This window comes from Vulpes lagopus, chromosome 21, assembly GCF_018345385.1.
Source record: "Vulpes lagopus strain Blue_001 chromosome 21, ASM1834538v1, whole genome shotgun sequence".
Lineage (NCBI taxonomy): Eukaryota > Metazoa > Chordata > Mammalia > Carnivora > Canidae > Vulpes > Vulpes lagopus.
The window spans coordinates 6,535,422-6,659,683 of NC_054844.1; the positions used below are offsets into that span (position 1 = coordinate 6,535,422).

The 124,262-nt window shown below is 45.5% G+C and overlaps 1 protein-coding gene and 1 long non-coding RNA gene across 4 annotated transcripts; one reads left to right on the plus strand and one right to left on the minus strand.

Moving 5' to 3' along the window:
• Window positions 1–43,069: 43,069 nt before the first annotated feature.
• Window positions 43,070–46,658, minus strand: LOC121480254. The gene is made up of 2 exons (XR_005984919.1): window positions 46,587–46,658; window positions 43,070–43,549 (listed from the first exon to the last, which is right to left on the minus strand). It is a non-coding gene; the product is annotated as an uncharacterized LOC121480254 (long non-coding RNA).
• Window positions 46,659–47,892: 1,234 nt separating this feature from the next.
• Window positions 47,893–117,828, plus strand: NTF3 (neurotrophin 3). 3 transcript variants are annotated; one of them, XM_041736669.1, is made up of 2 exons: window positions 47,893–48,208; window positions 116,721–117,828. In XM_041736669.1, exons 1-2 carry the CDS (start codon window positions 48,191–48,193, stop codon window positions 117,513–117,515), a joined length of 813 nt encoding a protein of 270 aa, XP_041592603.1. In that variant the 5' UTR covers window positions 47,893–48,190; the 3' UTR covers window positions 117,516–117,828. The 3 variants fall into 3 exon arrangements, with proteins under 3 accessions (XP_041592603.1, XP_041592602.1, XP_041592604.1); XM_041736668.1 differs by lacking the exon at window positions 47,893–48,208 and adding an exon at window positions 48,245–49,243; XM_041736670.1 differs by lacking the exon at window positions 47,893–48,208 and adding an exon at window positions 49,320–49,516.
• Window positions 117,829–124,262: the final 6,434 nt, after the last annotated feature.

The following is a 124,262-nucleotide window of genomic DNA, read 5'->3' on the forward strand; positions in this document are numbered from 1 at the left end:
AAAGGCTGGAGTATTCTTTCCCCAGTAGCTGAGTCTCTCCAGGGTTGACCGGACTCCCTTGGCCCCAGTAAGACCATCTACCAGAATCAACTAATGGATTTGGAAGACTCAGGGGGAGTTCCAGGTCTGACCTAGTAGCTCTGTAAACTAGGTAAGTCACCCCAACATTGAGTCTCTGGTTCCTTGTAAATAAATTGGATAAAATAACCTCTGTCCCACCTCCCACAATTTCCACAGAAGCTCAGGTGTTAAGTTTGGCAAGTGCCAGCAGCAAAAACCAAGGGGAGTGCTAGCCCTTGTGTAGGAGAGGAGCCAAGAGGTCCTGAGAGCAGGGACTGCCCTCTCAGCCACCCTCCTCATCTCTCATAGAGTTTCATGTGCACTTGAGAAACTCAGTTTGGATGGGCCATCCTCCACCCTGATGTCAGGGGCCTGCTTCTGCAGAATGCACTTAACTGGCGCTTTGAGAACCAGCAGGGAAGATAGCAGACCCACTGCCTCTGAGACCCATCCTGCACCCATCCAAGAGGAGAAGTTATGCCAAACTCTTTACCGACTGACCAGCAGGTCACACTTAACATTGCCTTGGACTTCTGAGCAGCCAAAAGATGACACCATGGTGGTGGGTGGCAGTAGAGACACAATGTCTGTTGCTTCAGATGCCGGCGTCAAGGGCCCAGGTGCTAAGCAGGAGGCAGCCTAGCATACTGAAATAACTTCTTAGGCAAATTCCCTGCATCCAATACTTCTTCAATGCCATCCATTCTAAAGCCCTGATTACTCTTACTAACAACCCTTCCAACATACCACTGAACTGCGCTAAGTGCCTTCTCTTTATTACCTGTCACAAGAGGCTTCTAAGCCAACCTGATTCATTTTACAGATGAAGAAACAGAGGTCCCGAGAAGGGACCTGATTAAGATCGGGTGACTGGTTAGGACACATGGAGTCCAGACTCTTTAATCTATGGTACAAAATCCTTCCACTCTCTCTGTCTTACCCACACTCTGTATTCTAGTCAGGCTATGTTCTTTACTATCCCAGGAGCAATGCAATTTTGTCACTTTGCAGGACTTATTGTTCATCTCTTTCTAACGTGGTGAGTTGGATCACAGTACAGCTAGTGGGGTAGACATTTGTACAACAGGAATAGAAGAATCAGCAGACCCTGCCACTCCCAGGAGTGGTCTTCCCAGTTGCCCAGTGTCATGGGAATGTCTCACCATGTTTTGTGAATGAACAGTGTCTGGCAGAAATTCAGAATGATCTTTGGGAAGAAAATGTCAAAATAAGCAGGAATAAATTCATCTGATCAAAGACCATAAGAAATCACTTGGTAACAGCCAACAACAGGTGTAGGAACAAATATTTTCTTTCCAGAGTCAAAGACAACTTTTATAGGGTACTTGGGTTCAATAACAAAAGTGTGTTACAACATGATGAGGTTGGGTTTTTTACTTTCTTAATGTTCTCCAGATGTTGTGTGTGCACACAGATGCACATATGCACACACACACAGGTGTGTGCATACACACAGCTAACCAAAGCAATGGTTAAAGTTCAGGGCTGACCCCTGGATACCACTGTGGGTCTGCACACTAGGAAGCATGCAACAGCAGAAAGCTCTGAATACTCAAGACTATCGGTAAGGTCATTGGCTACAGCAGCCATAGAACTATCATGATTCGAGTTTTTTTCGGGCCCATTGTTTGGCAGTAAGGGAGAGGAAGAGCTTGTGTAATATAGAGAAAACTTTGCCCCTGCTCTTGTAAAACTTCAAATCTAGATGAGAAGCCAATTAATTAAAAGAGAGAAGTCCTGGATCCTTTCTTTCCCAGGAAGAATCGACCTTTGTGTGCCTCGCAGGCTTGCCCCCATGTCTACCACAATAACTGTCAATGGCATGTGTCTCTCCCATCCACCTCCCCCTTGAGAGAGTGCACATGCTCTTCTCCAGAGCAGACACTGATCTGACCTGTCTCTGTATCCCAAGCTCAGTACCATACCTGATGTGGCAAGCATTTTAAAAATGTTGCTTAGGGCAGCCTGGGTGGCTCAGTGGTTTAGTGCTGCCTTCAGCCCAGGGTGTGATCCTGGAGACCCAGGATCGAGTCCCACGTCGGGCTCCATGCATGGAGCCTGCTTCTCCCTCTGCCTGTGTCTCTGCCTCTCTCTCTCTCTCTCTCTGTTTCTCATGAATAAGTAAATAAAATCTTAAAGAAAAAAATTTTTTAAAAAAGTTGCTTAAATGAACAAATGAAAGAGTGAATGGTAATAGACATTAGTAACTCTCTGGCTGATCATCTGGTAAGAAGACTGCCTGGACTGATGATCTTTCCCCTCTCAATTTTCTAACAATCTCTGGGATCATTTGCCGATTTAGTTGTCTCTTTGTATGGGAAATATGAACTAAGAAAAACTCTAATCAGTCAACTTATATCCGTTCACAGCTCTTATGAGAAGTTACAAAAGGAAGTAAGTGCCCGTGGTCATATTACCTGACACTTAGAAGATTATTCAATGTGTCTCTTCCTCAATTACTAGCAGATAATTGTGTGTTTTCTACTGGGACACTGTCTCACACTGTACATGTGACCAGATATTCAAAGAGGTTGTAAAGTTTTTGTGTCAAAAACTCTATCTAAAAATAAGGATAAATAGAATGGTCACATAATCAGATTTTTTTCTTAGTCCCGTAAAATATAAAGGAATATTCAGAAGAATTTCAATGGGTTTTAGTAACACCTTTTAAAATCATTAAAGAAACATTTAATCATTTTGGTGTAACTTTATTTATGTATTTATTTTTTATTATTATTTTTAATATTTTATTTATTTATTTTTTTAATAAATTAATTTTTATTGGTGTTCAATTTACCAACATACAGAATAACACCCAGTGCTCATCCCGTCAAGTGTCCCCCTCAATGCCTGTCACCCATTCACCCCCATCCCCCACCCCTCCCCTTCCACCACCCCTAGTTCGTTTCCCAGAGTTAGGAGTCTTTATGTTCTGTCTCCCTTCCTAATATTTCCCACACATTTCTTCTCCCTTCCCTTATATTCCCTTTCACTATTATTTATATTCCGCAAATGAATGAGAACATATAATGTTTGTCCTTCTCCGATTGACTTACTTCACTCAGCATAATACCCTCCAGTTCCATCCACGTTGAAGCAAATGGTGGGTATTTGTCGTTTCTGATGGCTGAGTAATATTCCATTGTATACATAAACCACATCTTCTTTATCCATTCATCTTTCAATGGACACCGAGTCTCCTTCCACAGTTCGGCTATTGTGGACATTGCTGCTATAAACATCGGGGTACAGGTGTCCCGGGGTTTCACTGCATCTGAATCTTTGGGGTAAATGCCCAGCAGTGCAACTGCTGGGTCGCAGGGCAGGTCTATTTTTAACTCTTTGAGGAACCTCCACACAGTTTTCCAGAGTGGCTGCACCAGTTCACATTCCCACCAACAGTGTAAGAGGGTTCCCTTTTCTCCGCATCCTCTCCAACATTTGTGGTTTCCTGCCTTGTTAATGTTCCCCATTCTCACTGGTGTGAGGTGGTATCTCATTGTGGTTTTGATTTGTATTTCCCTGATGGCAAGTGATGCAGAGCATTTTCTCATGTGCATGTTGGCCATGTCCATGTCTTCCTCTGTGAGATTTCTCTTCATGTCTTTTGCCCATTTCATGATTGGATTGTTTGTTTCTTTGGTGTTGAGTTTAATAAGTTCTTTATAGATCTGGGAAACTAGTCCTTTATCTGGTACGTCATTTGCAAATATCTTCTCCCATTCTGTAGGTTGTCTTTGAGTTTTGTTGACTGTATCCTTTGCTGTACAAAAGCTTCTTATCTTGATGAAGTCCCAATAGTTCCTTTTTGCTTTTGTTTCTTTTGCCTTCTTGGATGTATCTTGTAAGAAGTTACTGTGGCCGAGTTCAAAAAGGGTGTTGCCTGTGTTCTCCTCTAGGATTTTGATGGAATCTTGTCTCACATTTAGATCTTTCATCCATTTTGAGTTTATCTTTGTGTGTGGTGCAAGAGAGTGGTCTAGTTTCGTTCTTCTGCATGTGGATGTCCAATTTTCCCAGCGCCATTTATTGAAGAGACTGTCTTTCTTCCAATGGATAGTCTTTCTTCCTTTATCGAATATTAGTTGACCATAAAGTTCAGGGTCCACTTCTGGGTTCTCTATTCTGTTCCATTGATCTATGTGTCTGTTTTTGTGCCAGTACCACACTGTCTTGATGACCACAGCTTTGTGGTACAACCTGAAATCTGGCATTGTGAGGCCCCAGCTATGGTTTTCTTTTTTAAAATTCCCCTGGCTATTTGGGGTCTTTTCTGATTCCACACAAATCTTAAAATAATTTGTTCTAACTCTCTGAAGAAAGTCCATGGTATTTTGATAGGGATTGCATTAAACGTGCAAATTGCCCTGGGTAACATTGACATTTTCACAATATTAATTCTGCCAATCTATGAGCATGGAATATTTTTCCATCTCTTTGTGTAATTTTAATTACTATTATTTGCACATACAGTCCCTTAACTAAACCATCTAGTAAATGATATAATATAAATAGAGGGACCTAATATTCTGTCTTATACATGATAGTCTAAGCAAACCATTTGAAATAAGTGGCAGCACTTAAGCTTACTAATTGGTGATCCTCAAATTTTAGGAAGCATCAGAATCTCCCAGAGGGCTTGTTAAAACAAGTGGGATTTCTGGGTCCCACCCTCAAAGTTTTTGGTTCAACAGGTCAAAGGTAGAGCCCAAGGTCCTGCTTTTCTAACATGTTCACAAGTGATGCTGAAGCAGCTGGTTGTTTGGTGACCCACTTTTAAAACCACTGCTACTGGCTCCTCTTTCCTACATGAAACCCTCTTCACCTTCGGCTTCTACGGTACAGATTCCTACTGTTTGCTTATCCATGAGCTGTTTACCTTTTTACTTACAAATAAGCTCTCATTTTAGTTGGGGCAGCAGTGCAAATAGCACATTTTCCAGCCTCACTGCTGTAAAATGCAGCTAATAATAGGGATTCAGATGTTGCCTGTTAGGACTTAGAGGTAAGGATCTACAAAGTAGTGCATAAAGGCAACACAAGCATTTTTGTCTTTCCCCCACTTCTTCCAATTATTGCAGTGTGGATGTGATGGCTGGAGCTCCCGCAGCCATTTGGACCACAAGGGAAACTTTAACAAGGAAGACATTTTTTACATGGCCATTTTTACAAGGCCATGGAACAGAAGCATGGAACACCAAGTTCTTGATGACATCATGAAGAAGTCATTCCAACCTACCGATTACTTCCGATTTATTCCATGTGGAAAAAAAAAATCAAATCTCTAACATTTTAAACCATTGTTATTTTGATTTTCCATTTCATACAGCAAACCTAATATTGCCTGATTCAGCTTCCAATGTACTGTAGTGATCTTTTTGCCCACCAGCCTCTCTGATTACTCCTTTTGAACACTCTTCCTCTTCCTCCTCCTTCTTCTGTTTTCTTATCTCTCCAATGTCTTTTTTTTTAAGATTTATTTATTTTATTTATTTATGATAGAGAGAGAGAGAGAGAGAGAGAGAGGCAGGGACACAGAAGGAGGGAGAAGCGGGTTCCATGCCGGGAGCCTGATGTGGGACTCGATCCCGGGACTCCAGGACCAAAGGCGGGGGCTAAACCGCTGAGCCACCCAGGGATTCCCCTTTTTTTTTAAAAAAAAAAAAAACACCTCTTTTTTTTTCTCTTTTTTAAACCACAGCTTATCCAAAGATTTGACCTCACCATTCCTCTCCTCTCTTCTCTGGCGTCATCTAGATGTGTTCATGACAGTCTCAGCCAGTCTCTTTGCTCTGATTATAGCCTTTCTTCTGATAACACCCAACTTTGAAACTGCAACCTTGCATTTGCTGAAAAAGAGCTGATACACATCTCCATCTACACGCAAATCCCTGTGGAGTGACACAGTCAATGTTTCCAAAGCTGAATTTCTCATCTTCTCTCAAGAATCAGCTACTTTTCTTTTACTTCCCAATTCTTTCCATAGAGCACCCTGATTTGGACTTCACAATATGGAAACCTTCAAGTTATCTTGAACTTTGCCTTCTCCTTCTGCTTGATAAATGGTCAATTATAAATCCCATCAATTCAACCTCTGTGATTTAACATCCTCTCCAACCCAAGCCATTGTTACAATGCAGGGCTTCATCGCCTTTCTTCTGGGCCACTGCAATAGCCTCATAACCACTCTTCCTGCCTCAGTTTCACGCACCTGCCTGCCAGTGTGGGTGAATACCACTCTCATTATATTCCAGTCCTATGCAGCCAGCATAATCCACCAGATATAGTCCACCATCTGATACCAACATATCTTTCCAAACATAGTTTCCACTATTTTTCATCATACACTTTATCTAAACCTCACCCAACCTGTGTGATTTACCATCTTCAGCATTTAGCCCATAATTCTGTGTTGCTATCTTGTTGTTTGTGTTGGCTCACTTATCAATAATCCCTACTACTTCCCACCCACTCATACCTCAATCCTGTGTATTCCTTGGGCTCAACAAAAAGTCACCTTAGGCCTCCACTAGGCCTCCATGGTCTTTATAGCTGAAAGTTTTCTCTGAAATCCCATATTATTTTATATATATATATATATATATATATATATATATATATATATACTGACTTTTCCTATTGCAGTAATCAGCATACATATTTTATCTTGCTAACTAGACCTGCTCATTCCCTTGGCTTCTTCTTCATAGTACCAATATGATAGGTGATCAATAAACATGTAGGGTGAATAAAAATATTTTTATTTTTTGGATGCATGCCTAACTATATATGTGTTAAATGTTTGACTATTACTTATAGTCTCTCCTCTCATTACCATGGTCACCACCTCCTCCACACCCACCTTTCAGCCTGCACTACTTTAAATTGGCAAGATGTGAGGGAAAGAAGGAAAGAGGAAAAAAAGGGCTATGCCAATATGTTCACTTCTTTAAAAATAAATAAAACAGAAAGAAAGAGGTTAAGTTTTCATTGGGCTTTGATGGATAAGGAGAGGATTGTGATTTTTGCGGCATGAAGGATATTTTTGCTCCTTTAAAAATACGAAGGATCTCTCTGGAAGCAGTTCAGTGCACTTGTTCCACTGCGTATCAGACAACAGGGACTTTCTATTTGTAGCACACTTTACACACTTTTACTGCTCCACTGCAGCCAAAATGTCCTTCGAAGAGGTAATGTGCCCTCTGAAATGATCAGTGCCTTTCAGAGACTCTCCTGAGGCTCTTTGGAGAGCAAAGCCCCTCTCATTCCGTTCCACTGTAGCATGGAAGGGAGAAGTTAGGCACTATGAATCACACACTGGAATTCATTAATCTCACGTGGTGCGCAGATTGGGACATCACGCCCTCCCCCTTGGCAGTGCAGACAGCCGTGTCTCCTGCTGGACACCACCAGCCCCTAGAGACGATACAGGTGGGTCCATTCTCTCCTCCCAGGGGCACAGAGACATTCAGATATGGGGAAGAACACTGTGCTCAGTGTCCTGAGCCTAAAACATGCTATTTTACCATGATGTGGCCATTAGACCACCTTGGTCCTCAGTTTTCTTTTTTTTTTTTTTTTTTAATTTTTATTTATTTTTGATAGTCACAGAGAGAGAGAGAGGCAGAGACATAGGCAGAGGGAGAAGCAGGCTCCATGCACCGGGAGCCCGACGTGGGATTCGATCCCGGGTCTCCAGGATCGCGCCCTGGGCCAAAGGCAGGCGCTAAACCGCTGCGCCACCCAGGGATCCCTGGTCCTCAGTTTTCTTATCTGAATATAACCTGCATAGAGGACACTTGTTTAATGTCCCACAGAGACTGATGCTAATGAAGGGGAATCTTATTTACCCTTTTCCAACTGGGTCACACGCTGAGGGAAAATACTTCCTGCCACCCAATAATCCAAAAGTGATGTGGTTTATACCTATTCAATGACCACAAGGGATGGGGGTGGGGGTGGCCAATGAAGCAGCTCCCACTGAAGGGATTTGGTCACATTCAGCCTGAGGGGAAGGGGTGAAGGATGGGAATCAGGCTTCAGCCCCTGGCCTTGCTATCCATTCCTCTTGCACCACGTGCAGGTCTGTGTCCTCTTTCGTTCTTCTCTCAGACCTATGGGGTTCTCTCTCTTTAAGACCTTCGGCCTTTGGTGTCTCTTCCCCTCTCCTGGCACAGGCTATGTCACTTTCCTGATACAGTAATGAGGTCTCCATCTCATCAGGCTTTGTATATCTGAAACCTCCCAATAAAATATCTGAAATTTGATCCCAATAAAACAAAAGAGCATGTTCTGGCTTCCAAGAGCAGGAAGGGGTAGAGTAAGGAGGGAGCCCTGGACTACACATGGGACAGAGGAAAAGAAATGAGGGCAACGGGGCTTTACTCTGGACTGTGCCTGTTCTTCCCCATAAAGGATCTGGAGCTGGCACATTACACCATCATAAGGATTAATATCATTCTGAAGACTCTTCATGAGAAATTTGTATTCCTTTAATTTTATTTCTTGCAAGATAATAATCCTCACCTTATTATGCTAAAGGAATATTTGCCCCTTCCCTGCCCTGTGCTTTATTATAGTTTTATCCCATTTGCTGACAAGGAGTAGTGCTTTACCCAAACCAATTCTCTTGAACACTCAAGCTCCTTCCATGATGATGGTGGGGGAAGGGAAGCCTTGCTCAACTATGCACATATAAACATAGCTCTGGGCTTCAGGGAGGTGATGGATTTCAAACCTATAAAGTAGCTATCTGTATTCTTAACGAGGTCCGAAGATGACACAGAGACAGCTCTGCTCCGATCGTGCTCTGAGAGCAGTGATGGAATGGGCTCCTCCACCATCTGATGGGGAGCAGCCCCTCAGTCTCAGAAAATGAAGCAGCGTGCGGAGGCTCTGTCACCATTCCATGTTTCAGAAAGCATGTCACCATTTCAGACTACTAATTGCAGACTCAGGACAGTTCACAGAAAGCTATTAAGCGATCATCATTCAGACATTTTCAAGCATCTATTAAGGGCCTACCATGTACCAGACATGTTAAAGTGCTTTCCCAAGCAGTGCAGGCAATGAGGGGCACTTACAGTGTGGCAGGACAGGGTGGCCAGAGTATTTAGAGAAGTCTTCCTGATGCGGTAGGAATTGAGGTTCTGTTTAGAGGAGGGGAAATCTGTTCCCTCAATACCATCAAAGCCTCAGCCCCAAAGGCCCAAGTGTGTTTATCTCTCATCAGCTCTTGGTCCTGAGAGTTTGTTGGATGGTTTTCTGGCATCAGACTGTGGAGGAGACACAGCTGGGCCAAGACGATGACAGCTCTGGGTGAAGTCTGCACCAAAGTTCTGACTCTGGCTCAGCCACTAGGAGCCGTGGACTGTGGCCCAGACCTCTACCTCTCTGTATCTCTCCTCCAGGCACGGTGTTTGTAATCCCCAAACATGTATCAAGAGTCAAACGCAAGGATGAATCGATTCCCCTCCCAAGATTTTGTCCTAGGGTATGTTTTCTCAATCTCAGCAGTACTGACATTTTGGACTGGGGAGTATTTTCTTGTGGAATTATATCTTATGCATTATAGGATGCTTAACAGAAGCCCCAGCCTCTGCCCACTAGATGCCAATAGCAACTCTCACCAACAACTTGTGACAACCAAAGTCTCCAGACATGGCTGAATGTCTCTAGGGAGACTTCACCCTAGCTGAGAGGCACCATCATGGGATATCAGAGGAAAGATGGCTGCATGAGAACTTAGGTTTGCAGCAGCATTACATGTAATAGTAAAAACCACAGAAACAATTTGCATCAATGTTTAGAGAGGGGTCAGGTAATTACGACACAGCCTTTCAGTGGCATATAGCCATTATAGATAAAAACATGAATTTATATACATAAAATTATGCTGAATATGAAAGCAGAATGTTAAATTATAAGGACATAATGCAGTTGAGTAAAAATGCTCTGAATCATAAAATCTGAGAATTAGATGAAAGTCACCTGATCAACAACCTGATTTTCTGATCCTCAGACTCCATGGAAGACATCTTTACTAAGGGAACATACATCCCCCTTGCCCACAGGAAATCACCACAAAGTAGATAGCTTAAACCAACAGGGGTTTATTGTCTCCTGGCTCTAGAAGCCAGCAGTCTGAAACTGATGAGTCTGCAGGCAGGTCCATTCTCCTCTAAAGGCTCCAGAGAGAATCCTTCCTTGACTCTCCTGGCTTCTGGTGGTCTCCAGTTTTCCTTGGCTTATGGTAACACCACTCAAGTCTCTGCTTTGATCTGTATTTGGGCCTCAAATATTACTCTCCTTCCTCTTATACAGATACCACTGGATCTAGAGCCTTCCTGCCATCCAGGTTGATCCCATCTCAAGATCCTTAACTTAATTTCATTTAAAGACCCTATGTCTCATTAAGGCACATTCACAAGTCCTGGTGGTTAGGATGTGGATGTACATTTAACTGGATGGGTGGGGATACAACTGGAATCACAATATCCTCTACTGAAGAGCTACTCACTTCTTCCTGACCCTGGGTCTCCCATTCTTGGACAGCTTTGAAGTAGACTATTCTTCCTCATGTTACATAAACATCCTCACACATGCATAATTATCAGCACTCTGGAGGAAAACGTAAGAAGTTGGAAGGGTTAGATAGTAAGACTCTAGGATTTGTTTTTCTTTAGCTCTCCCAATTAAAAATAAAAACCTGTTTTCTTTCTTTCCTCAAAGGATCCACTCATATAGTACATGTGAAATTGCTTTGTACGTTTTGAACTACCAAACAAATATAAGGACTTTTCACGATGACTTCACTTCATTTTGCAAATGCTTGTCTATTTGGAGTGCTCTATCTGATACACCAATCCTTAACCCTATCTATGCTTGAGACATTAGCAAAGAAAGGTCATCAAAAACATACTTTTTGGAATAAGACACTATTTGCTATTTTAAAATCATGATTTAAAATCATGATTTAAAATCATGAAATCGTATTTGTGATTTTAAAAAGTTATCATGAAAAAAAATCAGTAGCCAATAAGTTTTTCTCTCCTCAAATTCTCCTTTCTCATCCTTATATTTATCTCTCTCTGTCTTTCTCCAGTCCTTACTCCCCTACCAATCTCCCTTCAATTCTCTCCCTTCCCCCTCCTTCTTCCCTATCTCCATTCCCAGCAAACACATGTCAGACATCTGGGTCCCAACACAGGGAAGCAGATCCTCCAAGCTGAGAGGAGAGCAGGGCTGGTTTGCCACCTGACTTGGGTACTGAGGGGCCTCTGAAATACTCTTAGAATCTCTCTCCTGATTCATAAAACACATTCATATTAAAGCATGCTCCTTGTTTGAACCCCCAGGCCCACTCAGTGACCACTGCTCAGGGCTTTCAGTACACCTCCTCCTCTGCAGCCATGTGGAGGACAGCATCAGACTTCAGGGCTCAGGGCCTATATAGGTTATTCACAAATGTAACCATTGCCATCTTTAGGGATTGGTGGTGAGCCCTGAAAGTGGCCTGCAAGAAGCAGCCTTAGGCATCCATAACCATTGCACTGGCTGGCCTGGAACATGTGAAACTGGGGAAAGGAGCCCCCCTTAGATCTCTGAAAGCCAGTGACCAGTTTTCTTATTGACCCAAGTCATTAAAACTTTACTTCACTTTTAGCCATTGCTAAGGGTCTTTTTAGCTAAGAGTTTCTACATAGCACAGGGCACAGGCCCAAATTGTGATGATAGGAAGTTGGTCTGGACAGTCAGGAGAGGAAATGTCACTATTTCAGATAGTCTAGAACCAGGAGTTGTTCCTGTTTGTAAAGAAATCAGCCCCTTCTCTTGCCCTACTGCCAGCCAGGAGTCTAGTTCCAGCCTGACTAAGAACCCCCAGGATAGCTTTTCAGAGTTTGAGCCTCATCTCCCCATCCACATAGAGGACACACATCATCTCTTCCCTCTCTTGGCACCAGTGCTGCTAAAAATAGAAGATGCCATACCCACACTGCTGTTGATTCTGGGACTAAAAGGGGAAAAGCACATCCCAGAGCCTTCACCACACTCATGCAGTGGGTTGAGTAGTGGCCCCCAGAAGACATGTCCACCCAGAACCTGTGAGCGTGACCTTATTTGGAAAAAAAGGTCATCACAGATGCAAGAAAGTGGAAGATCTTAGAGCAAGATCATTCTGGATTAAGATGGACTCTCATTCCAATGTCAAGGGTCCTCATAAGAGATGAGAAGGAGCAGAGATACACAGGTATGGCCATGTGAAGACAGAGGCAAGAACTGGAGCAGAGTTACCCCAAGCCAAGAAATGCCTGGAGCCACCAGAAGCTGAAGGAGGCAAGGAAGCCTTTAGGGGAAAGCTTGATTTCACACTTCTGTCTTCCAGAACTGAAAGAGAATAAATTTCTGTTGCCATAAGCCTCTGAGTCTGTGGTCATTCATTTTGGCAGCCCTAGAACTAATACACTCACTAAGAAAACATGACATATTGGCAGGAAATTTCAATCTTACTAAGACACTCCAACATGTTGTCCTGAAAAGCATAGATCTGGGCATCAGATAGACCTAGATTTGAATCTCAGCTCTGCTGCTTTTCAGGACAAGGTTCTTGGGCAAGTTCTATAGCCTGTTCAGTCACAGAAAGCAGAGGTAAGACCTCCCTTCCCAGGGTGTTATGAAGAGAAGGTCAGAGTGCTGGTTTTCTTCCCTCACAACTTCTTCTCTTCTCCATGTTCAGAAAGCTCTAGGGAGTCTCACTGGTGATCTGTAAAATCAAGTCCAAGCTCCAGAGTATACATTTAAGATTGTTCCCATTTTGTCTGCCACCCACCTACTGTCCTTCCGGAAACTCTTTTCCATAAGCTTCTCCTTAAGAGCCTCTGAGTTTGGCACTTGCTTGTCCCTGAAGCAAGTTTCTATCTATGCCCTCCCAATACTGACACATACTCCCTGCCCTTGTCCTTACCCTGAGCCAGCTTTACCTGTCCCCCACCTCCTTGTCACCCCTCCTGTGTCACTTGGTGTTTCTGCAGCAGGGCATGGAAATACTCAGATTCGGCCAGGGAGCACTCAGATTCAGGTGATAGGGAGACAAAAATGGTATTTCTGCATCCTGGGTCCCATCCACTCTTCCTCATGCCTCCTCTCCTACTCCACACTTGCTTTTTCCCCACCCCAGGTGTTAGCTTGCTCCTGAAAACCTCCCCCCACACCACCACATGGCTCATTCATGCTGTAGTGTGAAACAATGACAACAATTTAAAAATATTGCTTCCCATAGGGGACTCAAAACCTTAAAGCTAAACAATGAATTCCATGCATCATCAAACATGGAGATGTGAGGTGCAAAGGGGAGACAGGACCTCTCTTAAATCCCACCAGCTGCCCCTGCCCTAGGATGCCCTGCTATCGGATGTGAGGCATCCACTGCCTCCATCCTCCCACTCCATCCCCACCTTGGTTGCCTGGTTCATCCTCCTTATTCTGAGATTGAGACACCACTGAGCCTTGTCTCTCTGTGACCCTTTTTCTCTTTCCCCATCCAGCCCTTTTCCCTGGCTTTCTTTCTGCTACTTCTTTTCTAATTGCTCCCGGGGTGGGGGGTGGGGTGGGGGCGTAGGGGGTGGGAGGGTGCTGATCATCCATCTTGTGCAGTAGATATTCAATTAGAGCAGACCTCAGCTCCCAACCCTTCCCTTCTCACTCCCTCCCTTCCTCCCACCCTGCCTGCCCCCAGATGTCAACCTTCCGCCCCCAGATGTCACCTTTCAGGAAGCAATATATAACATCCTCCATCCGAGGCAGTCTACTGGCCCCCCGCCATTCCCAACCTGAGTCCCCATTAACTACGCCAAAGCAAATGAATAAATAAATCTCTAAGGAAAGAAAGAAAGAGGAGGAAGTGCAGGTTCAGAGCTAATGGAGGTCACCTCCCAGCCAGGCCTCCCACTCCCACTTCTGTGAAATGAGCCCAGGACTGGGGAGGTACTTCCTCCTGGAACAAGACGCCTGTGTCTGTTTGTCTGTGGTGTGTGCCCTGGGTCAGTTCCAGAGGTACAGTGTATTATCATAGTTCTGCTGTTACTGCTCGGCTTAATTTGGTCTTCACACACAGCTTAGGAGCAGAAATACACAGTACCTCTTGTCAGGACAGGCAATGCCTGCTCAGCTGACTGATAAAACGACATGATGGGTGTATGTGGCACTTTGGAATCAGTCAACCACTGTAGGCTGAGTAGATGGACAGTATTATCAGCATTCCAGGGATGGGAAAACCATCTTACCCAAAACTGATGATGATCCTGGAACCAGATCTACTAATTCCTATTCTAATTTTTATTCATTGACAATCATATTCTTCTAAAAGGGGGGCGCATACCCTTTAAGAATGCTGGACTTCATGCCAGGAGGTATAGGAAACCACAGTTAAATGAAATGCTTCTTCCTGAATGGCCAATGTCACTTGCTCATAAGTAATCTGAGATATAATTTAATACTAATACCATCACATCATGTTTACATAGATACAAGATAAAATGTATCAATATATTTATAAATATTTCCAAAATAACATCTGTACATTTTGTGTACATATATATATATATGCATATATATATATTATGGAATGGAAAATTGTTTTCTCTCTAGCTTTTATGATAAAGCAGAAGACAAAGTAATTCAAAGCCTGTTTTCTCTATATCATTGGATCCCTGGGGTGCACAGTATCACTCTTTCCCATGATTTAGGGATCACACTTGAAGGTAAGGTTTAAGAAGCACTGCCCACAGCACCCCAGACTGATCTGATGAATTGACTCTAACCCCCACAGAACCCCTCATTTATGAATTATCAATGCCTGTGTATGACATACATGTGGATCATTGGCCCAGAACAGGCCTAACCTAACTCTGTAGTCCCTTAGCTACCACACTTGTTCCAAAATTTGCACTTGGCCTACTGTATTTATCACCATCTCATCACCTAAATCTGGCCCCTCTCTTCCTCTTTGCCATCTACCAACTCCCTCAACCAGAAACCTGAGAGAGCTAATCTTTCTTAACTTCACTCAGGGCTACGCCCTTCCACCATATCTAATCCAATCTATCACTCAACCCAAAATGGACCCCTAGCACACATGATCCTCTCCACCTCTGCTATCCACCCCCTGGCCTAAGACCCCATTATCACTTCCCTGAACTACTGTAACAGCTTCTGAATCTTTCTCTTTTCCCTGTTCTTCTTTTTCCTCTCTCCATTCTCCATATGAACAAGAGGGATCTTAGTACAATATAAATCAATGCCTTCACCCCTGAAAACATGTCACTGGTGCAAGATAAACAACTCCTAAGCACAGCCTTCAAGGCCCTGCATGGCCTGCCCTGAGCCTTCTGGAACATCCTAATCTCCTACTGGCTCTTCCTCACTCACTAAGCTCCAGCTAAGCTGGTCTCCTGCCTGACCAAGTTCCCTCCTGCCTGAAAGTCTTTGCAGGGCTGTTCCCTCTCCCTGGAGATTTCCGCCCCCACTCCTGTCATGCCTCCTGTCCATATTTCATAGCACAGCTGAGACATTACTTCTTCTAAGCCTTCCAGGTCGCTCAGTCTAGAGTAAGCTACTGTTTTCTTCATAGCACTTCCTGCAACTTGTACTTGTGGAATTATTAGTTGTTGCTGTTCTTACATCATTAATGTCCATCCCCTTCTTTAGTTTATAAACTTCTTGCAGACAGACACCACGTCTGCTTTACTCAGTATCGAATAAGCAATGATAAGCCTAAAACCTACTACCTAGAAAGTCCTCAGTACTTTATGAATGAATGAATGAATGAACTATCTACAAATACCACTTTGGATTGCTTTTACATTAAGCATAATTAACAGTTGAAGAACAGTAATGAGTGGATATTTTCCTAGTAGGTTCAGAGTTATTCTGGACATTAAATAAGACAACATACATAATCTACTTAGCCTAGTCTTCAGCCTTCAGTATGCACGCAATAAAGGATAAGGAATAAACTATTCTTTTATTTCTTATTATCAGAAAGTCTCAATGAGGTACCAGATTTTTTAGCCACTGTGCTAGAGACTGCTAATTTTCCCTGGTACCTACTTTTCCTTCTTTCTTCTGGTTATAGAACCATGCCTGAACACACACACACACACACACACACACACACACACACACACACACCACCACAATTAGCAAGATACATACCCACGTATTTACAAACTTATTTCTAAGGATTTTGCAGATGGAATTAGCCTCATGAAGTAAATCCTTACCAATAAGAAAAATGGCATGAGCAAATTCCATGTGACTTGCTTAATGGAAAACTCTTGTCCACACTTCTTTTCATTCCCTTTCCAATAGCTTGGAAGAGAGATGTGGTTAAGACCCAATTTCTATTGTGCAAGGAGGACAACATCCTAGGCAATCACAAAGCAACAATACAAGGGAAATTTAAGCCCCTGTACAACCTCAAGGAGCAAAGCTACCCTGCCAGCCTGAGCCATTCATCTCAAGTTATTATGAAATAGAGGAAAGATTCGTATTTAATGAGACTGTATTTTCAAGTTGCCTTGTTACAGCAAATGGCCAAACTTATGCAGTTCTCCTTGGGCATTTTAGGGAGAAAACTGAGAACTTCTGTACTGAGAGTCACAATTCTCTCAATCTAATTCTCTCTCTTGAACTGTGATGCCACCAAATGTGACGTGGAAGGTAATGGTTGTCCTCACTGAGGTCAGCCTTGGAGACTATGGAATATCCCCTCACTTCAATATCTCATCCTAAATCTGTCACCAGGCACCTGAATCCTCACTCAGTTATAGTAACTGTAAGACCTTGGCCAAATCTCGAATTTCTGAGCCTCTGTCCATGTCTTTAAGGATGGGTATTATATTACTCCTACCAACATTGAAGATCTGTGAGCATCATATGAGAGAAGAATAAACTAGAGTGCACTATGGTGAGAAGTGATGAAGATGCTTATCACCCCCTACTTTGGCCCCAGCCCTCAGAGAGACTAGGGGAGCACCACTTTCACAAATGGGTCTCAGCTGAGCTAGATTGGTCCTTCTGGTTACAGGGAAGTGGATCTTTATCTTTCAGTACAAGGGATTAGCCATGTTTTGCATGCTTGCCTTACTCCAACTTGGTAGGCTCTTTCTTACTGAGGATATCACCCTGGAACACATCATATCATGAGCTTTTAAGGTGGCTCTTGGAACACATTTTCCAGGTTAAGAGACAAGGTATGGGATGTTCTGGGAGAGAACATTAGAAGGAATAGAGTGATAAGAAAAACTTAGCTCTTAGACCAGGAGTCACAAAAGCTAGAATCCAATCCCAGTCCTGACACAGAGTCACTCTGTGAGCCTTGACCAACCACTTACTGTCTTCAAACTCCATTCTGGAAAGCAACTGGGTTGCCTCTGATAATCTAGACTTTCTTTCCCTTTCTAGTTCTAAAAATCTGATTCTAGGCACTTCGGGAAAAAGTAGGAGGACCCCAGGAAGTAAGAGTTAAAAGAGTGGAACTCTAACATGTGGGGCCCAATTCATTACTTGGCCATTGATTCATTCTTTCTTTCTTTTGCCAAGATGTCATTGAGCCCCTACAATACAGGAAGCACTGTGAGGATGAGCAAGAAGGGACTGCCTGCTTTCCTAGGTCCTGGAGGAAGGAACACTATCTGCCTGGCACCAGATGAAGCCATATCCGTCCACTGTATAGTTCATTTAGGCCAGTGCAGGTAGCCAGAAAGCAGGCTAAGAGCAGCATTCACTGACTATTCACTCATCCCTATTTTTCAATGTGTCCATCCCTCAAGCAGTAGTTGCTGAAATAAGAGTATTAAGGGGAATCCCCAATGTTTAAAAATAAACGATGAATACAAATCTCCGTCTAGTAGATTCCAATGACCACAGAATTATTATGCCAGAATGAAACAGATAAGGCAGCAACATGACCTAGAAACCCAGGTTGTTGCTTGAGATCTGTCACCAATTACAGTATCTGTGTCAGATGAGCAAGGCACTTCCCTGTTCTGAGCCTTGGTTTCCTGTTCTTTAAAGTCTGGGATTGAACTGGTTTGTCTCCAAGGACTCTTCTAGGTCCAATGTTACATGAGCCTCTCCCTGATATTATTCCATAAGGTAGTATTTCCTTCTAATAACACAGCATAATGAAAATTCCCTAGAGCTAAATGCGACCCCTCTGTTTCCTTTGCATGGCTGATTAAATTAGTGAAAACCAAGCAGGCCCTCACTGGAGAGCCTGGGAATTTGCTGGATAATGGGGGGAGCTTTCTGAGGTTCCTAAACAGTTGCCTTTGGGTGGATTATGCAGTCCTCCAGAGTTTTCTCTGAGTTGTGATTAACCATGAAGCAGAGAAATTCAGCAATGTAGAGAACTGGCCTGGGCCTCTCCTTCATAGAGAATGCTTCTCAGCTAATGGCTCTTTTACCATTTGATGCAAGGAAGTGCATTGATTCTTCGAATCATTTTTTTATATCTCCATAACTATATTTCATTTATTTATTTATTTATTTATTTATTTATTTATTCATTTATTTATTCATTTATTTATTGAGAGAGAGAGAGAGAAAGAGTGAGGGCAGTGGCAGGGTGGAGGGAGTGAGAGAATCTTAAGCAGACTCCCCACTCAGTGCAGAGCCTGACATGGGGCTTGATCTCATGATTCTGAGATCATGACCTAAGCCAAAATCAAGAGTTGGATGCTCAATCAACTGAGTTACCCATGTGCCCCTCCACAACCATATTCTAATTACATAAGGCTATGGAAGCAAATCTGAAACACACCTTAAGGATGAGCAGACCCTGATCAGTTAATCACAGCATACTAGAGACTGCATAGGATCATTTGAAGAGACCCTTTGTGAACCCATCCCACGGTGAGAGAGAGAGAGAGAGAGAGACTGTGTGTGTGTGTGTGTGTGTGTGTGTGTGTGTGTGTGTGTGGAGAGAGAGAGAGAGAAAGAGAAGGAATTAAGACAGGACTCTCTTTCTCTGAAGACCTTTGAGGTGACAAGGGTGCCAAGTGGGGCACAGGATGGGCAGTGGGAACTCCTATAATTCTACCTAAACCTCCCTTCAGGTCCACAAGGAGGGAAAAAGCTTCAGAAGTGAAAAGACAGGCATGATGCAAAGAAGGAGAAGTGAATGCGGCTTCATTCAGTTCTCAGGGTTGAAACTTGGAAGAAACAGGGGTTAATAGTTATTAAAAACTTACTCTGTGCCACATACTGTAATGAGCACTTCAAAGGCATTTTCTTTTTTTAACTCAAAACTCACATATGCACACACCACTCTTTGAGGGAGGTATAGTTATCCCTTACTTCACTGATGAAGAAAGAAGGGTTAGAGAGATGATCTAGCTAATCAAATGGAAAATTGAAACACAGGTCTTTCGTCCTAATTCTGAAACCTGAGCTTTTTAATAAAATCTATGGTTCTCACATTGCTGGAGTGGGAAGAGCCTCTTTACCATATCAAATCCTTGCTTCTTGCACTTCTTCACAATGCTAAATTTTAAAAATTCCACTCTATACAAATGCTTGGGACAAAGATGAATTTGGAGGAATCGGAGGAATCACTGCATTAGCCATGCTAATGGGAATGCTTGGGAATAACGGAGCTTCTTGGGCCCATATAAGAAAGCAATGAGAAGGAGAAGGGGACTATTAATACCTATGTTTTATCACATATGGCATGCTCTGGCTTGGGAACTTCAAACTGGGAGCCTAAATTTTATTCTTTCTTCTTCAGCCTTTTATTTCTGAAAATAACAGATTTTGACTTTTCTGTACCTCCAAGGAGATGTCAGAGTCTCCTTGAGAAAATCAAAACAAAGCTGTTTTGTGAGTAAATATATGCTGAATGAAGGAATTACCATAAGCCATTTATTCTAGGTGCATTAATTAACACTGCCTCATTCATCAGCTGTACTGTCCAATTTGCTTTAGAAGACCAGCTGTCTCCAACTCTGGAGGGCTTCTGTGGGGTTGAGATTATTAGTCTCCACACCCTGAAGGAGAAGTGGAGACACAGTCTTGCTCTCTTACAGAGTTGCACACTGAGAAACTGGAGATCAGAATAGAAATGAATTACTGACTGAATATGAAATCATCAGATTGACCCATATTTAAACGTTAGAACTGCCTAGAGCTATAAGAAAACATGTTTTCAACGTAGTTGAGATGTTCCCTTTACCATATTAAAGACTGAAGTCTAATCAGGCTTCTCTCCAAACGCTTATCAAGGTAGAAATTCTGCAGCAGGCTGTCTATAGCCCCAAGGCATCAAGTAGAGCCAGCTTAAAATACAGGGAACACTTGTGGTGTAATCTAAGGAGGCCCCTTTCCTCTAAAATAATCTCTTCCCCATTGGCCTTCTGGCAATACTTGACATGCCATCATTAACTGCAATGGGCTCATCAATGTTTTCCTGGAATAGGTGCAAATGACATGACAAGAGCTGAGACTAGGCAGTTCTAATAGGATTGGTGAAGAATTAGCAGTCCAAGGCATGATGCCCCGTTTAAAGGCAACTGTGGGTCAAGACACTCTGTGAGGCAGGTGAAAGTCTGACAGCTCATTGAGGCTGGCGGGCTACCAAGGAAAGGGTGTAGATCGGAGAACTATTTGTGTGCATGTGTGCTTGTAAGTGTGCATGTGTGCATGTGCGTGCATGCGCCTCTGTGTGTGCATGTGTGTATACAGAAGGAAGGGAGGGTTGTCTATGAGGATCCCCAGCAAGGCTGCCAAACAGAACTTATAAGAGGGGCAATTATTGTTGGTATCTTCCCTCTAATCCACACCACCTCTATATTTTCACTCTCCCCAACTGCATGTAGAATTTCTTGAAAGTATATTAGATAGCTTTCAGAACCAGTGGACAAGCTGGTGAACTAGGCTTCCAAACCAAGCAGCCACAAAAGATATCTGGGCCAGGACAGAATTAAAAGTCAAGAGGCCTTTCTATTCTGGTTCTGCCAGAATCAGGTGAATGGCCTCAGTTTCTCTGTGGTTCCATCATTCAGTGTTTATTCTCTAAGTTCTCCTGGAGCATCTCAACTCACTGTTTTCCTCTATGTCTTGGAGTCACACATTCAACTGGGTCAGCTCTCTCCAGCTGCAGGCAATAGCCAGTAAACCCACACAATCGTGTGTGTGTGTGTGTGTGTGTGTGTGTGTGTGTTTATGCATTAGGGTAGAGGTAGGAAGTCAAGTTTAATCTCATCTGTTCTTTCAGATAGTAGGCAAACATTTGCAAAGCAAATGGGCATCAGACATAAGCCAGGCAGTCACACCTTGAAACGAAAGCTTTATGAACTTGATTTTTTTTTTAAATGCATACTAACAAGTATAAATTGGAGACGCTCACAAGACTACACAAGTGAATGGGGTATGCACACAGAGGAAAAGGAACACTGCAACAGGTAGGGCAACACAGGAAAGTTAATCCCAGAAGACAATCTGGAGATGTAGTTTGAGGAGGAAGAGAAGGAAAAGGGTCACTCTGGGTAAAACTTGGCTCCAACATCAATTTTCCCTCAAGTAGAGAAGTTGGCACAATAAAAAGCGGAGTCCTCACTATTCCCCTATAAATGGGCTGAGATCTTTCCCCAAAGCACTATTATGCATTCGGACATTCTCTTGCTATATTTGTATGGGAAAGAAAGAAAGCAATTCACAGCCTCCCTAGTTCTTTTTCTTGCTACTCTCCATTTGTCTTTGTTGCTGGCATGTTATTTCACTAAAGTGGAATGTCCTATTTTTAAGAGGTGGAAGATAGTATGTGGGGTGGAGGTTATACTAATAAATTTTGACATGGAAAAACGGAGACCTTCTCTTATTTCCTTACAATAAATGAAAACTAAGTCAAGAATCTTGAAACTCATTTCATCCCAAAGTGATGTGAAGGCCTTCAGGAGGGAAGAGACATCTTCAGAGGGCAGCTGAGCACGTGCCTGACTGGTTATGTGGGAGTGAAGGGCAGTGCTGAAATCCCCTAACATTTTTATTAATGCCCCAAATTCTTGCAAGTTCTCCCAATCTCTCTTGGGCTGAGTGCATCCTTTCCCTCAGAACGTCGTGCTTACATCCAGTTCCTCTTGGAATTTCTGTCATTTGATATACATTTATTATCTTCTATTTTCCAAGAAGCTCTAAGAACTAAGAATTTAAACAATTCAAAGATGAATAAGAAAATTCTTTTTGTTACAAGCATATAAGTCTGCTGGGGCCACCATAAGAAAGCATCACAGAATTGGTGGCTTAAACAATAGAAATATATTTTCTCATAGTTCTAGAAGCTTCAAGTCTAAGATGCAGGTGTTGGCAGGTTTGGTTTTTCCTGAGGCCTCACTCTTTGGCTTGCAGATCGCCACCTTCTCGCTGTGTCCTCACATGACCTTTCCTCTATATACATGTACTCCTGGTGCTTCCATGTGTGTCCAAATTTCCTCTTCTTAGAGGGACACCAGTCAGACTGGATTAGAACCCACCCTAATAGCTGCGTTTTAACTTCATCACCTCCTTAAAGGCCGTATCTCCAAATACAGTCACATTCTGAGGTACCGGGGGTTGGGGCTTCGACATATGAAATGGAGAGACACACAATTCAGCTTGCAATAGCAAGGCAGCTCCCTATACTCATAACAAATCAGGTATCTTAAGGCAACACACAAGAAAAAAAATGCTTCAATTTTTGTAAGGGAACAACAAATTGAATGGGTCTTCTGGCCGGAGTAGGTCCTTTATATAAGTTTCCTGGATTGAGCTCCCCTATGATGTGGGGAACTCCCCACAACTCCAGGCTGTCTTTCTTATTCCAGTAGAGATTGAATATGCAAAGGTAATTCTAGGCCAAGAGAACAGATGATGCAAAAGCACAATCATGGCAAGTTCCTATTGAAAGAGTTGGATGTATCAGATGGTGTCTCATAGGGAGAGGTTAGGGGATAAGACGGAAGAGGTGTAAGACAGAAAAAGACCAGAGGGTAAAAGATCACGCATGTGTGCTTTGGATCCTGATTTATCCTGTAGGCTCAACAGTAGGGTTGTGACTTGGACAAGGCAGGATATTTTGACTTGAATCTCTGTTTTTTTGGAGATATTACTGATGTGACAGCAGGGAGACAGAGTGGGGAAATGGCAGATAGGGAGCCCATTTAGGAGCAGACTGCAATGTTTGGGGCCATTTTCTAGGGCTTCCTCCATGAGGAAGTCACAAAGGTGGGGGTTGCAAAGAAATAGACTGCCCCCAAAAGACTCTGGACAATGCGCTTTTAATCTTTCAGAAGAGGCAAATGCCAATGAGGTCAGATTTGGAGGAAGGTCACTGGCCAGAGAAGGTAAGCACCTTCTTTGTAAAGCCTCCAGGCACAGTGCCATTGGTTTACGTTGTACTTGAACCAAAGCCATGTGGAAGGAAGAAAGGAATGAGATCAGAGTCTCCCAAAAGCTATGCGGGGAGTCTCCATGGTCATGTTAGCTGTCGGATAATTAAATTACTTCTTAGAAAAGTAAGATATATTTCCTCTTTCCCAGTATAGTATTTTTGGAAAAGAAATGTGTGCCTTCTGCTGGCTGCCTGGTGTGTCCAATTCTAAATGTCAAGGCCAAGTCTTGAAAATAGTGCTGGAGACATTTTGTCTCAGAGGTGAGTCAAGGTGGGCCCCTCCCACTGGATCAAATGAGGCTTCACCATCACAGGGAATGAAAACTTGTCTTCTACTGATACAAGAGTAGCACACTTTTCTGTTTCAAGAGGGCCATATGATTTGGCTTTTTTCTTTTAGCTTTTTGTTCCTGCACTCAACATTTGTCAAGCGTCTTTATCTGTCAAACAAATGATAGATACTGGTGGTACAAAGGTGAATATGACCCAGTCCAGAGAAATTTCTTCCTGTCTGATAGACACCAGGCAGATACAAGTAGATTAATTAAAATACTATATAACATACATTTGATTGAAACTATGGATTAAGGGGACCACAGAGAAAGAGCCACACCTGCGTAATCACTTTCCTCGGGCAAAGCATACCATGATATACATGGTGTGATGACCCACCAAGATACTGCATCCGAATATGTAGTTCATTGGCCTATATGGGTACCTGGAATTCCTACATTAATTATTCCTTGGGTTAAGGCCTATTTAAACTTAAGAATGTTTTATTCTAATCATATCCTAATATCTCAGCTCAATCACTTAAAATAACTATTCACCCAAACAATATGAAAAGGCATAGAACTGACAGGTGATCCATCAATCACCCAAATATTTATTAATGATCTCTCATCTAAAGTGTACTGGACTGGGGCACTATACAGAGAGATATAGAATGTCACATAAAGAAGAGAAAGGGAAACAAGGCAGTTAGCAACCACTGATGTTGCCAAGTCTTTGACATATATCACATTACGTATTTTTGAAAGGAAGAAATTATTAAAATCTCTATTATATAGGTCAAGAAGCAGGTGATATGAATTGTTCAAGTTCACACAAACAACAAGGGGAAGGTCATTGCCACTCCAAAGCCCATAATCAATGCATCACTCCCTGGTTGTCTGACAAGAGTGCTGGGAGTACATTTTGTAAGAAACGTAGGAGAGAGGGAAAAGCCCTGATGTGAAGTGAAGCAGTGACATGAGTATCCAAGGGGGAGGAGATACTCAGTGCAGAGCCCACCATGGCCTGAGTTTTCCAGAGCTGCAGGGGTGGAGCACACCCCCCCAGCTGCATCTAAGCACACTTGAAAGTATGTCCACACACTGCTGCATTTGCGGCCTTACTGGGTTAGCATTAAGGGCTGCTGTTGGATGCATGTATCTTGTACGTACATGTGCTACCATATTCCAGGTGGATGTACATGCTAAGATTATCAAAATAAACATCCATTTAAAAGAATCGTTGAATTTGTATCTTTCTGTGACTACGAATATTCTCAGTTAATGGATACCAGAAGGGCAGTCACTATTCTGTATAGGGCATGATGACATTTTTGTTTCTTGGCAACAGACCATGGTCCTCATTTTGGAATAGGTTGTGTGTCAAAGGTCTAGAGAAATTGTGTTTTTTCTGGTTAATATCTGTCAAGGTTATTGCCCCACAAGGGGCCAGACACTATGAAAAGAACGTTGTCCATAGTCTTACTTGAGTTTCATGAATATGGGTAATATTCATGGTAAGTGGGTAATATTATCATCCTTACTTAAGAGTTGAGAAACATCAAGCAACTTGCCCATGGTCACACAGCTGTTTCCAAGCTCTTTAACATATTAGCTCATTGAATACTCTCTGCACCCCTATTAAGTATGTACTATTGTCATCATCCTCTCCATTTTTCAGACAAGAAAAAAGAAGCATGGAAAAGCTCAATGACTTGTACAAGGTCACACAGCTGTAAATTCTGGAGCTGAGATTTGGCCCTGTACCTGGATTTGACCTGCACAGCTCAACTCCTAACCATCAGCCTCTCTCATTTACTTGATAAACTCTGATTCTGCCTTGACACTATCAGACTCCAGACTACAATTCTTAAAGGAACACAGCTTCATCTTGCATGTGTGAAAAAGACCCTCACGCATATTCTCTGAGTGATCAAGTACCTTGCCTCCAAAAGCTCCTTTAAGCTGCTGCTAGAATGCTTTTAAAAGGAACTATTCAACACATTGGGGAGATTTCAGGGGAGTTTATTTGTCATCCAAATAGGCTGGTGCTCTGGACATGATCATGCACAAGATAAACCATCCAATGGAGAGAAAAGTATATTCCATGCACTCAGAGCTAGAAAACACCAAGATGAAACTGCACTGGGATTCAGAAGGACAATCAACTAATCGGTTGTAAGGGACTTTGGTCCCATGGGCCTGTGGCAGTCCAACTTCCCCTACACCTGGAATGTCTGACCAGTGTCCCTGGGATTGGATCCCTTAAGGATGTAAAGGTCATTGGATGCAGCCTAAGACTGTATTACCATTTCAGTTCTGTCCATATTCTACTGAAGCTCCTGCTCTCTTCCACATAAACTACTCTTCCAGCCAGATTCCTCATCTCCTGTCCTGCCAGAACTGCCTTTACATCTAAATGCATGTCTCGAATTTTTTGTCCTTTCTTTCATTTTTAAATTCATATTGCTAGTTTCTTTTTTTTTAAGATTTTATTTATTTATTTATTCATGAGAGACACAGAGAGAGAGGCAGAGACCCAGGCAGAGGGAGAAGCAGGCTCCATGCAGGGAGCCTGACATGGGACTCAATCCCTGCACTCCAGGATCACGCACTGAGCTGAAGGCAGACACTCAACTGCTGAGCCACCGAGGCATCCCTATATTGCTAGCTTCTACCCAACATTTTAAGTTTCAAAATTCTTTTGAATATTATTTCTGCCATTCATCTAATTAACAAATATTTCCAAGATTGTAGTAACCCATAAATTTGGAAAATTGGAACATTTTTTTTTTGGCTTCAGGAGTAGAATTTAGTAATTCATCGCTTATATAAAATATAAAATACTTAGTGTTCATCACAAGTGCCCTCCTTAATACCTGTCACCCGTCAGCCCATCCCTCATCCATCTCCCTCCATCAACCCTCAGTTTTTTCCCTATCATGAAGAGTGTCTTATGGTTTGCCTCCCCTCCTCCTCTTTTTTCCCCTTCCCAAACATTCATCTGTTTTGTTTCCTAAATTCCACATATGAGTGAAATTGTATGGTATATGTCTTTCTCTGGCTGATTTATTTTGCTTAGCTTAATCTAGCTCCATCCACATCCTTGCAAATGGCAAGATTTCATTCTTTTTGATGGCTGAGTGATATATTCCATTGTGTGTGTGTTTGTATGTGTACCACATCTTCTTTATCCATTCATCAGCCAATGGACATTTGGGCTCTTTCTACAGTTTGGCTATTGTAGATAATGCTGCTATAAACACTAGGGTGCATATACCCCCTCGAATATGTATTTTTGTATCCTTTGGGTAAATACCTACTAGTGTAATTGCTGGGTCATGGAGTAGTTCTATCTTAATGCAAAGTTTGAACTCTTACATTCTTTCAAGTCATTGATGAAAAGTATAGAACATGGACATAACTCTGTCCATGCCTCTTGGGACTTGAGTATAGGTTGACCTTAACCCACTGAGACTGCCTGATTCCCTGGTGACTAGTCCAGCTGCTGTGGCATTTTCAGTGAATCCTTCCTAGATCCTAGACACTATCACCTTCTAGTATAAAAACTCAAAACCATCTATTTAACCATTTTTTCTAAACGGACTAAACACTCCAATCAAAAGACATAAGGTGGGATGCCTGGGTGGCTCAGGGTTTGAGCATTTGCTTTGGGCTCAGGTCATGATCCTAGGGTCTGGCATTGAGTGGCACATCAGGCTCCCTGCAAGAAGCCTACTTCTCCCTCTGCCTGTCTCTGCCTCTGTGTGTGTGTGTGTCATAAATAAATAAAATAAAATATAACATAACATAACATAACATAACATAACATAACATAACATAACATAAGGTGTCTCTCCACATCACTTGGCACAGGGAAATACAAATCAAAACCACAATGAGATGCCACTTCATACCTGTCAGAATGGCTAAAATTAACAAGACAGGAAGCAACAAATGTTGGCAAGGATGCAGAGAAAGGGGAACCCCCTTACATTGTTGGTGGGAATGGAAGCTGGTATAGCCACTCTGGAAAACAGTGTGAAGCTTCCTCAAAGAGTTAAAAATAGAGCTACCCTATGACCCAGCAATTGCACTACTAGGTATTTACCCCAAAGATACAAATGTGGTGATCTGAAGGGGCACCTGCACCCCAACATTTATAGCACCAATGTCCATAATAGCCAAACTGTGGAAGGAGTCAAGATGTCCATCAACAGATGAATGGATAAAGATGTTACACACACACACACACACACACACACACACACACACACACACGGGAATATTATTCGGTCATCAGAAAGGATGAATACTTACCATTTACACTGACATGGATGGAACTGGAAGATATTATGCTAGCGAAATAAGCCAATCAGAGAAAGACAATTATCATATGGTTTCACTCATAGGTGGAATATAAGAAACAGCACAGAGGATCATAAGGGAAGGGAGGTAAAACTGAATGGGAAGTTATCAGAGAGGGAGAAAAACCATGAGAGACTCTTAACTTTAGGAAACAAACTAAGAGTTGCTGGAGGGGGTGAGGATGGGGTAACTCGGTGATGGGCATTAAGGAGGGCACATGACGTGATGGGCACTGATGTTATATGCAACTGATGAATTATTGAACTTTACATCTCAAATTAATGATGTACTATACATTGGCTAATTGAATTTATATTTAAAAAAAGACAAAAAAAGGAAAAAGGGTATCAGAATGGATAAAAAAACAAGAATCATCTACATGCTGCCCACAAGACACTCATTCCAGACTGTTCAATTTAATCTATAGTGTCCTGAAGTAATTTTTGTCTCCTGTTTTGAAAACAAAAGTATCTGCCTGTTTTCAGTGTCTGATCCATTTTTCATGATATCTCAGATATTACAACAATTGTCAAAGACTGTAAATGCTAATTCATTTCATATGTTAATGTGTAGTTTAGTGAAGCCAGAGATTGGAATTTAAAAATTTACTGGGTAACCTTTTATTCTCTCTTTGCTTTTTTCTTCCATGGAGGCCGCAAATAGATTTGGGATCTATTTGTTACTCCATCAACAGGCACACAGAAACTTTCCCCAATATCTGTTTATCAAGGAGAACAGAAAACTCCAGTTACCCACCCAAGACCACAGATGAGGAATAGGAAAGATGTCTCATGAAGTCAGTTGGCAATGTCACCTGGACAAGCATGCCCCAAACACTTCCATCAGCTCAGAGCCTGAAACAAATTGGCAAACTGAAAAAGATTGTAAAATGTTATAGCTGGGAGTGTATTTAGAAATTGTCTAGTGCAGCCCCTCATCCTGCAGATAAAAAGTGAATCTCTCGGGGGGAAGTGGCTCTATGAGTATTATGTGGTATATCCATGATATAGGCAAGTTTAAAACACTCCTAATCCAGTGTTCTTTCCATTATACTGGATCATTTTTCTAAACTCTAGTTGGCATATCAGATGGAGGAAACATCTTCTAATGGTGCAACTGATTTTGACAAAACAGTAATAAGACTTTAAGTCATTTTATGAAAGCTGCTGTTAATAAGGAGCCTGAAATAGAAGCAAATGACTCTTGAAGACATTCCTTAGAGTGGTCTTCATACCCTGCTTCCTGTCATTCCTTCCACTCAGCCATCATTTCCATTTTAGAGATGCAGAAACTGAGACAGAAAAATTTGGTAATTTTTCTACATTTAGAGGTGCCTAAGTCCAAATACAGTGACTAAATCCAAATCCAAAGGACCCTAAATCCAAATACAGTGACTCTACAATTTGTGTTTTTAGCCACTAGACAAAAGTCTCTCTCTTACTCACTTATGGCTTCCACAGGATCACCAACTCGGCTGCCCCCTCTAATAGGGGTAACTGCTTCTTTCCAATGGAATGTACCTTCTTGACCTGAGCCAGCTGATCTGATAAACGGATAGGTGCTAATGAGCACAAGTGAGCTGTCCTTCTCAATTGACGCTTTTTTGACAGAGGCTTTCTAGAAACCATGACTTTGCATGAGTTTAGTTCAACCAAAATTCTTCAAGTGCAGGCTCCATGAGGGATCTATTACAGATGGTCTCAGGAGAGTTAACCTTGCCCTTCCTCTCACATGTTAAAGTAGTATGCCTGGTGTTTGATAAATAACACTCTGTGTCTGAGACACAAAATATCTTGAGATCATTTCCTTCTCTCTTGATCCCTCTCTTGAAGCAGTTGAATGGTGAGGCAATGCAGACCCCATAACTTTGTGGGCTCTCTACTCTAGGTGCAGTACCAAGGGGCTCCCATCTATTATCCTATTTGATTGTCACAACAACTCATTTTACAGATGAAGAGACATTGGCTCAGAATAGACACCTTATGTTAATTATCTTGCCCCAATTCTCCAGCCAGTGCCTAAAATGTTGGGATTCAAAACAAGTTTGGTTCTATAGCCCTTGCTTTCCTGTCCATCTTCTTTTTCTTTTTTTCCTTCCTTTCTTTTCTTTTCTTTGAGAAGTTATCCTAGGCTCTCTCACATATATTAACCCATTTTAGGATGGAGGTCATCCAAGGGGGACTGGTAAAGGGATTTCACAGAAGTAGGATGGAGGAATATGCTAAATTTACCAAGCTTTATTTGTAATTTAAGTGAAATAAAGACCACACTTGGAGACTTGAGACATTCTACATCATTTGAAACATCCCCTGTTGTTTGGTACCTTCCCCTATTACTTGGTATCCTGTTGCTTAGAGATCAGACAAGGTGCTATCTAAAGTGTGACATGGCTCTACAGACAGTAGAAGGGTGAAGGCTAGGAAATACCTAGAGTCAGGACAGACTGCCTTTTTAGACATAAAAAGCCTAATTAGACATAAAAAGATACCCCAAAAATGCAATATATAGAATATAAGTTGTTACAAGCTCAATATTTCCCAAACTTCTATCTTTTGCTAACCACATGTTTTTCCCATATAGACATACTAATAAAACTATTATAAACTTAATATTTTTCTTTAAATTGCTTAATTAGTTTTGCTTAATTAGATTATTTTTGCTTAATTAGATTTTTTAAAAAAAATATTGAGGTATAATATTAGTGTAGAGAAGCTCCCTAATAATAATATATAACTTGGTAAATTTTTGAAAAGTAAACACTCATATGTAACTATCATCCAAATTGAGAAATGATCACCAATATTCTAGAATCCCTCACCCTGCCTCTTTCTTAAGCACTACATTTTCTTCTCACACGTAATCACTATCCTAACTTCAAAAACCACAACTTAGTTTGGCTTCTTTGAGCAACTTATTAAAAATGAAATTATGATATTATGTACAGCTTTTTTGTCTGCCTTTTTGTTCAATATTTTTGAAGTCAGATTTTTCTATGTTTATCACATGTGGCAATAATTCATGATTTTCATTTTCTGTAGAGTATTCCATTGTATGAATACACTACAATTTATTTGTTCACTCCACAGTTGAGGGGCATTTCCATCATCTCAAAAATACTGCAACTACAAACATTTTGCACATGTTTTTTGGTGCAGAAGCACAATATATTTCTGGTTTTTTTTTTATTTCTATTGAATATATATTTTGTAGTGAAATTGCTGGGTCAAAGATAAGTGTATGTTCACCTCTAATAAATAGAGATAAAACAGTTTCCTAAAGCAATTGTACCAATTTATATTCACACTAGCAGTATATAACATTTCTGGTTGCTCTACATCTTTACCAATATTTGCTATTGTCAGGGTTTTTTTATTTTTTTTTTTTAATGATGTTTAGTCACTCTGGTGGAAATGCAGTGGTATTGCATTATGTCTTTATTTTTTTAAACACTTTATTATTTTTTTAAAATTTTTATTTATTTATGATAGTCACACACACAGAGAGAGAGAGAGAGGCAGAGACACAGGCAGAGGGAGAAGCAGGCTCCATGCACCGGGAGCCTGACATGGGATTCGATCCCGGGTCTCCAGGATCGCGCCCTGGGCCAAAAGCAGGCGCCAAACTGCTGCGCCACCCAGGGATCCCCTGCATTATGTCTTTAATTTATATTCCCATTTTGACTAATGAGGTTGTACATTTTTGCATTTAGATATTCTATTTAATGAAGTTTTCAAGTTCAAGCCTTCATCCATTTTTCTACTGCATTGTCTTACTTATTCTAATTTATTTGTAGTAGTTATTTACACGCTCTGGACACAAGCCCTTTGTTCCTAATATGTATTGTACATATCTTCTCTAACTCTGACTTGCCCTTTTACTTTTTAATGGTACCTTTAAAGAAACATTCTTAAGTTTAACATAGTCCAATTTATGAATCTTTTCCTTTATGGTTAGTGCTTTCTTTATGTCTTAAGAAATCTTTCCTTATCTTAGGATTATGAAAAAGTTTTCATAATATGTTCTATAAACCTTATTATTTTACCTTTTACATTTAGGTTTGCAATACAACTGTAGTAATTTTTGTATCTAGTATGAAATACAGGCAATAATCATATTTTTCCAAGTGACCATCTCATTGATCCAACATAATTTATTTTAATTATCCCCTTATCTTTCAGTGCCATAAGTGACCATATGAGTCTGCTTCTGCATTCCTTATACTGGTCCATTAACTTACTATGTTCTTAGCAAATACCCATTGTCTTAATTGATGGAGCGCCATAATGACTCAGGATATTAGGTAGTATAAGTCACTAACTTTGATGTTTTTCAAGAATGACTTGGCTCAAGTTGGTGGTTTTCAGAAAATATAAAATATAAATTTGAGAATCAGCTCATCAATTTACACACACACATACACACACTTTCCTTTTATTTGGGATTATATCAAATGAACAAACTACTCTGAGAAGAATTAACATCTTTATAATATTGAGTCCAATCTATGGACATGGTATATACTGTCATGCAAATCTTTAATTCCTCTCAATAATTTTTGTACTTTTCTATGTAAAGATGTTATACAACTTTTATTAGACTTATTTTTAGTACATGTTTTTATTTTATTGAAATGGTACTTTTTTAGAATTGAAATGATACTTTTTTTAGATTTCAACTTATAATCATTTGCTACTAAAAAATAAAAAGTTTTTTTTTGTTTTTTTTGCAAATTACATATATTTAGGTTCAATTCTGTATTACTTTACTAGTCGTTCTGTCTTACCTACACTATGCTCTTTCTCTCTTTTCTGGCCTTTGGAACTAATATTTTCCCCAACCTCCACATTAACATCTTCAATAAACCTTCTTTTATTGTTCATTTTGTGATTGTCATAGAGACAACACGTAATTTTGAATTATTAAAATTTAATATACATTAGTACTATCACTTCCCAAAGAATGCAAGGGTCTTGGAAAATTTTGCTCATTCATAACTTACTGCTCTTTGTGCTTTGTTTGTTGTGAATCCAATTCTGTAAGATATTTTATGGTTTCATACAGTTAGTATCCATTCACACTTGCCACATATTTAAACATTCTGTTGCTTTCTGTTATTTTCTTTCCTATATTTTTCATTTATATGGAATCATTTTCCTTATGTAGAAATAACTCCCTTTAATATTTCTTTCGGTACAGATCTTTCAATAACAAATGATCTCAGTTTAATTATCTGAAAATAACTTTACTTCACATATTTTGAAGGATATTTTATTGGATGATTAATTATTTTCTTTTTTTTCTTTAAAGATTTTATTTATTTGAGAAAGAGGGTGCACTGAGGGGGGCACTTGATGGGATGAGCACTGGGTGTTATTCTGTATGTTGGCAAATTGAACACCAATAAAAAATAAATTTATTTTCTTCTATACTTTGAAATTTTCTTGTCTTCTTACTCCCATGGTTTCTGTTGAAAAGTCCTTGATAAGTCTTACTGCAGTTGAAGATAATGCATCTTTTTTTCTGGTACACACTTTCACATTTTTCTTTTTGTCTTTGTTTTCAGAAGATTTATTGTGATGTGCACTGTTTATCTGTTTATCCTATACCAGGTATGGCAAATTTCTTGAATATGTGGTGAAGTGTCTTTAATCAACTTTTGAAAATTTTTGACCATTATATTTTCTGATATTGCTCCTGCACCATTCTATTTTCCTCTCCTTAGTTGGGCACCAGTTATATGTGTATTTGATCTCTCCTCTGTGTATCACATGTTCTTAAATCCTTTTAGATATTTCTTAATATTTTTTCATTCCACGCTTGTAACATATCTCTTTTGGTTTACTCATCTCCTCTTCAGTTGTATTTAAATTGCATTCTTAACTTCCTGTTGTAATCTTTCAGTTCTAGCATAACATTTATAATGTTTTATATAAATTCATTATATTTCCCATCTTGCTATTAATTTTTAACGTAATAATCACAACTGTTTTTAAAATGTATGTCTATTAACTTCAATAAATTGATAACTTTGGGGTTTCTTCCTATTGTCTGATTTTTCTCTCTTGTTTCTTAAACATTTGAACACGTTTCCTGGTGTGTGTAAGGACAGTTATGCAAATAATTGAAGCACGGTGTACTCCAGTAAGGATTTTCTTTTGTTTCTGTTAGGCACTTAGGCTAAGGAAAGATTATCTTAATCCTATTTTGAGCTGATTGGAACTTGGGTTTCCGTCATTGCAAAAGTGGTTCTATTTTTGGTTCCCCTTTATCCTAAGAAGTAGACTTTCAATTATCAAAACTGAAAGCACTTCTCAGTGATTCTTGAACTCCAACTGCTATCTCTGAAGTTTAGAGAGGTTACAGAAAGTTCATCTTGGTTTTTCATTTTCTAAGCTGCTACTTACAAATCAACATCTGTTTCAAGAGAAAAATGCAGCTAAAGATCAGTATCACTTCTCTGTGCTTCCCTGTTCTCTGACAACTTGTCCCCTTGTATTCATGGTGCTGTGGTATCTTTCCAATTACTCCAAACACATTTTTTCCTATCTCTTCCTCCAATATTTTAGTATGGGAATTTTCAGACATATAGAAAACGTTGAAGTATTTTACGGTAAACAGCCACATACCCATAGACCAGATTCTATAATTTATATTTTCTTCATGATTGGCTTATTTTATCTCTCCATCCATCTATCCTTCTATCCATCCATCAATTCAGCTTTTTATTTGATGCATTAAAAAATATATGAATGGGGGATCCCTGGGTGGCACAGCAGTTTGGCGCCTGCCTTTGGCCCAGGGCGCGATCCTGGAGACCCGAGATCGAATCCCACGTCGGGCTCCCGGTGCATGGAGCCTGCTTCTCCCTCTGCCTGTGTGTCTGCCTCTCTCTCTCTCTCTCTCTGTGTGACTATCATAAATAAATAAAAAATTTAAAAAAATATATGAATGCCTTGAGGACAACTCCCTTTAAATATGTCAGGGTGCATTTCATTAACTAGGGTTCAATATTGCCTTACAGACAATTTTCTTTAGACACATTAATTGAATTTTGTAAATTTTAAGTAAGCATAGATTGTGTATTGACAAATGTATACACTGTATAATCCAAACCTCTATCATTCATGGCTCTTCTCAGTTATTTCCCACTCACCACCCCAGAGACAACAGTTGTTATAATTTTTTTGCACATTAGATTTTTTTGCCCATTGTAAAACTTCATAGATATGGAAACACATACAATATATGATTTTGTGTAAAGTTTATCACAATATAATATTTTTGAGATTCATCCATATTGTGTGCATCCATAATTTGTTCTTATTTTATTGCTGAAGAGTATTCCATTATATGAATATACAACACCTTGCTTATCTCTTCTATTAAAGGATCCCTAAAGTATTTGTATCCTTTGCCTTGATCCTGATCTTAGGGGAAAAATGTGTTCAAATGTTCACCATTAGGTATCATGTCAGTTGTCAGTACTTTTTAGATTCTTTTTGTCAGATTAAGAAAGTTCCCTTTTGTTGATAGTTTGCTCTGTGTGTTTACATGTGTATATTTATCACAAATAAGTACTAAATTTAATATTGTCAAATACTTTTCCTAAGTCTATTGAAAACACACTATGATTTTTCTTTTCTTCATTGTATCAATAGAGTGAATTATATTGATTGGTTTTCTAGAATAAATTGCATTACTAGGATAAATCCTACTTGATAATAATATATATTGCTGGATTCTATGTGTTCATATTTTGTTAAGAATTTTTGCATTTATGTTCATAAGATATATTGGTCTATCATTTTGTTTAGTTTTTCTTTCACTTTTTTCCTTTCTCTTCTTTTCCTTCCTTCTTTCTTTCTTACTAATTTCCTTGTCAAATTTTGGTATTAGCATTACACTGGCTACATATAACAACTTATGAAGTATTTTAAGTCTGATACTATTCTTTTGTAAATTGTACATTTTGACAGAATTTATCAAACCATCTTTTTCTATTGTTTTATTGGTGAGAAGGTTTATGATAACAAAACTCAATTTTTCCAATACATAAAGGCTATTCAGATATTCTATCTGACCATCAGTTAAGCTCAAATACTTAACCCATCTCATCTAAGTTGTCAAATTTATTTCCTGACAGTTTTCATGATAGTTTCCTTTTAACATTGGTAGGATTTGAGTGACAATCCCTCTTCATTTTGGATACTGGTAATTTTCTTCTCTTTCATTTCCAATCTAGCTAGGAGGTAACCAATTTTGTTAATCTTTTCAAATTTGGGCTCTATTAGTTTCTATTTCGTTACTTTTTTTCTTAAGAGTTCTTTCTTCTTATTTGCTTTTAGTTTACTTTGCTCTTTCTAGATTTCTAAGGTGAAATATTTGGTCATTAATTTTTAGATCTTTCTTCTTTTTAACATAAACATTTAAAGCTGTAACTTTCCCTCTAAGTGCTGTTTTATCCATACCACACAGATTTTTGAGAAGGTGGCTGTATTTTCATTACTGTAGAGATCAGGATATATTCTAATTTCCCATGTGATTTCTTCTTTGACTTACAGAATAGTTAAAAATATGTTGCTTAATTTTTAAATACTTAGAAGTTTCTACATATCTAATTTTTATTGATTTTTAGTTTTATTCCATTGTAGTTGGAGAATATGCTCTACATTATTTTTATTCCTTAAATCTAATAAGGCTTGTTTTATTATGCAGCATGGGGACTATCTTTGTAAACATACCATGTGTACTTGATAAGAATGTGTATCTGCATTTATTGGATGTAGTGTTCTACAAATAGTAATTAAGTCAAGGTGATTAATTATATCATATTTGCCTTTACTGGTATTTAGATTATTATAAATTCTACTAATTGCATAGACAGGGGTATTAAAATCTCAAGCTATTACTGAGAATTGTCTGTTTATTCCGTTAAGCTTTTGCTACTTCATGTGATACCACCTGAAGACTGCCCTCAAGTTAAAAATTTTAAAAGACTGAAAACTCACCCTATCTTGTTCTCTTCTTGAAATGTCAACTCTCCTGGAGAGTCTGCCTACTTTTCCATTCTCTTGTCCCTAGTTTATATTTAGAAGGATTTACACAACTATATCATAAGTAGAACCTTCAGATGGCTTCTAAAAATATTTTTTTCAGCTTTTTAAAGTACTTTTGGTGGAAAGATTGGTATATTATAATTTAGTTTGCAATAATAAGAAGTGAATGTCCCAAACAAACGTGTTTTTAAAGGAAGTTTTGAATTGATACATTAAAACAAACTAAATATAACTATATAATTTAAAATGTTTATTAATGTACCACTAAAAATCTTAGTATATCAAATATAATCTTAATATATACATCATGCTTTGGGAAAGTACATACTTGCTAAAGTGACCAGATCACTGAGGTGTGATAGTTCAATTACCTATCCAAATCTGAAACCCCTCCAACAAGATTGTTTGAAGATGGTCCTATGCCTGAGCTTGTCCAGTGATAGGAAAACAACGCATTAGCTATGAAGTGATTGGTTCTAGTTTTTGAAATTCTCTATGTCAGAACCAACACCCTTGTCTTGACTTGACATTTGCACCGCTATAAATTCCATTCACCACTCCAAGTTTTACCCCTTGAAGTCTTGCAGAACAGTCACATTTTCATTTACATAATATAACCCTATAGACATCTGACTCTTCAAGTCCTATTTATTAGATGCTCCTAGGCTCCTGAGATCCATAATGCCAAGGACAGATATTGGTGTCAGTTCTTTAACAAGGAAGGAATAAGGACGTAAACAAGAGAGTAAATGATATGACCCTAGGTTTTACTGTTAGCTCTATTGCAAGAAAAAAAAAATGAATCTACCAAAGAAACATTCCCCTCGCAAAATAGATCCTTTGCCATTTTCAATACAAAGGAAAGAAGATAAAAAAGCAAGAACAATCTGAGGGAAAAGATTCATGTCAGTGCAAGTCTTAAAATGTTATCTAGAACAGTATGGAAAAATAAAGTTCATCTAATTAATCCTCTCTCTTCAGAAAGGACCAACCAATAGGAGAGCATCCACCTCACTTTTAAGGTGGTCCTTTGACCTCTCCTGTAATTAAAACTCTTTTCCAATTCTTACTGAAACCTTGCCTTCTGAGTGTGATGTTAATTCTCCCTTGTTTCCCCAGTGGTGCACGATGGGAACAAAACAAAGGAAATGAAATATTAAACTAAATTGAAACAAGTAATGAAATAAAGGAAAGAAGAAAAGGTAGGGAAGGAATCACAGGGACCTGGAAAACGTTTCCAGGAGGAAAACATGAGGTGTGTCTATTTCCTGGGAGTTGCGTGGAGAGAGTAAAGGAAGCACCACTGGGGAATCAGGAGTTTGAGTTACAGTGCTCTCACTGAAGAGCCTCTTAAAAACTTTCTCTATAAAATGAGAGCTAGGACTAGGGGAATTTCAGGGGCCTTCCCATCCAAAAGAACCTAAGTCATTCATTCATCGATTCTACTTTGTAGCCAGTTTCTGTTTTCCAATTTGAGATATGGAGTGTGGACCAGTGATTCATACTATGAATCTCCTGCCAATTACAAGCCCATCTTCATCTTAACCGTGGACTCTCTGCTAACCCTGAAAAAAAAAAAAAAGACATAGTTTTTGGTCTATTAATTTCTATGTATAGAAGGCTATTTCCAACTATGTTGCATAAAAACCTTTGGCAATGCATCTTTTAAGCAGAGGGAGAAGAACCAGTGGAACTCTCTTATCCTCACGTCAACATGGTGAAGCAGTGAATAGAAATCTGAGGCCCCATGCTTACTATCTTGGCAGCAGCTCCAGATTCAAAGTTCATTCAAAGGCAAGTTTTGAACACTGGCTTCTCTACTCAGATTGAGCTCTAAGTGTCACTTAAGTCTATGTCTATCCTGGAAGGAGAGACATTTGCATGACTGTATGGGATTCAAATAAACATTTGTAGCAAAACATCAATTGGCCATAATGTTCTACTCTAGGGTTCTTTTTTTTTTTTTTTAAGATCTTATTTATTTATTCATGAAAGATCCAGAGAGAAAGTGAGGCAGAGACACAGGCAGAGGGAGAAGCAGGCTCCATGCAGAGATCCCGATGTGGGACTCTATCCCAGGACTCCAGGATCACGCCCTGGACTGAAGGCAGGTGCTAAACTGCTGAGCCACCCAGGTGTCCCTACTCCAGGGTTCTATAGTTAATGAGTGGGCTTTTATTACTCATGAGACACTTGGGACTCAACTTTTTTCCTGTGTATCTCGATGTTATAAACACTAGCAGTTTTGATTAGTGTTTTAATCATTGAAGCCAAAGCCAAGGGCTTACTCCCTGGGAAGAATTTCTTGGTAATCTGGCACTGTGTAGCTTTGTCCTCCTGCTTGTGGAAGTTCTTTGGCTAAGATAGCCATGTAGTTACACAGGTACCTTTGTCAGGACAAAGGAACTCGCTGAAGAGACGGGTAAGTGCTGAAACCAGTCCTTGTTCTATGTACCAAGTCACTGTTCCAGTGTGAGTTACAGTCACCAAGAAAGGCACGCAAAGGGCCACAGATGGATGTGTTCTTACTGGACTTCATCATCCATTTCCTTGTTTCCCTGCCCACTCTGGGACAACCTTGAGGGTAGAAGAATAGACTCTATGGACACTGCAGCTCTACTACTGCTGCTTATAGCCTTGGACTACAGACAGGAAAGCTGGCTCACATCAGAGCTCCTCTGAGTGTTCTTAGGCAAGTTGTTCCTCCCTCCTAGACCTCAGTTTCCTCATCTGTTAAAACACCACCTCTCAAGGGCGGATGGTGGAGTGGTAACAGGCAGTTGAGGTTCAAACCTCTGTTTTGACCCTTATTTACTACTTATGTATACCTGGATAAGTTATATAAACTCTTTGTGGCTCAATGTTTTAAATCTCTAAAGTAAAGATAATAATAGTACCTACTGGGGCACCTGGGTAGCTCAGCCAGTTGAGCGTCTAACTCTTGATTTCAGCTCCGATCATGATCGCAGGGTCATGGGATCTACCCCTTTGTGGGCTCCTCACTCAGCAGGAGGTCTGCTTAAGATTCTCTTCCCATCTCCCTCTGCTCTCCTCCCCCTTCACAGGCATGCTTTCTCTCTCTCTCTCTCTCTCTCTCTCTCTCTCTCAAATAAATAAATAAAATCTTTTAAAAAATAATAGTGCCTACCTGTACATCATTTAATACTTGGAAAAAAACTACAAAGTAGGTACTCTTATTATCTCTACTTTACAGATTTAAAAAATTGAGATCTAGGAGGAGACAAGTAGCTTGCCTAAGATCACACAGGAGCTCAGCCATGAACAGTCTCTAGGTCAGTGCTAAGACTAGTATATACACTTACACAGAGGTGTGTATGCATATACACATACACACAGCACTTGAAACAGGGCCTGGTATATTATGTTAAACTTATTAACAATACCTAGCACCCAGTAAACACTCAATAACTGCTACATGTTGTGATCATGATGATGATGGTGATCTGAAAAGAAGTTCTCACCTGCTAACATTCCTTCCTGTGCTGGGCATTTATGTTTCTATAAGATCCCAGCTTGGGTACTCTTTGCTGCTTTAGCATTTGCATTCTGAATGGGGGCCTGTGGACAGCCTGCTCTGAGGGTGAGAACAGGAGCAGAACTGTCAGTGAACTGCCTGGTAAATAGGGAAAACCATCAGATGGGTTGGCTACATGGGTATATCTATCTGACTATTCCTGTGTGTTGGGGAAAGTGGGGTCGCATAAACTTATCTTAACTTGAACACAGCTTTCCTTGGCCTCCAAGAACTATTAATACCTCCCCCCCTTTTTTTTTTTTTGCTGTTTTGTGAGAACCCTAGGGATAAGGTCTTTAAAGTAAAAAACCCTGTGATTAATTCCCCTTCCTTAGTTTTCCTAGGCCACTGGAATGGAGAGAATGTTTTCAAGGATACATGGATAATAGAATGAATCTTCCTTGTCCCCCACCGCATCCCATACCTATCTTGTCGGTGTGAGTGAGCACTGGTCTTGGGGTCAGGAGGATGAGTGAAGTGACATTTGCCAGCCTGAATTCTGGGGAGAGATGTGTAAGAAGAGAGTATTCACAGGATATGTTATTATATGTCATTGTCATACACATGGCTAGGCTGGGCAGGGCTCCTATTAAGGGATAAGGAGACCTGGGTCCTCATCCTACTTAGCCTAAAATCCTTGGGAAAGCTGCACCTTTGGATTGCTACATGTTTGCTTCCTAGACTTTCCTCACTCCTTAGTATGAACTAAGAGTAGTAAATGGAGGGTGAGGCCAGATATTTTTCTAATCCTCAATCCCACCACAGGTGCCCAATCAGAGCAAATCCCAAAATGCCCAATGGAAGGTATTGTGTGAGGAACACAGTGCTAGCTTTCCCATCAACTTTCCAGCCATGAACCAGCATCTTCTGTCCTTTTTCCACCAGGGCATCAAACATGCAAAACAGAGGCTGCACTCAACAATGACTGTCCCAGTAGAAAAGAGCAGGAACACTTCCGCTATGGGAATCACAAGGGAAACTCACCATACTTTGCACAGAGAAATCACCTGGCTGTGGCTTGTTAGAATTTCCACCTACAGACATCAATCAATCTGGGGCTACCAGAGATGGAAAGCAGATAATATAAAATTCCCAATTATATTCAAATTAGTGTGTGGGTTTTTTTGTTTTCTTACTTATATTTCCAATTATACAAGAAAATGAGGTTAAATCCCTTTAACACATGGTAAAACCAAGACACTGAAAAGTTCAGCCATTTCCTCTAGCTCATAGAGCAGTGACAAAGCTAGTTCACATTCTCATTCTTCCAGTCTCCAGCTCATAGATCTTCTCTGGGTTTTGCTGTCTTTAAGAATTGCTCAAAATTCTTATAGCATAAATTAAAGCCTACGCTCCACTTACAATCTCCCATTTCTTCCTAAGCATTCAAGTGTTCTTTAGCATCCAGACCCTTCCCCAGAAGGAGGCCACAGTGAAAAGACCACCAGGTGGGAGTAGGGGTTTTTGGAAATGGGACCTTGGACCCTGTCCATTCAACCCTGGGGTGCCACCTTCTCCTGAGGCTAACAGACCTGCTCCAGTGTTCCCAGAGTCTGTAAGATGGAAAGCATTTGCATATTTCGAAACATCTAGATCAATCCTATTTTCAACTCCTATTTTTCATATTCATCTCAACATTTGGTTATGTCTAAATACAACCATGGAGGCCTCAAGAAACAGCTGGCTGGTGAGTGGACACAGCTTGGGAGATGAATGTAAGGGATGGATTACTCTCACCATTTGTTAATCCGAATCTCAAATAGGAAATGCTGGCAGTCCCTAATGAGAGGGCTCGCCTATTGAGTATTTTACTGTCTGAAGATGGAATTAATGGCAGTGCCATATCTATGTCAAGCCCAGGCAATAAAACTTTATGAGTTCTTCCCCATGAAATATTTTGTTTATGTCACATGCGTCTAATCTAGGGTGTTTTTTTTTTCCTTTTTCTTCACGTCCTCACCCCCATCTTTTCCCTGCCCTCTTTGTCTCCTGAGGCCTATTCCCTTTGGAAGTGCATTAGTTACCTAGGAAACCTTAATGTCATTTTTTTTTTTTATGAGTGGAGTTTGGTGCAGCATAAAGTTAATTTATAGGGTGGTGAGGAATTCATGTCATGACTGGTGAAATAGGAGACTTTATTATGATTTCAATATCCACCTGTGTGGTAGGAATACATACCTTCCCTCTATCATTATGGGTAATTTCTTGAAACATAATTATGAATATGTATGCTATTTCACAAAATGAGTTGATCCATTGTTAGTCAATGTAATTCATCATATTGTTCAATGTAAGCCTTAGAACATTATTAGCAATAACAACAAACCAATAATAGACTAGGCAATCTGTTATAAGTTGAAGGACATGTTGGAATTTCCTCTTATGTGATGAGGTGGTTCTGCTTTAGAGACAAAGAATGAATAAGATGAGATGCTGAAATCCTTCAACTATGCCTTTCATACTTTCTGAGGTCCGTGTTGGGAAACCATATAAATTCTAAATACATCCACTACTTAAATCTGTTCATTTCTTTCTCTTTGTCCAAGGGAAAAATATATAACCATGAACATTAATGAAGTGTTTCAAGACAGTTTACAAATAACAAACACGACATTCCAGAGCGAAGCTGGGACTCCCCCACCAGCGTGATTGGCAGGGTTTCTGGTAGGAGGACTATTAGACTGGTGCTTCCATTGTGCCTGGCACTGTGCTGGGCGTTTTAAATCAATTCGTTCATGTGGCCTCCATAATACTCCTATGAGGTTGGCATTGTTTCTACCAATTAGGGACAGCATCTGAGAAGTTCAGGAACCTGTCAAAGACACAACAACCAGTAAAGGAGGGGACATGGAATGTAGGTTGATAAGATTCCAACATCTATTCTTTCAAGGAGTTCTACTTCTTGGTCTGTTACTACTTTTTTCTTTGTTTGTTTCCCTGAGGATATTCATGGAGAAGCCAGAGCCTTGGTTTCCTTAACTATTAAATGTGTGGCAGGGACACAGAGACTGATGGAATTTGACCTGTCTCTTTGCTTTGTTTAGAGATCAGTGTTGATAGCAGCAAAGCTGGGCTTTCACAAGATGATGAACAATTCAGGGAAAACCTGGGCTCGCTGAATAAACATAAGTCACTCAGTTTCTGCAGACATCTGCACCCACAAAAAAAGAAAAAGATAAAGAAGAATGGCTCCCAAGACTCTTCAGGGCATTTGGGTGGAGTTGCTAATTGGCAGGATAGCTCCTGTGGCTGTTGGTTAATAATGCTGTAGTTACCATGGGTGTAGTAATGGGTGGGCAGCCAGGAATGGTTTGAGTGCCAGAAGCCAAGGTAACACATAGCCTTCCTGGGCCCTTAAATTCCCAGTCCCTATGCAAACACCTTTGGCAGGCACTTTAATTATTTCAGAAACATAGACTTTCGGGCTCCAGGAGCTCAAGCAGCTGTCTGAGTGAGTGGGGGTAGGAGTGGATGGTGTAGAGAAAAAAAGTAGTGCTCGCTTCGGCAGCACATATACTAAAATTGGAGAAAAGAAAGTAGATGCAGGCATTCTGCAAACCTCTCCACAGTGCCCTCCAGCAGCAGAAGAGGCAACTTGCAAACACTTTAGGATCAGCTAAGGTGAGGAGGATAGCTTAGTAATCTAAGGCAGAGTGGGGAAATAGCCACAGTGGGAGAGGCCATACATTCAAAGAGAGCTCTGCGGTGCTGGGGAAAAGAACCTTGGCCACGTGTGGTCGTGGAGGAAAGGGTCCTTGGAGGCCACTGAGCCCAATTCTCTCATTTCTTGGGTCACCATGTCATAATGAATTAATCACACACAGCTACTGCAGATTCCCCTCCTTTGCCACATGCTGAGCAGCAGCACCCCCACCCCCCAACACAGAGCCCATTTAACTGAAACATCCAGTAGATCAATACTGTTTTTCATAAGGTAAAGGCATAATTCACTCCATTTCCATTTTGTTTCTATTCAGTGTTTCAACCACAGAGTGGTGCTATTGCAAAAGATAAGGGTGGGCAGAAGGCACGCTCTAGAAATTTGCTTTAGGAGAGATTTTGAAAGGGTGCTTTCAATCACTGGATCTAGTTCCTGCCCTCACAAACAACTTTCAGGAGTCAGGGCCTTACATTCAGACCGGGCAGGGAGAAAAAGAAAGTTTAGTAGCCTAAAAATACAGTCAACAGATGCAAGGCCATGACCAAGGAATCAGCATGGAGAAAGGAGATTACCTGACTCATCAGGAGAGACCTTGTCTTGGATGGACTTCCACACCCAGCTCTGTCTATGGGGCATGAACTCACTGGCTTATTTCCTAGCTCTGTTCTTTGCTTGAGCTATCTACACCAGTAAGATCTTTTTCTATTTAGAAAGATGGATTTGTTTAGAAGTCCAAATGTTCTGCAGTTCCAAAATTAATTACATGATGATATACAATAATCTTTTACTCTTTAAAAAAAATACACATGCTTTCTATTCCTTTTTCTGGCCGCCTTCTTTTATCACATTGCTACTCTTAAAAGTCAGTAGAGAGACCTGGGGCATTAGTCCCTAGTATTTTTGAGGTAGGAGAGGAGAATCTTTAGCTCTGAAGTAGAAAGGAAAACTGAAGGAAAATGCAGCTTGCCTGCTCCAGGGAGAAATTGTCTGAAAAAAAGGTCTTTCACAAAAGGAAGGACCAGGAACTCTCCATTTGGAAAAAAGTGAGGAAAATGCATCTTTTACCCTCTGTTTCAGTCTGGTTCTCTTGCTCTCTTCCCCTCTCCTTTCCTCAGCCTCTCCCTCCCCCCCCCCCCCCAGGCACCATACATATTTGGCAAGATTAAGGTGTCACCTCTCATATTACAAGGCGTGTTGATTGCACGCAAAGACAGACCCACCAGCGCAGGACAGCCCCCCACCCCCTCACCCCTGTTGGAAAACAATACAAACTCTTCCTGTGATTGCCTAGGTCCTGGCAAACTGTGGCGGCCAGTCCGTGCTCGGCATCTGCGGAACAAATCGGGTCTTAAACTCACTGCTGCCTTTCCTTCTTTTTTTTCCTTCTGATTTTTCAAATTTAAGTTTGCCCCCCTCCTTCCCCTCCTCCCGCCAGACTGCCAGTGACCGGGGGAGCTGCAAGCGGATCAGCCCGCACATGTTTTTAACCCGTTCCTCACTGCAGCAGGAGCCAACCACCTCTTTCCCTGCAACCCTCGGGTTACCGGAGGACCCGGAGCTCCAAAAAAGAGCGCCTAGAACTTGACCAGTGGAGCTGAAACTGGGCCTGAATCTCTCGTTTGACAGCGGAGGTGGGGGTGAAGTGCGGGAAGTGGGGGAGGGCAGGGGGTGGGGGCCAGAGCAGAGGGAGAAAACCAGGACCCAGCAGATCACGCCCAATCCAGACCTTCCCGGTGCTGTGAGCCGAGTGGAGGGAACCCCTCGGCAGGTTCATGTGGTCCGGAGAAGGACCTCGACATTTAGGGACCAGGGAGGCACTGAAGGGGGACCCCAGTCTTCTCAGGGACTGCGGGAGCGCCGCCGCTGGGCCTCAGTGGGCGCTTCTGGCCGTTTCCGATGTAGCAGCCTCCATCTGCCAGGATAATGATGAGGCAGGGACGATCTACCTGGTACGCAGCCCCCGACTCCTCATCCCTTCCTACCTACGCTCGGACCCGCAGCCTCTCTCTGCAGCTGCTTGGGCCTCATCTGGTAGGCGCAGTGCCGATGCTTCTCCGTGTTGGACCAAATTCTCAAATCAAAGGAATTTGGATTTTTTTTGAACCTGGACCCTGGCTGAAACATAGAGTGGGTTGGTTGCTTCTTAGACACCTGGACTGGCAGGGCAGGGACGAGAAGGGATACTTACTCGCTCCCCTCCCCCAATCGCGCGAGTCAAAAGGTCCTGGGCAAGAGAAGTGGCCGAGGGATGGCAGAGGCTGCAGGAAGGAAGTGGGGGGGAGGGGGGTGCTCAGAGATGGAGTGGGCCAAGCCACTGCCCAGAGAACTGGGCAGCGGGGGCTCAGAAGCGCAAAACTAAACTCAGAAGCTCTGGATTTTTCATTGACCCCTAAGCGACATTCCCACCCCCAACCCCTCGCTTCTGTCGAAGGCAAATGGACGAAAGAAAGATGACTTAACTCGGTAAATTTAGAGAGAACGGTCTCAGAACAAGTGGGGTCTAATGGGCAGCTAAAATTATCGCGAAATAAGAGATTTTGCCCCCCTCCCGCCCATCTCTTCCTCGAATAATCTGCTGGTGGGGGAGTGAGCGTCACTACTTTCGGAGGGCTCCTTGGAGGTCTGTTTGTGGCTTGCCTTTTCTGCTTCCCCGCGCTGCCTCCTGCGTGCAGGCTGGTGGGTGCTGGACGGGTGCTCAGCGGCAGGGCCCATCCTAGTTTGGAAGGAAGGGGCTTAGAAGTAGGAGTCTGGGTCAAATGGGAGCCTCCCATCCACCCCCCTCTCGCTTCCACGTTCGCGTTCACGCTCCCGCAAACACACACACACACACACACACACACACACACACACACACGCGGCCACCCCGTCCTTGGGTCCCCTGAGCCCCGTCCCCTACCTCTCTGACTCGCTGTCCTTGACCGCCTGCACAGCGTCCTGGGGACTGGTCCCTGAGTGCAGCGAGTTCGCTGGGGAGCGATTGTCCTTGGGCGTGTTCGTGCTGTGGGGTGGGGGAAGGAGTGACGGGTGGGCTTGATAGGAGGTGGGGAGAGATCTAGAGCTGGAAGGGTCTAAGGTTTGGAGGAGGAGTTTGCACATTAGACCCAAGCCGCCAGGGGGAAGGGGCAGGAAAGGCCCTTCTGCCTAGAAAGGAAAATCTTAAATAAAAAGGAAGGAAAGAGAAGATCAAAAAGAAATGTTTAAAGAAACGGAACAAACAAGACAGGCTGAAGACGTGAACATGTAAAATGTAGTGAAAAGTTGGATATTTCGTTTTTTCCTGGATCTCTAAAAGGAGGGATCCCGCAGCATACTATTAATTCGGAAGTTTTTGGTGTTTTGCTTTAGGACAGGCTAGAAGAAATGACCCTGCCGCCCCACTGCCCGCCCCCCAGCCCCAAGGCGCAGGGGCGCAGGGGCGCAGGGGCGCAAGCGGCGAGGCGCGCGGCGGCGGGGCGCGGGGGCGGGCGGCTCGGCGCCGAAGGGGTTAAGGCGCTGAGCGCGGAGCCATCTGGCCGGGTTGGCTGGTTATAACCGCGCAGATTATGTTCACGGGACTCAGAGTTGAAGGCTCCTCTCCCTACCGAGCAGCTCCGCGCGCGGCCCCGCCAGAGAGCCCGGCGCAACTACTTTCTCCCCTTCCCTTCCCTTCCTTTCCTTTCTTTCTTTTTCTTCTTCCCTTTTCCCCCCCTGCTGGGTAGTGGCGGCGGCGGGGTGGGGGGGACTTTGAATGACCGAGGTCGTGTCCACCTTTCTCTTCATGTCGACGTCCCTGGAAACAGTCACACGGATGCCATGGTTACTTCTGCCACGGTAAGGGGAGGCGGGCGCGTCGGGTGGCAGGTTCGGAGGTGAGGGCCTGAGTGGGGGAGGTTCGCGGGTGCACCGGCGCGGGGGTCCCCAACTCTGCACTCCGCCCCCACCCCCATCGCTCGGCGCTCGCTCACTTTCCCGGGCTCGTGCCTCCCGCGAAGTTTGCGCTGGGATCTGCCCGGGCCGAGGCGCAACCGCAGCCACCCCCTCCTCACCACAGACACTCACGCACACGGACACTCCTCCCCACCTCTACTCCCGTCCCCAGGCTGCCAGAGAAACCGCCCAGAATCTGGGAAAGTGATCAGGTTTAAGGGACCTGGATTGGAAATGGGGGCGGAGGCGAGGGGAAATAGGGACGACGGAAGGGCAGAGGGATTCAGCAGAACCGCCCCCCAACCCCCAACCAACACACCCGCCTGCTCCTGCAGGAGAGAGCTCCCCGCGCATCCTGTAACAAAAGGGGGTGGCAGGCAGCTCCCGCGCGGGGAACAGGCGAGCGTGCGGCCGCGGGTCCCCTGCACGCGCCCGGCGCCCCGCTCCCCGCAGCGCTGGGGTCCCCGCACGCCTCCCCCGCCCCGGGCCCGGGAGAGGGCTGGGGGAGGGGACTCGGAGCTCCCAAACTGGGAAGTTGCAACTCGCCGGGCGCGGCGGCGTACCTGTCGCGGAGCACCCTGTCTCTCCCGAAGGCTTTTCCCGGCCACTGCCACGCACCCGGGGCCGCGATGGCCAGCGCCCACCCCGCCGCAGCCCCGCCCGGGGTCTCTGCGCAGATGTTGGAGCTCCGCGCGCAGCCCGCGCATCTGGGACCCCGCGGGGGAGCGACGGGCTCGCCGACCGGCCGTCCCCGGGGAATTCCTTGCGTTTTCTCCAGGCCAGCCCGAGGAATTTGAGTCGGAGGTGTGGGAAGGCCGGGAGACTGGCGACCGGCAGAGCTGGGTGGGCGTCCAAAGGACCCCCAGTGGGCCAAATTACCGCACTGCCCAGAGCGCTGCTCACACTCCAAATGAAACCTGGGACGCTTGGGAATTGAAGGTTCGGGGAAAGGAGGGGTGAGGGTCGGAGAGGGGACTCTGCTTGTTGCTTTCGGGGGCAAGTGGGTGCGCGGCGAGGTGCTGCTGCCGCTTTCGGGGGAGTTTGGCTGCTGCGTTCCTCAGCTGCGCTGCCAAGGCACGGAACTGAGACCCTCGTACGGAACCGGGTTGGAGCTGCCAACTGTGAAGGGACCGCTCCCCACTTCCCCGAGTCTGGGGCCACTCCAGGTGGAGGAAAACGCTGGACTAGACCGCCTCCTTTCGACCTCTGGCGGTGGGTGGCAGGTTTAGAGTCAGAGCGGAGGCGCCGCCGGAGCGCAGGGCTCAGCGCGGGAGAGCTGGGACACCGCGCTCGCCCAGCGGGACTTGTTTATGTGTGCGAGGAGCTGGGGGCGGGAGTTGGAGGGGTGGCCCAAACGGAGGTGGGTGTCACTCCTGGAGCCTCCTGTTTAAAATCCACCGATGAGAGAATATGCTGGACAACTTGCTTTTTCATAAAGAGATTCCCCCTCCCAGCCTCCAGAGCTTAGAGCAAGAAAAATATCCAAGCCCTCTGTCCTAAACGTCAGGAGGGCAGAAAGTTGTAACAGAGGGCACTTTGCAATCTGTTCTGTGTTCCCTACACTCAGAAATTCTCCAGCATATTCAGCTGGCCTCCCCCCTCCAGCCCCCAATTCCTTCCTGACCTGTTGCACAAGGAAAGTTGAGAGGTAGAACTGAGAGGACAAAATCCAACCGCCTCTGCCTTGGAGAGCTCATACACTTAGACTGGGGCATGGTGTTGGGAGTCGGGGGGCGATGAAAAGAAAGCAAGCTCTGTGACCAGTGTTGGAAGAAAATAGCAAGTCTGCAGGCCTGCAGCAAGGAGTGTGTGAGATTTTGCGTTCTTGAGGACTGGATTGCAGCTGGTTGTGGAGGATTGGGTTCTGTGTGACTGGGGTCTGGTTTCCTATGGAGGGAGATCTGGGGCCCTTGGGTGCTCTGTGTGGTCAGGGAAGGAGGTTTCTGGAGAGTCTCTGCACCGGAGTGTGTATTGCAGATGGCCAGAGAGAGCCAGAACTCCACCTTCCTCTATGTGCAGTGGAGGTGTGTGTTTCTGAGGCGTCTGTTGGATGGGCATACGTGTGACTGGCAGGAGATGAGAGCATGTGGGAACATAGGTGTAGCTAATGAGAAATCTGTGCCCGTGAAGGGTGTCAGAGCAGGAGGAGAGGTACAGTGTGTTGAAGACAGATGGCTTGTGCATGCCTGCACAGACACATGGAGTGGGTGTGGCGGGGGAGGGTGGCTGTGGGTTGGAGTGAAAGGTGGACTGTCTGGAAGGTTGGGCTCCTGAGGATTACCAAAGGGATGGGGGGGGGGTGTGATTCTCTTTGCAGGGCAGAGTGTGAATTTTATGAGTACATGGGGAAATTTGGCTGGAATGGCATTGGGATATGCCGGGGATAGGAAAGTATGGGCTCAGACACTCATTATGGAGAAACAAGGCATTTGCAGACAAGGATGCTGGGTTGGTTTTTGCCTTCTCCTCTTACCTACCCTCCCCAGAGAGGAAGTAATTGGAGAAGGCTTAGAATGAGGGGTGTACATTTAAGGAGGAAAGTCCTGTGTGTTGGCATTAGGTGAGGATCAGGGAGGATGTCTCCATAAGATTGGAGTGAGTGGGGGAAACTATTTTGCATGCTTGATGGCAGAGCCGCGTGTTGTATTATGTTGGATGATAGGTTTCTCATTTAATAGAGGGATTCATTGTTACCAATTTATATTGATTATCAATTAACATTTATGGAATGCCTACTGGATGCTGAGCAGTTGCTGGGTCCTGGGGCATAGCACAGTGCCCTGGAAAAAATCCTCCTCAGACTCAGCTGACTGCTGCAGTTTTGCCAAGAGAAATGAAGAGAGCTCAGTGCTAGTTGAGGTTTCTTTAAGAATTATAATTCCGTTTCTAGAGATGTTTATGGATCCTGGGGGCCAAAGGGAAGCTGACTTGAAATGTATCTGTGTTGTGAAAAAGGGGCATAAAGATAGGGATGATGTATGGTTTTGTGTATTGGGGAGGCAGCTGAAGGGTGTTACTGTTTCCTGTAGGGGGCGTAGGCTGGCGATTTGGGGCGGGTGCTGCAATTCAGGTCAGAGTGCAGGTCCTGACACATTGGAGGATTCAGTTTCTGGGAATGTGCAGGACTTACTCACTAGCAGGAATGAGACTTAATACGTGGAGCTGGTGATGGAGAAGCTGTGATCAGGGAAGATGAGGGATGGGAGCGATTGGTAATCTTTGATGTTTTCTGGACTGTGAACATACAGCTAACCTGGTGTGCATGTATGTGCATGTGCATGTGTCCATGTGTGAGGCCAAGGTTAAGTAATTAACTTACTTAGAGAGAAAGCTAGCCAGAGGATAGAGGCATATAAGTTCTGGCCCTCATGAGGGGGTAGGGCATATGTTTTTGCAGGACTTCTGTGTGCCTGAGGAAAGATGAACTTTGTCTTGGATGCTCAGATGTATATTTTAAGTCAAAAGGGTATACATAAAAGAAGAGCTGTAGGCTTCTGGAAGCATTTGGGGAGTGAGGGAAACGTGAAATTGGTGGCATTCATATCTTAAGACAGCTAGTGTGGTAACTGCATCAGAGCAGGAAGAGGAAGGTATGCTTTAGGCTGCGCATACCTGCTCACCTGGACCAAGTGATAGGAAACCTCGTTTATTGGGTTCTAGTAATGTGAGGGCGTATAACTGGGGAGACTTTGACTCCTGACATTTTTAAATTCATGACATCGAGCTGTGTCATTTTGAGGTTCTACCTTATTTTTAGGTTAAATTCATCCTTAGAAAGTTGATAAAGGCTTTGACCATTCTTGGTCAGAAGATCCCGTGCAAATATTCCTGAAGATGGCAGGAATGCCTTGATTGTAGTTCAGTTGTGCCCTTTGGAGCAGTGTGACTTTGGGAGAGTGTCCAAATCTCAGTAATGACTCTAGGAGGAGAAAAGCTCTTTCCTCTTTTTCCCCAAAGCTCCATGTGCCTAGGAATACAAAGTTTCACTCAGAGATGAAGTCTCATTGAATATAGGCAGTGGCATGTCTGTGAACCATAGTAAAAATGGGATGTCTACCCCTTCCCAAGTTGGTAAAACAGTCTTAATAACCACTGCATGTGTACTGCTCATGTAGTGTGCACAGAACTTTCTATAACTGCCTCAGTTTACTCACCCACTAAACAAAGGCAAACTAGCCTAGATTGCAGTTGATGGGAATCTGTGCTCATTAAAGGTCCTTGAACTATTCTGAAGAAAGGTGGCCCCAAAATCAATGTTCTTAATTATCAGAGACATTCTCCTGTTCCTTAGCATGAGCTATGTAGATCATGACACTAAAACGACTATGACTTTGGAAACAGAGGAGGTAGGAATGGTCCTTGGCATATTTGAATAAAAGAGGACCAATGTCCAGCCATTGCAGGTGGTGATGAAGGTCTGTTTTTCTCTAGACTATGGGTCTTTCGAGGCAAGAGCCTGCCCAGTAGAGGCTTGGGGTTTGTGAAATGCCTTGTGCCCAGTGCAGTACAATGTTACAGCGCCTTCCCCCAGAGACAGAAATGGAGGCCCAGAGAGGCAAGGAAATCCACTGAAGCCTCCAAGTCCTCCCAGAAGTCAGCACACGCTGTCAACTCCTGGCTCGGAGTCAGGCTCCCATCCTTGAGTTCAGTGGCCATAAATAGTCAGGAGCTAAGCTATTTCCATGAGGCACTAAACCAATTCTGTTGCTTTTCTTGGCGAGATGGGGCCAATTAAGTTGATTGGAAGAGGTCAGTGCTGATGGGTCTCACATTCCCCAGGCGGGACAGGCCAGCAGAGTTTAATTACATAACATTTCCCATCCCTGCAATTCCACTCCCAGATGGATCAGATGTTCAGGCCTCTCCACTTCCCCTCCGTTCAAGACGGCTCATGAAGCAGCGGCTTCTGCTCTGGGCTTCTCCAGACCTTTTCCTGAGCAGTTACAGTTCTCTGGCCCCAACTGGAGGGAATGTAAATCCTCAAGTTGGCTGAAGTGCGAGAGGAGAGTTAGGCCGACACAGAAGATCTTTAAAACCCACCACCCTGCCTGGAGACCTCACCAGCTGCTGTTTTACTCTTTAATGAGGCAGGCAGTTTCTGGCGGTGGAGATGTTGAACTAATGACCGTTGCTAGGGTTTTAGATTTAGTTTTATTTAACATTGAGTCCATTGGAGTGGGACCAAATCTTCTACTGGAGACAGGCATAAGCCCTGTGTGGTGCTGCTGATAAGGGCTGTGGATGTACTTTGTGCATAGATGTGTGCAGAGTGAGAGAAGAGCATGGGATATGTGTCTGTGTACTCGGGAATACAGAAGCTCAGGAGTGGCCCTGGGTGGGCAGGTGGCGTTTGCAGAGCTTATGTCAGAGGTGGAAGGTATATGGCTGTCTGGCTCAGATGAGACGATCATTATATTGCTTCTTGCAGAAGGGCCAGCTTGTGGGAAAAGTTGATAGCAGATTATTTGTATATAAGGATGGAGGATGGGTGAACTTTTAAGAAGTATGAGGTCAGTATAGATGGTACCTTGCTCTTGCCTGGACATATTTCTATTAAGATCGAGGCTGGGCAAAGGTAAATCTTACAGAGAACTCACTTTAGAACCTGTGAAAGCATATGTATATGGCCCAAGATCTTTAAAGCATTTGTAGTTTTCTGTAACTCAGCCTTTCATTCTACCGAAAAATGCCAACAGGCTGGAGAGTGCATGCAGCCCTGAGTAATTAGAATGCATTAGCTGTTTCATAGCCTCATCTATGCCATGATCCTTCTCAAGCAGTCTTAGTTGGGAAATGCCAGAGGCTGTCTGTGGCTCTTGACATCCTGACAGGACAGACTTCTGAGTATAAGTGCAATTAGCTAGAGAAAAACAGATTTTGGAGTGAAATTTGGTGTGGTCTGTTGTGATTGCTCACTTTTTAATAGCATTTTTATTTATTTTATTTATTTATTTTTTCACTTTTTAATAGCATTTTTAGAAAAGACCCAGATCTTTTATGGATTCATTCAGTCAGGGATTTTTTAAAATCTTAGGGTTCCTGTTCATTCAAGGCCAGAGCTGTAGGAATAAATGGTAGCTTACTGATCTCAAAAGATCTCGGGCCAATAAGGTGATGTCATGCAGCACCCAGCAGCAGAAAGCCTCCTGACCTAGAGGTGGGGAATCACACTTGTTACTGAGCTCTGTCACTAATCAGCTATTGTTATGTGACCCTCAGCGTTCTCTTCAAGCCTCGATTTACCCATCTGTAAATGAGGAACTTGATTTAGAAGATCTCAAAGTCCCATTCCAATTCCAGCATCCTAAGCTTCTACAGTGGCCCCATCCTCCTCCACAGTCCACGCCTTGCTAAGAGTGCATCTTGAACTCCTGCTTTTTATCTTTGGGGAATGGCTTAGCCAAAGGCAGAAAAGCATGCAAAGAATTTGCCATCATGTTATGTTTTGGCTAAGAATGCTCATGAAGTTGGCTTACCTGGTACTGTATGTACAGAGTTGAGAGAGGTTGGGTTTAGCATCAGGCCTAATCATCAAGCTTCTACATGAGTTCTCCTTAGTGTCAATGTTGTGTTGCTGACTAAGACAAGTACCAACCTTTAAGATGAATGACGATGATTGATGATGATGATAGTTAATATATGAGTACTTACCAGGTACCAGGCATTATTACAAATATTGCATGGCATTGTCTCAATGGCCAGGTTAATCTCATTTCCAGATGGGAAGGCTGAGGTTACATGAGGTTGAAGGATATGTATAAGGTCACACAACTAGATGTTGATGTGCTGCTGGCTTTCTATCCTGAAGCCTGTGATAGAACCAAGTCTATCATCTACCAGTCAGATTGTGTTTTCTGCATTCTGTGATGTCATCCAGATGAGAGATTGGTAGGCCTCGGCAAAGCTTGTCACCCCACAGGGTAACCTGCTCCACTGGAAGGTTCATTTTCACACTCAAGACAAATGTTGAGGCTTTTTAGCCACCTGCTGGCAAGCATGTGTCAGATCTGTCTCCCACTGGGCCCTCCCCCCTTCACTTCCCGTTCTGTTGACAAGGGAATCTACCCTTCCAGAATGGGGGTATTGATTTAAGCCACAATTGCCTCCTTGTAAACTCTATAAGATCGGAACTGGACATCTGGTTTTGATCCACACGCCCACAAGAGGTGGTAGGTCCCAGCATTCTTGAGTCCTGGGATGAGGGTTGCACAGAATCAAAGTAAAAGAGAATCTGCATGGAGAACACGAGGGCCCCTCAGAATTTGGAAGATGACTTTCCCTGATAGGCTCAGGAACTGCCTCCATGTACACTGGGGCCAGAGTGGATGTCGATTTCGTGCTGAAAGGTCGGGGTAGGGGTTGCTGCTAAGGGCTGGGCCCCCCAGGCTGTGTTTGGCACAGAGCAGTGGAAGCCCTCAAGCCCTGGCCCTTGCCTGCCGCGTGCCCCTCCCTGAGCAGTACCAGAAGTAGGGGAACCAGAGGGGTGCTTGGGGTGCCTGCTGCCATCTCTGAGGGCCCTGACTGGAGGCTCTTATTCTTTCTTCTCCTTCTGCTGATTTCCACAGCATCCCTCTCACTACATCTTCAAGACAATTCATGAGAATGACTGTTTTGTTGCCGAAAGGTATTTACAGGGTGCAGACATCTGTAGAACACTAACCTAGAGCCTGGGAGATTGTAGGTACTTAAAAATATGTGTTTATTTTATTTAAAATGACTTTTCACATGGAGGCTGTTGCTTTTTTTTCTGTATAAGAGGACATAGCCTTTTCATTATTACCTATCTATGACAGCCAGGTCCTGGCAACGTACTGCCCCCTTCCTTCTGTTTCTAGGTCTCAGACCCTAGAATTAAAAAATACCACCCCCCCCCCCGGCTCTAAATTATCCCTCAGGGAATATGTATCAAGTTTGTAGTGTGGCATTATTTCCATGCTGTGTCTAGCAGACCTGCTTCTGGTGGTACATAGGGCATGTGCCTTGCCTCCCCTGGATTCTGGAGGAAAATGCATCCCTGGGAATCACCTGATTGCCAACAAGTGTGTCCCACAGTTGAAAAGGAGCCCAGCTCTCCTGACTCCTCCCTACCACCTCCAAAGGCTTGCCCCATCTCTCCTGGCAAAGAAATCAAACTGGCTGTGTGACCTTGAGCAAATCACTCCCCTTCCTTGGGTCTCTGTGTCCCCTTGTGGAAAAGAAGTGAACTGGATTCGCTAGAAGGGGGAAGGACCCTGCCAGCCGTGGCAGCTCACATACTCTGATTCTGCTGCTCCCTGAACCTCACTGCGGCCCATGCCTGGGATTTCCAGGTATCCCTGCTGGCCTGCAGGACTTATGTGCAGAAACGTGGAGGGGGTGGAGGAGGAAATTAAGTTATGTGATGCCAGATAAGTTATTGAACATATGGATGAGTGTATGTTTATAAAGTGCTGAAGAAGCAAGCTTGCCAGATTTGTGGCAGATCTTGGATTAGAACTTGGGAGCATAGAGAGAGGTTTATATGGGAGAAAATTGTCTGTGGGTAGAAGAATTCAGTAAGCTAAATCAGAAGGCTCCTGAGCTCTGAGCAAGAAGACCATACTCCACCCTTAACTCAGAGACGAACTGGGCAATTTTCGGGGATCCCTGAGTCACACCAGGTTTCCACTTTGCTCATGTGGTAAGTGAGAGACTTGAGGTCTACTAGCTTTGCCGATCCCTAAAGTCTTTCCTGTCTCATCCGTTATTGTAGGAAGCAGGGATAAGTAGAGAACCTGGATGACTGGATCCATAAGGGGATGTGGCTTAAATGTAAAGGAAATGTCCTGTGATTACAAGATGTCACAAGTGGCGGAAACATACATCTGTTCTTGAATCTGAGATGGCCCTGGAGTATACGTTCTGTCTTTGGGATGCCCTCCCCTCCTTCCTCACCAAGAATGTGGAAGCCATCCTTCACATCTCTGCTTTACCTATCTTCTCTGGGAAGCCTCCCTGCATTCCCCCACCCCCAGAGCCCGTGACTCCCTCCCTAGCTTTCCTGTGTTATAGCACTTAGCAGCCTGAGTTTTATTTGCATTCCTACCTTTCACTACAATGTGAGCTCTGTAAAGAAAGGATCTGGACTTTTCATCTTTGTGTCCCCCAACACCTTGAGCAGGTCTGCTGCAGAAATGTGTTGGGGAATGAGTGCATGACAGGTCATCTGTGAAGCCAGACCTCGGAGCGCTCAGGGCCAGGCTCAGAGAGGGGACATTTCCTGCCGAGGGTCCAGAGATGTGTTCTCTGTGTCTCCTTCTGGCCTGTCCCAAGGCTAAGGCCATGAGGCTCATTGCCTTCCTGCTCACTGGGAAAGGCTGTTCCTGCTCCCCTCAGAGACTCCCAACCCCATGTCTTAGTCTGCCAAGCTCTTCTGCAAATTTGGGCTTTTGGTCACAGGTGAGTTGGGTGTCATTGCATATGAATTAGGGCAATCCATCTCCAGACTCTTGGAAAATACATGCGTAAAGGTTATTCACTAAACATTGTGTTGGTTGCTGGTTGGTATCGGGCCATGTGCTAGATGTTGGAGAAGATGCAGGTGAATGGTGTGCCCCTGACCTTGAGGATACAGGAGCAGGTGAGGGACACGGGGGGGGGGGGGGGGGGGCATCGTTGTGTTCCAGGGAGGAGCAGTCTGAGCATTGGAAGGTCAAGTGCAGGCCCCTGATTAGAGTGTGTTTTTTTTAGTGTGAACAATGATTAGGAATCGTCTGGGTCAGGAGCTTTTTCCCTCCTGCAGGGCAGTGGCTTTCTGGTGGCCTAGTTCCCGCTGCTCAGCCCAGGCTCTGGTGGTGGATGCTCAGAGCCCATTGGGATGCGTGCCTTGGTCCTTCACGGGGAGAGTTTGGGGAAGGTGTGTGTCATACAGGTGTTGGGGCTTGGTAGATGTGTAAGTGTGTGTACTCACAGGTGTGCTTTTCAGCAGTATCCTTGCTCAGGCTTCAGTTTGCGTGGACAGGGGTGCATCTGCCTGAAACTCACTGCTTCTCCTGTAGCCTCTCTGTTACTGCCTCTGTGGCCACTGTTGACACAGGGACAGACTGCCATCTACTGTCCACTTCTGTCCTGCGAGTCCCTCTTGCTCAGTGAGCTCCTCAGTACTTTTTTTTTTATCCACATCCTGTTTTTAATTGGTCCAGATACTAGGAGAACTAGAATAGGCAGCAGATCCTTGTTAATAATTTCTTTGGAATTTATAAGGGGTCTTTAAAAAAAAAAAACAACATAACATATCTCTTAGACGTTTTTCCTAGACACTAAACAAAAGTGTAACTTGAAGAGGGCCTCCTGTCTTAACCTGATTCTTCTTAGCCATCATGCTAGGCACCACAGGGGAACCGCAAGGGGTGAAAGGCAGGGCCCTGCTTTCAAGAACCTTGCAGTCTGTGTGGGAGTCTGGGACAGAATGCAAGCAAATAGACCTGTGGGGGCGGTGAGGGGGGGCAGGATATGTTGGTAAGTGGCACACAGTGGCAGGGAGCAAGGGGATCTGAGAGTTTGGAGGAAGGAGGAGTCCTTGTAGGCTGGCGTGGTTAGAAAGACATGTGGAGTAGCACGTCCAGGTCTGCTTGCAGCTCTAGGGATCAGTGGGAGCTTCCCGAGGGACCTGTCTGGTGTCGTGGCACAGGCTCTGAGCTGAGAGTTCTGGGACCTCCAGGGCTGCCTTGGGACCTGGGGCTGGTGGTCTCGCTGCCTGAGGGCTATTACATTACATGCATTACATGCCACACCTGCATGCAGAGGGAGGTGGCTCCTGCTGTCGGGCCTGTCAGGAAGCAATAGTGCCAGAGTCCTTGCAGGGGGTGGGCACCTCAAGAAGTGGCCCTGCCTGTCCTGATGGCCCCACACACAGTGGGAGAGGCAGTATTTCCCAGAGGAACATTGGGGGATGTGCAAACACAAACACAAGTGGATGAGTGGCTTCGCTGGGTGTTTGCCACACTCCTCCCCTCTGTCTCTCTCCTGACCTTCCTTCTGAAGATCTATCTGCATGGTGCTTGAGTCAGAGTTAGCACCCCCCTCCCCAAAAAACTGCATCAGTACCCTAGCGTTGGTCATGGCTCAAGCATGGAGTTCCCCCACACTATATAGTTCAAGGCTTTGCTATTATGATGTTGTTGTTTTTAACTACCTGCCACTTTTTGATAGTTGTGGAAGGAAATGGTTGAAGTTGTTTTCATCACTCACCCTCATACTCTTCTCTCTCTTTCCTAGCATTTAAATGATCACCAAGGAAACATTCAGTTGATTTCATGTTCTTGTGCCTTGGGTGTGTGTTTGTATGTGTGTGTGTGTGTGCGTGTGGTGGGGGAATAAGAGAAAAAGATATTTTAGATTGTAGTCTATTAGCAAATCTAGGAAATCAAGTTGGATGTGGTTGGGTTACTGGCAGAGAGACCTCAGCTTGTCACTCTAATCCTCTGACATTCCCCTTTTACTTTTTGGCTCTTGTATGAATCGGGAATACGTGTTTACATCTGAACTTTTGGGGGCTGCCGTATAAAGTTACTGTCTGTCTGCTGTAAGTCTCCTGAGTCATTTGAAGGACCACTCGACAGAGGCACAGTCAAGGATAGAGCCATTCGAGACAGTCCAATTTTTTTACTGAAATGGGAAAAAAATGTTAGGGGTTTGGAGAAGGATTCCGGTTGTTTTTCACATGTTTTCCTGGGGCACAGTGATGTCTGAAACTTTTGTCCAAAGACAAACAGCAAGTGGGGACTACAATAGAGATAGAAAAGAACTTGCCTCCAAGAGCAGCCGGTGTGGAGGGAGATCATCAGTTCCAAGCAATCCCAGGAACAATCCCAGGAAATAGAGGGGGACACTTTCTGACAGCCTGTGATGTGATTTGTAAGCATCTGTGAAAGCAGGAGGGGGTGAGCGGGAAGAGGGTTCCAGGTGAGGAAGCAGGTGGGAAGCGGCTGCAAGGTGAGCATACCAGGAGTCAGAAGAACTGAGAGATCCCCGGGTAGGTGGTGCACAGAGCAATGTGGGATGACGTGTACAGAGAGGTGTGGAGTAGGCAAGAGCCAACAGGGGGCCCCGTCTTTACCAAGGGTGATGGGGCACTACTGTGCCCAGAGAGGGCACAGTCAGGCTTTGGCTTTGAAAAGGATCACTCTGGCTGCAATGTGGAGGACGGCTTTTAATTTGTAGCTGTGCAATGAAAGAATGGCTATTGAATTGGTGGAAGAATGAATGAGTGAGTGAACAAATGAATGAAATACAGAGGGGGAACATCAAGCCTGATTTGGTCTTTGGCTACTCTGACTAGTGCTGGCTAGGAAACATGATCCCAGCCCAGGAAAAAGGAGGATACTGTGCTGATAGGAGTGGCTTTGACTGTGGAGAAACAGGAAGTAAAGTAGGAATTCATAATGCTCAGAGTTTAGAGTGGTTGGCAGGTTTTCTTTTTCTGTGCATTTCCATCTGAATTTGGTTTTGTTTACAATCAAAAAAGAAGGTGGCTTTTGGAGTTGCACCCCAGAAAACCAGAAAACGTGAGGCTGTGACAGTGAGTTGCTCCAGAGGGGGCTGCTTGCATTGCAGACCTTTTCATAGGCACAAAATGAAATGTGAACAGATGCTAAAGTCTCTGGGTCTCAGATTCCTGAATATCAGATCCACCTATAGATTATTCTTATGGCGGGATGCCTGGGTGGCTCAGTGGTTGAGCGTCTGCCTTTGGCTCAGGTCATGATCCCGGGGTCCTGGGATCAAGTCCCACATCGGGCTCCCTGCATGGAGCCTGCTTCTCCTTCTGCCTCTGTCTCTGCCTCTCTCTGTCTCTGTGTCTCTCCTGAATAAATAAGTAAAAGTCTTTCAAAAAAATAAAGATTATTCTTCTGGGGTGTGTGTGTGTGTATGTGTGTGTGTGTGTGTTTCGAAGTCTCCTAAAAATACCCAAATCTGCAGAACCTCTTTGCCAGTACTGGATCTGTAAAGAGAGCTATTTACAAGGTCACATTGTTTGTAGCATATTATAAAAGGAGAGTGTGTGTGACAGTGGCCCAGACAGACACCCAGCAACTTGGGATATGGGAATGCCAGAACTCTGCCTAGTGAAGTCAAAGGAAACCCAGGGGAACCTCAGGTGTCCTCTCAAAGGGCTTTTCTCAACAGGGATGACTTCACTTTTGCTGTTCTGAACTCACTTTGCACTTGGAGATCTTTTTCCTTTGGTTTACTGATTGCTCTGGATGATATTCAGGCCAATTGAAGTTGAATATCTAGGGTTGGAACAGAGGCCTCTGTACTTTTTAATGCTCACCAGGTGATTCCTACGTGCTACCAGGGTTGAGAACCACTGGCTCACAGCATCGGCCCGCTGTGTGCACACCATCTCTCTTGGTGTGCTTGCGAGAGCTCCTCACCTTGTTAAGGATACCTAGCAAATGTGGTCTGAGCTCTCCTACTCCCTTACTACCTAGCATTTGCCTCAGAAACTGGATACCAGGAGGGCAGATCACAAGTAATCAGCGGATTATGACACACCCCCACCATCCCCCATCTACTGGAGGGGTTTTTGAGGGTGAATGGTACGGAGCAGGAGAAAGGAGAGTAGACCAGCATTCCCAGGACATTAATGCTGTGCAGGCACTTTTGTAAATGTCAACTCATTAGTTTCCCCAACAGCCCTCAGAGGCAGATACCCTACCAGGTTTCCACAGTGCATTTAAGATGCAAAATGGTTTGTGGTCTCTGAGTGATCAGATTTCTTGCGCTGGTTCTTCCTGAGAATGTGCACACCAGTCGGAGACCCTCCTCTAGGCTTAGCTGTGGAGGTCCAGCCTGAGGCCATGCCTTAACCGTGTGCCCTCCCTGCCCAAGAAAGTAGTTACTCTTCCCCTTGACATTGTCTTGTTAGAAAGCCAGGGCTGACAGGAGGGCCAGGGAGCAGAGGGTCAGAGAAGGAACCTAACAATCAAGGTTTGAAAAAATCAATAAAATCTGAAAAAGTTATGTTTCCAACCACATATTCCTGAAGTGCAGAGTGGACCATCTGGAATCATTGCAGTCTCTGGCTTTCTCGTTTACAAAAAGATATTACAGCGTATGCTGTCAGGCAGGCTGGGGCTGGATGCCTAGCACCCACTGCTCAGTGTGGGCTGCTGTAAGCATTTTGGACCTGGGATGCTCCGGACGGCAGAGCGGCCTGAGGGTGGTTGGTTTAAGAACTATGATGTGGTGGAGTGAGCCACGCTCACCAGATGTGGACACTGGGGATGTGGTTCAGGGGAGGAGGTCAGAGTTGATGTGACTGTGCTCTGTTCTGCAGCACTGGGCAGTGAGGTGGGGACAGGCCTCATCCTGCATAGGGGACTGCCAAAAGATTGCACTGTCATAGCCAGAGACAAACCCTGCAAAGAGCAGTGGAGGCAGGAAGCCCAGGGCTGTCTTTCTCTGTGTATCAAGTGGATGGAACTGAAGTCATTCTTGGCAACGTGTAGCTGCCACCATCTGCCCCTCCCCCACCACCCCAGCAATCACCTTCAACAGTGGCATTTTTTTTTTAAGTCAAGGATTAATAATGTTTCAAAGGAAAGAGGAGAAAGATGAGCTGAAGCATTTATTTCTGGACTCTAGGCAATTTATTTTGTTTCCTAAAATCCAGTCTAGACTGTGTTCTGAAGGAAGGGTTCATGAACTGAGTACAAAGTGGACAGTAGTATTGAGGAATATGAAGCACTTTGGGCAGTAAGAGCATCCCTCTCTGCATAGGATTGTGCTCAGGAGCTTCAGGAGAAAATGCTCCTCAGGCTATTTCTGCCTTAGAGCGAATGGTGAAGAAATGTAAAACTTCATTACGGTGAACTATATTGAGAACTAACATTTAAGCAAGAGGATTCAATTCTTTTTTTTTTAATAAATTTATTTTTATTGGTATTCAATTTGCCAACATATAAAATAACACCCAGTGCTCATCCCATCAAGTGCCCACCTCAGTGCCCGCTACCCAGTCACCCCCACCTCCCGCCCTCCTCCCCTTCCACTACCCCTAGTTCGTTTCCCAGAGTTAGGAGTCTCTCATGTTCTGAGGAGGACTCAATTCTATTTCCACTTCTATCAATCGCTAATAGTTGCAACCTCTTAAAGCCTTAATTTCCTCTTTTGTAAACTCGGATGATAAATCTTATCTACTTAAGATAATTAATGCAGAGTTTCAGATGAGATGATGCATAGGGAATTGTTTTCCAAGCTGTAAATTACAAATACATGTTATGGTTGAAACTGGTATATTCTTATGCTGATAGAACATCGGTCTGTTTGAAAGTTGGTTCTTCTCCAAGGCTGGCTGGAGAACTGTTCCTGATGAAGACTCTGCGGCACCTGGGCGCTCCTGCAAACCCTAGGAGTCTGGGAGGTAGCCTTCAGGTGGCATCAGAAAAAACTGGGAAGAGGGGCACCTGGGTGGCTCAGTGGTTGAGCGTCTGCCTTTGGCTCAGGGTGTGATCCTGGGGTCCTGGGATGGAGTCCTGCACCGGGCTCCCCGTAGGGAGCCTGCTTCTCCCTCTGCCTGTGTCTCTGCCTCTCTCTCTGTCTCTCATGAATGAATAAATAAAATCTTTAAAAAAAGAAAGAAAAAAATCTCCTTGAAACATCCTGTTCTCATTTTGTGGATGAAGCACCTTATATTTTCGAGATGATAAAATATTCACAGTCCCCTTCTGATTACCTTTCTTTTTTTTTTTTTTTTGCCCATAATTCATTTTCTTGATTTAGTGTACGTACATAAAAGAGAAAAATGATATCCCAAAGAATTATACCTCTCACTTGATTTTTTTAATTTCATTTTAACTGCTTCCTTGGGTTTGAGTTTTCCTGATACCAGATTGCTGGTTTCTTTTCAGGGTGCTGGCTTTCCTTGGATAGGTGGTCAGTTATTCTCACTGCCAAATTATCTTCTGTGGCAGGTTCTCCTACATTCATCACGCCTGGCTTCTGCGCTGGGTGTCAGCTTCTCAAGTTGTCTGTGGCTTCTTAAATGTTTACCTTCATGTGGATGTGTGCGGGGTGCAGGATTCCTTACAGTTTCTGGCCAGGAGAGTCCCCCTGCTTGTTTTCAAGCCCAGGCATTTTTTTTCATGTATTTTCTGTTATGTGACTGGATTTGATAACAGGAGGAAGAGAACTGCAGGGGGTACTTGGTCTGCCATATTGAAAGTGAGTCCCCTCAAAGTTCTCCGAATGCTCCAGCCAGCATAAACACTGCTACATAGCCCACTGCTACGGTGACGGTCATGGTGGGAGTAGCTAGACCACTGAGCATGGTGCTTGCCCCACAGCAAGGGCTTGTGGTGCTCTGGCTGACCTGACCTGTTATCTGTATAGTATTGTCATTAAAAGGCCATTGGCCCAAGTCTTAAATCCCAGCTTCACTTCTTAGCTATGCGATCTTGATTGGTATTGCTAAGATTCAGTGGTTTTTCTTAAATGTAAAAGGACATCATCATATTGTTGGAAGGAATAAATGAGACATAGTATGTGGCTCTCTGAGTCTGGAACATGGTCCAGGTTCAATACATGTTGGTTATTACTATCATGATTTTATTTTGAATGTTCTTGATTAACCGGAGGGTGAAAAAAATAACTAGACACAGGGCCATCTTGGGGACCCACGGGTAGGAACAGCAAACGATTTCATAAGATGTTAACTAAGGAGCCTGGAGGCCGTTCTCTGCAGGGTCATGTGGCTCTGCTCTCTATGCATCTGTACCCCCCCCCCACCATTCTGGGTCTAGCAACTGACTGTCCCAGGGCCCCCATCTCAGATTCCTCAGAGAGAGATCCTCATTCACCAAGCTAGAGTCAGAGGTTTGTGCTGGTTCATTAGCCACAGACCAGGGCACCAAGTCATGTCATGTCGTACTTAAATAACTTCAGAAGTCCAGCCTTTCAACAAAGGTGCAGCTGTTCTCAGAGCATAGGCCCATGGACTGAGCATTTACCACCACCATCCCCAAATTATCCATTAAAATGGTCAATCAGTCACGTCAGAACTAAAAACAACAATGTGGCATGGGAGGATTCTCAGGTGAGCATAGACTGGGACAGTCTGAAGAGACCAATCTCTTCTGGGCAGGACACAGCACCTGTGCCTCTCCTTACGAACCTCTGCACCAGGGAAGAGAGAAGCAGTTAACAAAAGGCAGGCCAGTGTGACAAAAGAAGCATCCTGTTAGGATAAGGACCAGTTGACATGTCCCTGCAAGGCTCTTGCTGGGACTCAGGCCACACTCAGGACCGTCCCTGGTCTTCATCTTTGGGTAAACCGTTCAATCAGGGTCTTTCCCTGAGTTGACAAGCGAGAAATAAATTCTGCTCATAGTTTAGGCAGAAGGCTTGGTGAGGTTTGGTAGGTGGGGTTTTCTCTCTCCCTCACACATGCCGGACAGCACCGGGATCCTGGAGCTTGCCTTCTAGATGAAAGGCTGGTAGTCCACTGCTCAGCTTCCCTTCCCAAGCACAGATCTTAGCCCTCTTATCTGAAGGTCCCCTGTGCTGTCCTCATAAAGTCAAAACGTGCAGCCCCTCACTGTGTACATGCAATTCCCAATTGTGTGACCATTTTACTTTTAATCCCCTGCATTTTTGAAGCTGAACGTGAGATTAAACAACGAAGGCTTTAGGAATATCCCAAATGGCAACGATTCATATCCTTAAACCCTAGGCCCTTAAGATAACCAGTTTCTGATCCCTGAGGAAAGTTTTTAATGTGATAATTTTGTTCAGGATTTATTTGCCCTTGGGCTCATGGCACCAGGTATCCCCCTGTGCAATCCCCGTCCCTTCAGTGACTGGGCAAGACCCCTAGACATAAGTTCCCACATTTTACAGATGAGGAAACTAAGACTCAGAGATGTGCAGTGGCTTGCCCAATGGAGCTTTGATCAGAAACTGGATCTGACTCCCAGCCTCTCGGGCTGCCCATCACCACTGCATCGCCTCTGTTCAGGATGTTCTACTCAGACAGTTGTTGTCTGCCCAGCTTCCATTCATCCATCCTTTCGATAAAGCCACATGCCTGTCTGTAAGAAATACATAATTTCATTAGTGAGATTCTTCTTTTGTTGTAACCTTTTATCTAATTGTTAGATTAACTCTTGAGTGGGCTTCAAAAGTCTCAGCCCTTGTCTTTCCTCTCACTCTTCTCTCTGTTTCCTACATTAGCCGGGATTTTTTTGGTGATAAACAATTTTGTTGATGATGGAATAAAAGAGTGGACATACCCTGTACTGCCCAACGCTTGTACGTTTGAATAAATAAGGTGCTATAGAAGACTCTCTCCATCACACCAAATATAATCCAGGCTCCTAGAACATGACTTGCTGGTCTCTCCATAACACACTCTGCTCACCGCCGTGGGGCCTCACGATCGTACTTTTGTTTATGTTTCTCCCAACACTTAGGGTTTCTTTCCTCGTATGTTTGCCTGGCTGACCATTAGGGGTGCTCATGCAGGAAACCTTCCCTGGAGCCCAAAACAGATCTCTGGCTTACCATTTATCACATTACTACCCTGTGCCCCCCTGCAAACATGGTACTCGTGTGTCTGTCTCCCCAATGCATCTGTATGCTCTTTGCTGGTACAAGCCATACTTTAATCACCTTTATGTTCACCGGGACCTGAATTCCAGTGTTCAAGAAATGTTGATTACACCGAACTGAGCCCCAGGCAGACATATCTACGGCAGTACGGTGGGTAACAGAATTTGACAAGACTCTTCAGCCCTGCAGGATCTATCTTTGTTGAGCACATCTCTGTGGGAAGGTTTGTGGTCATTTTTAAAACCTATTTTTTTTCCATGAGAACTTTCAACTAGATAACCTTAAAAAGTAGGCTGATTGACTGGCCATGGCAATTAAATCATGGCTTTCGATTTCTGATCTCTAGGAATTTCTTTAGGTATTAAAATTGACCCAAAAAAGAGCTCTGCTGGCAAGTAATTCTTACATCAGTATCCTGAAAGATTTTTCTATCCAGAAATATTTAGTAAGTGCCTGCTGTGTGCTAGGCACCATTTCAGATGCAGTGGTAGAGAAGTGAATGGGAAAACTTAACCCTCTGCCCTCATGGAGCCTACATTCCAGTGGAGACAATCCATAAATGCAGAAACAAACAAGCATATCAATAGATCAAAAAATGACATTTCTTCTGAGGCCCAGGGCCACGATGGACAATAAAACAAAGTGCTGTGAGGCAGTGGGAGAGAGAATTTTTTTTCTGTTCATTTTTTTTTTTATTGGAGTTTGATTTGCCAACATAGAGTATAACACCCAGGGCTCATCCAGTCCAGTGCCCCCCTCAGTGCCCATCACCTAGTCACCCCATCCCCCTGCCACCTCCCCTTCTACTACTCCTTGTTCATTTCCCAGAATTAGGAATCTCTCGTGTTTGGTCACCCTCTCTGATATTTCCCATTCATTTTCTCTCCTTTCCCCTATAATCCCTTTAATATTTCTTATATTCCCCGTATGAGTCAGACCATATAATGTTTATCCTTCTCCGATTGACTTACTTCACTCAGCATAATACCCTCCAGTTCCATCCACATTGAAGCAAATGGTGGGTATTCGTCGTTTCTGATGGCTGAGTAATATTCCATTGTATACATAGACCACATCTTTATCCATTCATCTTTCAATGGACACTGAGGCTCCTTCCACAGTTTGGCTATTGTGGACATTGCTGCTAGAAACATTGGGGTGCAGGTGTCCCGGCGTTTCACTGCATCTGTATCTTTGGGGTAAATCCCCAACAGTGCAATTGCTGGGTTGTAGGGCAGGTCTATTTTTAACTCTTTGAGGAACCTCCACACAGTTTTCCAGAGTGGCTGCACCAGTTCACATTCCCACCAACAGTGCAAGAGGGTTCCCCTCTCTCCACATCCTCGCCAACAATTGTTATTTCCTGTCTTGTTAATTTTCCCCATTCTCACTGGTGTGAGGTGGTATCTCATTGTGGTTTTGATTTGTATTTCCCTGATGGCAAGTGATGCGGAGCATTTCCTCACGTGCTTGTTAGCCATGTGTAGGTCTTCTTTGGGGAAACTTCTGTTCATGTCTTCTGCCCATTTCAGGATTGGATTGTTTATTTCTTGGGTGTTGAGTTTGTTAAGTTCTTTATAGATCTTGGATATTAGCCCTTTATCTGATATGTCACTTGCAAATATCTTCTCCCATTCTGTAGGTTCTCTTTTAGTTTTGTTGACTGTTTCTTTTGTTGTGCAGAAGCTTTTTATCCTGATTAAGTTGGGAGAGGGAAGTTTGGATGGGTATGTTCAAGAACCAGCAAGAAGGCTTGTGTGGCTGAGACAGAGAGCACTAAGAGAGGCCGGCCAGATCGCGTAGGGCCTCAGGGGCCATTTACAGAGTTTATTTGTGTGATGAGTTGAAGCATGTAATGAGAAGCCAGGACCTCCCCATGTCCCCAGAAAATATGTCAGGCAACCAGAGTTTTCTCCCCCTTCAAGTATAACAGAAGGCCACTGGAGGGTTTGGAGCAGGGAATTATGACATCCAGTTAACCTTTTTAAAAGGTTCCTCTGCCTTGCAAGGGGCGGGCTGCAGAGTCAGTGAGACTGTCAGACACCAACACAGGGAGCGAGAGAGGATGGTGGCCTGGACTCGTGTGGTCATGAGTGAGGTCGAAGAAGCCAGAAGACTGGGGATCTCTTTTGGAAGCGGGACTGGAAGGATTTGCTGCTGGACGAGCAGTGGAGGCTGAGGGAAAGAAAGTTGTAATGGAAGAAGGGGCAGTCAGAGCCCTAGCACCATGGTCCTTGTTGGGTTCTGGAAGCCTCCCGGAGAGAGCTTGCTTTTTCATGCCTGAGCACTGTATGTGCGGCTCGCAGGAGCACCAGGGAAAGAAAAGCAGTCAGAATGTTCACTATGCTTCATTTCTCTCCCCTGAAAAATGAACTCTGCTCAGTGATCTAATGGGCATAAGTTTTTGTTCTAAAAAAACCACTCATTCGGCCGTGAGCTACCGAGTGCCTGATATGGTAAGGTATTGTGTCCTGCGCTGTAGGGAATACAAAAATGCGTGGTTCCTCACCTCTAGGAATGTTCAGTACATCTCGGGAAGTAAGATCTCCCCAACTAAACAAAACTTGAGAGAAAGGATTAGGGCGACGGGCATGGTGTACACAGAGGGCAGTTAGAGTTCCAAAGAGGTTTGGTAGATGGTTGAGGAGACCCCTGGATCAGGCAAGAAAGTTCTAAGGGATAGATCTAGATAGCACAGTCAGAGGCACAGAGGTAGGGAAGGGCAGGCGGTGTTTGTTTGGGGCTTGACCAGTGTGCCAGAAAGAGAGAGCTCCTGCCCAGCAGTAAGAGAAGCTGTGTCTCAGGGTAGCTTCCTCCGCTCCCTGGGCATTGTGGTTTGGGGGAAAGAGCCGATTGCATCCCCTCACAGCTTCTCTCTTCCCTTTTTCTGTTTTTGGTTTGCATTATTTCCCCCCTCGGAGTGCTCTTTGAACTTTCTAGAAACTCCTCTTGGGGTCTTCTCATCTGTTCCTAGTTTAACATAACGTTCTGTCTCATGGGGTTCCGCTTTGTTAGGTTGTAGCATTTTGAGATTCAGCTTTCCTGAAGTGCTTCCCTGTGTGCAGCATGGGTGCACATTGTCATCCCAGTCCCAGGAAAGGAAGGATATAAGCGTAGCAGCAGGCTTCACAGAAAATCCTAGCACTTCTCAGTCCTGAGTTAGAGCCAGAGCTCTGCCAAACCTAGCTTTGCGGAGAGAAGAGGAAAAGCACTAACAGCTATCCTTTTTGATGTCAAGTGCAAACAAATCATTTAGCTCCTCTGAGGTCCACCAAAAATAAGCTACTGGTCTGTGAAACCCTGGGATAATCCATCTGATTTAAGCTCTGCATTTAGTTACTTAAAACATTCTTGTACACACGTATGCCGGCGCGTGCACATCTACAAACACACACGTCTGTCTCTTTGTGCTCTTTGGGAACTTCTGATGACTCGTCTCCTCTCCCAGAGTCTAGAAGGCAAGGCTTATAAAATAGAGTTCTGGAAAGCTTTTCCTTCTGAGTAGCCAGGGCACCATTGCTTTCCTTCCTCCACCAGAGAATCCTTGGCCATTGGCCCATGGTTGGAGCAAGGATCAGAAGTACCCTTGTATTCTGGGGGTTCATTCCTAAAATAAGTGTGGAAATCTGCACTCTGATCTCTAATCTGGCTCCACCAGGCTTTGGAAGAAGTCCCTTTGAGCCACTGACCAATCTCATGGCTCCCAAATGGCCCTGGAAATGTGGGGCCTTAGATGAGCCTCTGCCATCCTTAGAGAGAAGTGGGGAAAGAAATGATGGCAGAGCAGCAGGGGAGCAGGGGAAGTTCACTGGATCTTGTGCCTTTTGTTAAATCCTGAGCAGGGAGAAACCAAAGGGCAGATGTTATGTTGATTAAATGATAGTAGAAGTGATCATGGATTCCTGGGATAACTTCTGGGGTTGGATAAGCCCCAAGTGAGAAAAATTTTGCTCTTTGTCTCAGTGGGTAGGAAGCTCAGTGAGTACCTACTACGGTGTTGGTGGTTTGATGGTTCCTCATTGCCGGGGATGAATCCCCTTTGCCTCTGCATTTTCTGAATGGTTGTAGCCATTTCTTATAATTCCCTGTGTCATCACTCAGACAAGAGTAGATTTGGCTCCTTTAATTGCAAAATAATGGTAACTGTTAATATTTATCAAAGTGGGAATCATGCCCAGTGCCTTATGTGTGACCTCATGAATCCACACAAGTACTCGATGAAAGAGCTGTATTTATAATTCCAATTCCATTTTGCAGACAAAGCAGCTGAGGCTTGGGCAGATTTTTCACCACTGCTCCTAAGATCATCTGAGAAACTATATGTTTTACTTGTTTTTCTAATGTGTTATCTTTTTGTCTCTATTATTTTAAAGATTTTATTTATTTATTTATTTATTTATTTATTTATTTATTTGAGACCGGCAGAGAGAGAGCGTGTGCACAAGATGGGGGAGGGGCAGAAGCAGGCTCCATGCCGAGCAGGGAGCCTGACCTATTGTGGGGCTGGATGCCAGGACCCCAGGATCATGACCTGAGCCGGAGGCAGACACTGAACTGACTGAGGCACCCAGATGTCCCTCTTTTTCTCCGTTATTATAAATAAATTCCGTGGGGGCAGCACATTTTTGTGTTCTGGCTTCACTGCTCTATCTCCAGGACCTGGAGTAGGACGTGATACATAGTAGTTGCTCAGTAAACATTTGTGAAACTACCATACAATTCACCCGAGATTAAATGGCTAAGAAGTCGTGGCACCAAGCTTGGAATCACTCTTCTGATTCCAGAGTCTATGTTCCTAACCACTAGTTCACACTGCCTTCTTGTTTATTTATAGTTAATTTTCCTTCTTCTGTTCTGCCCACCTTCCTAGCACTTCTCACCCTCCTTGCCTCGCTGTGTAAATGACACAAGTGCCATCTACTAGATGCGGTACGTGACAGTACCCAGCCACAGGGTACTCTCAGCCCTACTTGGTCTCCTGAATAGGAGGTCCTTCCTTAAGTCCATATTAAGTCAGCAGATTATCATTAATATTTGAATGGTTCTTTTATCTAATTGGAAACACAAAACAGCTGTCTCCTTAATTCAAAAGTTTTGGTTTTTCTTAAATTAAGATCTGAGCCAAAGGAGTACCATAGAGCTGATTGAGGTGCTTCGAATGCCCTCTTCTTGCAGCTGGTCGGTGGAAAGTAGGTGAGACACAGACAGCTAAAAATGACAGCTAAAGCTTTGGGACCCTCCCAGAAGTACTTACAACATTGTTTTCTGATTGTGAAATACATACCTGTCCTAATGTGTGCTCACCACAGAGAATTAGGGAAGTGTTAGGATACACGAAGAGGAAGACAATTTCCAGAATGTTATCCCTTGCAGTTCTTTCTCTGTGTGTGTATACACGTGTGCATGTTTATGTGTCTCTGTGTGCATATTTCCTTTTCTTAGTAAGGGAGCTCATCATACTTGATAAATAATCTTTAAGTGGCATTTCCTACTCTGTGTATTGCATGTATTTCCCCATGTTTTCAAGTATTCCTGTGTAAGATGATTTTTTCTTTTAGTCCATTGTGCAACATATTTGAACCATTTCATGGCTGTGGTGTGTTTCCATTTTGGCCACTGTTTTTACACTAGGGTTAACCATCCTTTTAAATAGATTTTTTTATACACATATCTGATTATTTTCTTAAAACAGATTTCTACAAATTACCTTTCTGGGCTTAAAGATGTTAACATTTTTTTGAAGGTGGTGATTTTTAAAAAGTTTTTCAGTTCCTAGTGGGGAATCTGAGCTGATGGTTATCTCAGGACAGTAGAAGGGTATCTCGGCATCTCTGCCCCTGGCCCCGGGAGCAGCCTTAGTGCAGACCACTGTGGGTCATGAGAAACCCTGTCCTCCCCTCCTCCTTCCCTCCATTAGTGTTCTCTTTTGGGCATATGTGCATTCTTGATCTAGTTTTTGGATTGTTCTCCTCTTATCTTCTCTCCCACCCCACCCGCCACCTTTGAGCTAAGTGCACATGTCTGTTGCACAGTAGAAAAGAACTGGGATGTGGGAGCCAGACCAGCTCCATCGCTCACTGGCAGAGTGGCCTTGAGCAGGTTACTTTGCCTATCTGCCAGTCATCCTCAATTTCCTTTCCTGTAAAATGGGGCTAATAATCAAACTACTTCATCGTATTGCGTGAGGGCAAAACAATCAAATCCATGTAAAATGCTTCAAACTGTGCCTGGCACACAGGAAGCACTTATTAAATGGCAGTTTATTAGATACATTTTAAGATGGATAAATCAGTAACAGACTGTCATTCTTTTTTTTTTTTTTTAATTTATGATAGTCACACAAAGAGAGAGAGAGAGGCAGAGACACAGGCAGAGGGAGAAGCAGGCTCCATGTACCGGGAGCCCGACGTGGGACTCGATCTCGGGTCTCCAGGATCGCGCCCTGGGCCAAAGGCAGGCGCCAAACCGCTGCGCCACCCAGGGATCCCCAGACTGTCATTCTTAACCTCTGTGTCCATTTTGTTTCAACTTGCAAAGTTCTTTGCTAGTGTGTTAGCACCTGGGTGCCTGTGCACATGCCTTGCCAGGGACTTTTCCCCCAGGAAGCCCTAACACCAGCCCCCCCCCCCCCCACTTCCAGTTGTTTCCTTTCCTTCTCCCTCAACACCCCTTAGACCCTCCCTATTTTACAGAGCATGGGCTTTTCCGGGCTTCCTGACCTGCCCACATGTTCATGCTACTCCTTCGCATCCCTCTTGGACTCTCCCTCCTTATCAGGTTATTTGTTCCATTGAGGGGGAATGAGCCTGGCTGGCCGCTTTTCCAGCTGGCTTTGTCTCTGTGCTGCACTGTACGACTGCTCTCCCTATTACTTACTAACCCTTTAGATCTATGTTGGCTTCATTCTCCTCGCAGATGCATGGGTAGTTGAGGGTTTTCTTTTCCCATTTGCCTAGCCTCGTGCTCCTTCCAGCTCCCTTACTAGTTCGGGATCTTTTCCCCAGCTGACCACAGACCAGGGACATCTGTCCTGAAGCTCTTGTCTACCCAGCAATGCCAAGGTGGTGTGGTAACCAGAACTTCCTGGAGTGGCTGCTTTTGGGGGACGGGGGGAGGTTGGGGACATCGGTTTAGGTTTCCTAGATGTGTTCTAGGAGCTCTGGCAATCCACAATATCCATGACGTGGCTTGTACTTTGTGGTGCGTTGATAAAAACTCAACCTAAATCGTCTGTTGTGGACAGTGGAGTGAAGCCCTAGGGCAGGGCAGGCCACCGAGGAAGACTACCCGGGAAGTACTGTGTGAGTCTCCTAGGGCTGCTGAACAAACGAATCACAGCCTGGGTGGCTTCAAACAACAAGAATGTATTGCCTCACCGTTCAGGAGCCCTGAGATCCAAAATGAAGGTGTTGGTGGGGCCGTGCTCCATCTGGAGATGCCAGGGAAGGAACCCCTCATGCCTTTCCCTCAGCTCCTGGTGGCTTGATGTGTCCTTTGGCTTGTAGATGCATCACTCAAATTCTTAGTCTTTACATGCCATTCTCCCTGCATGTTTTCACGTTGTTTTCCCTCTGTGCCTGGCTGGCTGTGTCCCAATTTCCTGATTTTATAAGGACACCAGTTGTATTAGGACCCACTGCCAGGACCCCATTGTAACTTGATTGCCTCTGTTAAGACCCTATTTCCAAATAAAGTCATATTCTGAGGTGCTGGGTGTTTAAGACTTTCCATATCTTCCTGGGGGATGCAATTCAACCTGTAAGAGGAAGGAAAGATGTTAAGGATTCACACTTCTCCACATATTCACACTGTGCTGGGCAGGCTGTGTTCAAATACAGCCAGTTTTTCAGAATTAAGATGAAGAGGGGCAAGGCCTTTGAGCAGAGCCTCTGTCTGTCTCGGCAACAGTTGATAGCCAAGGAGGAAGGTGTCTTGCCTTCCTCGTCCCAATCCAATCATTTTTCTTTTCTTTTCTTTTTTAAAAATATTTTATTTATTTATTCATGAGAGACACACAGAGAGGCAAAGACACAGGCAGACTTGCTCTCTGCAAGGAGCCCGATGTAGGACTCCATCCCAGGACCCCGGGATCATGACCTGAGCCAAAGGCAGATGCTCAACCACTGAGCCACCTAGGCACCCCACATTTTTCTTTTCTTTTTCTTTTTTTGGGTTTTTAAAAAAAATGTTTTAATTGGAGTTCAATTTGCCAACATATAGCATAACACCCAGTGCTCATCCCGCCAAGTGCCCCGCTCAGTGCCTGTCACCCAGTCACCCCAACCCCCGCCCACTTCCCCTTCTACTACCCCTTGTTCGTGTCCCAGAGTTAGGTGTCTCTCATGTTTTGTCTCCCTTTCTGATATTTCCTACCCATTTCTTCTCCCTTCCCCTCTGTTCCCTTTCACTAATTTTTATTTTCGATACGACTTCTGCCTTCTTCTTCCAATGATCTGGGAGTTTCCAGGAGCCACAGAGACAACAGGCAGCAGGAGGAGCCCAGCTGGGAGGGAACAGCAGGAAGTGATGGGGGTAGGGGGAAAGCAGAGGATGGAGGTAAGTGTGCAAGGGGTGGAAAAATCAGGAAAGTTCAGTAAGCAAAACACCAGATTGGTGAGGAGGTCGCAGAAGGTTGCTTGGCAGCCACGAGTTCTTGTCCCAGCCCTGCCACTAGGCTCTGTGCCTTGGGCTGAAGCATTCAACCTTTCTGGACCTTGGTTTCTCCGTGGGTGAGATGGGAGGCGGATGGCTACTCCCCAGGGTCCCTTCTTGGCCAGAACAGAGTTCTCAATTCGAGCCTAATGTGTAGAGCAAATGGGAGCTCTTGGACCCCTGCAGAGAGTCCAGCACACCTTCCTGTTGAAACAGCTTCCCGACCAGTGTGCATCTGGTGCCCGGCCTGCTCCTTCTTAAACAGCTCCCGCTTCTCTCCCCTCCACCAGCTGCTGTGTCTTTCCACACGTAAGCTTGCTGCTCCTTTTCATGATTCCCATTACTCCTTGACGGCACACATCTGTCTTAGATCGTTGTCAGCTCTGGGAGGCTGTGCCAAGCTTCTGGAACACAGCCTGGGACAGCCTGGGCTCCGGCCTGGGCTTTCGCCGGGAGCTGAGCGAAAGATGCCTGCGCGCCGGGGTGGGGCAGGAGTGTCTGGGCCTGGCTCCAGCTCCGAATGCGGAGGGACTGCCCTCATAGGTTAAATGCGTCTCGGGGCCATGATCACCTACTCAGCTCTCCCTGGCACACGGGTGCGAGCACACACACACACACACACACACACACACACACACACAAACACACTGCCTGGTACTCAGAAGAGGAGCCCTAACCCTTCTCATGCTGTCCAATTTAGCCTGCTTGCATGCTGGGTAATGTGAGACCAAGGTCTGCACCCTGTTTATAAGGATGATGGGGAAGGAGAAGGGAGAGATGGGTCAGAGAAGTGAATGTCTTCCTTGGGGGCATCCAGCAGATAAACTAGAATGAGCTGCTGACCCCTGGATGCTGATGCAAGAAGGTGGCTCTGCACATCCTTCTGCTGAGGCCCCTTTCGTGATTGGCAGGGATGGTGAAGGATAAGCAGAGAGAAGGATCAGGAATGAAGGTCGGTGGGAAGCATTAGATGGTCCACAGAGTCTAAGAAAAGAAAACCAGCTCTGGCACACAGAGGTCATAATTGCCCGCCCCAGACAGGATAAGTCTCAGTTGTAGGAATAGAGAAATAGGAGGGGTGTGGGCTCATGGCAGGACAGGACAGGTGTTTGCATGTCAATAGCTCCTTCCTCCCAGTGTCCTAGGACATCCGACATCTGTAGTCAATGGGAGGGCTATAGGTCTGCAGTGGGCATTGGGTTTTCTTAGCAGGGATACTGTGGGCAGTTTGCACAGGACAGTGCTTGGTACAGGATGCAGTGCAAGCATTAAATGCTTATAGCATCTTCCCCTCCCCTAGTCATCATGCCACCCAAATCACCTGCACACATTTCCAAATGCCCTTTAGGAGGGGATATACCAGCCCTTTGAGAGAATCACATAGATCTACAGTGATTAAATGAGTGAAAAACGAATGAATGATCTCCCAACTTCTGTGATTCTGCAACCTACTTCCGCTTCCTTTTCTCGCTCTAGGAATGTACTGAACACTGGGAGCTTTGGACTCTTCAGCCCCAGGTGGAGCCTTGCCAGCGTTATTTAATCCATCCCCCTGCTGCCGGGCCGGCTGCACCTAACTGCCTCAGGCAGGGCTGCCGCTTGCTCTGCAGAAAGCTGTTTGTGCAGAGGTGGTCTACATTCTGTTTCGTCCCCCTGGCTGTGAGCCGGGGGGAGCCCACCTCCACCCCTCCCCCTCGGAGCCGTGACTCGGGGTCAGAGCTCTGGCATTAGTCTGCTAAGTGTCTGACTGTTGGAGGAGAGGTTTGTGTAAGATTCCCTCTCCACAGCTCAGCCCAGATGGGATGATGAGGACCAGATTCAGTTTCCGAGCTCTGCTATTTGCCAAGATTTTTACCAGGCTTCCTGAAATAGACAGGGAAGCAGAGCAAGCTCCCTTAGGTCAAGTGATTTGGGCCCGAGTTTATCAGAGTCCTCGAATAAATGCTCTGTTGGTAGCAAGAGTGTGCCAAGCATCCCACGGCTGCTGGACCAGGAGAGATGGGTGCACGAGGAAGAAGGGGGCTGCTGAGCTGTCTTCCCATCTCCATCCACCCACAGGGTCATGGGGCCGAGGCAGTGTCAGCCTGGGTTTGCTCACCTGCAAAAGGAAGAGAATGATCGTCTAGCTGCTTTTGCTACATGTATGGACTGAGAACAAAGAGAAAATATTTATGAAGTGTTTTGAATTCCAGAGAGAACAGGAACCATATAAATTCATGGCATATTAAGATTTGAGGTCAGAAGTTAGAAATTAATCTAGTTCAGTCATTGGGTGCCGTTGGCAGGAAGATGCGGGAATCTGTGAACTAGAGCCACGGGTGTCCCCCTCGCCACCACAAGATGCTCCATTCCAGTTGATTCTCTCCTCTTTATACCCTGACTTCTTCAGTGGAGTTGCTGTTTCTGCAAGTTCTATATTCCATGCTCAAACCCACTGCAGTCTGAGTGTCACCACCAAAGTGCCCCAGAGCCTTCCTTGGCCCGTGGCTCTTATGTCACTAAGCCCAGTGAAGAGAGTCAACCTCATCTGGCATGGCCTTTGAGAATCTCCTTCATGCTTTCTTCCTTCTTGCAGTTCTGTCTTCCCACGATCTACTGCATTGTCCTGCTTTTCATCCTGCCTCTGGGACAGTGTCTTTATTCTTTACTTAGCTGATTTTTTCTCCTCCATCTGACCTGGGCTCTCCTCTCCCTACACACTCTACATAGCCAATGTCAAGCATTCCAGGGGCCTCCCTTTTCTGCCCAATGCTGACTCCCAAATATATGGGTACTTTCTCTTAGGGTCCAGACCTGTACATTCAACCGCCCAAGAGATAGGCCATTCAGATGTCTTCTGGGTACCTAACACTCGGAATCCCCCAACCTCAGCATGGCTCCTCTGTGCTGCAGACCTGCTCTCCTTCCAGTGCATATTCTGCATTGTTTCCCAGCTTAGTAAACGGGGCCACCTGCTATTGCATTTGGTCCAATCAGACATCAGTTCTCCCCAGCTTATCCCACTGTTGTTCCCGTGACTGGGCAACCTCCACATCCTCCTAATCCTGAACTCCAGAATATCTCTCAACTTTGTCCCCATCTCCTCATTTCCATTGCCATTACCCTAATCAAAACCACCATCATCTCTTGCTGTTCTCCACACTTTGCAAAGCTAATTGGCTCATTTTCCTACATGAAATTTTATAATGGTGCACCATTACTTGAGTCCTTATCACAATTCTCAAGACCGTTCACGATCCCCCTCTTCTTTATACATCTTTCTCCTCCCCTCCCCCCGCCTTTTCTCTCTTCTCCTTTATCCATCTCCCTCTCCCTCAGCCAAACTGGATTGTGTTTTGTTTCTCAGTATACACAAATGCACTTTCTTGCCTCTGAGCCTTTACACTTGGGAAATCGAACTCGCTACCTAGAACCACTGCTCTCTATCCTGAATGCCTCTTGCCTGATTCATCAGGTGTCAGCTTGAATATCTCTTCCTTTGGGAGTTTGTCCCTAATCCCGCCTTGTGTTAGGGTCCCCTGCTGCACGTTCTCATAGCACCCTGTATTTTTCCTAACACCAGCATTTTGTATTCTGACTATTGGTTCAACACTTTTTTTTACTAGACTCCAGACTTCTTGCAGGCAGGAACCATCGCCACTTGTCCATAGCATTGTTCCAAGCACACCTAACACAGTGGCTAGCTTAAAAGTAGTTGTCAAATAAATAGAGGAGTGAATGGAAGGTGTTTATCCAGCAGAAACCTGGATTGGTTCTGAGATCCGGCCTGGGATTAAAGAACAAACTTTCTGAGGATACCATCTTGAATTCCCAGAACAGGGGACTAACCCTCACTCACGTTGGCAAACATTTACTCCATGCCACACAGCCAGGTAAAAAGTCGAATGAGATTTAATCCCTTCTTCACAAGGAGCTTAGTCTCTTAAAACAAGCTCTGAAATGATTTTGGCAGGTAGACGAACTGGTCCCTCTTTCTCTGTGACTAGTGATGTGGAAAAAGGGGGCATGCATGCACACACATGCACACACACACTCACTCACGGACATCATGCTCACACATGGACGTGACCAACCCCTTCTTCTGTTTTACTAAGTGGTAACTCACTTCTCAGTTTGGGTTCTTGGCATGCCATGGAAAATCCCATCAGCCTTCCATCCGGGGAAGCTGGTTTGACTGTCACAGTGCTGTCTGTAGCTTGATCTTTGTTGATTCCCTCCCTGTCCACATTTCTCAATGGTGAGCACTCTACTTGCTCCCAAAGCAAACACCTGATTTGGCCCCTCACCCCACCCCCACCACCAAACTGGTTTTCTCCTTCCTGTGCTTAGAGTTCATCTTCTCTTCCTTTTCTGGATTCTCATATGGGATGAAGTCAGAGAATGGAGACTGACCACACCCTTCCCCCCCCCAACCCCCATACAGTTTCTTGGAAGCTCCTGGGAGGCAGCTGGTTCTTGCCAGTGGAGGAGGAAGAGGCTTTAAGAAGCTCAAGGCTCAGTGCCTGCCGCCAGGCTGCTCAATTAAGGACATGCCTTGTCCCTCACTCTCAAAGATCTCGTTGTTGTTCCCCTGCCAGAGTGACACCCGGCATTGGCTCCTGCCCTTCACACCCAGGCAAGAGGCTATTTCCCAGAGGTCTTATAAGCGATTCCATCCTCTTCGGAGCTGTTTTTGGATTTCAATTATCTTCAGGGAGGAACACACGTATTGGATCTTTGCCTGGCTGTGAAATTTCATTTCCATTTCTTTACACCTGGGGTTGCAATATAAGAAAAGACCAGAGCTCAACTGATGTCCCAGACCCAGGTTATCAAGGTGCCGGGGGGGTGGGGGTGGGGGGTGTTTTCCAGAAGGCACTACAGTCCTAGGACAGATCCATCAGCAGGGTCTGGGAGGGGACACCCTTCTTCAGCTGCTTTCTCTTTGGGGTGTCTGGTTCTTTTTCACAGGCATGTCTGAGCACTTGGTTCACGTCTTTACGACCGACATTGGAATATTTGACTAGTCATCCCAGATGCTCATTCTAATTTGCAATTTGTCCTAAGGGGCCAGCTTATCCTCTTGAATTTCCCTTTTCTCAATCCCACTTATCAGTCCCCCCCACCCTTGGGATCTCCTGGAAGCAGAATCAGTCACCACAAGGCCAACCACCCAAGGGATTTCTCCATCTTTATATGCTCCTTTCTACCTCTACTTATGCCAGCCTTGGCATATAACAGATGCACTTTTAGTGATCATTCCCACTCACAACCTAGGATACCTTCCTAGGGACAACAGAAGAGGTCAGGGTCGATTCCAGTGCCCCCCTCCCAGATTTAACCTCATTCTCTCCCTTCTTTATGCAATAGACTGGATCAGAACCAGCAGCCCTGTAGCAGTATATTTCTTTGCCTCAAAAACCAGGCCCCAGAGAGCACTTGATTCCTTGGCAGAGAGGTGGAGGCTTAATTAATTTTTCTCTTTTTTTCCTTTGAACTTCTTGGAATACATGCACATACTCACATTCATGCACAATTGGGTGTATAAGAATTTTAATGGCAGGTGGTGTTAGCAGTTCTTTTTCTCCTGATACAGACCAGGGGTTTTTCCATCTGGACTTTTTAGCAGGACCTAGGAATATTGACTTTCTAACCACTTGGATTTGGGTGGAGTGAGCAGAATGGAAATGGAGGAGAGGGTTCAAGGGGGAAATGTGCTTATATATAAATCACATGTGAAGGGGGTTTTGAAGTCATTATTGCTTCAGGATGTGTGAACTGTAATTATTTTTTAAGGCCTTGATTTACCCAATGAGCATTTCCCCGGATTGCTGCTCCAAGCATGACGTCTTTGCTGTCAGGGGGTCCAGCCTGGTCTGATACGAGTTTAATCACTTTAAAGGGGGCCCAGGGTAGGATCCGGTTTCTCCAGGATCTCAGCTGCGGTCAATCCTGCCTGGAGCACAACGTCCACATGACTCTGATGATTAAGACACTGGAGCTAAAATGAAGAAGAGACATTTCCTCCCTCTCTTTTCCTTTTTTTTTTTTTTTCAATTGTTGGCTGCTCGAGGCAGTAAATCACTTTCAGACGGAAGGGCTAGTGGTCATTAGCCTTGCTCTTCACACTCCTCAGCTCTCTGCTCACACGGCAGAGCTGTTTTCCCTGCGCTCTGAAAGTGGCTGCTTGGCCGCCTGTGCTCTGCCTTTTGACCCCATGTGCTGTCCTGTCTTCTTGCCGCCCTCCTTCCTTGGCTTCACACCCCTGACTCTCCTGGACTCCATTCCTCATGCTCCATCAGCTGCAGCCCTCTGTCGGTAAGGGTCGTTCCAAGGAAAAATTGTCAAGGGACATGTAAAACATGCCACCCTCTGTGTTTTGAGAATGGTTTCCCTCCCCAAAGGTCCTTTCTGGATAATGAAGAAGGTCAAACTGGGGCAGCCTACAGGAAGAAGCCCTTAGAAGGGAAGTCTGTGTCCACAAGCCTTACGAATCCAAGACTTGTTTTGTGTTGTTGTTGTTGTTTTTGGGCTTGTGACTTTAAAAATGTGGAGAACTTGGGAAAAGAAAGTTGAGGGAATGTTGAAAATATTTGAGGGGTATGTGTATGGATAAGTGTTAAAAAGATGTGGTAGGGAATCAGATTTGTATTCAAACTTTGTAATAGGGTAACCTGTTCATTAGCTGAAGTGTGCTTCGGTGCAGGGGTGACAAATACATTTATCATACATGTGGACACTCTCCACTTTTGCTCATAGCAGACATGACTAATCAATCATATCACTCCCTTGCCCGCAGCAGACATCACTAATCAATCAGCACACTTGTTCCCACTGAGTTCACCAAGTCTTTTAATCCTTTATGTAGGCCTCCAGGTTGCCATATGTATCAACTAAACAGATTTGGAAGTTAGACTGAAACCCACTGAAACCTCTAGTTTAATGGAAAGAATATTAAGCTTAGAATCAGAATACCTGAATTCTAGTCCCTGACCTACTACTTATTAATAATTAATTGTTAATAATGATTCTCTAACATCAGCATCCTGATAAGCATGTTTTGCTTATCATCAAGGTCTGAGGCAAGGATGCAGTAGCATAGCATATAAAATGTAAGATAGCATTATGTGGGGGTGCCTAGAACAGTGCCTGATACATTGTAACCACTCAGCAAATGATAAGCTAATAGAATTTGAAGTGGCACAGGCATAATGTGAACCCTCCAACATGTGGAATAATGAATAGTACTTCTTTCACCCTTGCTGTTGTTTTTAATGTCCTCAGTGAAGGCAGATGGAGAACAGCTGGGCCCTCTAAATCCACCTCACTTTAACTTCACATGCTTAAGACTGTTATAAAATCCCTCTTTCGTGAACTAATATAATGCTCCCTTGTTACCCCAGGAGGACACAGTTAACACCAGCATGTCGGGACCTGACACGCTAAGTGTGTAGCCATGTGGCCACACCAGGCCTGCATTAGTACTTGGCTCTCCAGAGCAGCTCATGTGACTGAAGAAAGTTCCAGAAGAGATCTTGGTAGAGATCTTGGTACAACTGGTTGATACAGAGGGGGTAGGACAGGATATGCTGGAGGAGTTTTCACTGTAGTTTACCTCATGCCAAGGTCAAAAGACTCCAGAGTGGTGTTCAGGGCATGCTGAGAAATAAGGCGGTATCAGACCAGAATCCAGCCCTGCCTCCAGATTGGGAAGGAGGTATTTGCAGAACCCAGCAGCCTCAGGGACTGTTCTTGAGGAAATTGAACCCTTAATATCATAAATGCATATATTCTGAGATATTGATGACTTTAAAATACATTCTGGGGGTGCCTGGGTGGCTCACTTGGTTGAGCATCTGACTCCTGGGTTCAACTCAGGTTGTATTCTCTGGGTCGTGAGATCAAGCCCCTGCATCAGGCAATGCACTCAGTATAGAATCTGCTTGAGATTCTCTTTCCATCTCCCTCTGCTCCTCTCACTTGTGGGCACACACACTCTCTCTCAAATAAATAAATCTTTTAAAAAAATACCTTCTCAAGTTTACATACATACCTATATTTTATATAGTGCATGTGTTTTACCCCCTGTCCTACTGGTTTGCACTGGTTTGCATGCTCAATAGATCTCTTCCCTATGGCTTCAAATTGTATCTGGATTATACCTTTTCTATCTTTCCATTCATGTGTGGACACTCTGCCCAAGGGCCTTCTGCCCTTTCTTCTGGAATGAGAGAGGCAGGACCAGATCATTGCATCAGGTCAAGATTCAGTTTAATTAAACAAATACGTATTGATCACCTAAGTGTGCATGCTAGACAATGTAAGGCCTGTTGAAAGGCATAAAAATGTAGAACATAAAGACTCCTAACTCTGGGAAATGAACTAGGGGTGGTAGAAGGGGAGGAGGGCAGGGGGTGGGGGTGAATGGGTGACGGGCACTGAGGGGGACACTTGACGGGATGAGCACTGGGTGTTATTCTGTATGTTGGTAAATTGAACACCAATAAAAATTAATTTATTTAAAAAAAAATGTAGTCCCTGTCCTACACAACTTAAAAACTATCATGAGGGATTAAGAAATAGACATAGGAAAGGCAGAATGGAAGACCTACAAAAGAGAACATCAAAATGCCTTGGGAGGCAGATCCCAAAAGACTTGGTGGAAGCATTAAGTGATTGTAGTCTTTGGAATCAGTCTGGCTGTCAGGCTCTAGATGGGTGGGCAGAGATGGTGAGAATAGGGCAGTAGGACCAGTAGGCAGAAGGAGCCCCCAGAGTGACACTGAGATAAAGAGCCCCAAAGGGTACAGGTTGTTATGAGGCTGGATTTGTATAAAGGGCATCACCTAAGGGACAAGATGCCTTCTTTTGCTGATGTTGGATGTTAGAGGCAGAAGTCTGATACATATTGGTACTGGAGCAAATCCAGTGTGGGATCTTGGCAGATCTGCAGAATGCCGGATAATTGGACAGCTGGCTTGGTTCTCTTCCCATTACGCCACACCACTGGGGCACTTGCTTGCTGGGAGAACTTGGTCAAGCCACTGCCTCCACTCCCTGGGCCTGTTTCCACACCTGTAGAATCAGGAAGTTGAATTAGGTTATTCTACATCCAACACCTATGATTTTGTGATGATGACAAAAGGTGACAGGAACATGTATTTATTTATTTAGCATGCCTCTTTGAGAGGGGAGCGGGAACAAAGTGGTACTTCACTCCACATGAAAGTAGAAATCAGAGGTCCAGTTCTAGGCTTGGCCTAAGCCACACTCGTCTGTTTTGTGCTTTGGCACTAGTAGACAGCTCAGCTCATCCTTCTCATCTGAGAGGTTCCAACAGGCTCTGTTTTGCCAGCCACCACCTTGGAATTTCAGCTCAATTCAGTAAGTGCTTTTTGAGCAGTTCCTGTGTGGGGTGTGGTACTGGGGTCATGTGGGGTGGAGATTCCTGCCACTGTTGAGACAGATGGGGAGGCCTGGAAGAAGTAGTGGTTCCCAGAGCTGATGTTTAATAGCATCATTGTAGGGGACTTATTTGATATGTGTTCCTAGGCCTCTTTCCTGGGTGCTGTTGATTCAGGAAGCCCGGGGTGGGGCCTGAGAATCTGTAACATTAACCTCTCCTGGATGATCAATGGTGATGCCAGGCCAAGATTAGGGAGCCTCTAACCCAAGGAAGATTCTCAATTATCATGACTCAGAAAGACCATGTTCTACCCTCACTTACGTTTATTTGAATTCAATATTTGTTTCTTTCTTCCTGTGCACTCAATGTAGGCATCTGTGTCCAGGGTGGGGGATGGGGATGGAGGATGTAAGCAGGGATACCTGCACTTCTGAGCGTCTGCACAGCTTACAGCCTCCAAAAGAAGGCAAGTCACTCACATGAGAAATGTTTTCACTAGCATCTGCACCCATCTCTTTCTTTAAGCCTTCATTTAAGACTCACATTATATCTATTGAGACTGGAAAGAGCCTCCTACAGTGGACAGGTCAGGTGTCCTCTTTTTTCCAGATGTGGAAACTAAGGCTCAAAGAGATGAATCGGTATGCGCAACCCACAGAAGTAGTAGATGTGAGGCCTGCCACTCAGAGCAGGGCTCCTGGCCTGGGTTCAGTGCTGCTCCATGCTGCTAAGCGAGAAGCATCCCCTTCCCCCTAAGAGCAGTGGACTCTGGAGCTGGGAGAGGCCACTGTGGGCTGAGGTCCTTGGGGACATGGAGAGCCGGACTCAAGGCGGCAGAGAACTGACTGGAGCCTGTGGCCCAGAGCAAGGCAGCTGACGCAGCTCTGATCTGGAATGACCCTTGCTGCTGAGAATGACAGCTTTTCACATCTGCCTTCTAAGGTGGTAGGTATCACCATGACAACGTGTGCTACGCTGTTGCCTCCACGCAGAATTCACAGGAGGCAAAAAGAAGGAGGCGTTCATTACTCAGAAGCTTTTCCGTGGGAAATTCAAGTCAAATGAGTACTTTTCCTGAATGAATGGAACCGGCATTTACTGAATGCCTACCGTGTACCAGGCAGTGTTCACACTGGGTGCCTATCATGAAATGCCTCATTTATTCCTCTTCACTGCTCTGCAAGGTTGGCCGTATTAGCCTGATTTTACAGCTGGGGCAACTGAGGCTCCTAGGAAGTATGTGATATATGCACAGATGGCTAAGAGACGGCAGAGCAGGCCTTCATGTGGGGTCTTTCTGACATCCCAGCCCCCACCCCCTTGCATCAGAGCCCCTAACCGCATGGCTCACGTGGTGGCACTGCATTTCCTGAGTCGGGGACCTACTAAGCTTCCCCATCAAGGGTGCCACAGCAATAGCATCTCCACGAAGGTTGGCATTCATGTCATATGAGCACCCATGCTCATCTAAGAGGCCATGCACCAGGAGGAGCTACTTAGGAGGCATTGCCACAGACACTTGTCAAGGCTCAGAGAAATGACAGGACACTCAGGACTGTCATCTTCTAAGTGGCAGAGCCGGCACTGAGAGGCAGGTCCTCCGACTCCACCATCTTCATACCATTTGGAGCTCGGCGTCGCTGGAGATTGCTGGGCTTACATGGGGCCACCAGGCCAAGGAAGGTAGAAGCCAGACCTGGGAGTATTGTTAGGGCCATGCCCCACTCCCCAGGCTGAGCTGCCTCTAGGCTTCCAGGGGCACAGGTCAATACTGGAGCTTTTCACATCTTTGAAGCCAGCCCTGTGATGTCTCAGTGTCATTTTGAGCAAGTCCTGTGGCCAGTGGCGAGATGCACGGTGGTGAGGGTGGCTCTTGGTCTGTGACGGGGCTGCCCGCAGTGTGCCAGCAGAATGGGGCTGTCCCTTCTTGTGCGGTTGAGTTCTAAAACCAGCCTGCAAGGATAAGGCCAGAGGAATGTTCTGCAAGCCCCAGGGGTGTCTTTCAGGACAACTTCTTGTTCCCTCATAATTCTTCAGACAAATTCTTCTTCTTCTTCTTTTCTTTTTAACAAATTCTCCTTTTGATCCAGACTTTTCTAGGCATCCAGTCATTCCAGAAGTGACGTGTGTGTGCGCACATACTCGCATTTAGGGGAGTCCAGGGAAGAGGATAAGAGAGGGGAATGAGAACTCTGAATCTGCTCGAATGTAGCAGAGAACTGTCTATAGCCAGAAAGTACTGCCTACTCAATGAAATGCTATTTGCCGGGTTTTTCCCCCTGGGTAGAGTCTCCTGTTCGAACTTGAAAATAAAAATTCCTCCACTTTAGAATGAACAGGCAAGAAATGCTGTAGGTTGGGATTTCCCAGGGGGGCTGGCAGTCGTCTGCCCTGGGACCGACCGACTGGGGAACCTGAACTCTCTGTTCTCGTTAGTTCTGTTCAGGGAGGGGAGGTGGAGAAGGGGGCAGCAGGAACAAACCGCCCCTGCAAGTTTTCCTCTGTGCCTTGGAGACTAGGGATTTACTAGGCTCCCTTGGGGAGCATTGGAAGGAAATGAGGAAGAGCTACTTCTGGGGTTTGGGTTCTGTGACCTTCATCAATCCTTCTCCTCCATCCTTCCCATTACTTCAGTGACTGCGTTCAGAGGAGCAGAATTTTGTTCTCCCAAATGCACACATCCTGGTGCCTGGGAGGAAGAAGCCTTCAGTGTGTTGCTTATTTCTGTTCTGTATTTAACTTACCTCAGTCTGAGGCCAAAGTCCCTTGAGTGTCTTCTGTGATTTAATTGATCTAATGAAGGCTTCAATATTGTCATAAAAGCGCAGAAAATTTGAAAGAAAAAAAAACACTAAAAAAGAATAGTTAGAAACTGACATGCAATCAAGAGTGCACAAAACCCGGTGTTAGCTGGATCCTTCACTGGCTGTGACCTTGGGCAGCCCACCTTGGCTCCTTGGGTCTTGGTTTCTTCAGCTGTAAAATAAGGGCTGAGGAGTTAAATCACTTTTATGGTCCCCCAAGTGCTAAAACCCTCCTCTCCTGTGATGACTGGTCTTTAAATGCCATCATCATTTCAAAGCATGTTATTTGGGAGATTCCCTCTGGGGAGTGTGACCTTGTGTTGTGACTTCCCTGAGAGGTTGTCATTCGCTCAGGCTGTGGTCACCTGCAGCTGTGAGTGGCTTTGACTGGCCTAGAAGGTAGGAATTCTGAATTTGCCATTTTCTTCTCCAAGGGATTGGCCAAATGCCAGATTCTTCTATCTCCTGCCTCTCACTCGTCCTCAAATGGTTGCGCCTAAAAAGATTCTTTTGATTCATCTTGCTAGACCTGTCCATTAATCTTACTTCCTTCCAACCTAAACATGATGAACGTCCATCCTTGAATTCCGACAATTAGAGATGAAGTATGTTTCACTGGTACGTTACCAAATTGGAGTGAATTTATTTCCCAGCAGAGGGATAGACAGGCAGGGTCTTACTGGCGGCCTTTCCTGTTCTCTTCCTCCCTCCCTGCCCAGATTCTCCTTTGTCCCACCATCCTGTCCCCTCATGTTTCATGCTGTAGCTCTTGTACACCCTTGCAAGTGGACAGATTGATTCTACTTTCCCAAACTCAGCCACTGAGCCGGCTCCGCCCCCTGCCTTTCCCCCCTCCCCCCCCTCCTTCCCTTGCTCCCCACCCCCATGGTTCTCCTCTGATGAGATTTCCTCTCTGAGGGAATATTTTGGTCCTGTTCTCTGTTCCCAAACAAATTCCCCTGGTCCTTTAAACCTGGTTTCAATCAACATAATCACAGTCTGTTCAGTGATATCAACTCTGCCTTGATTTGTTCATATAATTCATGCTGTGTCCTCCATCTCTCAGGCTGTTTTATATATACACACTTAAATACATATATATGTGTGTGTGTGTGTGTGTGTGTGTGTGTGTTACATGTAATGTATGTATATTATAGGTTGAGAGATATATTTTCCATCATGCCTATAATTTCTTTTCATCTCTCCAAATCAGTGTCTTAATGCTTATCACCTAAACTGGATTCATTTTGAGAACCCTATGGGCTCTTTTTACTTTTTAAGAAGAGCTGTCTAAATCTGGCTTAATAAAAATGAGTTCTAAACTGAGGGCAGACTTCTTTTATCCCCAGTCCTAAATCTCATCCATGCAGTGGGATAGCGAAGAGCGAGGTGGGTGGTTTGCTTCTCCATGACTCCCCGCTTCCGAGGGTGCTTTCTCAGTCTTCATTCGCATCCTGCCACAGGTCCTTTCTTTTGTCTGGAAGGAAGGATACGAGGGGGCCCTGGGGAAGCTCTGGCACATAGAGGGCCTAGATGACAGCATGGAGGTGGACTCAGAAATGGCAGCTTAGTGGTAGATTCTTGGTACGTGCCCCACGTGCCGAGTTCTACTAGTCCAGTAATTACACGGCCTGGTTATGTGGGTATAGCGAAGCAGACAGTATTCGGAGCGATAGGGAAGCCCCCCTCCCCCTGCAGCCTGCAAGGTCATTAACACACCACCTCATCGTGGAGCGTGGATACCACTAGAACAGGGAAGTCAGTTGACTTGCCAGAATCGATTCTGGCAAGTCATGGCTTTAATTTCCAGAGCCAGGCACTTAAGAGAGAAAAGTGTTTTGTGAATTCTGAAAAAAAAATTTTTAAAGATTTTATTTATTTATTCATGAGAGACACACAGAGAGAGAGAGAGGCAGAGACCTAGGCAGAGGGAGAAGCAGGCTCCCTGCGGGGATCCCGATGTAGGACTCTATCCCAGGACCCCAGGATCATGACCTGAGCCAAAGGCAGATGCTCAACCACTGAGCCCCCCAGGTGCCCCTGAATTCTGAAAATTTAACTTTACAATATTCAGAGTGACAGTCTGGAGGAGTCAGAGTATAATGAGGACAGATCCACTTTCCCAAACAGCAGGTGAGGAGAGGAGAGTTCTTTGGGGGGAGAGACAAAGCTCAGCCATGGTCTTTGGAGGGAGGCAGGGAGGGGCAAGGGTGTGTAGAGTCCTGGAGACAGGCTGAGAACTGCACGGGGAGTCACCGCCACAGTTGGGGGCACTAGACATTCCCCGGGGTGCAGTGACCATCTCAAGTGAACAGCATAAAAGGGAAGTTCCCACATCTTCACTTAACTACGGGCTGTAGATGAACCTGGAACTGGATGGGACTTTATCATTAATCCACAACTAACCCTGACCAGTAAGGCAAAATGTGGGAACACCGGCCAAGCCTTCCTTGAAGATTACAGATCTTGGCGAACATCTCTTTCACGTTCCAAAATAATATAAAAACAATTTTGAACCATGCATTTTTTAAAAAAGATTTTATTTATTTAAGAAAGAGAGAGAGAGAGCACAAGCCAGGGGAGGGGACAGCGGGAGAGGGACAAGCAGACCCCCACTGATCGGGGAGCCTGACACAGGGCTTGATCCCAGGATCCTGAGATCATGACCTGAGTCAAAGTCCTATGTTTAACCGGCAGATCCACTCTGGTTCCCCTGAACCATGCATTTTGTAACACTTACTTTTTTAAACATAAGATGTATTTATTTGAGAGAGAGAGAAAGAAAGAGAGAAAGTGGGGTGGAGGGGCAGTAGAAAGAGTCTTAAGCAGACTCTGTGTTGAGTGTGGAGCCCAACTCAGGTCTGGATCTCATGACCTTGAGATCACAAGCTGAACCAAACCAAGGGTTGGAGGCTCAACTGACCTTGCCACCCAGGTGCCCCACATTTAATTCTCACAAGATAATTTTTTATTCATGGCCTCCATTGTTTTATTAATTACCCATGTCTTTGATTTAGTGAGACACCTTTTATTTAAAATTTAAAAAAAGGAGAGTTTCCTGGGTGGCTCAGTCGGTTAAGCGTCAGACACTTGATTTTGGCTCAGGTCATGATCTCAGCATCATGAGATCGAGTCCCATGTCAGGCTCTGCACTAAGCATGGAACCTGTGTAAGATTCTCTCTCTGCCCCCCTCCCACCTCCTGCCCATGTGCTCTCTCTCTTAAAAAAAAAAAAAGAAAAGAAACAATGAGAGGAACCGCATTTCCCTTTTGCATTGTTAGTTGTTCATGAGTTGATTTTAAGAGGGGCTTCTGGTGTACAGGTTTTCATGGGGAGGAATTATATGGTTGGGATTGTTCCCCTCCTCTGATATGGAGACAAAACCCTCTTAATACATCCACTGAGACCAGGAAGCCGGATTAACTGCCACATGCTCCAGGAGAGAGTATCTAGCACATCCAAGTTTTGCAGCAGGAGAACACCACCTCACCCAAAAATCTATTCCTGATCCCTGTGTCATGGTCGGGATGCTGAAGTGGAAGCAGGAACATCCATGTTCCTGGGGGCATTGCATTTGGAGGTCCACTGTAACCTGAGTGAACAGTTTGTGCAGTTCTTGTTGATAAATCTCCTCCACCACCCATCCTCCCTTGGCTGGAGGGCACGGGCTATGTCCTCCTCTTTACTTCCTGTCCTGGATAAACATGCCCCTGCCTTCTCCTGGGACCTGGGGCAGTGGCGTCACAAATGGGTTCCCCTGCTTTTGCCCATCTGTACCAGCCAGCACTGCTATGAGACCCAAAGACGTGGTATTTGGCTCACCTACAGAGCCCAAGTGCATCCTCAGGGCATGCCACCCAGCCCTGAGACTTCTCTTCAAAGAAACACATACTGATTGTAAGATGAGTTTGCAGCCCAGATGACATCTGATAAAGGCTGTTATTTTGAAGTACAAAATGTGTGTGTCTCTCCACTGCTGGTATTCCCAGAAGCTGGGCATGTTGTCAACACCTGTTTTGAGCTCTTTCTCTTCCCCACCCTTCCTTTTGGCAGCCTAAGTTGCAATTCATTTCCTCCAGGATTGTCTCCTCTGTCCTACCCCCTTACTGGGTCTTGCAATAGACACTTTAAATTAAATAGTTTATTCTTCCACAGTATAATTTGTGTTGAGAAACGCAGACTCGCTGACTTTAAGGCCTTTTCTAGCATGAAAAAATTCCTCTGGCTTTTATAGACTGTTTCATGGGCTATTAATGTGGAGCAGACTGCCTTTGGAAACAGCAATTCACAAGGGGTCAGCACACCTGGATTCATGCTTCGCCTTGTGTCATCAGCCAGGGGGTAACTTTAAATATGTCACTTTCCTCATCAGGCCTTAGTTTCCTCATCTGTCACACAGAAGCTCTTATGTGAGTTAGGGAAACTCTAGTGCAATAATATATCGAAATTATAAAGTAATGCTAAAATATAGAAGCAGGATCATGTTGACACTCCGGATCCTACCCAGAGCATACTCAAAGAAAAGGGACTGACTTTGCAGTAAAGGAGCTTTTGGGTAGACTCAGGGGCATGGATGTCTGAGAGGAACCATGGCCCTTCCAAGAGGCCTCTTAAGAGGCTCAGCTGCAGCATGGGCTGCTTATTAGGTGCATCTCTTGCTGTGTGGCCGTACTCTTGGGGAGCTCTTCTTGGAGACAAAGAAGAGGGTCTGGGTGGGGGCTGCTGAAGAATGATCAGAAATCTACACAAAAAGCATTGGAGGCAGAGGCGGATCTCGGCATAGATTTGAATTTGATCACTGGGAAGAGATTTCCAGATCTCTGCAGAATTCGGGCAGAGGTAGATGCCTTTTGGCAGGGAAGTCTCTTTCCTCCTGGAAGTTAGAAAGTCGGATTTGGCATCCTGGAGGTTTTGTCTTGATGGGTGATTGAGTCCCCCACTGCCTTGCATAATCCCTGGAAGGCTGATGCAGGAATGCATTAGGTACAAGACAGAAAACTAATCTGGGGGTCCTGAGATCGTCTGTCTACTGTCAGTTTTCACCTGGTTTCTGATAAACGTGATACCTGTGATCCACTCAAGAAAGCATCACCTGATAAGAAGTAGGTTACTTAGTTAACAGTAGGTTGTCATCTATACATAATCAAGCTCTAAAGAAGTTTCAAGTTTTTATTTATTTACTAATGGGGATACTTTGAAAAATCTATACCCAGGCATTACCTTCATGAGATGGGCAAGAACACTAGGAGTGTGTCAGTGAAAGAGGGCTGGGGGCCATGTAGTGAGAAGGGAAAGCATGCTCAGGCATGTCGTGTACGTGAGTATGTGAGGTTGGGGGTGCTAGTCCTGGCTGTGTCACTTACTGGCTGCTTGCCATTGGGCGATTCATTTAACCTTCCTACGATTCATTTTGCTTAGATTTAAAATGAAAAGACTATTGGTCCTCATAGGTCATTGAACTACTATAATGATCAATTTGAAAATATACGGAACAGTATATTTATTAGGAATTATTTTGGTATCCGGGCCCCACCACTGCCACCATCCTCACTTTTTCCCTTCAGTGGTTACTTACTCTGTCCCTCCTGGTCAGTTTTGTGTTGCTATGATTTGAACCCGCCTGGGGAGGGGGTGGAGAGACACTGATGTCCTGTGATGCTGGGCGACTGGGCAGTTTTTCAAGGCTGGCATTGCCACCTTCACTGGTCTCTTCCCACATATACCTGTTCCCCTCTCCACATCCACCCCTGCGCGCCATCCCCCACCCCCGCCCCTGTCAGGGACCCAGGGTTCCCAGGAGGGTGATGCTAAGAGAAGTGGCAGGGTCAGAGAGGCCACCACTGCCAGGAGCTAGTCTCAGAGCTAGCCTTTTGCTTTCTACTCTAGAAAATCAGTGACCTCAGATTGCTGTATTAATGACTATTTTAATTTACTTCAAGAGCTGTTATTCAGTGAACGTCTTAAGGGTTAAAAAAAAATTCTCAAGCCTTATTTTCCTTTGGGCCAGAAGAGCACTTCTCTGAGGTTTACTTGTAAAGTATGCATATATTTTGGGGAGGTTCTAGCCGACTTCAAAACTGCCTTCTCTCACCTAAGAGGTCTTTTTAAAGACATGAGCCCAAACCTTCTTTTTGTCACCATGAGGGATTTAAGCCTTCTTTTTCTTTTTCTTTTTTTTTTAAAGATATTTTGTTATTTTGGAAAGAGAGAGCTAGAGCAGGGGGAGGGACAGTGAGAGTGGGAGAAAATCTCATGTGGACTCTTCATTGAACATGGAGCCCAACACAGGGCTCGATCCCATGACCCTGAGATCACAACGTGAGCTGACATCAAGAGTCGGACCCTTAACTGTCAGAGCCATCCAGCGCCCCACAGCCACCTTTTTCTTTACCTTTTGCCTATTTGGCTCTTCCCAGATCCTTATACAGCTCCTGTGAGTAAATCCTTTATGACCCATACAAAGATTTGGGCAGCTTATGTTGTGCCAGGTGCTGTGTTCCACACTGAGGTTTCCAAGGTGAATGTGATGGGGGTTCTGCCCTCAGGAACAATGAAGCCCAGTGTCTCCTAGAGCTGAAGGACCCCCCTGACCTGGTAGGAGGCCCTCCCTGGACCTCCCTGGACCATCACAGCAGGGGCTAAGCAGACTTTTGGCCCAGCCCTAATTTCACGTTTGCAAGTCCTTTTTTTTTTTAAATAATAAATTTATTTTTATTGGTGTTCAATTTGCCAACATACAGAATAACACCCAGTGCTCATCCCGTCAAGTGTCCCCCTCAGTGCCCGTCACCCATTCACCCCCACCCCCCGCCCTCCTCCCCTTCCACCACCCCTAGTTCGTTTCCCAGAGTTAAGAGTCTTTATGTTCTGTCTCCCTTTCTGATATTTCCTACCCATTTCTTCTCCCTTCCCTTCTATTCCCTTTCACTATTATTTATATTCCCCAAATGAATGAGAACATATAATGTTTGTCCTTCTCCGATTGACTTACTTCACTCAGCATAATACCCTCCAGTTCCATCCACGTCGAAGCAAATGGTGGGTATTTGTCATTGAACTTGCTTTTATTTGCTGGTTCTCTGGTCTTGTGCATTCTCTCCCATCCCTAGGAATCCCCTGTATAATGCGGATACTGCACTAGGACTGCAGGACCAAGAGGCCTTGCTGGAGGCATCATAGTCTAGTAGCAGATAGAGAGTAAGGAAGAGGAGGCTCAGGTCTAGAGGGCCTTCGGACCTCTGTGCAGGTTCCTTCCCACCTTAGTGCAAGTGTCTTTCTCTACACAATAGAGAGGCACCTTCCTCCCTGCTTCTCCTTCCTGAAGAGACACAACCCTGCTGCTTCAGGACAGTGGGCGGGGGATGCTAGAATTGAAATTTTTATTTTCCTTTTTTTTGGCAGCTGAGTCCTTTCTTGGTAGTTGCTGATACACAGTTTCATTTGAGAGATCCATCACCCACATCAGCCACCATCCCTCAGGACTTCCAGAAACCCCTTCTCCCAACCCTCACATAAGCATCCTCAACTGATTCCCCTGGCCACCTTCTTGCTCTTGACTCTAAGCAAGTATTTTTATGGGATGCAGGTATTCCATATCAACAGCCTTTTGAAAAGAGTGAGCATGAAAGGGAGAACCTAATAATGACTATACCAAGGAAAAAGCATAAATGGCCATACTTATTTTTTTTAAGATTTCATTTATTCACAAGACACAGAGAGACGGGAGAAGCAGGCTCCATGCCGGGAGCCCAATGCGGGACTCGATCCCAGGACTCCGGAATCACACCCTGAGCCAAAGGCAGATGCTCAACTGCTGAGCCACCCAGGTGCCCCAGTGGTCATACTTCTCAAGAGGCTCATCCTTTTGCTCCAGGGACTTTGTTTCTAGAACTTTTGTACAGTACCTACCATGAGCTCGGCACCATTGTAGGTGCTGAGGACATCAGACATGGAAAAAGAGCTTGCAGTCTGCTGGGGGGGACAGACAATGAAAGCATGGTTATAAAAGAATGGGAAAGTGCTGAGGGAAGTCGACAGGGGGTTGGAATTGGAACAGACCAGATAGACAAATAGGAATCAGCCAGGAAAGTGAGGGAGGTCAGGAGAGTCCATGCAGAGGTGAGAAGACACCAGGTGCATTTGCAGAACTGAAGCCCCTCCCTGTGGTTGGCGTGTGAAGGGTAAGGGAAGAATAGTGAGAGATGAGGTCTAGGAAGGAGACACCCAGGAGCCAGGTTGGGAAGGGCCCATGCCTGGCCAAGGGATTTGGGCTTTATCCTGAAGGTTTTAGAAAAGAACAAACTTTTGCAGTTCAGGAGTGACCCAATAAGGCTCAACCTGAGAAAGCTCATTCCATTCTGGTGTTGAGAAGAAATGCCAGGAGTCTGGGAGAGGACAAAATAGGGTCTCAGAGACCATCTCAGAGACAGTATCACCTGGAATTAAAGATCAGGGTGCTGTGGGGGACGGAAGGGCAAATACTCAAGCTTGTACCATACATGGTGAATGCTGGTGCCCTTGCCTGGGAGCAAACACAGGAGGCCAGAGGACGAGCAGAATTTGGGGGAAGGTGGTGATGTTGGTTGGGGACATATCACCCTCAAAATGCCTCTGAAACATTCAAGTGGAGATGCCCAGGGGGCAGTTGCATTCTCTGGCATGGAGTCTAAAAGTGAGATCTGAGCTGGAGGCGGGGGTGTGAGAGTTAGCCCACATGGACAGGTGCCTGCAGTTGTGCAGTCACAGGCACAGGTGAGAAAACAGGATTTGGGGAAACAGCATTGAATGCACTGGAAGGTCAGTTATGGTGGCAGGTGCTATCACAGCGGCTGAAGGAAGGACTGCAGGTGTCTGTCTATCTGATAGAAATGAGATGCTCAGGGGTGTCCTGGTAGTGCTGCTTCGTGAGGGGCCTGGTGGCCCAGTGATGGAAGGTAGGGATCCTGTCTGTTGCAAGGGCCTGAGGAAATGGACAGAGTGACAGGTGCTCCTATGCAAAGCTCAGCTGGGCCAGGTAGTCATCCTTGGAGAAAACAACTATTTTTTTCTTTTTTTAAAGGTTGGCAACAGGTGGACTCTAGATACCAAGGAGAGGAAGTCTGTAGAGAGGCAGGCTGAGGCTAGAGCCAGGTTGGAGGCCTAGGTGGAAGGAGACTCCTGAGCAAATGGGAGGGAGTGGGACCAGTGTGTCATCCTAGGTCCGGTTAGAGAGGACCGTGCCAGGGACAGGTGGACACTTAAAAGAAACGATGGCCAACCCAGGGCAGGCCAGTGGTGCAGCCCTTCCCCCCCGGCCACATGCTCAATAGTACCCCCTTTCACTTTCGAGAGTGCACAGGTTGGGGGTACCAGGATCTGTCCCCGCAACTGTGCATATTCAAGTGGATTCCAGTGGGTAAGGAGTTAAGGCGTTCCTATCTGAGGGGCTCTGCGTAGGAGACAGGGTTTTCTGTGTTCTGAGAGACCTCAGGAGACAAGTGTCACTTCAAAAATGCAATCCTCTGAGGCGCTGGAAATAGCAGCACCTTGTTGATCCACAGCAGGGTCTCTACTGAACCCGAAAACATGAATTTGCTGGGCAGCAAACAGTGTGTATGTGCTGTTCCTGCCTCTGATCAACCTGATAGTCAGCAGGGAGGACAGAGGCTCCAGTCCACGTGACACTGAGGTGGCTGCAGGGCAGATGGGCCCGAGGCTGGCAGATCGGCTGAGCTCATGCTCGAGGCAATAACTCATAGCAACGGTCAGCTCTGCGCACGAAGACATTCACCGCAGCTTTGTTTATGAGAGCGGAGAACCGGAAATAAGAAATTTCCTACAAAGGGCTGTGATCCAGTAAATCACAACCCATTCCTATGATGGAATATTATGTTGCTGTCAAAATTCTATTTGTGTAGAATTCTAATATGATGGGTAAATGCTTCAATTATAAGATTAAGTAAGAATGTCACAGAATGACATACATTAAACATTCCCAACTCTGGAATGCGGAGAAAAACTTCGCATGTGTTTAAATAAGGCTGGACACACAAATATTCCATAATGATACTTGTGGGAGCTGATAGATTTCTTTATATACTTTTGCATTTTTAGAATAGTCTTCAATATGCTCTTATTTTATAAAGAAAAAGACTCTCTCTAGAGAAATTTATTTAAGGAAAAAATTCTTTAAACATAAGAAAGGGTGTATGCAATCACAGTTTAATTTTGTCTCCTCAGAAAACCATTGTAGGGAGTTTTAATTCTCTCAGGACTCAACCGAGGGACACCACCAGCATGGCCTGGTGTTTGAGAACGTGGATTTTGGTGTCAGACATGCCTGGGTTTGAATCCCAGCTCTGCTGCTAATCTTCACTACCTACTTAGCTGTGTGGCTGTGGTGTGATCTCAGGCAAGCCACTTTCTCTTGGGTGTGGCTTCTTTATTTATGAACTAAGGGGAATAACAAATGCCCCCAGTCTCTTCTTTGTAACTCAAAAATCCAAAAAGCTCAAAAACTCAGTGTCATTTCTTGAGGTTACAGCAGATCCATTTGGCTACAGAATATGACCTGAATCGATGCGATCTCCCTCCCTCCCTTCGGTGAGTGCTTAAAATCTTGCAGCAGAAATATTAGGTCTTTTAATCATGGGGTACTGCCCAGGCCCACTGAGAGTATTAGGTAATATATAGTAATATACAGAGTTTCAGATAGGAGACTATGAACTGGAGGACCTTCCTGGGAAAGCTGTTGTAGAATCAAATTGGTTATGACTCTAGAGTTCTAGCATAGTTCCTGGCATGGGGTCCTGCTCAGTGAGGTGAGCTATCATCACTATTGACATTCCAACTGTTCTTGAACCTTCAGTAAGTAGAATGTATACTTTCTGCTCACCCTCCTTTTCCTTCTGTTCCTTTCCTTATCAGGACCTTTTAAGAAAACCAAGATGTGGTTTACTGTGGGAACTTGGGGCTGACATTGTTTAAGACACAAGAGTGGAAAAAATGGGAACTTCCAGTAGGAAGTTCTCCTACCTCTTTTCTCCTTCCAGATTTCTAGTTTGGAGAATAAGCCATAAGGAATGATACACATTCACAGGGCACCCAGTTAATTGAAGAGCTCATCAAAGGATAAAGAAGTCTTCCTGACGCCTTGGTGAAGAATTTAATCTCCAAGCATACGTATTCACTGTGGAATTGTAATGTATTTATAGCGTAGTTGCTCTAGATTTTGCTTTAAGCTAAAACAAGTCTAATATATAAATTTTTTAAGTTGAAGTATGGCATTTTACTGCCTTCCATAGGAATCCACGATAAGATTTTTTGTCATAAGCCTTTCTAGTATTCTTCAAAATATAATTCAGCTCACAAAACTTTGATTTGCACTCAGCCTCTTCAGAAGCATGAATAGGGACAAACTGAGGTCATTACTTCTTCCTTTTCCTGGATGAGTGGCGCTTCATAAATTCTGTTAGTGTGGCATTAGCCAACTATATTATTAACATCACCAAGGGGAATTAAAATGTATCATGTTCTAGGATCAAAGATTCCACATTCTGAATCAGTGCCAGCGTATTTCCAGACCCTTCCGTTTGACCATAGCCTGCAACGAGTGATCCCCTCCCTCCCAACCATGTGACTCACCCACAGGAGGTGGGGGTGGGGGGTAGGGGAGTGGAAGTCACTCACTGCTCCCACACATCTCCGTGGCCCCATTATCCTCCCTGTGGTAAAGTGTTTTGCCTTCATAACATCAACACAGAATCAGAGCCTCAGGTCTGGAAGGAGCTCTCTGCGATCGGCTCTATTAAATCCAGTTAACTGGGTCATTTAGACTGCATGCCTGGAAACTCACTACTGCATGCTTTCTAGTAAACTGCAATAGATCTCCCTGAAATAGATGGCTCCTCTAGTGCTTTGTGGGTTGGTCCAGTGGTGGAAGAACTCGTCAGTTGGCCAGAGATGACTGCCCTACTCTGAGCCTACAACCTTTCCCACTTCAGTCCATCAGGTCCCCATTGGCCCCACTGTGGCATGCCCAGCTCGGTGTCAGGATGCATTCCTGCACATTCGTGGGTCTCAGCTTCTCCTCCAGATTAATCCACTCATTAGCACCAAATTGCAGCACACCTCGCCAAGCCCATTGAGCATAATTGAAAGCTTCTGAAGTCGGATCCCCCAATTATGTTAGTTCAGCCGTCTCATTAGCCACCGTGCATCACCCAAACCCATTGTCAGATGTGTTTTCTTTCATTATTGTTGTCATTTTCTTAATGCAGGTATTGTGGAGAAAGATTGTTTTTAACATGCACTTGTGCTTAACCTGTTGTCTGATCTCTCTGGAATGCAGTAAATCTTCTCACACTAGAGATAGGTGGGTTGGGGGAGGGTGGGAGCAGGGGAGTAGGGGAGGCTTATAAAGAAGTGGGTGTAGAACTCGGGGCTGATGCCAGGCTCCATCCATCTGTCTGGACAGGAGGATGGTCTCGCAACCAGAGGTAGCCTGGCTTCGGAAATGCCTCACTTCATATAAGCTGGCCCATTGCAGACCCAGCGAGCCTAGAGAAAAGTGTGGTGTGCATTTTATCCCACAGGGGCTCTCCCAGAAGCCACAGAAAGATGAAGGAGCTCTGCTTCTCGGGGGATCACAGGCATGTGGTCTGCCCTATGTTCTCTTCAGGACTTTGAGAGTAGAGAGGGTTGTCTTTCAGGAAGAGTGTAGGACCAGGAGTCAGGGAGTGGGGCTTCTGGTTCTAGTCTTACCTCTAGCTGGCTGTAATAACTTTGAGCTCATCACTCACTACCTCTATGCCCTCAATTTCTCAGCTTTAAAATAGAAATAACCTCTTTTGATTTTCCTGACTCCATCTAGACCAAAAAACCTAAAGACAGTAGGATATAAATTTTAAATTGCCGTCCTTGGCATACAGCAGGTGCTGAGTGTATCAACCTTCCTTCCTCTAAGAGAGTTGAAGGCTTTGCCATGTCTACAAATGTGTTTGTCTTCCTGGGACCCATGTGCCTGTTCTGCAAGGCCCTGAACCCTCGATCAAGCCCCTGGGGCCTCGTGTTTTCTCCACTTGGCCTTGGCTGTGATCATCAGGTTCACAGCCTGTCTCAAGGTGGCCTCTACTTGCTCTCTAGAGCACCTATAGGGATGAAGCCTCTAAGTACAATTACGCTTTTGTGGAAGAGGAGCTACACAGTCCGCAGGCTCCCTTGACCAGTCTGAAGTCTTCATCCCTTCCAACGCAAACCCTCCAGAGCCGTGGAAACCCACCTTCTGCCTCTTGGCAAACCCACCAAAAACCAGTGTGAAGCCACACATTGTATTTTTCAAGAGTCAAGCACAATCATCCAAAGATGCGTGGGAAAGTCATAAGGGCTGGTGGGGCGAGGGGGTGGGGTGCATGGGGCAGGGGTGGGTGAGGAGGAATGGAAGGTCTGTGTGTCTCCCCATGAGGCATATTGGAAGTCACGTTGGAAAAATCCCTTCAGCCTTTATTTACCATGGTGGCTAGCCTCGGGGAGGAGGGGGAGCCGAGCCAGGAAGGGGAAGACAATAGAACACTGTGCTGCCCTCTCTAAAAGCGCGCTCTAAGCAAGTGATGCTGCAAGCTCAGTCAGAGCGCCGCTTAGACAGACCAGGACCTCAAGGAGGGTCTAAGGGCTGGCCAAAGGCGCTCAGGAGGCAAACCTGCAAGAATCCTAAGAAAAGCTGAGGAGCCCCCCCAGCCCACGCCCCTGCTTCCTAGGCTCTTCCAGGGAGAGGCAGTGTGGCAGCCCTCGGATGATGGGACCAGGAAAGTGAGTGCAAGCGTCTCGTGGAGAGTGCCCGACATATGGAACGTGTTATGGGGAAGGGTTACAGGCTGGAGGAGCTCCTAGAGTTTTCCAGGGGTGGGATGGGGGAGGGGGAGGCCTTCGGAAACAAGGAGGTTTCTAAACAAAAGGAATTTGAGAAGGGCTGGAGAAATAATGAGAAATGCAAACCTGACCCACAGTTTCTCTATCTCCTGGGCTTCTCCCCTGCCTGTCCTTACATGTTTCCAATTCACAGGGACCCAAGAAGGCCACCGGAGCCTTGCACCCTCCTCTTGAGCCTAGCAGAGCAGGCGCGGGGTGTGTGTGTGTGTGGGTGTGTGTGTGCGTGTGTGGTGGGGGCCAGGGGCAGAGGGAGACCCCCAGGGCCATCTCTCAGTCCTGTGTCCAGGGGGCCAGAAGGAGAGCACTGGCCCAGAGCCCTGCCTTTGACCCCCTGTGGAGGGCACACTGAGAGCACTGGAAGGATCTTGGATGATTTATTCTGATCCCCTCGCTCTCTGGAAGAGGAAACTGAAGCCTGGAAGGTGGGGGAGAAAAGGCTTGTCCAAGGTCCCACAGACACTACAAACTGGGGTGCACCACCCACCCCTGTCTTTGGAGTCCTCTTAACCCTTGGGTTTTCTTCCTGTGTCAGCAGCCCTCTCCCAGCATACTGCACACACACAGACAGACACAGACACACACCACCTAGTCACATGCACACACACACACAGGTACACACCACACACAGACACATGCTCACACAAATATTCACAGTCACACATATACATACCACATACATACAGACATACACACCACACAAGATACCCACACAAACATGCACACCACACACTCAACACACACATCGCACACAACAATGTTCACACAGACATGCACACATAGATACACCACACACTCACACATACACACAGCTGTTCACACAGATATGTACATACACATTACACACTCACCTGCAGATGCACACAGCACACACAGATATTCACACGGACACACAGATTTATACACAGTCACACACAGACACACTCACAGATACATAAGCCCAGATATACACACGGACACACAGATATTCACACAGATACACATTCGTGTTTACAGACCCAGTTACACACAAAGCTATTCATACACAGACATACTCACACTCACACACAGCCTAGCCTCTTTCCCAACAGCACATGCATTAGTTGGAACCCTGCTCTTCCCCTACCCCTGAAGACCACGGGCTGCTGGCACTGCCCCAACCCACTCTAGATGGCCTGTACCATCATGGGCCTCTACATCATCACCAGCTCTTTCTGAACTCGAGTGTTCCTGCCTTCACGCTTTCCTGTGGTCCCCGATCTGTGGCTACCTGCCTGTCTGCAGCACCAGCTTGATCATTTCTCTGGTGGATGGGAGGAAAGTGTAAGCTAGGGCATGGATATCAGGGGCAGGGGAGACGATGTCAGGGCGGGGTGTTTCTAACATGGATCAAAGTGCACATGGCCTCTGGGGCTACACAGATGGTTGCTTTGGAGGGGACATTCACTCCCAGTCACCCTGTTTTTCCCTAGCCAAGAAAAATTACACCAGTCCAGGGGCCTTTGACTCAGCTGAAACCCCCCGTCTAGGAAAATTTTGTCTGCCTGTCTGTCACAGTATCTACCTCCCTCCATCCCTCCCTCCTTCCTTCTCTCTCACATACACAGGCACACATGCGTGTGCACACACACCTTGAAGCCTCAAAGAGTAGAGGGTGGCTTCACACTGTGTTGCCACTTTGTGGTCAGGCCCATCAGGGCTGGCGCACACCTTCAGATGATTGGCGGCTCCAAGGGGCCCCTCCTCTTCACAATTCCAGCCTCAAGTCATCAGCAGTGTGCTGGCAATAGTCCTAGAAGTCCATTTTAGAGCTGTCCTACAAGAATTTACTCAGACGCCCTTGGACAAATTTCATGAGATGTCATCATTGAAACTAACAAACGACACATTTGATCCTGTATAGTTTTTGCAGCTCTGGGTGTTTGTTTGCTTTCACTATGTAGCAAACCACTCCAAACTTAGTGGCATAAAATGCAACCACTTTTTCAATTCTCATGATTTTGTGGCTCAGGAATTTTGAGGACTGCGGGGCCAAGTGATTTTTGTGTGGCCTCAGCAGAGGTCACAGGTAGTATTCAGTTGGCTGATGGGCTGGTCTGGATTATTTAGGTCAGTTTTACTTGCAAGACTGGTGCCTTGGCAGGGCCAGCTAGAGGGCCATCCAGGGGAGCCTCTCCAGCATGGTGGCCTTGGGGCTGTCAGACCACTCATGTGGTAGCTCAGGGCTTGAACAGGTGGAAGCTTCATGGCCTCTTGGGGCCTAGCCTTGGAAGTCATATAGCATGACTTCTGCTATACCGTATTGGTCAAACAGCCACAGGCCACCCACATACAAGGGGAAGGCACATGGACTTCACCCCTAGACAGAGTGCCAAAAATGGGCAGCTGCATTTTAAACTAGCAACGTGCTTGTGCATGATGTGCCTCCAGTATATTTTCTGGATAGACTGTCTTGTAGATTGATCCGTTTTCGGTACCTGCTATATCAAGAGAGCCTCTGTTGATGCTTAAAGCTCTCTTAAGCTCCCGAGGTTTTGTGACCACCCTGCAGTCCTCTGACCTCCAACTTTTCCTCTGAGAGCACGTGTAGCTGCACTAAATGCTTGGCATCCCTAGAATCATAACGACGGTTGGGATGTAGAGAAGCTCTTCAGAAACAATGAGGTTTTCAAACATAATGGAGAGCCCTGGTCTTGGGAGCAATTGAGGAAAGGAGAGACCAGAGGGATGGAAAGCCGTCAGGTTGGAGATGAGGTCATCCAGAGTGATGGGATCAGACATGGGAAGGAAAATGCACACAATCCCAAAGCCCTTGAGGAATGTGGATATCATGTGAAAGATGGTACTGGTGCTACACAAATATTTGTAAAAGGAAGAAGGAGAGAAAGATTCTGCTTCCACGGGCCACCTCTTTGGTGGAGTCAGGCATTGAGCACTCCAGCCCTCTCATGATAGTGTTAAAAGGCCCAGGTTGCTCACATGGGACCCCTCTGCCTCCTCTAGGAAGCCCTATAGGCAGTGAGCCTTGTGGACAGGTTTCCCTCCTGTGTTCTTAAATATATTGTCTTGTGTTTTTTAAATGAGCAGTGCAGGACTGGTCCTCTGGAGAGCTGGCCTTTATTTTTGGTTTTTCCACTAATTTGTTGTTTCATCTGGGGCAGGTCACTTTCCTGCCATAACCTTCCATGCTATGGATTAGGATGTTGGTGCCTGGCTCCATTACCTCAAAGTGACACAGAAAAATGGGGAGGATCAGAAAATGAGAGCAGTAATGGGGATCATTTGGTCTGGTGAAGAAATGGCTCAGAGTTGGCAGAGGGTAATAGAAAAATAGAGTATTCCAGCTTAGGAAGAACCTTTAGAACTCTTTAGCCTGGGTAGCTCAGTTGGTTAAGGTATATGACTCTCTTGATTTTTGCTGAGGTCATGATCTCATGGGTCTTGAGATCAAGCCCTATGTTGGGCTCTGCGCTCAGCAGGAGTCTGTTTGGGGTTCTCTCCCTCTGCCCCTCCCCCCACGTACTCTTTCAAATGAATAAATAAATCTTTAAAAAATTCTTTAGTTTGAGAATTCCTCACTTAGGATCTATGGGCCTCTGGGTTAGACTTCAAGAAGTCTGAACTGCCTAGGAAGTTTTCTGAAAAGTTGTTCTCTGTGCACACATATGCATCTGTCACATTCTGAAAAGGGTCAGTGATCCAAAAATGGTTAAGGACCACCACTGTAGTCCGCCAACGTTATGTCATATGACTCCTAACTAAGAAGGATAAAGCCTCCCCAGATGAGATGGATTCGGAGAGTATGGGTGCATTTTTCTGGTTGTCACTGTGACTGGGGTGCATGACTGGTATTAGGTGATAGGGGCCAGGGCAAGAAAGAGCAACAAAGAACTACTCTGCCCAAATACCAGCAGCACCTCATGGAGAAATACCATCAGGAGTTGATACCCTAAGACAAGCAATGGTTCTCCCTTTGCTATAAAGCTCGTTAGTGGCAGAATTGGGTTTTGTTGATAAATCAGAACAGGAAATGTGCCAGGAGCCCACATTATTTTATTACTCCTTGCCTTTTGCAAATATACTACAAAGAAAACCAAAGTATCAGAAATCTGTCTTACCTTAAAAAAAAAATCCAGCAATTTTTAAAAAGAACCCCTGGGTTCTTGGTCTTCCTTCCTCAAATAAGGAGGGAGGAAAGAAGTGTTTTACGTATTGGGAAGCCAGGGGACATGTAAGTGAGTCCAATAGCCCTATGAGGCGTAGGGGATGTTTTTCAGCCACTATGAATTGGTGACACCAGGCTTAGCCTATGATATGTACTCTTTACATTTCAGAGGCTTTGTCCTGATGTCCCTTTCTGTAAAAAGGGAAAGAAGCATTAATATACTAGTGTAGTGCTCACTTCCTAGTTCACTCCAAGCAAGTGGCAGGTGCCTTAGACTCTCTGGAACGAACTGGAAGTTGTTCTGCAGTATTGGCTGCAAGTAAGGCCCTGCAGGGTCATACAGTCAGGGGTTGATGTCCTGGCTCTGCCTCTCAGCCAATGTGTGATCTCAGACAACATGACTTAATCCCTCTGAGCCTCAGTTTCCTTAACTGCAAAGTGGGGATAATAATCATATCTGTGAGGCTTAATTGAGATAATCCATGTAAAGTGTCCCACAAAGTCCCTAGCATATGGCGAGGCTCAGTAAATGCTAGCTGTTATTACAAGCGATTATTATGACTGTGTCTGTGATTAAAGACAGCTTTGGGTTGGGAGTGTTGGTGCCAAAATTGCTTTCAGAGGACAAGCCCAGCTGCCCAGAAAGAGAGCCGTAGACTGTTTGGGATTGGAGTCATAATGTTTATGAAGTGCCTACTGCACACTCCAGTTTGGGTAAAAGATTGATTTCCTCTCTGTGTGCACATCCCAACATCACTTTACAAGCCGGTGAGAAGAGGCTTGGGAAGTCCCATAGATGTCTCTCCTGCCTCAGTTTCCTGGTCTGTCAGGTGCTCAGGTGAATTATGGTGGCCAGGGTGAGCAGAGGGGAGAGGTGCCCTGGAGAGTAGGAGGAAGCCGTGGCACTCGGAGCCTTCAGACCTCAAGGTTTCCAGGAGAGGGGTTCCAGAACAAAGATAGCCACGGACCATTTGCCAATCTCTCATCCTCATGAAAGGAAGTTGGCTGTGAGACCAGGGGGGAGCCTGAGGGGGAGACAGAGGCTATATTTGACATGGCCCCGATGGCCAAGCCCAGAGGGGAAAGGCTGCCATCTGACCACACTGCAGCCAAGTCCTCGTAGGGCCAAACCATTATGGTTTGGGTTGATCCCCTTCTCGCTGCCACTGCTCTGGTTGATGCACAAAGGTTTGGGCGTTGCCAAGTCAGCTGTGGTCTTGGTTTGGAAGAGGCATCCAGAGTGTGAATGGAAGTTGTGCTTCGGGATTTCCCTTAGCTCCCAGCTCTCACAACCAAGCCAAGTTCTTCTTCTGCCATTTTGCGACCTGTTCTTGGCTGGGTGGACAAGATAAGTAATTTATTATCATCATCATAATTTATTATATTTATTAAGGATCAATTCAGCAGCCTCTACCTTGTAATTATATTGACTTACGGCTGTATAGCACTTCGCAGGTAATGCAGATGCTTGACACATAAATCCAACCCCAACACGAAGCATAAATCTAAAACAGAAGGTTGACTTGGACAGTTCTCCTCTGATGCTAAGAGTCGAATGCCAGCTGTACCCCCAACTGTCTGTATAACTGAAGCAACCTTCCCTTGTGTGTTCTCACACTTGGAAGAGGGGGTTTCCCCCAATGCAGAAAACAAAACCAAAATCAAAATGTCTTAGAACATTAAGTGATACAATAATTTAGAAATAGCCTCTGTGTGTGTGTGTGTGTGTGTGTTGGCACCCTTGCACACACACGAGCCCATATATGCACACCTTTTTGCACAGTGATGAATGATTGTTAGTGCCCAGAACAAAGAAAACTAAATTTATAAATACATGCCATTATGGCCAGTAGCTGGATTGACTCAGATCTTCTCTGGAGATCCTTCCTTGTCCACCCTCTGGCCATGAAATCAGAGTATGTAGTATGCAAAGGATAAAGTAAATCGGGATTTCCTGGGGCTTGTGTTGGCATACCAAGCTCCTTTCAGATGTCTTTGCCAAGACAGGTCCACGCCAGAGGATTCCTTGGCCTGAGGAATAACTGCTACCTTGCTCTCGGAGCTGCTGATGCACATTGTTTTGACATGCGCCATACCTTCCGTCTTTCGCTGCCTTGGGGCCGGAGGAGAGGGTGTGCTTTGAACAATGTAAAATTCCTCTTCCAACAGCTGTGCAAAAGCAAACTCACAGCTCTCAACTTCCAGCTCAGGGCATTGAGTTTGGTTTTCGGATACAGGCTCCTTGTCCCTTCTGGAATCCGTCTTGCTCATTTTCCGGCCTCCGAGAAGAGACTAGTTTCAGAAATTCCTTACTGAGAGAGGCAAGGAAACCTTTTGAGATGCTCTATTCTGTTTTGTTTCATCCTAGGATAGGCCTTCCCTGTTGACTGTGTGCCTTGTTTCCACTGGGAAGCCAGCATCCCCTGAAAGTTCAGGACCTTGTCCTCCCCCAGATCTTGGGCCAAGTGTTCTCCATGTCAGACAATTTCTGGACTCTCAGTTAATAAGGAGGTTTTAGGAGCATGTGGGTGGCTCAGTGGTTGAGCATCTGCGTTTGGCTGAGGTCATGATCCCGGGGTCCTGGGATCGAGTCCCACATCAGGCTCTCTGCATGGAGCCTGCTTCTCCCTCTGCCTGTGTCTCTGCCTCTCTCCTTGTGACTCTCATGAACAAATAAATAAAATATTTTTTAAAAAATAAGTTTTAACAGGAGGAACAGGAGAGCAATCCACCTCCTTGCCTCTGCTCTCACCTGTTATTTTGACTGTGTAGGTGAGGGGTCTGCCAGGGACCAGGGCTCTCAAACAAGATGTCACAAAGCAAAGTACAGAGAGGAGGCTCTTCCTTCTTCCTGTCACTGTTCACTTCCAGTTTGGGGGAACACAGAGCAAGCCAGTCGGCATCTTTTGGTGACAGCCATCCACTTGGCTCTGCAATCCTGGCTCTACTTCTTGCCCTCTCTGAAGCTCCGTTTGAGTATTTTTGTGCTTCATAAAACAGGGAACGTAAGAGTTGCCACCACTCCAGAGGGTGCTCAGAATGAATGGAATGGGATTTAGGAAAGAACAGAGGGCTATAGGGGAAGAAGATGAGGCCATGGAAACCCACATAGCCCTAGTCATGTGAGTTCATTTCTCATTTACTCCTTGTAGCCATTCCAAGTCGCTCCTTCCCTTCATCCCTTTACAACCATTTCCCTCCCTTGTTGGTTTTGGATTCATCTCGCCCCCAGTGAGTTAACCTATGTGTTTCCAGCTTGAATCTCATCGTGCTATTTCCAGGCTGCCAACCCCCACGGGTGCTGGGGAATAATTGGTCTGTCCTCACTGGTGTTTGTAGCACCTTCCTTTTGAGCATCATCTGTGCGTTTTAATTAATCTGCCACTTTTTCCTCTATCCTGCTTCCGGATCATTAATAAAGAGATTAACCAAAACCAGACCAATCCCCCTGTGGAGGCTCCACCAGGATCTCTCTCTCTCCCTGCAACCAGCCTTGTCATGGGTCAGAACATCTTTATATGGCCCGACTAATTTTCAGGCCTCAGGACCTGGTTTTAGAACAAAGCCAATTTGAATTAATTCTGCAATCAAGATATGGGTAGCAAGCTTAGCCAGCCTTCTATATGGCTTTAGTTTAGTATTTCCACCACATTCCTTTCCTTTTTGTCATTCTACTTTAAATCTATCGCCTTACCACCTCTCCGCCTTTCCAGTCCCTGAACAAGATACTAGGGTTATCTGGCAGGATGTAGTCTTTTGAGCCCTTAGCATTAGTCAGAGACCATGTCATGGCTGCAGAAATTCTCCAAAGAATTAGGCCCTTCTGGATACAGCTGGACAGTGTCCTTGTTAACCTAGCCAGAGAAAGGCATTTGCCTCCAGAGGATGTGGCTGTACCGGAAACAATGAAATCTCTAGAATTTGCATATTAAAAACTTGGCAAATTAAAAAGTGCTTCCACTTTGATCTCACGCCTCTTCCCTGAGAACAGCCAGAGCACAGCCTCTGTGCCTTATTTGTAAGTCACCCTGATTTCCAGCACTGGCGCCAGAGCCAGGGCTTGAGATGGGGCATCTGGTGCTCCGTCCACTACGACACATGGCCTATGTGGGGATGGATGACCCGTGGAGAGGCTGACCTGGAAGGACATCAGGCCTAAGGGGGACAGGAGTTTGTTTCCTTGCATGACAAACACTTGCAGAGAGAATATGGGGAGGAGGAAACAGGAGTGGTGGCCTCAAACACTGAGAACTGCTGCCCAGAGCTGAGGATTCCTGCAGAGATGCTCGACCTGCTGGGTGGAACCTGTCCTGGTTCCAGCCTTTAAACCTGAACTTCCTCTGGAAATAAACTCTCTGGAATATTCAAGAGCAGGGACAGACTGACCACATAGCCTAATCCCTAAGGACTTCAGTTGCAAAGTGGGACTGTGGTCAAATCCTGGCTCTGCTGCTTGCTTGCTAGCTGGTTATTAACCATCTTGTGCCTCAGTCTCCCCATCTTTAATGGGGAATGTTAGTACATACCTCAGAGGAGCTGCTGAGATTAAAGGTTTGATGAACGACAGTCCCTGGCACTTAGCATTTCTGTTCCTGATGCTCCCACTCCAGCTGGGCTAAGTATTCACTCCACACATGTGCAGCAAGTAAAGTCTCTAGGTCCAAGGTCAGGAGGTGGTGCGCCTGCTGGGAAGCTAGTCCTGGAAAGGTAGATTGGAACTCAGAGGAGAGCGCCCCCAGGTGTTTGTGTGCGAAACGACAGACACGGGGTGTGGGGAGGGATGGGGAAGACACTCAGGTCCTGTCACACCCCACTCTCCAACTAGTTTTCATATCCATTTCAGCTGCTTTACCCCAAACCCCTGTGTGTGTGTGTGTGTGTGTGTGTGTGTGTGTGTGTGTGTTGTAAACTGAGCCAGAAAGGAGAAATCAGAAATTGCTCTCTTTTGAGTATTTTGAGGGATGGTGAAACCTTGTAGGAATGTGGCTCCGGGGAACGAGAAAACACCATATGTGGGAAAGCATTTCTAAGTGAGCAAAATAGCATCTGCTAGTTGGTCAGGATCTTGGAAAACTCAGTGCAGGGGAAATGGGCACTGGGGAGAGTGTAGGAAGGGGGTTTTACTGAGGTCTTTAACAGGTCTTTTTCCAATTATAGCCAAGAAGAGCCTGGGGACCATGGCCTACTTCAGAGCCAGGGCTTGTATTTTCTTTGGGAAAAGAAGGCAGAGTTGAGTGGCTTCCAGACCAGGCTTGGCAGAAGCCCATACAGGATCTTGGGCCAGGGAGCAGTGTCTTGGGCAGGTCTTGATCCTGGTGGGCACTCATTCGCTAAGTAGACAGGGAGACCCTGCAGCCCCGTGTGAGGCAGCAGTCGTGGGTGGATGAAGAGGACATGGCCCCTCATGCAAGAGAAGACATGTGGCCAATGATAACACAATAGCAGGCTTAGATGGGGTCTTTATTAATAGTGACCAACAGAGGGGACACCTGGGTGGCTCAGTGGTTGAGCATCTGCCTTTGGCTCAGGGTGTGATCCTGGGGTCCTGGGATCGAGTCCCACATCGGGTTCCCTGCAGGGATCCTGCTTCTCCCTCTGCCTATGTCTCTGCCTCTCTCTCTGTGTCTCTCATGAATAAATAAATAGCATCTTTTAAAAAAAAATAGTGACCAAAAAAGAAGAAGCATAGAGGTCCTACTAAATCGAAAAATTCACTGATGTGCCTTGCCTGGGTCAATCTGGCCCCGCCATCCTTTCTTCACTCCCGACTCCAGGGAGCTAGTCTTCTGGGAAAGCCTACTCCAGAAGATGGGGTGGAAAATACAGACTCTGGTGACTAGAAGGAGCCAGAGATCAGATTTGGGCTCTTTTTGCCCTCAGCTTATCCAGAAACACCACTTCACAGCCCCTCATGCATGTTTGCTTTTGTGATTTTCCTGTGCTCTGTGCTTTCAATTTGCAACAATCTTTACTTCTGCCACAACGAGTGTGGCTGGTCCGAGATCCAAGCACTTGCTAGCAGTGGCATTTGGGAGAAAGCTCTGTGCTGATGCAGATTGCTGTGGGCTGTATGTGGAAAGGAATTCCTGACTTCAGCTGCTTGGTAGCTCGTATGTATGCAGGGAGGCATGCAGCCGCTCTGTTGCCACAGGGAACTCAAATTCATGTCCAGCTGACATTCCCAGGGTGCCACTGCAGGCCAGAGACTGTGCTAAGTGCTTTTGCATAGATTTCATTATTAAACCCTCACAATAATGTGATTTAGGCACAAGCCACATGATTTTTCTTGAACTTTAGAACCGTGTCATCTGTCACTCTCTGCCATTACTGAAGAGTCTAATCTTAGACGAAGCCCTCCATCCCCACACCAGGCCTCAGTTTCCTTACTTGTAAAAATGACGGATTTGAGACGTCTGGGTGGCTCAGTGGTTGAGCATCTGCCTTTGGCTCAGGTGGTGACCCCAGGGTCCTGAAATGGAGTCCTGCATCGGGCTCCCTGCGTGAAGCCTGCTTCTCCCTCTGCCTGTGTCTCTGCCTCTTTCTCTGTGTCTCTCGTGAAAAAATAAAATCTTAAAAAAACAAAAACAAAATGAGGGGTTTCCACAGGGCCCTTTCCAGCTTCAAACATCTGTGTTTTGGAAGTTCTAATAGCAACATTCTTGGACTTACTCTCCATGAAAAAGCTACAAGCAGATTATCAAGGTGGCAGCCACAGGCACTCCGGCTGGGTTTTAATACAGCCTTACAAGTGGGTTAGAAACACTTACCAGTCTGCAGTTGATTTATTCCCACAGCTTATCTCAAGTATCATGGTAAGGTTTTGGAATCAATGGTAAGGAATTGTGGTGCTCCAGGAAGGGGTAGGACCAATGCTAAGAGGCATTTAGAAACTCTTGTATTACTAATTTTTTCCTGTGTGTCTCTCCCACCCCCACCCCCACCCCCACCGATGATGGCCTGATTTCTTCCGGCTGAGTTTCTGTGCTTGGGATCCGAGAAGGGTCAGAGTTGCCTGAAAGAGTCAGGAGACCTGTGTTCTAATGCACCCAATGCCTGGGGCTCCCCGAGGCAGTGCACCACCAGGTGGGCTGCTAGGAGCAGTCAGCCCAGGTACAGCAGCTAAGTATTGTCTGGGCAGAAGCTAAAAATAATAAAATCAGTTACAAGTTATTCTGCTTTTCTTTTCTTTGTCTTTTTTTAAATTTTATTTGTTTATTCATGAGACAGACAGACAGACAGAGAGAGAGGCAGAGACACAGGCAGAAGGAGAAGCAGGCTCCATGCAGGGAGCCCGATGTAGGACTCGATCCCGGGTCTCCAGGATCAGGCGGTGCTAAATTGCTGAGCCCCCCGGGCTGCCCCATATTCTGCTTTTCATAATCAGCATGCTTTGGCAGTTCTGAGCCATATCAGTGATACAGTGTTCCTTCCTGACAATTCTGACTTCTCCCACTGCCTCATTAGAACCCACAGTCCTTGGTCACCACTGCCCAGAGGAGGAAAGCAGGTGGTCATGAGGGCCTTTTCATTCTGCACATCTCCAGGCTGAAGTCACAGCTCCTGTCCCAGGCTCTGAACCTGACCCCCTCCACGCAGCACTCTGTGGGCTTTGCCCATCTCTCCCGACCTCAAATGGATGGCTACTCTCACCTTCAAACAGTTTCACCAAAATGGAACGTTGTTGCCCTGCTGCCAAGGCTGGCTTCCTAGGTATGCATGCCCATCGTCCAAGCTCCTGCACTCAAGAAGGGGACTCTACATTCAGTTTAATGCTGTGGTTGCCATTTTGAAGTTCTTAAGAATTTTACCTTTAAATAGGTGTTCTGTAAGTGAGATCTGATGGACACAGGGCATGCATGCAGGGGCTTGAGAGTCTTGGCTCAAATGCAGTCACATCTCCTGCCACCACCCTGCAGCTTCTAAATTACCTTTGCGCTAGGCCCTGCAAATGAGGTGGCTCTTCTGCCGTCAGCCACCCTCCTTTCCGTCCCTGACTCACTGCATCCAGACTTGCACCTCCACCTTGTATTCACCATGGTGTCGGTATGGGGTGGGAGGGCGGGAGGCCCACAGGCGGGCAGGGGCTCCTTGGAGGGCCCTGGAGGAGAGGGAATCTAGTGAGTAAAGTACCTAGAGCCCTGAGGCCTGTCAGACCTGCCACGGCAGCGAATCGGAAACATGCTGCAGAAATGCAGAGGAAGTGGCAGTTGCTGCTTCTCAGAGGCCTCACTGCTTTTGGAGGCCCTCGTAGAAAAGTTCGCTTTCCAACCAGGCACCGAAGAATGGGTATAATTTCAACAGGAGAGGGAAGGAAAGCCTGCCAGCAGAAAGGAACAGCACGCGTACACGGCTCCTAAAGCTTGTTCGGGCAGCTTTGAAAGAGCAAATGGGCTGGGGCTGGGGCTGGGGCGTGCGAGCCCAGGTGTGATCTGACAGAAAAGGCCGCTAGAGGACCCCTCTTCCCTGTGCATTTCTTCTCCTCTTTCCACTGCAGATAGGGTTTCCTCACCTATGCAGTGAAGGAGCTGGATTCAGTGCTCTCTTCATATGGCTCTTCTACCCTTAAAGCCCTTTGGTTCTGTGTTCAGGCACCAGCCACAAAGATGCTTCCTTTTGCATCCCCAGCCCACTGGCACCATCCATCCTTCTTCCTGTGGATACACCCTTATCATTACCTGGCCAATCTGTATGTACATCAACCCTCATCCTCTCTGGGACCTCCCCTCGCTGACCATACTTGATCTATTTCCTCATGAGCAGGTGTCCTGCGTAATCTTAGCTTGCAGTGGCTGGGCTTTGGGAAGACTGAATAAACTTTTTTGATAGACTTTTAGTCCCAGATTGTTTTATTGCAGCTGTATTCTGTTTGGAGCGGGGAGAAAGGGCATGCAATTCTAGTTGCATGCAGGCCATACGTTTTGTGTTCCAGCTTCATTTTGTTGGGTCTGTAATGTTGAAGGAAATGTCAATTATATGCAGAATGGGAGGGAGAGTAGTTATCCTGTGGGAACCACTTTCCTAGGATAATAGGATTCTTAGAACAGTCTCTAGGGGTGGGCAGCAAAGCTAGCATCCTTCTCTCGGCTTTGACCTTGAGGAGTCAGTAGTCCACAAAGAGTGGTTCCCATGGAAGGAAGATGATCCCCTTATCAAAGAGGTGGGCCAAGAGCCAGGGGGAGGAAGTAGGAGCAGAATGCCTGCAGCCTTGTTGGCCTTTGGGGACAAGCGAGCAGTGCTTCAGACAAGATGGGGAAGAGTCTGCGTCTGGAAGTCTCAGGAGCCAGTTAGTGTGGGCAAGCTCAGACATGGGCACTTGGTAAGCAGGGCTGCTCTCTGATTCTTGTGTCTCGCTTGTTTATTTCCGTTCTATTTTCCCCCTGGATTTAGTGAAGTCTCTCTGCAAGTACCAAAGGTGAATGGAGGGAAGGTTTTTTATTTTCCATGCTGAGAGCTTTAAAGAGGAAACTGTGAACCCCTGGGGGGCAGTGAGGTGGTGGCAATGGTAACTAAGGTATGGATACCTCACGGGGGTGGTGTGGATCACGGGACGAGGTGGAGATCGCTCCGGCTGCCAGCCCTCCCCACCTGAAGAGCCTCCTTCCAGCGCCAGCCTTCGGAAAAGCTCTGGTGAGGGACAGACCAGCCAGAAAGGTATCTTGAGACAAGCCCTATAATTCCATAAGGACCCAATGGAAACCTTGTGTCGCGGTTCTGCTCTGGCAACCAAAGGAGAGGGCGGATAGGTTAAATAAAGTATCATTTAAACAGGGAGAAAGCAAGCTGAAAATGCAACCACCAGAAGAAACATTGTGTTCTAGAAACTTAGCATGTAAAGGCCAAACAAGAAAACAAACGCATCCACAAGGAGTCTTGCCTTTCGGGGCAAGTCCAGCGCATTAACTTGAGCTGGTTGCCTCTGTGCCTCTATCTTCTGCAAGGGAGTGTCTGGGAAGCAGTTGGGCGCCCTGGTGAGGCATGTCCATTGGAGAGCTCGGCCAGGCCCTCTCAGAGTGGGGAGCAGCCCATGAGCTCATTACAAGGGCCGGAGAACGGCTCCACCAGAGGTGGCCTGGCCGGGGAAGATGCTGTGATGCCGCAGCAAGCAGGCAGCAGATGGGACCCCAGCCTCAGGGTATTCCTTTGAGAGATCCAGAAGCTGCATTAGGTGTGGGGGAGGGAGGTAGAGCTCCGTTCCTTGACACAATTGCAAGTCTGCTCCTGTTGCCAGAAGAATGTAAATATCCCTTTAAAATTTTCAGGTTCAACTTCTTCATAATTTGCCAAGGGGGAGTGGACTGTGGTCTTCTCAGGCTCAAGTGGTATTTAAACAAGTGGCAGGACTTCATGCACACACAACAGAAGTCTGAAGATAAGTGCAGACATCAAATGCAGATGCCATGGGGGATGTCTGTCTAGGAAAGAGAGCAGAGGTGGAAGTCCTAAGTGTGAACCTCCTCCTCCCTCTGTCCTAAAGGCTCCTGGGGCCCCGGGTCCTGGGGACAGCCCTAACTCCTCTATAATGTAGACCTCATGACTCATGGTTTGGGTTTATTTAATTTAAAAAAACAAATTTGGGGCACCTGGGTGGCTCAGTGGTTGAGCATCTGCCTTTGGCTCAGGTCGTGATCCCAGGGTCCTGGGATCGAGTCCTGCATCAGGCTCCCAGCAGGGAGCTTGATTCCCTCTGCCTATGTCTCTGCCTGTCTCTGTGGATCTCTCATGAGTAAATACAATCTTTAAAAAATAATAATAATGTAATAAAAATAAGGTTTAAAAAAATTTAAGAGGATTCCTATGGAGGCAGTGTTTCCCAAGGAAAGAAACCGGCGGCCCTGGTCTCCGGACATCAGAGAGGAGCCTGAGTTCTCTTGCCTGCTCTCACGGGGCTGCTCAGCCCAGAGTGACGTGGACTCAGCTGCCACTGCCCGCTCCTAACACCTGTGTTTCTTTTTCAGATCTTACAGGTGAACAAGGTGATGTCCATCTTGTTTTATGTGATATTTCTCGCGTATCTCCGTGGCATCCAAGGTAACAACATGGATCAAAGGAATTTGCCTGAAGACTCGCTAAATTCCCTGATTATTAAGCTGATCCAGGCCGATATTTTGAAAAACAAGCTCTCCAAGCAGATGGTGGACGTTAAGGAGAACTACCAGAGCACCCTGCCCAAAGCAGGGGCCCCCCGCAAGCCGGAGCGCGGGGAGCCGGCCAGGTCGGCGTTCCAGCCGGTGATGGCAATGGACACCGAAGTGCTGCGGCAGCAGAGACGCTACAGCTCGCCCCGGGTCCTGCTGAGTGACAGCACCCCCCTGGAGCCCCCTCCCTTGTATCTCATGGAGGATTACGTGGGCAACCCTGTGGCGGCCAACAGAACGTCTCGGAGGAAGAGGTACGCGGAGCATAAGAGTCACCGGGGGGAGTACTCCGTGTGCGACAGCGAGAGCCTGTGGGTGACCGACAAGTCATCGGCCATCGACATCCGCGGACACCAGGTCACGGTGCTGGGAGAGATCAAAACCGGCAACTCTCCCGTCAAACAATATTTTTATGAGACAAGATGTAAAGAAGCCAGGCCTGTCAAAAACGGTTGCAGGGGGATTGACGATAAACACTGGAACTCTCAGTGCAAAACGTCCCAAACCTACGTCCGAGCACTGACATCAGAAAACAATAAACTGGTGGGCTGGCGGTGGATACGGATAGACACCTCCTGTGTGTGTGCCTTGTCAAGAAAAATCGGAAGAACATAGATTGGCATCTCTCCCCATATATAAATTATTACTTTAAATTATATGATATGCATGTAGCATATAAATGTTTATATTGTTTTTATATATTATAAGTTGACCTTTATTTATTAAACTTCAGCAACCCTACAGTATATAAGCTTTTTTTCTCAATAAAAATCAGTGTGCTTGCCTTCCCTCAGGCCTCTCCCATCTGTTAAACCTTATTTTGTGACCCGGCTCTCAGGAGCAGCTCTGTAAAATCTGTGTACACCAGTATTCTGCATTCAGTATTGTCAAGGCCATGACTGTCGTTTTAGTAAACTTGTTGAAATCAGATGCTGTCAGAGTTGTGTGTAGACACAGTGATGTATACTTCATGTTTAATGAGCTAATTAAATGCACCGTTACCGCAGTCGTTGCAACGATACCCGGGAGCTGTGAGCTCCATGCTTAATTCTGGCCAGCAAGTCCACTGCCGAGGACTTGCTCTCGTTTCTCTGCTGTCACTTTCGCCAACCAGAACTACGATTGTCCTCAATGTTATGGTCCCGGAACAGTAACAACAAACCTGGCAATTTTAGTTTGGAAGGTTTTTTTCAGCACATTGGTTGTTTTGGGGTTTGAGGTTAAGGGTTGGAATTTTTTTTTTTTTGGCTCTGATTTTTGTTTTTGCTTTGTGTAAGTGGTTTTCTTCCTTTTAGGCATATAGGAAAAAATGTTTTAACTGTTTGTAACAGAATAATTGTATGGTTACCCAGAAGCCAGCTGAAATGAATCATGAATAACCTACACGCAGAAGAGAACTTCCTCATTTGAGATCCTTGGGGCTCATGGCCCCCCCAAAAGAGGGGGGGGCTGCCTGAGAATTGGAAAATGCTTGCACTTCAGTCAGACCTGGGTTCACATCGCAGGTCCTCCCTTCCTTGTGACTGGCTTTGCAGGCTCTCAGAGCCTGGGTTTCCTAGGGTCAGAAGGCCCCATGGGGATTCTTGCTAACTCACGGGGCTATCATTAGGATGCTAAATAAACCAGCTAAATAATCACTGCAGACTCCCTAGCATAGGGCAGGCATTGGAGATCACTCCTTCTTCCTTCCCTCTGTCTCCTTTTTTAGCTAGCACATTTCTCTGTATCACTTTTGGTGGGTTTATCATTCTGACAGGTAAAAGCTCAGATGGAAGGAAGGTGTTACAGAGTCGCAGAGGGATCCCTGTGATGATGGCTACACCCATCCGAAGAGGCAGGCCTGAGGAAGACACAGTGGCTCCCCCAAGCACTGCCCCCCCCACTGGAAAGCAGACCTTCCCCCTGGCGCTAGAGCAACTCTCCCCTCCCATCTTGTCGGAGGCATAGTTACTCACTGTCCTCTGGAGCCCTGTCCTGCGCCTTCCCTGCATAGCCCTCTCCTCAGAGCATGTGCTCTATCTAGAGCAGCCCACGCCCCAAGATCTCTCCAACACATGCCTAATAAAATATGCGTTCTTTATGTGGCTTGAACCTCTTGAAACAGCCTCAGCAAATTGCAGTGGCGTTGGTTAAGCACATCATCATACTGCATTTGATTCTGGACGCCTCAAATACGAAGGCAGGACGTGAAGAATTTCCTTTATGCCCACCTTCTGCTGGGCACTTCCAAACATTGTCCCTTTCCTTGCCACAAGTCCTTTGAGGTAGACATTATCATCTCCAGGTCACAGGAGAGGAAATTTAACTTGGCCATGGTCATTGAGCAGGCGGGCGGCAGAGTGAAGAGTTAAGTCCATGCTCAAATGAGGACACAGTCTGGTTTCCTCTTAACTAGCCCTCCCTGGCCCCCCCTTCTGTGTGACGGTTTGCATTTAAGAATGAACATTACAGTCTTAGGGACATGGAAAGCAAACTTGCCTGTGTGAAAACATTTGTAGCACCTGTTTCATGAACAAGAACACAATAAACCAGCAGGTAGAGTAACAGCTGTCTTATGGTTGAGCCCAAGCCATCTTCTCAGACTGGAACTAATGTCCCTCTTCTGGACTTGCTATTCCAAGTAGGTGTAGGGCCTATCTAGAGGGTCTGGCTGCCTGGGGAGATGGGCTTGGGTGACACAGCCCCCAGCCTGGGAAAGCACTATCCCTAAACAACAGGACCTAGTGAAAGGAGTTCGCTTGCACGTGGAGAGGGAGTCTGGAGCAGCGTGCTTCTGAGCTAAGTGTTGCTCTGGTAACAAAGTGAGCCTGGGGAGGAGATGAAAACCTTCCAGAAAGGAGCACCAGCCTGCAGGCCATTGGGATGGCTCTGCCTCCCCCGTGCTGGGTGGCAGAGCAACGATGCATTACCCGGTTCCATTTGAGTAACTTTATTGGCGTAAGAGGGCATTCAAGCACTGCCAAAGTCAACATGTCAGGCTTAGTGAGCCCAGGGCAGAGCCTTCCTCAAGATTCATAGGAGGCCTGTTGTACCAGTGTACACACCTGCCTTTGCCAGAGCCCCATGATCAAACCCTTCTCTGCAATAGAGGAGACTCGGGCTGGTGTCTGGCTCCGGGAAAACTCTACACTCGTCTTCATCTTCCCGCCCTGCCTGGTTTCCTGACAGAGCTGGAGGACACGGGCAGGTGTGCTCCAGTGTGAAGCTTCACGGGATAGGAGGAACAGGTTTTGGCCCAGCTTCGTTGCCAACAGCCGCATGTCCTCGGATGACTCCCCTGTCCTGATGGGGGCTTTCGGCATCATGAGACTCTACCGCACAGAGGGGCAGTGGCCAGCCTGGACAGTCCTCACTTCTCTATGGAGGCTGTGGTGAGAGACCCCGTTGGCCACCAGCGGGGTAATCTCTCTGTCCTCCCACAAGCCTCTCGGGTGCCTCCATCTACAAGCTGTGTGAACTTGAGCACATGCTTAAACTCTCGGAGCCTTTCTTTCCTGGTCCTATACAATGAGGGTAGTGCTGACATCAGAAGATTGTTTTGCACTGTAAAGAAATCATCCAGTTCTTGGCTCCTAAATCCCTCTGAGTATTACTGAGGAGGAGGGGGGGGGGAGGGGGAGGAGGAAGATTAGCTATCGAGGGATTTGCACAGGTCCTTATTCAGGAATTCTGGTAGGAACTTCCAAAGTTTGAGGTGGAGGATTAACCCCTTGATTAAAGTGTATCAATCACTGATCCCACAGGACACAGTCCCAAAGGAGCATTTTCCCAGTCCCTCTGGCCCCGTCTCACTGACAGGCCTTGAATCCTCATCTGCCACACCAGCTAGGTGTGGTAGAAAGTTAGGCAGAAAGTTAGCTACTTAATTAGAAAGGTATTTCTAACTCTCACTAGCAACCTATGTGATTTTCCGATATGTGTGCATGTGGATTTTGTTCCTTCTTGCAAATGCTTGGGACAGCCTTGTTCTTGCTGCCTCTCCCTCTCACTTATGTCCAACAAGTCTTGCTCCAGGTTGATCTCTTAGGGTTGGTATTTTTGAGAATTTCTCTGTGGTTCACTTCCCTTATGTGTGTTTGTGTGTGCTTTTTACTTTAGCTAGCCCACGTAAAAACGCTCCACTGAGGCTTGGAGAAACCATCTGCATTTGTTTTATCACCTTTAAACATGTGTTCAGAAATGAAATCTGTGTAGTCAGTTTATGGCTACCCAGGGGTTTGTGTGGCTTCCAGGAAGAAGCATCCCCCAGACTTCAAGTTCTGATGGCGCTGGGGCTGCAAACCCAATGCCAGGTTCTCAATCAGGCTGGGCTTTGCCTCCCAGATTTCTGGGTCTGCTTGGCCCTGGGGAAAGGTACTCTGAAGCCCAGAGAAGAGCCAACAGCCCACAGCAGCCCCTCCTCCCACTCCAACTCCACCCCACCCACCCCCAACACTGTCCGCACCCCTGACCCAAGGTCCTTAAATGTGCTCAGTTCCATAGACCCATGAAGAGCCGCAGCCACTGAAGGCTGATTCTCTCAACTGGAACCTTCTACAGCCTACCCTCCAAATCTAAGGAGATCCAAACTCCTTACACATGGCTTCTCAAGGTACACAGGGCGACAGGATGTCTCGAAAGGCTCACATGTCCACAACAAGCTGCAAATGCAAGCACCTCTGTGTTGCCTGGAACCCCTGGGTCTTTGGTTCCAAATGGAGGCTGGCCCAGCTGGGAAGAGCAGAACCACAGAGCCGGTCGGAAGCGCTCCGAAGAGCAGTGGATTTGTTTCCTTCGGTGCTCGCCTGTATTTGGTTACAGCATACATACAGCAGGCCAATGAAACAAGCACAGATGTGCCTATGGCGGGGGCTGGGGGTATGGAGAAGCAAGAAGGTGGAAGGCAATGGCCCAGAGATACCAAAAGCCTTTTTCAGAAGCTGCCTGCCACTGATGAGTGTGGCTTACTTGTTACAGAGTTCCTGTAATGAATTGCCTGTCAATGGTAGGAGTCTCCATGGCAAGAAAACATAAAAGTTTATTGGAAAATTGGGAAACACTCTTTAGAGGTAGATGGCTTTTCACATGGAGATGTATGGAGGTGGGTGTGCATGCGTGCATTGTGTGTGTGTGTGTGCGTGTGTGTGTGTAGCTGCTTTGACTACGTAACCATTGATGTATTGCATTTTTTTAAGAAAAGATAATGCTCAAAAAGAATGCTCCGGAACATTCTAAAGTTTAACCTTTAGGAGACCGAGCTGGTAGCCAGCTGGCGAGCATATGGAAAATGAACATTCTTGGGGCTAGAAAACAGACTGATCAGGGTTGAGGATTTACAGACAGAAAAAGCATGAGGCAGACTCCACCAGCCAAAACAGGAGTTGGATTCGTGGGCTTCTTGATTCAGTAGGAAAGCACTGGAAGCTGGTGCTGGGCTTAAGGGGTAGAAGATAAGACCAGACCAAAGAATAAATAATAGTAATGGTGATCATTTCCTGGCTGATCCCTCCACATAAAGCACTGTGTGCACCTGGTAGTTTTAACTCCTTCCTACAGCTGAGAACACTGGTTAACAAAAGTTGTCACTTGCCCAAGGCTGAACAGCTAATAAGGGAAAGTGCCTAGATCAGACCCCAGAGGTCTCTGTGGTTTGGAGGTGCAATGCTCTTACCAGAGTGAGTGATGCAGTAATGGAGAAGATGCTGACTGTTTCAGGGGACCCTGATGGCTGAATTGCAATGGGGTGAGGGGAGCAAGGAGGGTGGCGTATACTTAACACACAGGGGAGATTGAAGAGTTAGTACAGCAGTGATTCCCAACAATTTCCAGTGGCCCTCCCACCTCACACCTTCCATCCCCCACCCAGCAGCTCAACAATCCCTGTGCTAAGGTGGTTGTGGCTTCTTCTCGAAGTGTACAGACCAGCATTGCTGTCTTTTTTCTCTGAGGCTTTTGCAAGGAGATAGAAGACAGGAATTTCAAATTTGGATAGAAACTTTCATCCTCCCTTACAAGGCAGAAATCTCTTATTCATTCAATCATTTTCTTTTCAATTTGTGGAACGCCTATGGGATGTCATGTACCCTGTTCAAGCATATGGTGTCAGCACAAGAGATGTCATCCCTCCCAGGAGAGCAGCGTAGAAAGGGTGAGACTTTAATGTATAGCAGCTTAAAGTGGACCTCATAATTCCCACATCTCCTCTATAAACACCTCCTCACAGGGAGCTGGCTCTATTTTAAAATGGCTCTAATTATCTGGTAGAAATCCATTCCCTATGTCAAAGCCACATCTGCAGATACAACATCTATAACTAAGCTGCCAACAAAAGGGCTACAGGAATCTAGACAATAAACAACTAAATGCTGCTTGGGACAGTTGAGGCAAGCTTCACTGAAGAGGTGACCTCTGAGCTGGCTCTTAAGGATGAGTAGGAGGAGCTTGACAGGGAAGAATGAAAGGAAAGATATTTCAGACAGAAGGATAGCCTACAAAAGTGCATAAGAGTGAAAGGGTCTGACATACCTAGAGAAAAGTAAAAGGTTTGGGGTAACAAGAATTTTAGGACTATAGGAAGCTGGAGAGAAGCTGGGACCAAATAATTCAAAGTCATGTGTGAATGAAAGTCTATGAAATTTGTATCTGATTCTTTGAGTCCCCCCTACCCCCAACTTTAGCTTCAGAAAAATCACCAAGAAAATTTGCTAAAACTCATTGCTGGGCCACATCACCTGAGTTTCTGACTCCTTACATCTGGGGTAGAGCCTGAGAATGTGCATTTCTAACCAGTTCCCAGGTGATGGTGCTACACACTTTGAGATCACTGGTTTACTAAGCAATGAGGAGTCAACAGAGGTTTTCAGCTCTTTTCTTTAAAAGAAGATGATTTTGGTGGCAGTGTAACAGACAGACTGGAGATCGGTTGATGGAGTGATAGCTGGAAGACCAGCAGGAAATAACAAGAGAGGGGCAGGCTAAGGAGAAGGCAATGGGCATGGGGAGAAATGTTGGGTTGGAGAAGCATTTTTTGAAATGTCATCAGTAGGGGCACCTGGAGGGCTCAGTGGTTGAGTCTCTGTCTTTGGCTCAGGTCATGATCCCGGGGTCATGGGATTGAGCCCTGCATCGGGCTCCCTGCAGGGAGCCTACTTCTCCTTCTGCCTGTGTCTCTGCCTCTCTCTGTGTCTCTCATGAATAAGTAAAATTTAAAATCTTAAAAAAAAAATGTTATCAGTAACCAGCAGATGTGGAAGGTGAGAGAAGAAGGTGTTAAGGAAGATGACCACAACATCCTTGAGGCATATTGGTTTTAAAGCAAATTCAAGAGGACAGCAAGATAAGCGGGTTTGTAGGCAGGAACTATAGACAGTGAGTTTGAGGAGG

What these genes read in the sequence shown, in the direction of transcription:
- NTF3 (XM_041736668.1), top strand. Translation starts at nt 48,539, where the DNA reads ATGGGGGCGGAGGCGAGGGGAAATAGGGACGACGGAAGGGCAGAGGGA. An exon ending in GGGACGCTTGGGAATTGAAG is followed by an intron (nt 49,244 to 116,720) that starts GTTCGGGGAAAG and finishes TTTCTTTTTCAG; the next exon opens with ATCTTACAGGTGAACAAGGT.